The sequence below is a fragment of the Colletes gigas genome, unplaced genomic scaffold (genome assembly GCF_013123115.1).
Source record: "Colletes gigas isolate AHSC1104 unplaced genomic scaffold, ASM1312311v1 Colletes_gigas_Sc00011, whole genome shotgun sequence".
Lineage (NCBI taxonomy): Eukaryota > Metazoa > Arthropoda > Insecta > Hymenoptera > Colletidae > Colletes > Colletes gigas.
In genome coordinates this window covers 7,824,530-7,940,928 of record NW_025106640.1, presented here as the reverse complement: position 1 = coordinate 7,940,928, position 116,399 = coordinate 7,824,530, and the positions used below count along the sequence as shown (strand labels likewise).

The following is a 116,399-nucleotide window of genomic DNA, read 5'->3' as shown; positions in this document are numbered from 1 at the left end:
CCCCGCAACGTCTCTTATCGCGTCGTTCCTTCGTGCTTTTATTTGATGTGTCTTTATTTTCTCCTGGTTCGAAGATGTTATATCGTTCGCCCCCCAGTGGTTCTTAACCGGAAACTTGCTCGAGAGGATCTGGCGTTTGGAACGGGACCGTGGAAATGAAAACTTAAGAACCACTGGTCCATCCCATCCTTAAAACACCTAATACTTCTTCCTGAAACTCGCCTCGCCCTATTTCTCAAACTCCTCTTCTTTCCAAAGTTCTGCGAAAGCTCTTGTTTTTCGTAACTACGGAAGATTACGAACTCCGTGGATATTGTACAGGTCTTTCAATCTGGATCTCGCGATCATCACGGTGCTCGTTCTTCGTTCCGTTGGACTCGAAACTTGTTACCTGTATAAATACATTTCCACGGACACCTTCGTAACGATCGACCCAAAATTTAACGAACATTTCTATCCACGCGTTTTTCGACATTTTCAACCCCTGTTTTACTCATTCGCGGCAGTCTAAGAAGGAAGCGTGGCACGAATTTACGAGATAACATTTTCTCCCATCGTGCAAACTTTATAATCTTCTTACTTATAATTACGCTCGTTAAAACAGTGGCGGTCCTCGAACCGAAAGATAAAGTAAATGAACGGCCGGTTAAAAGCCCGCGAAGTCTTCTCTGTAATTAATTCTCTTTAAATCCAGTTTCGTTGTACCGTCGACGAAGACGTTGTCTCGAATAAATAAACGCGCGAATAAAAGGGGATGAAAGAAGCGCCGGGGATCGGTTTCCCGACAATCAGCGTTTTTCCGCCGTAGGATTGTTTCGCTTTCGGAACGACGGCGGGAGAACTTGCTAAGCTTTTTGTTACCGCGGAGAAAGTGGAACAGCGTGTGCCGGTTACAGTGGTACGTTTCGATATTAAGCCGTCACCGCGAACGTCCATCGAAATTCTAGCGTCTGGCGGGCAAAAAAATCGCTACGTTTTCGAGCAAAAGCAGCGGGAAACGCGGCTGACGCGATATTGAAACCGACCATGCGAGCGTAATGCTCGACCGCGATCGCAAAGTTGCCCCGACATATTCAATATTCCAGAAGACGTACCGAATGTCAACGCCCACGCGTCCGTTCGATGCAGTTTTGTAATCTCTACAGAAAATAGATTCTATAGTCTTCGTATAGAATCGTAAGATTCAATTTGTAATATTTAAAATAGTTCAGTAATTTATGTATCTTCTCCGTTATCTTGTCTCATCGTGTTTTGTCAACTCTCGCCAAACTTATGCTTTCTCGATCCTCTGTTCTCTTGTTTGATCAATGCGACGTGGTTTATGGCTCGTGTCTTTCCCCTGGACAACTCTCGTTTATCCAAAACTCGGGTTTCCGGTTACTCTTGCCGCCCTCGCAAATTCGAAGACATTACTCCTTTCCAACTGCTTGAATATGCAAGAGAAATAGATTCTTCGTCCACGGTGTCTTGTTTACATGGACCTTGCTTCAAAGTCTCCGAATTGCCTGTTTAATTTATTACGCTACGATCTATCCGCGCATACTGATGCTTTAATCGCCAGATTATGCTCGTCGTCTGTAGAATTCTCTTCCGATCAAACCGCGGCCAAGTCGATATCGGGTCATTTTTAGAGAGAATAAAATTCTCTTTTTTTTATCGAATTGCTCGTCCCCCGTAAGTTTATGGTTACGACTCGCGTTCGTCCCATACCTCGAGGTCGCGATAAAAAAATATCGGTCGCTCGTCAGGGCCTCGGGTTTTAACTCGATTCGAAGCGACCCCGTCGAGCATCGTCGTCGCCGGAGTTTGAATTAGCTCTCGACCTAGAAAATAACTGTTCGAATTAGCGCTTTCAGAATTAATCTGGCCGTTTCGCGTGGAACGTCGAGAAAACGGCTCCCAGAGTGCCCAAGTGCGATCGAATTTCTACCGAAATCGCGGAACTTTCGATTAAAATGTATCGAATCGGGTAAAAGTCCCTTTTCTTACGGATTGATTGGACGATCGGAATCAAAAAATATTTCTGACGAAAGTTTTGCACCCTTTCGAGCATTTTGGTCCACCGTGCATCGCGATATTTTCACGGTCGCGTACCCTTCAGCCGTAAGTCGGTCTAATGGATTTCATCTGCATGGAGAATTCCGCGCTGTACTTTCGGCATTAGCGGTATGCAAATCCCGAGATAGGTTCGCTGCCGGCCAGTTTCTCGAAACGTGAATTCGCACGTAGCCGGGCATTAGTCGACAGAATTAACGGAACCGTTCGACATTATGTCGGATTACCGTGTCTCCGGGACCGTTATCGTCTCGTATCGAGTTTATGGCCCTCGCGAAAGACGTGTCGCGAATCCCGATTCGCGAAAAAGCCCCGAAGTTTATCCAAACGTCGAACGTTGGTTGTCTGAACGCCCACGCGCGTCGAGAATCGATCTCGAATTCTATTCGATTAAAAGCTTCGAGCAAAATTAATTCGAACAACAAGAAACTGCGCACTCGGTTCTCGCCCCGATGCAAATACCCTGTCAGAATTTATTCGTCGGTCCGGCGAGCGTTTGTCATTCAGATTTCTCGCGAGATTGCGCTCGCGTTCCCTTTTCTTTGTTTTTTATCGAGACGGTGACTGATTGCGCCGGCGTTTCTTCGCGGATTGACAAATTACTCCGGCGAGCGTGTCGTCGGTCGCCAATAAACCCCGTTAAAGCGGTCCCCGGTGTTATTAAATTACTTTAATAACGCGGGTTCCCGAGCACTCGAGAACATTAGCAATTCTGTATCGTCGCGGGGTCCGACCCGGTGTTTATGAGCGCACTTAGGGGGCCATTCCCGTCCAGACCGCCATTTTTTTTAACACTTTTTCTCTCCCTTTACTCTCGGTTCCATAATTCACCCTTGCAATTTTTTTCTCTACGAAAATGTTATATATTATGGAAGTTGTAACAAAAATTTCCGCAGACTGGAGAACGTTCTCGATATGTTCAATATATATATGTTACCGTGAATGACCGAAATTGGAGAATGTCAACTTTCACCGGTGAATGTCAACAGATACCAAATACGTCGGTGAAAGATCGAATATTTCATTACATTGTTGTACATTCGGACCCTCTCCGGTGTGTGTCGACAATCACAGATATGCTCTGGTGGAGATCCAAAACAGAAGAGTCAAAAAACAAGCGACTGGCTCTCTCCCGCCAAATCCTTTGTTCTGCTCGGAGTCAATTAGCTTTGTCAGTCTTATGCAAGCTTTGATAACGCGAGCAACGTTTTCTTAATTTTTTTTCCGATACCCTAATTTATACTAAATGGATACTGCAGTAAATCGTGATCTTTTTCTAACCCAGACCTAACCCAGACCTAACCCAGACCTAACCCAGACCTAACCCAGACTTAATTCAGACTTATTCCAGATCTAACCCAGACCTAACCCAGACCTAACCCAGACCTAACCCAGACCTAACCCAGATCTAATCCAGACCTAACCCAGATCTAACTCAGATCTAATCCAGACCCTAGATCTGGGTTAGGTCTGGGTTAGGTCTGGGTTATGTCTCGGTTAGGTCTGGGTTAGGTCTGGATTAGATCTGAGTTAGATCTGAGTTAGGTCTGGGTTAGGTCTGGGTTAGGTCTGGGTTAGGTCTGAGTTAGATCTGAGTTAGGTCTGGGTTAGGTCTGTATTAGGTCTGGGTTAGGTCTGGGTTAGGTCTGGGTTAGATCCTTTCAGAAAGAGAGGCGAAAAAGTTACGTCACCCTTGTGACGTTTTATAGCGACTGAATTACGGAGAAGAAAATATAAATCTCCAACATGTTCATCACTCACCATTAGTGCATGGTGAATGTCAACATTTACCGGTGTAAGTCAGAAATAAGGGTGTTTAGCAAATATTTCGGACATACACTAAGCGACTATGTGAATGTTGACATTCACCGGTGAAAGTCGACATTCTCCAGATTTCGGTGTTTCACTGTAACATATATATATAAAGTCTAGAGAAGCAAGGATTTTTAAACTTGTGAATTTAATGCGAAAATACTGTTAAATAATAATTTGCACGGACGTTGATTTATAGATTTGCAGCTTTGCGCGAAGTTGATGAGCGAGAGATGGTCTCCGGCGAAAGTATCCATCGGGGTCGGCGGGCGCGTTGTTTGAGAGGGAAAACTAATTAATATTCTTGCGCTTTTACGGTCCCGGCGAAACGCGAGATTGGAAAACAAACGTTGGCGATATTTGCCATCGACAGCTACCGGCGAAAGAGAGTTTCGCGAAGTCGGAAACTTAACTGGAAACGGAATAAGCAATTTCTCGCCGACGGTATGTTGCACCACGTTTGAATAATAATTAACGAAGTTGAATTAGTCTTTAATTAAACCTTAGCGCGCGGTGGCGGCCGAGAAATCTTATTCGATTAAGTTGAGTTATTTACGAGCTGGAACTTGCGTTTCCAGGCGTCGCGGCGCTTTCGTGGAATCGAATAGTTTCATACAGGATGCATTGTTACCATAAAATGCTTAAACACGCCATTCTATCCAATATTTATAGGGAAATTAATTTCTCGAGGGTTAGCGCCTCTCTCAATTTTCATTCGCACACGAAACTAAACTGGAACAACGACTAATCGATTCAATTACTTTCTGTTTGTCCAACGTCGGTCACGCGGTGATTTTTTTTATCGTAAATTTCTTTCCGCGACAGAAACGGGGAATAATATTTTTATCGTAATTCCTCCATCGACAATTGTTATAACGGTCGTGTATTTTGCACAACGTTTCGTGCTCGTTACGGAAATTTCGTATTTTATCGTCGCGCGAGCGTTCCGCTGAAAACTCTGCCAGGGGTATTATGCACAGTAGACGGTTTTTCTCTTTTTTTTCCCCCCCGTTGACGCAAATATTGGATATCGATAGGAAAATACGCGTAATACGGGGCACGATGATTGCTCGTAGGGTTCGAACATACTTGTGAAAATATTTTCGTATTAGGAGATCGATAGATCGATACGGTGTACTCGCGACCGTATTTAATACCGATACTTGTCGACGAAGTATGCACCGTAGAAACATGCAAGATGACTTTTAATCCGTTGCGAGCACGTCCAAGCCTGGTTTCGTGAGTTAGGGATAAGTACGTGCAGCGTGCAGCATGCTCTCTAGCTCGTTTATGGAAATCTTCCCTCGATACTCGGCCAAAGACAACAGTTTACAAGTCCCTACTCGAGGAAGTTTCGGACTAGGACGTTCCGCGGGTTAACTTATTTACATTTGATCGAGAATTCTATGGATGATGCACCGAGCATGGCTCCAACGTCGGACATCGGTGACTGAATAATTTCTTCGGTATACTCCGGGCAACAGTGAAGCGGATCGACGACAAGCCTGACTTCGCCGGTGTCCGCTTTGGAATTAATCAGGGTCGAGTTTGCTAAAGTAAATAAACCATCAAGATTGGACAACTTTATTAGATCAGAGAGTCCCGGATGCACGCTATCACGAATTAGATTCTCGATGATACTTGCCCTTTGCAGTCTGCAATTTGGCCACTCATGTATTTTATTCGTTAAGTATCAAATTTATTTGGAAAGGCCTCGAGACTTTTTTAATATATCGGGCAGATTATCGTTGATTTCTGGCGGCAAAATTGAATCCTCGAGGAATCGGGGAACGTCGACCGGGATTTCTATCCGAGCCGGAACCCATCAATAAATCCGATGGCCTAAGTGACAATCGATTAATAACGGAACGTAGTCAGTAAAAGGGCGTTTCCGCCGTGTCATCCAATAGAACGTGAGCTCTTCCGTGAATCGTAACACGGAAACGGAACGAGTTTCGGATAAACGAGGATCAAAGTCGAAGACGCGAGATCGATGCTACTCGCGAGTGGACGAGCGTATATCATTCCCTCTTACCTTTTTGACGTCCCTTCGAACTCTCGGCGAGTTTCAAGGTCCGTTGGGAAACATTTTACGCGAGTAATGGACAACCAATTCTTTTGAGATCATCTTAGTATCAAGGTTGCAACTTTTTAGGAAGCTTGCGGGTTCGGAGAAAATGTTTCTCTTCCACGGAGTCTCCACATCCGTTTCTGGATAAATAACCAACGAAACTCCAACGTCCAGCAGTTTCTACGGGACGTGTATTTATCGTTCCGACGTTTAAATTTGTTATCTGCTCGTCGTTAATAAGAATTTCACAGCTCGCTTCTCCGTACCCTTTTATTTCAACGTGGAAGGTTCGATTCGCTCGAATAATTTTACAAAGTTACATATAACAAATAAATTCTACGCTGTAAGTTTCCTGTTCAAACGACGCGTCCAGGCTTTTCCAATATCGAAATAGCTGGACTGCAATATCAATTTGACGCACGGCGAATGTTCTCTTCTACGATGTATAAACGCTCTCGACTCTTTCGTTCTATATGATAATATGTATTAGTTTTCAATCCTTAAAACGGCGATTTAAACACCCTCTCATTTTCTCTTCGTTCCCCCGTCGAATAAATACAAATCAGACGTTTCCAGTCTTCGAGCAACGAATCGAATTATTTCGTTTCTCGTTCGTATTTATCAACAAATTTAACCCGTCGCCATCTCCGCGCGTCGTTCATCTATTATTCGAACAAAGTTCCCGCTAACCTCCGACGACGTCCAAGTATTTTTCATCGCCGTTCGCGTCGACGCTCGTTTGTTCATCGAAGTTATTCGACTGCAAACGGATCGACCGGCGTACTCGCGTTGATTGCTTTTTAACGCGTTCGTATTTGCACCCTGCTACGTCGCTGGAATTCGAAAGATTCTTTTTCGCGAATCTAGGACGTGTGCTTGCGCCGATAACGCGTCAAAGGAAACGGTAGTCATTAATAAACTCGTTGTTCGAAACGTGCCACATATTATAATAACAGACGATCACGTAATCGATTTAATAACGATGGGAAAACACTCTCTGCGGTGACAATTATTATTTTGTAAATAGAGAATCGTGGTTGGTAAGAAGTCTGCAACCTGTTGGACGAATCAAAATCTGCTCCACCGAATTTGTTCGGTAGCTAGGCCTTTTGTTCGTTTCACTTTGTCGTCGCACCCGGTGCGGTTTGCCTAGGAAATTTCAGGGAATTTTGGATTCCGACGCAACTAAATCTAATTTGCGGAATGCGATTTATATTCCCGAGATTCCGCCGGAAACTGCCGCGAGTGCTGGCGCTATCTGCGTACGTCTAAGTGGATGCACGCCCTGCGACCCGGACGCTTTGCATTTTAAGCCGCTCCGTATCCTGCGGAATCTCCCTATTTACGAGTACTAGTCGACTAGCGTTCATATCGCGGGTGGAAAAAAATATTCCCGCGTCAACTTCCGTCGTGAAGCAACTAGCAAGAGTTTCAAATTAATCCCATAGCATTGTCTCGCGTGTTGCATAAATGTGCGCCCAGTGCAGTTGCTACAAAGCGTCTCACTCGTCCTGGTTAAGTTTACTGTGAAAGATTTGGTATTTCCGTGGTCTATTATAATTTGGTACCCAAAAGGTAAATCTTGAAACGACAGAACCGGTGTTAGATTTTAATTGGACAAAGTCTCGATTTGAGGGAGGCAGTGCTGGCGCATCGCGAGAAAGGAACGCGGGGGGTTGTAATTTAATAAGACAACGGTGTCCCGCATCGGCCAAATGCCGGAGGCGTTTCTCTGTGGCGTCTTTAATTCGATCGTGGTCGACGGCGAGAGGACAGCCAACGCCCGTGCGATGCATCTCAACAACGCGTTCAGACGACCCAAGAAATTTCGTCGCGCCTCCGCCTCGTCGGCGGTTAATGCGACGCAGTCGCTTCGTTATATTTATCCGCAATAATTTCGCGGAATTCAACCACCGTGTTACACGGCGGGGATAATTATTTCGCGAAGAAATATAGCGTTTCCGGGAAAGATTAATGTTTCTCGTCGTCCGGTTCCTACGTACTGGAATTTCCTTCGAACGACCGGGGAACATTTATCTCGGGGGCTGCAAATGGCGGGAGCGTACCTAGCGCGGGGAAAAATCCGGTCCCCGTGGCGCAACTATGGCGAAACTATACGTCTGATGCGTGCCATTTTCACGATTTTGTTTGGTTCGTCCTCGTTGGAAAAATTGCACCGAATTAAATCGAGAGACACGGAGGTAACGAGACGTCGAGAAGAAATTTCAGCGTGCCAAGTAAATTTCGTTCGTTAGCCTTTGCCCTGGAAAATGTAAAATTCGTCTCAGCAGTTTCCAACGCCCGACGACCCGTTGGCACTTCTTACGCGAGATTTTAGCTTTACGCGGACCCTTCTGAGAGATCCGGGGCTCTTTGACTGTAACGTCTTTCGATTTCTCGTAACTCTTGGACGGTTTTGTTCAACGCTCGAGGATCACACGAAATACGATACTTTGAAAGGTAGAAATTTCAACGTAAAACAGAAACGACGTAGGAGGATACGGTTTCAGAATCCGAAAGATAGTCCTCGCAGATCCCGGCGTCGTAAAAGGCCAGTTGTCGTAACCGTTTTGCGGTATTCGTCGCGCGCGAAATGGCTGAAACGTATACGCGACGTGGGCCCTTTGTTCAACGACAATAAGCTCGATCGCGACGCGAACAAGCAACAGCTTTCTCCGAAATAAATTGCCGCGACGCGGAGGGGCTTTCTTTGTTATCGAATTTTCCCGCGAACGCGACTTAAACGAGTTAAGTTCCCCTGAATTTAAAACGAGTTTTCCGCGAGTTTCTTCGACTGCGTTCATTACGTTTCTAAGACACGGAGCACACCACGGGATACCTTCGTTAAAGTTTACCTTTAAACAAATTTTACAACTTCGCGAACCGTTCGGTGGACTCCCGGGGAGTGGCGTCTCCTCGAGTTCGATCCGCGTTTGCTTCCGACTTCCGGCTCGATACCGCGGCAAAACGAAACACGCCCGCGACAATAGAAACGAATTAGTTACGAAACGGGACAACGACGGGAAATATTCCCTCTCGCCTCGTCTACCCCCGGGGTTGCCCCAGAATCCCTGTGTCCCGGTGACCTGAAAATCCGCCCTGTATTCTTTCGCAAGGACTCTTTTCTCCTTTATTTACAGACAGTCGACGAAAATTTCGCGCTCGAGATTGCTACAGAAATAATAACGGCGCTTCCCGTTTAACGAACAATCTGCCGGGATTAATATTTGTTTTCGCGGGTCGGCGATAACGGCGAAATATGTCTCCTCTTTGTGGCTTCTCAGTTTTTAATTATTAATAACGTTTGGAAGAATTCGAATGAAATTGTACACGGGAGGTAGCGGTGGACTCGGGAGAAAGATAAATGCGCGTGTCGGAAACGCAGGAAAAAAATTACACGTCCGCGAGGGTCGTGTACGCCCATCGTGCATTGTCGAGATCGCCTAATGGCACCGTCGTAAAATTCGATGTTACGCAATGTACAGTTCGATACGGCGCAGTATGTAATCTCGTTGAATTCCAGCCGATATCGGAGCTCGGCGACCTTCGGTGCCCCGAAAAGAATTCCATAATCGGTATCGATAAAGTCGCGACTCGTATGCACATCGTGACCCAGTAACATCGTAATAAATACAACGAAGCTCCAAGAATGTCGTGCAGAAAAATCGGATTCCACGTTCCTTGTTCGTCCGAATTTTGCCACGAAGGGATAGCGAAATAATTTTCGAGGGAAGGATTCGTAATTAAAGAACAGAGAACGCTCTTGGGGGGGGCGTAAGTTGAGTAGAATTGATCGGTTGAACGATCCTGCGAATACTGGAGGCATTCGAGGGAATCGGGTTTACAGTGGAGGACGAATATCCTGCAACCATTCGAGCTTCACGGCGCGGAAATTCACTGAATTCGCTCTTGGTATCCCGGGGTTGCCTTTGGATAAAACTTTCATCGATTCTCCTACGAATGGATCGCGAAGTATTTTCGATTTACCAGGGTTCGTAATCTCCCGCCCGAAAGTAGCGCTTCCCGCGAGCGTTAAACTTAAGTTGGACCGCGATAGTCTTTTGTTTCTCGGGCGATATCCCCCTCTTTTGTTTCGCTCGTCAGTCGAGGAAAATGCGTTCGTTGTTACGCGTCGTCGTTGCGACCTTTCTGTTTACAACCATCCGAATAGTTTAACGGGACAATAATCTTCGTACAGTGGTGGTTAACACTCGGATACTTTGTACCTGAATAAAAGGCTGGTCGAGGACGATTGCAGCAACAGGTGAGACGAATTAACATCGTAGTTTAAAAAATTCCTTCATCGATTTCAGTGCAGAAATTATGAATGAAATTGTGCCCATAAACGTGCTATCGTTGGAACAGTTTCGCGTGTTTGCGTGAGCCTGACATGCTTGATTTAACGGTATTGGATGTTCCATTTTCCGCTGACTCGATTTCATTTGATTTCTCTTCACGAAGGAGCGTGTCTTATCTCCGAACCTTTTGTTTCTGTCGCGGAACCCTGACCAGATTCGAGGTCCAGAGTCGGTCGCTTCGTGGCTTGGAAATCGGAAAAAGACCAACAGAATCTCATTCTTTCCACGACATCTCTTTGTTACTCTTTTGAAAAACTTATCTCCAAGTTCTAAGAACTAGCTCTCGTAAAGAAATATTAATTTATGTAAATAAACGTAAAGAATTTTTGAAAAATGACGCAACGGTTTCGCTGTTGTTCGGTTCTACGAGACGAATTCCAGTGTCTACGTCTTTTCGTAAAACGCGAAAGATTGTCACCGGAAACTCCTTACCGAATTCCTTGTACGTGTATTCCGTCGTTCCCAGCTCGCGTGACTTTTTTCCTCTGCAAGAATGAAACCCTGGATTCCGGATTCGTTTGCCTTTTCGAGGGAAGCTTTTGTCCTTTATCGCGAAAAGGACTCCCGGCTCTTTGTAGCGGTTTCACTTCCCCGTCGCAACAGACCCTTTTGAAAACTATTTTTCTCGTTTTTCTGGCGTGAAAGCATCGTTGCCCTCGTACGTCTCTTTTTCTATCGAGTTACCAATGTCAGCGAGAGGACAATTTAACTCCGGTATAATTACGCAGACCTTACGATATTTACGTTTGTACCGTTGCAAAATTATCCGGTTCCGAATAACGAATAGCTTCGTTATTAATTAATTGTCTATCGTTTGGCTCGCTTCCAAGGAACGCTTTCTGCAACGCTGCCAGGAAAGCTCGCCTTATTTTTGCGATTAAGCTGTTTCGACGTCGAATGCACTTTCGTCGAGTTAATTAGTTCCTCGAGCACTCTCTCTCTCTTTCGGTTTCGCCAAACATCTTCCCCGCGTTTCGAGATCTGCGATCGTCGTTCGAATATTTACAGATAAACGATCAGCCTCGGTCGATAGTTGGCGAATCAAACTTCTCCTTTTCTTGCATTCCAAAACGTCTTCCTTCGACGCCTCGTGGCCGCTCGTTATTCTTAATTAGTCCACGGACGATTTTCCTACGAAAGAGCCCCATTCGCGAAATTAAAGTTTGCGGGAGACAAAGGATCCCGTTCGGAGAGAAAATGGCAGTCTTTAAAGTTTCTCCCAGACCTGCCAGACCTTATGAAATTCGAATTCGAAGGTGGTGAGAAGGAAAATCTTCCCGGAATTAATCCCTCTGTTTCTCGTTTTAACCCTTGGACGACTGTCTCCTTATTTCCTCCGTAACTCGTTGACTTGATCGAACGAATCGTGGGTAATCCTTCTTTGGTAATCTCTTATCCCGCGATTGCACGCTTCCGTGTTATCTTGGAGCGACTAAAATTAAATTGCTCGGGTTAGGGGTCGCTGGAGGTCCCCGTGTTACGGTTAAAGGGAACATGGACATTTTTCTCTTCCGGTTTGATGTGTTTTTTTTCCGGGGGGAAAAACGCTCGAACGTTGTTACGGGGATTCGTGCATCGACGCGAAATATTTCTCGGGTCATCGGTCCCATTGAAAGGGACGAACACGCCGGTAAATCTTCGCGACATCTCGCTGGATGATGAATGACCGGAAACAACGCTGTCATCCTCGAACGTACTCGCGGTTCGAAATTTTTCCGGGGGGAAAAATAGCGGGATAAGTCGCGATATTCTGGATCTTCCGTCTTGGTTTATCAGCGTCAACTTTGGTTAAATAAATTTTTCCGGCGTCGCGTTGTCTGGCTATTTTTGTTCCGGGTATATCGAACGCGGTGGAAACTCGTTCGCCGAACACGAGAATTATTAACGGCGTCGAAACTTTAGCGATCACGATCCATCGCGCGATTCGGAAGGACGCGGTCTTATATTGCGAAAGTTGGCCAGTTATTAGAAGAACGTCGACGAGCTTTCGGGAAGTTCGGCTTGCAGGATGCACGCGAAAGCAAAAGACGATGCTTCGACGATGGTATTTCGATTAATTAGATTTTAGAAGACCAGAAAATATTTCTATTCTACCGTCGAAAGGAGAAAATCGAGGAACGACTTTTTAGAGGATAGACAATTTGTCTGAAAGGCGCGATAAAGAGTTTGAAGGAATTGGATCGCGACGCGAAGTCGTCCACCGGGATACTTTGACTAAGACAACGATAAATGGACACTCGGCGGTGCTTCGTAATGGATGAGTGTTCCAATAACGAGCGAGTCCATTATGATATTGATTTTTTTTCCTTGTTCCAGCCGGGTCTTGATTTAAGACACGACGTGACTCGAGGCAGTCGTTAGCCAGGGTGTATTGATTTTTGTTCGCGTGCATGGTATCCGAAGGTGTCCGGAAAATGACTGGTTATATCAAACTGGGGGAACTTTCGGTCATGAACTATCGGCAAAGTCATCGTGATCGCTTCAAAGTAGCCTGCTGCCCGAAACTAAAACCCGGGGAAACCGACGAAGAGTCACCGGGGCCGCGATAGAACGACCGCACGTAGGCAAATTTCCCCCGACCGTTCTCCATAAATTATTAAAGGTACATAAAACGTGACGTGCGACGTACAGAGTGCACGAAACGTGTACATTTTCGCTCGCGTATCCAAAAACCATTCATCGCGAGAGCAGTGGCTCCAACCAGGCGGATGGACTTCCGGTCGACTCGAAGGGGTCGGAGTATCGCGAATAGAGCAACAGAAGCACAATCGATAATCAGCGTGCATAAATCGTAGCGAAGATGTCGATAGATTGCAAAATTTGCATGTTGAGAGGTTTCATGAATGCGAGTTCGTCGAATGGACGCGACCCCAAATATTGACCCTTGCGGTATTCCGCGTGCAATTAAACAAGCGGATGAGAATCGAGTAGTAGTGACATTGGTAATGACCTGCTGTGCATGATTAGTTGGGTATGATTGTAACCACAAGGTGGAGAACGAGGGACCAATGGCTCCCGGGCGTTCTGGTAATCGGTAGATCACGGTCAAAGGGGTCGAAATCTTTGGAGAGATCAATTCAAAGGAATGGTTGCAATGCTCTGGTAATAATCGAGGTTCGAACGATTCCCCAAGTTTCTCCGCGCGTAAATTAGCCGGTTCGTAGTTATGTTCGCTAAAGTTGGATCCGCGATAAATCTGTCGCCTGTTCGTGACGTGCTTGTAATTGTGTTATGGATATCCATGTCCGCCTCGTCGGGCCTTCGACGGCTTTAATCACGATGGTCTTATGGGATCGTTAAAATTGTAAGGTAATTAGGTTACGCGATCGAGCTTCACGGTCGTCCCCACGGCGGGTGGGCCGCTTTTAATGGTCCGGTAGCGATAAAATTGGAATCGATAGATTTTATGAAAGGCGGGAGATTGCGTGGACGTATCTTAAGTCGCATTATGTCAGCGTACCGGTACCACGACAAAAGGAGATTGTGTGGCGGTTACTCTTAACCGAAGTACTTTGTTCCCTCGAGGACTGGGATAGTCCACGCGGAGAGAATAGAAGTTCGACGGTGTGTGGCGTACTGTTCTTCTTCTTCTTCTCGTTTCCATCGATTTTTCTGTAAGTTTCCGGCGTCGCCTAGGGAAATTCCTCCCTCCCTCCGTTAAAGGTGGTCTCCGATCCGCACGACCGACAAGTTTCTCCTTCGTCGCGTACACGTCCCATCAATTTACGCCACCGACCCCGGAAACACCGGACAATCGCGCGTCAGCCTCGTTAAATGCAAATACCACGATCTCGTTACCTTTTTGCACCGCATTTTCTTATTTCGATCCTCCCCCCTGTGATCTACGGGGTCTGAACACACCCAGCGAGTAATTACCAATCTTGAACCTCGTTGCTCATCGAAGACGACGCCGGGGATTCGATCTAAGCCGATAGTTATGGCGCGTTGACACGCGTTTCCCGTGTGTGGATGTAAGCATTGACCGAATAACCGATATTTACCCAATATGCGGAGTCAGCTTAACGCAGATTGATGCAAGAAGCGAGGCATTACTCTGTATGCAGATTCTATATTCGATATTCATTGGTTTTCGGGTCAATCCCTCCCGCCGTATACAAAGAAGAAGAAAAACGTCGATATAGAATGATAGTTTGCATACACTGTCGGCGAATATTGCGGTGTTATTGTTTTGGGACGTCGGTGAAATTAGTCCAGGGCGTAAGTAGATCGCGTATGATCGATGGTCGCGCTGATTGCAACCGCGTTACTTAGCAATTTCAGTCCAGAAACTCCGCGAACTGTCGATCCCCGTTCGATTTCGATTGATCGAAAGCAACGATGCGTCAATCGCTGTTTTCGATTCGACGAGAGATTTATGAACAAGATCACGGGATGGAACAATTACGTAAACGATCCAGCGATTCCATGAAAATGGGAAACTCAGCGACGAGTCTACGAAATCCACTGGCATCGATTTATATTCGAAAGTACGACATACAATTTTTGACTTATTTTTTCCCCCCCGTGTCGATTGCCTGCTCGTCGAGCTGTATCGCCGGTTCGGATACAGTCTGTCTAAATAAATCATGAATCCATGATTTAGCGCTTTCGGTGGTGAATTGGTGCACGGGTCGCCGGAAAAACGAACGATCGAGCCTGTCGGTGGAATCTTTCGCGAACCGTAACCGGATTTTGCGGCCAGATCGCGGCCGCGCGTTGATTCGCGCAATTTCGCGTACGCTCCCTGCACGGTGCACGATTTTGCACGCTGGTTCATGCATACTGCATGAGCCGTGAACCGATTTACAGCTGTGACGTCAGCTACACCCACACCGGCGTCGTTGCGCCACCCCGAACGGACGGCTGATCGTGTCCCTTCGTAATCGGAACAATGGATCAAGGGGGTGTCGACTCCTCGACTACGGTCACACACAGTTTTAGAAACGCTCGTTAGCATGTTGATCTTAATTCTATTCAAGCGATATTGAGCCCCCCCGGGAGCAGACGATCGAACTGCAACAAGTTAATCGAAGTCCCCGCTTATCTACGACCGTGAACCACTTTTCTGGATCTTTGATTAAAAATAGAAAACGGATCGAGGCTATTTTGATCGCGAACACGATGGTGTTTCCATCAGAAAACGACATGGAACATCCCTTAAATCCATTCTTAGAAAAATATTTCACTCGTTTCGCGTGATCTTCCCGCGAGCTTTATCAACGATCGAGGAACTGTAATCGAATAACGATATTAGTTACACGCGTGCACGCGTAATTTTGAAATACCCTTTGAGACTCGACTACTGGATTTACTTTGAGAACTTTGGGAACTTCGAATCCGAGTTCCCAGAGTGAAACGCAACGAAAGTTTGAGTTCCAGTTCTCCCCGGGCGGCCAATGTTTACGTCGCTGCGAATAACGGGTTAATTAGAGGCGTAGCAAACAAACGTAACTGTTGATGAACGAGCAATCGACTTCGTTATCCGGCGTGCGTTTCGAAAGACAATGAAACGAACGAAGCGGGATATCGGAAGACAAACAATCGCCGCGCAGATATTTAACGACGAGGAACGCTGATATTTTGTATTTCGAGTGGCAAGCGACGTCGTAATGTAACGTTTTATCCGTAACGTTGGAGACGCGAGCAAATAAAGAGGGAAGATCGAACCGGGGAAGACGGTTATGCATCATCGACGGGAACTTATCGAGAATAGAGTGCCTCTGGGTAGGCCACGAACCTTGAAAAATGCACAACTCGCAGTTTATCGAGCGGGAAAAATTATGGCACGCGGCAGAATGCCATTTTAAATGGATTCTACGTATTTCTAGATCCGATTGTGCGAAGAAAACTTCACGAATTTGGCCCGACAGTGCGATATGAGACGGGGGTGACATTATGGTTCCATAAAACTCACGAGAGAACGTAATTGTGTTTTTATTTTGATTTTCGTCGGACTGTAGGTTCACCCTGGTCCTTTATAGATTTTGGGGGAGAATCGACAACGAAATTGATGATACGTGTTCACGAATACGTCAAACTCGAAGTAAATCCGTACGGAGATGGGGGATTCGAGGAGATATACGGTACCTATTCATAAATTCCTCCTTGCAATGTAAAATATATACCGGGTATAATTTTTTACGAGTTCGGAACTTCCTGGAACCGCGAGAAGGGCTCATCGTTATTGGAATTTATTGTTGTCCCGACTGTAAATATCATTGATAAAACGTGTACCAGTAAAATAATCCTTAAACGCATTTCGGTACTGACAGATTTATTTTGCATTATGTCATAAGAGGGGCCATAACGAACTAGCCTTTTCTCCGGCGAAATTTCTAGTATTAATTTGCGTAGAAATGGCTCGAAAGTAGGAAGCACAAGATAAAAATCTTAAGTGGATTTTGGCAACTATGGCGCACACTTTACGAGAGACTTCGTATATATCTCTCTCTTTTACTTCTCGGTTCATGAATTTAAATTGTGCAAATGCAATGCGGTATATCTTACCGGCTCACTAATACTCGGAATCGAGCGTCGCGTTTTTCCATCCAGACTGCTAACAACTTTTCGCAGCGCTGCAATTCGTTTCTTCCGAACGAACAATCCGGATTCGTAAAATTGTATCTCCCCAGTCACCGTTGGAGAAATCTGTCGTTCCTGTCGATAGTATTACCCATCCGTTGCTCCCACGACGCTCGGAAAATCCATTTCGACTGGAAATCAGCGTATCGAAGACGCGGGATTATTTATCGAACTATAAACGCGTTTTCGCGAAAACCTGTTTGCTCGATAAAGCATAAGGATCCATAAATGCCGTCTGAAACTCGAGAATTTATTTCACAGAACCGAAGTTTCAATTTTAATCTCGTTTATTTACCGAGGTGTGCAAAAATTTGTTTCGTGCGAAATATCGGGTCACGTAATCGGCTGATTGATTAATTTAACGGGTCGGTAACTTCGAGAGTCAATAACCGGACTATACAGAGTGTTTGGCCACGCCTGGAAAAAATTTTAATAACTTCTGGACGGATCGAGGGATTTTAATGATTCAAAATTCAAACATTGGAGCTCTGAAGCCCCAGAATAATTGATCTAGGTTTGTTATCTAAAGTATTATATCTTAGAATATTACGATATTTTTATAAACTACCTGTTGCCCCGAGGCGAACGTAAAATTCTTCGAATTTCCAAGTCTCTCGATTACGCGACCTCAACCCTTGCTCGTATTAGGTCGGATAATCGAGGATCTAGCGTATTAAGGATCTTGCTAATAATAAGGCGGAAGTCGCGTACCGGCTGCTGGAACAATCTGTGGCCACCTAATTTCTCGTTTGCAAACCGCGGCAATTTTGGAAATAGTTGGAAGAGAACGCGTATTCCGTTATTTGATATTACAAACGTGCACGGTGGTCCTCCGAATTTTGCCATTGTTACGTTTTGCTGCTCCGTCGAAACGGTTCCGGCATATTAACAATGCGATTAAAAGTTATTTGAAACAATGCGTGACACGGTTCCTTTGAAAAGACTGGAAATGTTCGTTTCGTTCGAGAGCTTGCGAAATATTAATTTTCTGGGAATAGAAACGCAATAATAAATCTCAGTCGCGCCGTTCAACGACCACTTAATCCGTCGAGAACATTTTACGCGTTTCCTTCGCAACGTGAAAGAAACGAGGAAAGTTTTCGTTGGAAAGCTCCTCGATAACAACGTTAAAATTTGTTCTGTGCAGAGGGAAACCTCAGTCGGAGGGTGAAGGAAAAGGGTTCGAAGGGTTCGCTAATTTAGAAAAACGAAAAATACGAAGGAACTGGTTCTTCACTGGCCGTGCAATTTTCAGGTTGAATGCAGCAATTTCCTCCCTCGTGTTCGGTGCTTCCTATTTCACCCTCGCTGGACAGAAATAACTGTAACGCCTGTCCCGTAAGAGTACTTTCAATTGGTACTTTCTATTGTCGTTCGAACGAGGCCAATGCGACACGTGTTTCCGACCGTGTGAAATTGTCCGCGGCGATATTAAAAACGAAATCGCGTCGCATCTCCGCGAACTCTGACCAAACCCACCCCGTGAAAACTACGAGCAAAGTACGCGATAAACCAACCCTTTCGCTTCGAAATTTACAACGTGGCACGAGTGACACAGACGGGGGAAATTAGTGGAGGTTTATTACGAGTATAAAAATAAATTTAATAACGTAGTCTCCGACTTAATTTTCGAGAAGCAGAGGAAAATAGCTCGTCAACCGTTAGGTTTAGTGGAGTTCTCAGTTCCCAACGCGAAGATCCAGGGTAGCCAAAGGGTGGTTCTCGTGCACCGCGAGCAGATAAGCGAAGATAAATTGATGTTCGTTGACGGAACGGAGGATTTCGAATTCCCACGCGGTATTATACCCAGCGTGGTTTTTCCCAGGATCGTTTCGCTTATCGCGTATCGAAGGACGTTGTCCTCTGTGCGCGTCTCGAAAATTCCCTCGTTTGTATGCCGGCTGGTTCGTCCCCGCGACGGGGAAAGAATTTATTTCGTAACGAACCCTCTTCGAAGAAGGGGTTGGAGGTACGACGACGACGTTTAGCGCGTTGTTCGACGCCTCGCGAGGCCGTGAAAGGGAGAAGGAAGTTAACGGGGCGTGGAGACCCTCGCAGTACCCGTCGTTTACCCGGACCTTTCCGCGTCTGCAGCGTTTTAAGAGCAAATGTACGATCGGGTGACGGGGTATCCCGAGTCGCGAACGAGAGGAAGTGACCTATTTTAGTTAATTCAACGACTGAATGGCTCGATCCTTGGAACGTTTCGAATGCACGCTCGAGCGGATACCGCGCACCGAGTAAATCGACGCGATCGAGGGAACGAGATGAAATTCATTTCTCGCCTCGCGTATGCTATCCGAACGTGCTACGTCCCTATAGAAATGCAACGAGATCGATGTGTAGCGTTACACACGTCGCTAAAAACTTTAGCGTCGTCCATCGCTGTCGACGCTAAAACTTGTTCTTCGTAAAGTTCAACTCTGGTAAAATAGAATAAAACACAATGCACGTGACAAAATTCCTTGCCTTTTGTGTCGTATTAATTCTTACATTTTTCTGCTGTGCACAACTTTGTCAGTTCTGAGGTCGTTCACCCTCTATAGTAACGGTGATAAAAATTAGATCCAAGACTTTTGAACGGTATTGTATAAGGGAATCCGTTCGTTGGAAGGTTCCATTTTATCCAAGGAATCGATGCGTAATCCGTGGACGTGATCGTGCAAACTGCACGTACAACTGCATACTTGCTCGAAAGTTGAACGAGAAAAAGAGATTTATTGGCGTATTTCTCATCCAAATGAGGTGTCGTTCGAGATACCACGACCCGAGGGTGAACGATCAGACCCTCCTAAGCACGCGTCTGGAACCACCTACGCGACCACCCCCCGTTCTTTATCGTCTTGTTTTATGCGTAGCGGTAGAAGTTTTGGACATTTTCTGATGTACATCCAAAATACTGAACGTATCACCCTTCGTGTGCTCTGGCAGTGGCGTTAATGTTTCGGAAAATTCTTTTGTTTCCGTGAAACGTTTCCTGGGAAAGAAAGCGGAGGACAGTAGTCGACTGCGTTTTATAATACATAACCGTGGCCCCCCGGTTCATTTTTCTCTGGCAGAGTATAGCGACGGTTGCGAATTATAAACATAAATGAAGCACCCGGAAATAAAACGAAGCGCTTTTTGCGACACGGTCGGTTGACGTACCGAAGCGTTTGTTTGCGTCACTCTTTGCGCTCGCGTGTCTCTCGCGATGGTGCTCGAGTCGAGTGGAAAATGTAAACTCGAGGGGTGCACGCAGGTTGCAACAGGGATCATTACGACTCTGAAGCGGCTCAAGGGGTTCAGCCAGGTGAAATTTCACGGCACAAAATTTGATGAGATCGTCGACCGAGTAGCTGGCGGCCCTATCGTTGGCTCAAACCGTAAATCTAAACAATCAGGAGAACGTAACTGTGTGGTGGTACTCGTGTTTCTACTTCATTTTTCCGTGACGTTCGAACGTAATTAGCAGAGCATTTATGCCCAGAAAAAAAGCATCAATTTGTTTTTTCTTTTTTCATTCTAAATTCATTTACTCTCCGAGCAATTAATTAAGAATACTTGTCGGTAACTACCCGGAGCGGTCAGCCGGATAAAAACAGTTATTTAATTAATATTTTCAACGTTTTACATTTTATTCTAAATTCATTCACCGTCGATGCAATTAATTGCATTCATCAGCGTTCGGTCGGAATAAGAACGCTCGCGTAATTAATACTTTTTAACATTATGTGCCTTTTTCCTATATTCGTGTACAAAATTAATTACGATTTCATAATTTCGAAATTCCCAAACATCCCTTATAAATTCACCTTTCTCGAAACCCGGAAAATGAACTTTCCTTGTGCTTTTTCTTCGAGACAATCGAGCAGATATATCATCGATACTTTCCCCCTTTTACGAACGACTGTCCATCGGTTGTATCGAGTTTTAAAATAGGGTTGGACCAGTGAAAAGAACCCTTCGTCGTTTGTTTCATTTTCTATGCCTTTCCCGACGGAATCCGATACAGCAACGAAGTTAACGACGTTTGAGTAATGTTTCCAAAGCTGAAAGCGAGCTGCCATTTTGGTTCCGTTTCCGTCGTTTGCCGCGACTGTAAAAAATCGGCGAGAACAAACAACGCGTTCCGACGCGCGAAGGCAGGGAAAAATCGTACCTTTTCTACGTCCCGTTTGTTTTAATTTGAAAAGTAGGTCTTGAAAAGGGATTCCGTGTTTTTTCATCCCTCGATTATCTCCTCGCGCGAGCGACGTCACGGATTCCATTGAAATTAGGGCGCAGTCGAACGAGACGCGTCGACCTCGTTCGAAGATGTATCCGCGCTGCACTTAATTGAACATTTCGACTTAAGTAGCTGGATACCGATTTACTCAACCGTTCGTTACGGTTGCTAATTTCACTGGCACGAGTTAACGTTACAATCGCGCGTTTCCGTATTTATTTTTACTTCGCATTATTTCAAACGTTGAACGAAGCCCATTCCACGAGGTAGAAGATTAAAAAAACAGTGTTTAAATTTGTAAAACAGTTATTTAATTTGGATAAATTCTGATACAAAATTGGATTAAAAATTCACCCGTTGCCTACGAATAAATCTTTAAACTTAATTAATCTTTTATTTTTACTTCACATTATTTTAAACGTTGAACGAAGTCCATTCCACGAGGTAGAAGATTAAAAAAACAGTGTTTAAATTTGTAAAACAGTTATTTAATTTGGATAAATTCTGATACAAAATTGGATTAAAAATTCACCCGTTGCCTACGAATAAATCTTTAAACTTAATTAATCTTTTATTTTTACTTCACATTATTTTAAACGTTGAACGAAGTCCATTCCACGAGGTAGAAGATTAAAAAACAGTGTTTAAATTTGTAAAACAGTTATTTAATTTGGATAAATTCTGATACAAAATGGGATTAAAAATTCACTCGTTGCCTACGAGTAAATCTTTAAAGTTAATTAATCTTTTATTTTTACTTCACATTATTTTAAACGTTAAACGAAGTCCATTCCTCGAGGTAAAAGGTTAAAGAACAGTGTTTGAATTTGTAAAACAGTTATTTTATTTGGATAAATTCTGATACAAAATGGGATTAAAAATCCACTCGTTGCCTACGAGTAAATCTTTAAACTTAATTAATCTTTTATTTTTACTTCACATTATTTTAAACGTTGAACGAAGTCCATTCCTCGAGGTAAAAGGTTAAAGAACAGTGTTTAAATTTGTAAAACAGTTATTTTATTTGGATAAATTCTGATACAAAATGGGATTAAAAATTCCAATCTTTAAACCGGCTTAACAACTATAACACAGTTCGCATCTTTGTCCATCGACCGAGTACATCGAAGTAATCGAGGTGGCGTTTCTCAGAGAGCGTCGCGTTTTTCGAGATGTCCCCCCGCCCCTCGATGCAGAGGGGGACTTCGTTTCCCGACATAATTTTGCAATTAACCTCCTTTCGTTAAATAGCCCCGAGAATTATTTGGCTTGGAAGTAACGACGCTTGAAACGCTCGGCTCGCCTCGTCGGGAATATAATTATACGATTGAATTTCAGATTAACATTACGATCGATTAATAGCCGCGATGAAATCTGTGACGTCGTCCGGCCAGAGGCTATCCAATTAATAAATATTTCTCGCGCAAGACGCTAGACCGTCGACAAACAGAATGGCTGAAAAACGAACGAAACTTGAGCAAACGGAGCCCGATTGCTCGTCAGCTTTTTAATAAGTCGGTAATACTTTTTCCATTACGCAACCTTCGTATCATTCTTACGAGGTCTCGGGTTCGCGCCGATAAAGCACCAATTTCTCGTGTCCCTTGAGCGAGGGATTTCTGGAAATTGATTCGACATCGGCTATAACCATTCATCAAATATTGATTCGTCGGATTAATATACAATTCTCGAACCATCTATACGAAAATTGAAGCGAAAGACGGAGAAGCTTCTCCCCGGAGCTTCTCCTCGGTCCTTCCTCGCCGATATTCCGACGACATAGCTATTTTCGTTTCGCGAAATTCGTTCGCGTCGAGCACCCTTCACCCTTTCGCTCCCATTACAATAGTTACACATTTATCATATCTACAAACACTCTCGCAGCAATCGTATTATAACGCTGAACGATCCGCGCGAAAATAACTCGAAAAATAGAATTTCTACCTTCCGTTATCGATGAAAAATATTCCACGTCAAATTTGCAGCGAATATCTCCGAAAAATATTTTCACGAGCTCCGTTCCCAAAAAATTCCAATTCGAAGGAATCTCCGTGTTTTTTTTAAACGTACATCGTGATCACGTACGAACTATTGAACGTATCGAAAGCTAGATCCTCCAGACTCTGGTCCTGGTAGCCAAAGTTCATCGAAACCGTTTGCACCTCCGTGTTTCCCGCGTTGTCCTCCTCGATCGAAGATCCATCGTCGATCGTAACGTGCCGCGAACTCGAGCAAAACAGATCGTCCACGCTGCTGAAATCCGCCACGTCGTCGTGACAGAAACTCGTATCCTCCACCCTCAGCTCGACCGCCGATTTCGACGCCCACGTTTCGCGTTTCCTCGACGAACACTTCTCGATCAATCGTCGATCGTCGGCGTCCATCGTTTCCGCCGTCCACGAGCACTCTGCGTCCCTTAATGGAGATTTTATGTCGCCGGTGGACTTGCTGCGTTTCACGATCCTCGAGTTCGTCGCGCTTATCCGGGAAAGTCTCGTGGAAAATCCGATCGCGATGGACGCGTCGCGACTTAACGGGCACTCGTCGCGCCTCGAGAGAAGATGCTCGACACAGTTGGCGGAACAATGGAAGTCGAAAAGTTTCGGCCGATCGGAGACTTCGGTGGTCCTTTGGTCGCCAAAGTTGTTCGGATCGAGATTGTTGCACGATTTATCGTCGTTTTCGAACACGTTGCGAGTCGAGATTGGCTCCTTCGGATTGGCTTTCGCGATCGGCGAGGAGGCGCTGAGCGTTTCTTCGTTAGACAGCGAGGATAAAGACGACGAGGAGGACGCGTCTTCCCATCCGGAGTCTCGTGAAACTTGCAGCTTCCTCTTTGCATAATCGTTCAAACGCTTCCTCTTGAATAATTTTCCGACCGTCCTCGTCGCTTGCTCGAAACGACGCCTCGTCCCCTCCGCGTCTTCGTCGTTGAAAAAACTGCGATACGTCGAGTCGTCCAACAGATCGCCCGTCGATCGATTCCTCCTCTTGTCGATCTTCGAACTTTTCCATAACATGGAAACCATCCTCGAGATTCGTTTGCTCCCGTAGATCGTCGAGGCCGTCGAGGCGTGAAACGCGTCGTCGAGGTCAAGGCTGTCCATCGAGATCTCGAGGATGGAGATCGACGAGATCCCCGACGTTTCGTGATCGGCGACGAAGCTTCGTTCCCTCCCGCGTTGCGTGAAAACTTTTCTCATCGATCCCTTCAACCAGTCGAACATGATTCTCGGAATATTGGAAACGCGGTGCTCGAGAAAACGACACCCCAGAGTGGTATAATTAATTCTGAAGGGGTTGTTAAACCGGCGGCCGTACTTAAAGGAATCCTGTCCAGGTATGGTGGTGGGGGTCGACGAAGAAAGTTTACGACACCCCCGTGTCGACACAGTTACCCTCGATCGTGCACGAAACGAAGAAATATTTTAAAGATCATTCTATCAAAGAACTCTTCAAACCGCGATCAAAGGGTACCGATGCACCTTTTGTTCGATCTAATTGGGCCTGCTTCCACCGCCAACAATATAAATTAAAATCGATCCCAGTTCAGACGTCGTAAGGTCGCTTATCGCGTAGAAGGATGCGACCGGAAGCTATTTGCGTGTCTCTGAAGTTGACTTACGTCCAATTACGGTTTCCCCGCGTTCCTTTCGCGGTAGGATAAATCGTTTCCCGTAAAGAGCGAGCCCGATGTGGTCGATGGAGAGTGTTCCTTGGTCGAGTGCCTCTCCGTGGACCAGAATCGTTAAGATAAGCGATATAACGACCCCATTTTGGCCGTGTACCGGATCCCTGAAATTGTCTGGGAATCGATGCTCTCGGCGCCGAGATGACCGGGGCTTCCTCCGCGTCGCGAATCCTTCGTCTTCTTTCCCTTCCGCCCACGCAGGCGCTCGTTTCCGCGAAACTGGCTTTCGAAATAGGTCAAAGATCATCGAGAAGTCGCGAACCATGACCCTTGCAGATGTTCGCGACTCGTGTTGCCCCCTCAAACATAGCAGGGATTCTTTTCCGAGGATTAGGATAACTGCTTCAATATTAATCTCTGAGAGACTAAAATTAAAATTTATGAACACTCACGACGAACAGTTTACGCGTCGCGTGGATTGTTTCTCGGGTTTATTAAACTCGTTCGAGCGCTCTGTCCTCGGGGCTATTTCAAATAATATTCTTCGTACGCTACGTACATTCGTTATTTATAGGACATTTTTTATCCGCGTTACGTCTTCGTTTCATTAACATATCGACCGAGAGAGCGGTTTTACAAAAATTCCTTTGGACGTAGGCCAGACGTGGCCATAATTTACTTCGTTTCGACCCATGGAACAGTATTTTTAGACTTTCTTTATGTTTCTATATTCGCGGACCATAATTTCGCGCTTTCGAAACATAGAGTTCCTAGAAACATCGTTCGTACTATGTCGTTTCCTATGTAAATTGAAATTGAATAAAATCGAAACGCGACGCGCTGCGTCATTCTCTGGACACTGGTATCGTTCACGAACGAATGACGTGTCATCGAATGCAATGGCATTGTTCTGTACACCAAATACAGTCGCTACACCGCTATTATGACTACGATTATTGCAAACTAATGGGTATGAATTCGTCCGTAATAATAATATTAATCTCTCGCCCGTTCTAAGAGGGAACGGTTCCGCTTTGTAATAAAGCGATACATGCATGCTATAATTATCGCCGAAACCGTGCCGTGTGGTGCAGTAATTTCGCGCCGTTTCGCAATTAACGAAAATTGTTGCGTGCATTTAAATGCACCCGAACCGCGAAATTTCAAGCAAAACTTTTTGCTGGACGGGGGGGACCGGACAAAAGTTCGCACGGAAAAAAGCGAACAGTCGGAACGAACAAAAGACAGCAGCCCCCTTTTTCGTTGATTCGAATATTCCGTTGAATATAATTCGAATAATTTATGCACCGATTAAGCGCCCGAATATTCGCGATTATGAAATTTTCGTGTACGGTTCAGGGGCATTTAGGCGAAAGGATCGAGCGGAGAACCGTTCGATGTGTAATCTCATTGTTCCGTTGTGCACGACGAAGTGGCTCGGGTCACGATTGATTTCGGTTTTCCACCGAATCGACTATTATTGGGTGCTAATAAGCTGGGATTATTGACGACGTGGGTTAATTACGGTTCTAGTAGGTAACGGTGCTCGTAGCTGCAGTAAATCCAGGTAAATTCTTGACCATCGTTCCCTCGTGCCGCTCGCTGAAATTACGATTCCCATGGAAACCGATCGAGACGTCGACTTGGGTTTATTTTTAATCGAATATACTTGGACGGGAATTAATTACGTAAAATCAGGCCGCTGTAGAAGATTCGACGAATTCAACGGTGGACTATGTTGAGCGACAGTCCGTAACCGTTTCTGATACTGATTAGTTCGGTAGCTGGCGGTGATTGATACGGATAATCACAACGTAAGCCGACAGTGCTCCAGTTACGTCAGCCGTGTTTCAGCCACATTTGTTTGGAGTTACATTTCTGACATAAACAGCCCCCTCGGACAGATGAGCAAGCCAAGCGAAGAAACTCCGGATGCAACCCTTCCGTGCAAATCTTGGTGTCCGTCATCCCGACTATCCGTGAAACTGGATAACAATTAAAGTTGCAGTTAATTTTATTCTGAATAAAAATAGGGCGATTACGGTTCAATTATACGTGGCCCGCCGCTTACGAAAATTAAATCTCGAGGAGAAGTTGGCTCGTTCGAGTTTTTTAGGGTCAGGGAAATGAAATTTTGAGAAAAACGCTCAAGTTGGTCGCCCGTAACATGCTGCGATGTAACAAAGTTTTGGTACTGAATTTTCGGTGATTAGTTTGAATATGGAAATGACTTGGAAATTTGGAACGCCCGTTGTTTCGATAAAAATGGAAAGTGTCGTAAACGTTTCGTCGAAGCTCGAACGGTTGATTGAGAGTTGGAGTGCCGAGCATGTTTGTGTAAGACAATCGGGTTATTTGGACGAATCGTGGCAGGTATGCGGTCTATTGTCGTAGATTTCCGGTACAATGGAAGTAGCCTTCGCCACGGATAGCCACGGGAACGACAATAAACGCAGATTAGCGGATAGTGTCGACACTTTCACCCTGACCCAGCGGCATAATTACCTTAATCGGGAGCCACGAGCTTCGCCCCATTAAAATCGTCTCGTCATCGTCGCGTCGTTCTTTACCATCGTCAATATCTCGCTTCATTAGACTCGAGAACCTTTTTAAAGCCGAAGATTTTTCACCCCTTCAGTTTCAAATTGTACGCTAAAGCTTGTCATCGGATACAAATTTAATTTGTAAATATAAAGCTAGCTCCTTAAGTGTCCACGACTCGCGAAGATTTACGGATCTACTTAGTGCAGGCGTCGTTAAGGATCGAAAACGATTTACTAGAAAATGGTCCATAAACTTGCAAGCTCCTCGAGCACGCGAAAATGTTATCGTCGAGATCTTTTCGCTCCTTTCCTGCCCGTTCGCTTGTTATTCTCGATTATTTAATTCCGCTGGAAGATGGGAGCAACGCGATGTTCGATAGAAATTATACCACGGATAGGAAGTCGGTCGACAGATAAAAGCCATCGGGAAAATATACAGTCGAGGACAAAAAGAAACACACCCGTTTAATTTCTCAGTTTTCTCTTTGTAACAGTTTTATTCGCGATACAATTTTCTCGGGGAAGAAGTATAAATATTACGTATATTCAGTCAATGGAACATAAAATAGAATTTATCTGTTTTTATCAATATTCCATATTGCGTAAGACCTCCTTCATTCTGTGAAATTCTTTAGTTTTTTATAATATATTTACTACATTTAATACTACATTTTGAATACTCCTTGTGGAAAAACATACAAGGTGGGTTAATCTTTTGTTCCCGACTGTACGTGCAAGCGAAATGCCCAACGAATCCTTTGTCCCAGGTAGAAAATAGAAATACCGTAATGTTTCTCGTGGCCAGCGATCCGATCCTTCCTTTATCCTCTTCCATTGATATTTAATCCGACGCTGAATTTCATTTCCCGTTTCAAGCTGGTCGATACGTACACGGCGTCTCCGCTCGGAGGGATCGGATTTATTTTTTAAACGATGCCTCGATATCTATTAAACCAGTGATTCTTCGCCATTTATCTCCACCCTCTGGGCACTCTAATGGCGCTCGTCCTTTACGCGGAATAACGTTTCTAAATACGAGTTCAATCGATGTTTTCCAACCAGCGTTGTAAAGACCCTACTTGCATTAGAATCTTTCGAGGCTCTTTTGATCGTAATTCTAGCAGTCATTAGACCACAGTTTGAGAACCACTCTATCAAACGATACAATCTTCGATATTTGAATTCTACTTGCCGCGCAGGATGTTGGAATAACCGTCCTTTCGTTGATACGTTTCGATTTAACTCTGACATTTACTGAAACATCGCGCAGGAACTCCGTTCGGTCGATGTACCCGTAATCATTTTCGCTCGAAACGGTTCCTCCCGACAAATAATTCGCAATCCGAGCGGGGTTATTCGATTTCGAATCGAAATTGCACGCTCGAGGACAGGGAGCATTTAAAGCGGGTAAACGAGTTAGAAAAATAGTGTCGACAGAATTCGTACCAGATAATGAAGCTTCGCTATATGCAAAAAACCATTTCGTTATCGGTCCGTTCGTTACGTGCAACGATCGATCCAGACCCGTCCATACTTTCATTCGACTAATAGATAACCGATGAAACGAACGCGCAGCAATTTATTCAATCGGGGGTTACATTTTTATCTCTTGGTCGCAAAATCTCTCGATACCGATTCGAATATTAGTTTCCACACAACGAGCAACCGACGGACGATCGTCAATTCTTTTATTCGATATTGGGAATTTTTATCTAAATAGAAACTTCGTCGATAAATTACCACGCGTTATTTATCAATCGGTATCGAAACAAAAAGCAAAAGCATCGTCCAGCCGCGGTATCGAATCGAACGATCATTATCGTCGCGTAATAGTATTGGTTTCGTCGCTAATTACAGCCGTCCCGTAAGTTAATTACATTGTCGGGAACCGTGGTATCGCGTAGATTAGATTTAAATGAACGAAATCTAATAACTCGAAACGCGAAATTCTTGTTTCCCGGTTGCGGCTGGCCCGTCGTCGACCCGCGTCACTTGGTTCGTTTCCTGCAACGCAATTAATGCTACAGGGATCAATTAATTCTCAAAATCCGCGTCCACCCCTGCGACGTTGACGCGTACGACGTGATTTAATCCTGACAGGTATACATCCCTGACCGGGCGGTTTTATTGGGGTCGTTTTACGGCCGCTTTCCTGCAATTTCCCTGATTTTGCCCCGGGGAATTCTCCGCGCGGAAATAACTTGTAATAACGAACGGTATGAACAATCGCGGCACGGAATTCCCGTTCGAACATTCTTTTACGCATTCTTTCGTTTCCCCGACGAGTATTGTGCATCGATATGCCCGCGGATAGCCCGATAACACGTTCACTGTCGCGGTGGTCACCGGTGACCGATAATTTAAACTCAGGATGGATGGTTCAAATAATAAATAACACTGCTTTATGATAAGGTTAATGTTTAATACGTAGAATACTTATTTATTTTATTTTTAAAATATTTACAAATTGGGGGTGGCAAATGAAGTTTAAGAACTGCTTTGAGCGACAATCGATGGTATCATAGGGTAATCGAATGTTTGGATGGTTGAAATAATAAATAACACTTTACTTTATAATATAGTTAATATTTAATACGTAGAATACTTATTTATATTTTTTTTTTTTTTTATTTACAAATTGGGGGTTGCAAATGAAGTTTAAGAACTGCTTTAAGCGACAATCGATGGTATCATAGGGTAATCGAATGTTTGGATGGTTGAAATAATAAATAACACTTTACTTTATGATACAGTTAATGTTTAATACACAGAATACTTATTTATTTTGTTTTTAGAATATTTACAAATTGGGGGTTGCAAATGAAGTTTAAGAACTGCTTTGAGGGACGATCGGTTTCGATGGTATTATGGGGTAATCGAATGGGTTTTTATTACTTGTCGTTGAGCAGGTAAAGTCATAAGCGAAAATGAAGCCCAAGCAGAGAAAGGCCCTTTAGCATTAGGCGTGTCTCGGGTGAATGTAAAATTTGCATTCACTGGCGAGCGCGTAATTTACATGATCGTTTTGTATAATAAACGGGGAATCGATATTATTTAATGAACGGTAACCGTGGGAGGAATTGTATCAGCGTCGGGAATGATGGAATACCATACGAATCGAATTAAATCAATTTTCGTTTACCATTTATTTATACATTGTATTATATATTTCCGTTTCACGGTTCTCCGGTTAATAATTATAGTAACAAATAGTTCGAAGGAACGCTGGAGATAATACAAATGTCGGTTACATGGATATAATTTTCGTATTAAGGTAGAAAAACATTAACACTGAGAAATATTAATAAAACACGTTCAGAGGGGTTTTCACAGCTTTAATAAATATTCATTGCTTCTCTTAATTATTTTGTCAGATTTAAACACTGAAATATGCGCCTGTGTCAAAGGTGAAAACCACGGGTTATCCATTTTTATATTCGTGGACATCGAGTTAGCTGTTCGTGTATGATGGATATGAACTTAACAGAAAACTTTTTTTAATCCAGAAGCGTCTCTTTGATTTTATATTTAATATATCTATTAAATACAGAGAATTTTACCCAGTTACTAAAATTATATTTCGAATAGTTGAACCGTTTTAATTTCAAGTAGGTCGAAGCATTACGAAACGTTACAAAATTAGAATTATAATTATCGAACCGTCTCGATCTTTGAAGAAGCAACCTACGTGCGCTTTCGTCCATCCCCACCCTTCCGAAATGTCGTTGAACGGGGAGGTTTACTCACCCCCGATGGCCCGCCAGGTACAAAAAGGCCAGGTTTTGGCATTAGTCATTCACTTAACAGTGAAATTGCAAACCGTCCACGTCGCGTTCGTGAAGTTCTTCGGCCTTTGTCGTTTCAAACGTGCTATGATACAATCTGAATCTCTCAGAAATTAAGAAAAACCTTTATTGTAAAAATTCACGGTCGACGAGTGGGTTAGGAAATAAATAAAAATGAGCAACTTTGTGCAACGTGTGTTGAGGAAAAATAGCAAGAGCGAGGTTGGTGTCTCGACCATCTCGTTATTTATCAAAGTTTCTTACCCCTTTTCTATTCGTTATGTAATTGAAAATTGTGCCCCTGCATAATTTACATTTTTCTGTTGCAGTTGAACGCGGAGAACGAGAAAGAAAAAGAGTCGCGGACGACGGAGCCGGTGAGGTCGGGTCATCCGAAGGGAAATTGGATCAGGAAGCTTGGGAATTACTCGACGACCAAGCACGAACTTCCTGGTAGCTTCTCGAGGTTCAGCGTGACGAAAACCCTGCAGAAAAACAGGCTGGGCAACAGCTACGAGACGATATCTTCTCGCGGAACATCCGAGTCGTCCCAGTCGCTGGAGATGCCGGACCTGGAGAGCATCATACGCGAGTTCGAGGGTGGTTTTCTGTTGCCCAGGAAGCAGGACGCGGGCACGGGCGCGAGCAAACAGAAGAACTTCGTGAAGAAGATCGTCGCTGCGTTCGAAGAAAGATACAAGACGTACAACGATGTGAAAGTCGAGCAGGAAGCCAGAAACGACGGTGAAAAAGTCAGCCAGAGGTCCACGCCGACGAAGACGCCGAAAAGACGGTCCGCGATCTTCAGCAGCCCCTTCAAGAGCGCTTCCGGTTCACCAGACTCGAAGGAAAATTGCGAGAACTCGAACGACGAGTCCGGGATCGTCTCGACGCCTTCGAAGAAGAATTCTGAGCAGTCGAAGGTCTTCAGGAGGTCTGGAATCTTTGGTTCGCCTTTCAAGATGGCAGACGACGAGGACGAAGCTGAAAATGGAAACGGAAGCTCCGTTTCCTCGACTCCGTCGAAGAATAAGGACGACACGAAGGGCTCCAGGAGATCGAGGATCGTAACGTCTCCCTTTTATCGCAGTGAGCCGGATCTGGAGCGTCAGGACGAGTCCAGTCGAACGCGGAGTTTGTATTTCGATCTGACGGAGACGTCTCTCGACGACACGAAGACCGTGGAGAGCATCGATCTCGAGGCGAGCCTGCCAGAGCCGGACGAGAACGATCTCCCGAAGACCAGCACGATGATCGACGAGGGCAAAGGGTGCAAGAACGAAGGTCGAAAGGTTTCGTTCGCCGACAAAGCGCCGAAAATCATCGGAGCGTTCCTGAAGAAGCCGATCGAGGTCGAGGACACGTCCATCGATTGGATACCAATCACCGGGAAGAAATTGCCTCGAAAAAGGTCCTTGAAGAGGCTGCTCGCTTCGTTCACCAGCAGGATGACGTCCGACAAAAAGAGTAAGATGTACTCTTCCGAGAGGAATCTCTGCGAGGAGTCGTCGGAGCGTCACGATTCCGGATACGACGAAAGATCCTGCTCCTCGTCCTCGCTGGCCTCTCTGGTTTCCATCACGGAGGCCCTGCTGCATCAAGAGAACTCCTACGCCGTGCCGGAAAGAAGAGGCGCTCTCAGAACGTTCCAATCAAGGATCCCCAATGTGCAGGACGAGGACGAGGCGTTCTTCGACGCGTATTCCACCACTCGGTGAGTTCTCAGTTTATCTATTACTTTTCAGCGAACCTCTGCTCGTCGAGTGAAACTAAATTGCGCCGGAGTTTCCGTTCCCGTAATTAACAAAAACCCCGTTGGAAATGTTGCAGCAAACTGGGCAAAAAGAGGCTGCTCCTCAACGAGGTATCGCGGGAGGAAGTGAAACTGGATCTCGGGCCGACGTATCCCTCGGTCGCTAGCTTCGCGACGATGTCCCTGAATCGAAGATCCATCTGCAAGAAGGTCCACAGCCCAGCGTTGGAGCGGTCTTCGTTGACCAAAGTGCCGAAACATCCGTTTCTGAACGGCATCCCTAAACATCCGTTCGTCTCTATGACGAAGATCGACAAGTTCGAGGACACCAGCGATTCCGAGTCGGTGGTCGTCAAGAACGACCTGTACGAAGTGGAGTTCCGCAGAAGCTGCGTGGATCTGACCACGACGACCTTGTTCTCCAAGCGTTCCTCCACCTGCAGCGACTACGACGTCCCGAGGAGGTTCCTCTCGAAATCGGAGACAGAGATCCCGAAAGCTTGCCAGTCTTTCGCGACCGGAAGCCACGACGAGACAGTATACGACGTTCCAAGGGCGAGCAGTTTGGAGAGACCCAGATCCGGCGAGTACGACGATCCGCTTCCGCTTTCGTCGATGAAGCGAAGCGCCAGCATGACCGATTCGATCCTACCCGACGTTTACGCGACCCCCCGCGACAAAACGTCCCACTACGCCACCATAAAACCGAGAAATAATAAGATGTACTTTTGCGTAGACGTGCTGCAGAATTCTGGCCACGATTTATCCGTCGCGGGGAAGAGATCCTTTTAAACGACGCCACAGCCACCAAATATTTGCACAGTCATCCGTTGTCAAGGATTTCGTGAGTTTGATGTGAACATTAGCGCGAGAGGTAAGCTATACGCAGGATGTCCCGTAAAAATTTCGAAAAGAGAAAGAATTGTACGTAATGTTAGCTAAAAAACGATTTGTTTCAAGCTAGGAAACCACGAGACACCCTATGAAACTAGTTTACCCAGGATTTTTTGTTTTAGGATAGGCGAATTATTCTCAGATTGAACTTTTTCTTAATATCCGAAGTCAACGCGTTGATCGGGAATAATTTGCGCGCGAACGAAAGTACAAATATTTTATAAATTGATGATTAATGTAGCTGACGAGTGTTTTAGATTTTAGCCCTGTTGGAGAGTGCGTGAGCGGTGAAATTGGATGTTTTGGGCGACACGTTGGAGTGTTTTGTACTCCTTTTGGCTGCCTCTGGAATGCGTGCGTTTTGCAATTTTATCGCGCGCGTGTGTGCGTCGAAAACTGCTTTGGTTTTACTGCTCGCGCGTCACCGGAGTCTCGTGTATTTCGAGAGAAATATTCCACGAGATCTCCGCCCCTCGGCGAACGCGCGAGGATATTTTGTTTTAATTTTTAATCTCGCCTGAACTTCGCGAAACTCCCGAAATGGAATTTCGTGCGAAGAGCGGTCGAGTTAACAAGACCGACGAACGCGCGGAGTCGCGTGTTTCGACGTTGCTGTGAAAAAATTAATATACGCGCGTTACACAGTAGGATCCACGGCGTTTCCGACCGGAAACGCTTGCGCGAGCGACTCTTCCGTGACGTTAGATTTTAGGAGCGATCGTCCTGTTCGTTTTCGACGGGAAATGTTACACGTGGACAGGAGTTCGAAACGTTTAGTCTTAAATATTTCCGTAAAGAAATATCATCGATCAGCGTCGAGACGTTATACCTTTGTGATCTCGCAACGTATCAGTATTACGCGTTAAGTGCCATGTAGAATTAGATAAGAACTAAGACTAACTAGGTATATCGTCGACGTGATTGTTCGTTAGAGCAGAACCTAGAGACTATGGAAATATGTACAGTTTTATTTACCACGCTATATGTATACGAGCATATGTTGTATTTTTTTAAATAAAAGTTCTTCCAACGTTGCGAAATTCGGACGTCTGCGTATCTTCGATCCCTCAACGGATATTAGTCAGAGCTTCGATATTGCGTTAGTCAGAAAATTGAAGTTAGGCGGGATTAAAGGTAGCGGTGCACGGGTCAATAATGCTTGTCTCTAAACTTTAACCATTTCCAACGAATGACGTCATAGGTATCCTTGCCATTTTCACCGCGGATGCTCAGCTATACGTCATAGCCATACTAAACGTTTTCACCGAGGACGTCACGAGCTTCCAGTGACGATACAACGACGGACTTACGACAAGAACAGTTTTGAATAAAATTAACAAAATTTACTCGACTCAAAGTTCATTTCCAAAAATGTATTACTTGTTAGCAAATGAAATCTGGCGAACTCCCGGTGGGGAGAGTCATTGGCTCGTCCTTGTTCCGTAAACGTGAGCGACGATGAAGGAGGTTCCTCCGACGTTATGAAAGCAAATGTCTGCGGGCCCACGGGACCATAACGGAGGAATCTCACGGTGGAGAAGTACACTGACGTAGAAGCTCGTTTCGTTTGCACCGGGACGCGACGTGATGTGGGCGAGGAGCGTGGGTTGTAACGGGTGGCCATTAGCCTACCGCTGAAAGCACCTAGTGCACCAGAAATGCTCACGTAGGTGTTCGTGTCAAGGGCGAAGGATGGCGTGTAAATCCTTTTTAAAGAAACCGACGTCCGAATTAACGAGTGGGAGAATCAATGATTCACCAAATCCTGAATCTTTGAAAGCCTCCATTTCTTTACGATAAAATAAACGCAAGAAAATAATGGCTATCAGTTTACTTAAATTGCGTTTAATCCACTCTAACGAAACGTAAAGTAACTCTGCTTGAATTTCCTTAACATTTTTCAACTTTTTCGAACTCGATTATAATACCTCCCTTATCGAAGAGTAAAAAATCGCGCGATTTCGCCGATTTAACCTTTCTCTTCCGTGGATCACCCGTGGCAGTCTTGTACGGGATTAAAACTTGCATAAATCGCTTAACAAGACGAGGATAAGCTTTCCGCAGAGTCTAAGATCGACGAAGTTTATCCTCAGCTAGGTCCGCGTCTTCGATCGAATTTATGTTGGACAAATAAAAATAAATCTTGGCAGTTCCGTCGCGTTTACATTGGACACCAAAGTCTCGTGAATTTTAATTTTAACGGGATATCGTGATCGATCGGTAGAAATTTGAATACATGCTAATACGAACGATTTTTTACCAGAGATAATTGCGTTTCCCAGCACCGTAAATACAATTAGGTCTCCCGCGGCGGACAAGTTTGTGCAGCGTCAATGTTTTCGAGTAATTTATCGCAATCGTTCTCCGGGCCTGATCGATCGTATTAATTCGAAGTAATTTACGAGCGACGCGAAACGTTAATTCAGCTGTAACGAGTTCGTTACTTTGTCGCTGGATTGGCGTTACATAACAAGGACAGCTCGAAACTAAGATTTATGGAGCATCCTCGTAGAAAACACGCGGACACGAACTTACAAAAAAACACTCTATCTTCTCTGATCTTTCTAAATATAAATCCACTTCTCAACGATATCGTGTTTTCAGTTTCTCGCGTGGATTCTTTGATTTGAATCTCTTACGGTCCCGTTGCATTCGTTCGTAGCCAGCTAAATTTATTCCCGATCCCTTCGCCGAATCTATAATTCCGTGCTCGTTAAAATTCACGAAGTTTCGCTACAAAAGTCGAGTACGCGATCGAAATTAATTAGCCTGCCGCGCAACGGTGAATTTCGGAACGCGTGACTTCGAATTTATTTCGGCAACTTAGCGTCGAGATAGCTGCTTCGAAACGACGAGTTATCGCTGCGTTTGATTAGATTCTATTTTCTGGAAAACGAAACGATGGACGCGCCGATGCGACGTGGCACGGAACGCTCCGAGATGACTTTAATGGGCCAATAAAGCGACGTGTCCGAAGAAGAATTCGCATGCAGTCGTGTGGCTTCGACGGAAGGTCGACCGAACGAGAGAAGGAGCAATTTTCTAAGCCATCAGCCTGGAAAATTGCTGCAACGTGTTCGCGTGGACGGTTGTTCAGGGTCAATGACTTTTTTTATTTTTTCTTTTACAGTTTTACTCCAAATTGCGGCACTTCGAAGCACCGGGGAATAGTCTCGCGCCACGGACTTCCGCCAAAGATATTCGACCACATGTTACGCTAACTATCGTTCGATGATCCCAAAATGGGTTCAGCCGTAATAATAATTATCGAATAAATATCAGGGTATAATTTCTGGCAACGTACATTAGTAAAATATTTTATTTGAAATATACTTAGTCGAGATTTCACTTTTTAAATCGTAGAGTCTATTACTTAAAACCATTTTTATAATACACTTTATCTCTGGGTACGGTAAGCTAGCGGATCGATCGCTCAAACTGGACGGATAATGTTTCTTTTCCGAGGAGTCGTTAATTGATAGCCCGTACGATCGATTATGCAAATGTTTAGCCGAGTAAAAATTACATTGAAACTCATCTTTAAGCAATACCCTCGCGGTCATAAATATGAATAGGAATACTGTTGCAATAACATCGATGTCCCGTTGATCTCGCTTGGAGAAACATTGGCATCGATCCGTAGTAAATTCCCAGCCATGTTGGACGCGCGTCAAACCGTGACCGATCAGTCGATCCGATTTCCTATCGGAGACGTCCATATTCCTCTTTCAGATAAATTTCATGATCGACGGAACGCTAAATAAATCTGTAAAAATCGCGAGAACTTTATCAGATGGTATGGAGATAAATATTATTTAATATCAACGCTGTTTCTCTATCTAGAAAAATAAAGCTGTGGATGTCCCGGACTTACCATTATCAATTAAAAATGCATCCGTCTTGCGATTTGACTGTCGACGCAAAAAAACAAGTAAGGAAAACAGTGGGGGTGTTGGAGATAATGGAAACATCCTGTACACGAGTACCTCGCGGATTTTTGTTTCAGATCCAACGCCGCGGAAAAGCTCATCGTGTTGCGAGTTCGGCATTTCAAAGAGGCACCTTTCGTCAATAACGAACGCAATTCCTATGCAAATCTGCCCGCGAGCAGATTTCGCCCGTACGCGAAAAGCCTGGACGCGCTACTTACCGGAGGAAAAGTGGTTACAAGGAGGATATGGTCGGACGAGTCGGCACGACAGGGAAAAAATTGTGAAAAACGCGCCACGCTGTCGTGGAACGAATTGATTTTATTGAGTCCTGTTTCAGGCTGGAAACTGCAGGAGGATGATCAGGTATGTCGACTGTACCCCGATGATCTGAAAACAATAACAATTCCGTTAAGACTCCTACACGAAGTACATCACAAATGGGAAACAATTCGTATACGGATCGACGAATAAAACAGAGATTCAACGTGGCAAGTAAATTGCTGTAATGTTATTGGACGGCCGCAAATTGGAACGAAATTTTGCCCGTCTTTGGCGCGCGCTGGTTCAAACAACCCATTAAATCGTTGTTCGATGTTGTTGGTCGGGAGGCGAGTTAACGGAAGTTTGGGTAATCGGAATATTTAATGAAACATCGAGGGATGACGTTTGAAATTCAAAGCTCGTTATTGCGTTTCGAAACATCGACGGTGCCCTCCCCCTGTTCGAGGCGGGTACCCGGAGTCCAGTGTCGCTGGGTTCCGTTAAAGGAACTCGATTTGTCGGTGAAATCGGAGTCGCGGAGTCGGGAAGTGGATTACAGAAATCCCTCGGAGGCTTTACGAGGAAGCAATTTACGATCGGTCCGGCGACGTTTCAAAATCATGGTTATTAAGCGGCGTCCAATTAATCCTTCGCTTTTGTGAAGCGGCGCGTGAATATCTGCGAAACTGGAACGACTGCGATAAGAACGGTTCTCCTGCCCGGGCGTAGTTGGTTCGAACGTCAAAGGGTAGCAGGGGCGAAGGGGGGGGGGCGGAGAAGGGTTCCGCCGTTGTTCGCGATTAAAAGCGTCTTTTACGCGAAGATGGTTCGAAATGCATTTACCGAGCACAGAAGCGGCAGATTCACGTCGAAAAGCCCGCCGGCGGAGAAACGGAGACGCCTGTTCAAAAAATGCAACGACGTGCGAACGCTCTCCTGCAACCAACACGAATCGATTAGTCCAAAACTCCTATTTTTCGATTAATAAGCCTAGTTTCCTGGTTCGATACTCACGTCGTGTGGAAATTTCTTCATTACTCTGGCGTTCCACTCGGTGATAATGGCGCCCATGGAATTCGCCTGGAATTCGAAATACTCTAATTTGCTCGTACGATTGCGAGAAAACTCGATCGGGAGTTGCGCGAAAGTTCTATGGAAATTTCGATTCGATTCCTCGGGAGAGTCGACGTTAGCGATTGGAGCACCCGAAGTTGCCCGCCAAATATTTTGACCGCTCGAGGCTAATCGCCTTATTACGATGTCGCGAATAATGAGACAAGATCGTTCGATAAGATACCTTCCGCTCTCGAAGTTACGGAACTCGTAAATAATTCGCGTTGCATCTGATTAAGACGACGATACGAATGTACAATTACTATAATGGTGATTCGATTCGCTGAATGGGAAAAACAAACTTGTATCTCGTGAATTTAATGGTTTGCGTGTCACGTTGGAAACAGCGTGACCGTGTATCCCCGATTAGAAGAAAAACCGTATTTCGATAAAACTGTCGACGCAATTAATGTCCCGCGGATCCTGGCGTTGATCGATCGAACGAGTCGATAGCCTGAGCGATATACCTCCGTGGTCGCATTATCGCAGGCAATGTGGAGGGCCAAAAGCTGAGCTATGTAGACGATGAGCCAGACCAACATGTTGAACAGCATGCGCCAGGGTATTGTCGACCAGGGCGTCAACATCACCCAATCGATTATGAAGTACAGGTTGCTGACGCTGTGCACGGACAAGTTCCCCAGCCAGAACAACAACGACCACCAGTAGATACTGTTGAGCGTCTCGGCGATCACCATTAATTCGCTATGAAGATCCTGGACAGTCTTTCGTGCGAAAACAACGAAGACGTATCGTTACTGGAACACCTATGGCCGCTACAGCTAGATCTAGGAAGAACTCTCAAACCTTTCTGCTGACGGTGCTGCTCTTGTAACCGATCTTCGGCGGCAGGTTCTCCCTGGCCATCAGGTTCAGCTGACGGAAGCGTTGGCCGATGAAGGTCACCATCCCGAAGAACTTGTACACGGATATCGCGGTGCCCAGGTAAATGCACATGTAGCTGATGTTGAAGGCCCATTCCTCGGAATACGCGTACATGCCGCTGAGATTGATCAGAGTCCAGGCGATGGTCTGGGTGATCAGAAGCGCCCAGACGCAGATCTTCGTCTTGATCTCCTTCCGCGGGTAACCGAGCCTGTCGAGCTTCTCGTCGAAGTCTTGAAGACCGTTCCAGATACGGGCGAACGACCGTCTGTTCAACGCGGTCGTGATCAGTTCGTACACGGCCACCAGGTAGTTGACGATCACCTGCGACGAGGACGCTCTTGAAACATCGACTCGATTAATTTGTCTAAACTGTTCGTCTACCTTTGCAGTCTCGACCGCCGCCACGATCGACTTCTCACGTTTCGTCACGATGAACTTCATGAACACCATGTATATGATGTAGGAGTAGAGGACCAGAAAGACCAAGGAAAACACCAGGCAGACGTTGGAGGGCACTATCTGATCGCCCGTGAAATCGTACGGCGCCAACCCGAACACTTTCATTATGCAAACGGCGGGGTAAACTGCCGAATGTAATTGAGAGTCCGGACCGTGGTACTTGCTAGGATGATACTTCTTCTCCGCGGACAGTTCCGCGAACGTGGTCTCCACGTCGAAGGGTTTCACGCGGATCCTCGCCCTCGGTAGGGCGTTCTGTCTGGAGTAGTGCTCGGCGAAGTCCCTTTGGAACAGACCCATCTCTTTCATCGTGCAATTCGACTTGGACTCGATCGCCGCTTTGCCACAGCCGCGGGCTGCAAGGGGAGGGAAAAAAACAGAGTTGTAATTCGTTTATCGACGAGCGTGCGAACTAAATTATACAACGCGACGGGGCGCCATTGTGGCGAAACTTTAGTCAATTCGAAAACATCGGCGGGAGGACCGACTGCGTCAATATTGTCTCCGCAAACACGTGTCGCTGCATACATGCGCTCCCTTGCATACCAAACGTCGTGTCTTTATGTTTGTCAACTGTTTGTAATGAGAGGCGCGCGTGTAAAATGGAATATTTATCAATTTCAATCCGTCGATCGAGAAATGGAGCTTTGATCCATTCGAGGAAGATTAAGCTGATTATTGGGTCCATTTATCGTTGTTGAAACTAAAGATGGTCGGTTAGAATCCTCTTCCTGTTAGTAGAAGCGATCTGGAAAGTAGTTTAAACGCGCAATAATGAGCAGGTAGGACCTATATTTTCGATAAACAAGCTGGAAAGTCCCTTCAACTATAGAATGGGAAAATTGTGGCAGAGATCGATAAATTAAGGGCGCGAAATGAATTGCTCCGGCTCTAACCGGCTATTAGTCACCGCTTCCGGTGCACGGAACGAGCGCTATCGATTTGAAATATTAGTGAAAAAAAGAGGTGATTTCACAAAGAACCCCGTTGAACCGGTTCCTCGCCTGTAAATTCGTTTAACGCCCCTAATTTATGGGTCCGTCGCCAGTCGTTTATTCGCTAACGCGCTCGGGGACAACAAAACCTAAAGTAATAACAAATAAATTTAACGCGTATAATTGGCGTTCGCGGCGAAATGGATTTAATATTTGTCAACAGAGGAAGAGACGGCTTTGGCCATTGTCCGAAAATCAAACGAAAAATTGAAAATCCACGTCGACGACGGGGGGGAAATTGAGTTCGATCGGGAAATGAAAATCTCGATAGTTACGAGCGTGCATTTGCAAAACAGAGTTAGCGTCACAACGAACGAACGAAACGATGATCAGTATGGTCGGATGCGTCTTGGAGAATATAATTTTGTGAAAATTGCGTTCGCGTTTTCCGAGTTTATCGAGTCGGTGCAAATATTGTGTCCCGATGGGAGCGTATGCATACTTTATCGTAGAATACCTGTAATCGAGAAACGTAGAGACGTGTTTACGTTTATCAGGTACAACCTGATATTTACCTGCTGTTTGCCGTTCATATCTTTTGAATTAATGCGAGGAGAGGTGAAAAATATGATTTACTAACGGTATTCGCAACGATCGATAGACACGCGAACGATCCAGCATAGCATTCCAAGGGTGACGTAGGCGATAGTTTAAGTGGAATAAATTATTGTGCATGATTGGTCTTGAGTTCAAGGATTTTTCAACATCATCATTACGATTGCAATACGACGTTTTGTATCGAGAATATAAAAAAGGGGACAAGATCTGTTCAAATATCGCTAATTAGCGCGAGACGAGGCGCGAAAATGGATGCTGAATGGCCCTGTAACTGCGCGATGCCGTTTCCGGCGACGTGGAATCTCGATGGGAGAACAATATTCTAAATGCAGGAGAACTGGCGCGGAAAATAAAATTCCGAGAGTGCTGTGGTGATTGAAATCCGAGGAGCCTCGCGTTACGAGTCCAAGAATCTTGAAGGCGAGCTTCCTCGCGATTATATAACGTGGTACAGGAAGCAGAGACGACGTAGAAACGATGTCTGGAAGTATTTAAACTTTAACATCGCGCCATTCGAAGTTGGGTCACTCGTGACCCGTCCTCAGACGGTCGAAGAACGAAATCGTTTAAAAACTTGGCCAGACGTCCTCCCATTTCTCCTATCCCCGGTATAATTGAATTTCCAAGTGCGCTCCGCACGAGAGGAGCATTCCAATCGGATCAGAAATCGCTTCGAAATGGAAATCCTCGAATCTGATCGTGGATTCCCTCGCTCGAAACAACGACAATGGCGCACTGAACAGACGAACGCCGAATCGCGAGCGGTACAATGGAATTTATGATTTGTGTCGAGCGGAGAATATCGTGTTTGAATGTTCTTCCATTTAAATCCCTTCGATCCAGGGTAAAGAGTCTGCATTTTTTAGATAGTAAAATCGTTACGGTGAAAGGAATTCGACCATCGAGTAGCGTAAAACACTCCCAGCTTTCGTTTTTCCACGTTCACTGTGAATTCACTGCGGTAGAACCAAAGTGCAAGGTCTAAATTCGGTTCTAAATTAGCTTCCATCTTTCAGCTTCACCGTGGATGATCCAAAGCGAGGGGGCGTGAATTCGGGTAGAAGAACCGTACCTGATCGACGTCGAAGAGCAGGTTTCCTTTCGGTGGGATGCGACGTAAACGTCGGGATGGAACTGCGTGGCGAAATCATCCCCGATGGCGCGACGAGTGATGGAACCAGTCACCGAGCAACGGCACAAATAACACCAAGAGATCAAAATGGTTCGCGGTATCCCATCGGTCGCGATAAAACGGAATTAAAGCCGTGAGGGTAAACAATCGTATGGGTATACATTTGCCATCGGTCGTGCCGGGACTCCTCCGACGATCGTCATTTGGATACTAGTCCAACGAGCGAACGATGAATTATTGAACCAGCTTACCAGGTATCTGTGCTGGTATCTGCCAGGAGGCGTTAATCGAGCACCTTCGATTATCCGCGATCTCGGTGTCGTCTACAACGGTTATTTTATTTTATTCCGTCGTTTCAACGATTGAACGTATCCCCTGGCGCAAATGAAAAATAATTCCAACCGTCGAACGAATTTTATTTTATCTTTACAAGCATTAAGGAATTGTTTCTGAGCTAGTTTCTGTATTAACTCCTCTTCTCATTGAAATTTTAATAATTCTTAAATGAGATCGATAGGATCAAAATTGCAGGTAATAAAACAGAGTTTTCCAACTGGTTCTGTATTCGAGGAGACTTGTATCCATACTGAATATGCGTAGGCGTGGAAAAACGAATGCATAAATGAAAAACACTTCGAAAGCAATGGATAAACGATGAATTTAATTTTTCTGACCGCGTGCGGGGGCGTCGCGCGAATTGCGCTGAAATCGAGCTGCACTATAGAACCGACACGTGTTGATTTCGTATGCAAAAGTCGTAAACAACCTGCACGCTAGCAGTCGTCGTATGTTGCTGATTATTTGCCCAGTCAATACGCGATTATTCGTTAGGGAGTAGTAGCTCCATTTACCTTTACACTATCGTCCATTGTATATCTGTTCCTGCATAAAAGAAACATCGATGATCTTGAAAACGGCGGCGAAGAATAAGAAAATATCCCAACGTATTGTATATCGTCTCCCGATAGCATTTAAATTGCACACGGAGTATTTGTTGTGGCTTCTCGACCGGTGGAAATATTTAGGTGGCCTGGTTCAGGCGTGAAGTCCTGCATATGGAAAGAGAGAAAAGGCGGGTAATATAAAGCAGAGTATTAGATGAAAATTTACGACGGAAACTGTCTCGTCAGGACGACGCCCCGGAGAAATGCAATTTAACTCGGCGCGCACGATGAATGATATTCATCGAGCGGTCAACACACCCCCGGACTACCCCCGTGCACGTCCACACGAGAATAAAACCTATTTTATCCCGGTTCCCTGGAAAATTGCTTCGGCGGATGAGCTAAATTTTTTGCATAAATCATCTCGCCCCGATACTCGTTACCGAGAGACCAGCTTGTCGCGCGACACTACAAGGGTTGAATCTTGTCCGTGGTAATTAAACGATTATTATCGACGTACCCGTCGATGTATCGCGAAGTTGCAACACTTCTGAACATGGTACGGAATCCAATACAGATCGAAACACGACGTTTCAATCGACGATCGAAAGTCAACGATGAATTCAGCGACTGCCTCGAAAGATAAAACCTTCGTCCTTCGAGCAAACCTTGATCCCCGCACGCGACAAATTACTCTTTTCACTAGCCAACAGAGACCAGAGGTATGAGAACCATGAAGGATGAACTCTTCAGATGGATCTGCGAGAAATACGCAACGGACAGCTTCCTGGACAGACGAATCGTCCGGGAAAAAGCTCTGGAGCTGACGAAGACCCATGGACTCAGCAGTAGGCGGCTTTCCTGATAATAATGTCGCGATTCGGCTTGTTTAATGTCGTGTTAAATTTTGGAAAGGTTTCAAGTGCTCGAACAACTGGATCACCAATTTTCTCAAGGACCATGGCTTCTCCGCGGACCTGACGAACCGCACCGGTCCGATATTCGGCAACTATCGGGACTGGATCGATCTGATGAGGTCCACGATAGTCAAGTACAAGCACAGCGATCTGTTTCACGCGGACGAGCTGACCATGTACTCCGACGCGCTCCCCACGATGATGGAGACCACCGGTTGTACGGAATTGCCGAGGAATCGGGTGACGGTCCTGTTGGGCTGCAACTCCTCGGGGACAACGAAACTGCCGCTCCTGATCTGTGGATCCTACCCGTCCAGGACAACGACCAAGGATCACGTTTACTGCCACAGCCAGGATTCCTCGATCAGCGACGAGCTGTTCAGCGGTTGGCTGTCGACCGTGGACGATCGTATGTCGAGGTGCAACAGCAAGATCTTGCTGTTCCTGAAACGGAACAGAGCACGCGCAGCTCGTGATTTACCGTTGACCAACACGAGTATCGTTTACCTGCCCGATGATTTCCCGCCGTACCTGCGACCGTTGCGAAGGGACGTTTTCCATTACGTAAAGATGATCTTCAGACGAAGGTTAAATCAACCAGCTTCTGTCCCTCGTTCGTAAATTAAACTTTCTATTCGTTTTCGAGTAACGTTCGAAATGTTTGCAAAAGGTACGCGGAAAGATTGATGCGGTACACCTCGGAATGGAACCTCCGCGACGTCCTGGAATCGTTGATCGACGCTTGGGAAAGGGTACCGCAAGAGACCATCGTCTACAGCTTCCAGAGGACGCGTTTCAGGATCGACGATTGCTTCATGCGAATCGACTGCGATTGCTGGCCGAGCTTGAACACCGGCGTCTCGTTCAAGAGGTTCGTGACGTTCGACGACGATCTATCGGACGATCGTTGGTCCGTCGAGAGGAGCAATCGACATCACAGTTACAATCTCAGAGCGAGCAACAGGGACGCGGCGCAAGTTAAGAAGGACGAGGCGAGTTGTGCGCCGCAGGACGACGAGGAAATCGACCGGAAACCAGACTGCGCCATGGTAACGGATTCCGGGGAACCCCCGGACGCTAAGAACCGAGTCGAAAGGCAAAATTGGCTGACGAAGTCTCGGAAAAGAGCTTACAGCGAGATTCAATGCTCCTCGAAAAAGCAAAGCGACGATCGCGAGACGATCGAAGACGCAAGCATCCCGAGTACCTTTGCGACGAAGGATCCGAGAGTCGATCGTTCGCGATCGATTGGCGACGAGGCATTCAAACGAGGGACGCATCAAAGACGCCGAGCTATCATAGACAAAGCTTTCGCTTTGACAACGTCCGGTAAAGCTGACTTGGCCAAGAAGCTAATTGACAATGTCTACGCGTCCAACCAAGAGGCCAGGAAGCACTTTGGTCGTCAAGACGATATGGAGACCGGATGCAGCTACGTACCGGAAGAAGAAACTGTGGAACCGATTCTTTCGAATGCGTTGGTCGAATCGGATCGGCCATCTACTTCCACGAACGACTGGGAGGCTCTGTCGGAAACCATCACGCAAAACGCCTACGAAGTAATCAGGAGCCATCCGGTCGAAGAATTAATCAAGGGAAACGAAACGTTATCGAAACATCTGGACGGTTTGGAGGAACGTTCCGACAGCAGCGAAAGTAGCGAGAAAAAGATGAAAACGGACCACGACTGGTCGAAGCAGTACGAAACCACTTTCGTTTTCGGTTTATCCGGCTCGCCGAATGCCACGAGTTGCTCCTCCGGGCAGCATCATGGCGACGAAAATATCGTCGAACCGTGCACCTTAAACGCGACGCCGTCTGCCTCGCCGAGAAATTAGAAACTCGTTTACGTTCGTCGTAGTCTCTTTTTTTAACGCGATAAAATTCTACCTGGAATGATGGAAACATAAATCCAGAAACTCATGACATGTCTGAACAAACATAACAAGCGAGGTACGCAGGTTTTCGTCGACCGCGAATATTTTACACTCTCGCTGATGCGGAATCGAAGTCCACGTCGCGGGAACGTTTTACAATTTACTTGGAGAAGGATCGAACGGATAAAAGAGTAACGATCCACGAACTCTGAACAGCTTTTTAACGTTGTCCGCGATCCGTCGTGTAACTCTTAAAAAATAAAGATAAATATACGTCGATATACCATTATTATTAGTCCTCGTGACGGGGTTCTAAATACGTGCAAAAAAAGGGTATATAAACGTTCATTCATTCCATAAATATTAATTCCGAATTCTGATCCTAAATAGAAATTCTGAACGTTCGCGCTTGTATTTCAAGTCCCTTTATTTCCGTTATACTGAAAAGTGTATACGTATAACGCTAGTCATTTCCTTCGTACGAGAAAGTGCATCCGTGGAGTCATAACACGTTTTGTGGCAACAATTCCTGTCGTTGTTGCTTCTGAATAATGCGAAATGGATATCAAGGTTGACCTGGCGGTAGTAGCGCATGCAGGCGATGCTGAAAGATTTATGACGTTATCGTTCGTCCGGCATAATAATTCAATAGTCGCGGCTCTGTTACAGATCGGATGTGACGCCCGCACGCAGACTCCATCGTAATTACCATCTTTTAACCATAGACTTCAAATACATTTCGATCTAATATTGATACGTCATTAATATTCGGATAAAAATTGTAAGACCGAGCTAGTGGCTGCGAATTTAAAATAGTTTCTTTAAATATCGGATTAATTTGTTAATAATAGCGATTGACCACTGGTTCCTTTTTTATCAGGTCGTACATAAATCGAGATCAATGAACTTTCGTGCGCTAAGATAGATCGCGCGTACGTGAGCTCGTAGAGTTTGGGGAAGTCGAGAAAGACAGACAAACACTCGCTCTCTTTCTCGATTCTCCGAAGTTGCCCGAAGTGAGCACGCATACACTTCGGCTCGCCTCGCCGTAAACCGAGGTCCGTTGTCCTGGTAACGGTAACAGTCTCCGTTTGGTTACCGGTAGAGTATGTCTTGGGTTAAAATGTGTATCGTTCAAAGTCTTAAATAGATAGATTTTATTTGTTTTTCGTGTCTAACATTGATTAGGAAAGACGGTCTAAATTATCATACTTTTTTGTATCCATATTTCAAGTAAGTAGGAGGTTAACAGATTTCATATTATAGTATAAAAATAAAACTTTATCATAAATCTATATGAAAATTCTTAAAAATTGAAATAATATGGAACAATTGCATATCAGATCTTGTAGTTTTGTATTTATTTCTAATACTTGCATAAAATTAATTAGATTCGTACGATTTACCTGTTTGTATTATTTTTGTACTTATTTCTAATACTTACTTAAAACTATTTAGATTCATACAATTCACCTATAGGCAGATCTTTAACTTTTTGTACAGTATCGAAAATCTTGTTTAATATATGAGAATGTATTGTTGACTTATCATCGTCTGCATTGATACTAATCCATGTTTTGTCTTTTAGTTTCTCATAGTTTTCGGCTACACGTTGTTGAACTTTAATATTTTCAAATCGTTCGTCTCCCCAATTACTACGCAAAGACTGATCTTTTTGGGATACTTCGAGTAAAATGACTAAATCCGGAGAAGGTAGACCCCTATCAGCTTCCTTGCACCAAGTTAAACTTCTACCGCTTGTAGCTGCCGTGTAAGCTGCACCTGAACTCGCATACCTGAAACAACAGTTATAATTTAAATAGCGAAGGAATTATTTAACCATTGTTTACAAAGCATAGTAACTATTTAAAATAATTACCTGTCGATGATTAGAGTAGTACCACTGTGCAAGGTTTTCAATAGCTCTTCTCTGCATTCCCATCGATTTGCAGAGAACATTAAATGTGCTGCCTCCGGAGGAAATTCTTGTTTTTTGGATAAAAAATTGTTTATTAGTGCTCCTATGCAAGTCTTTCTATCTGCAAACAAATGCAGTAAGATGTGAGCTACAGAGATTAATAAAATTAGTGGTTAGAAACATGTGACGCTAAGTGTTCACAGAAGAAAAAAAAGAACAGTTATAATTATGTATTTACTAGGGAAATTTCGCCCTGCCGCCGGAATGTTTAATTTATTTAAAGCCTCGAGTAACATTTTAACCTGAGTGGATTTTCCTGCTCTGTCGCAACCTTCGAAAACTATTAAAGCACCGCGTCCTGACGACATTTCCAAAACAAACGTTTCGTAAACTCGTTGGCACTCGATATTAAACAGTATTCACCGAATCGTAGACTTTCTGTAGAGTAGGTACAGTTACCACGTACTGACGGAACTTGGAATCGTAATTAATTTACAAAGTTATATTAATCACATTACTGTGTTGCTAGCTTAAGAATAGATATGTAAATAATTCCAAACGTAAACAATAGATTGGCGCTATTGTTGTTACTAGAAATCCCGCCTTTTTTCGCGCATGCACAGAAAAGATGACGCCAATGTAGTGCTCGGAGTAAAAATTGTTTTGCTTTTTCTGAAAATTATGCATGGTTTTAACAAATCAATAAAATACGCGACGAAAAGAATAATCCAGGGAATAATGTTGAACTAACTATATAGGACTAATAATGATTCTAATCTATTTAAATGCTCTAACCTACATCACCTATTGTCGTGTGTGAAAACCCGCCAAAATAGTTTTCTGATTTTCATGACGTAAATCTGTTTATTCACTTTTTAAGTTCTTGATTGTTATTAACTAAATCGATCGCGTCTTCTGTCCATTGAGTAAGATGTAGCAACAGTAAATGACCTTGGCGTAGACATAAATTTGCATGCTTCTCACTCTAGAAATCCTTTCAAGAGCTGTTATCAATTAAATCTTCCCCCGAATCAGTATCTTTTATATCCAATCCCAAATTACTCCTAGCTGTTTTCCAAAATATACATATTTTCGTTCTATTTGTATTAAAGTTGATATATTATTTTCTCGTATTTTTCTCTTCGTCTGTGCCCAAGGTTCCAAGCTAATTCAATTGTTTTGCTCAATGTTGTATTATCGTTGTAAAATAATGAAAGAAAATTGGGTAAAGTAATAAGCCACAGTCGTTAAGTTGTATGATTCTTTATTATAATAGCAATAGTAATGGGATAGTGGTAATATTAATAATATACAGTATACATTTCTCATTATCCGTATTTTCCCGTAAACATACATCGAACATCTGAACTGCGAAGTGCATTAAAGATATATCGTAATATGTTACATTAAGCCAGAATCGCATCGCTCATAAACCATCCTATACATACATAACATACAGTTCAATTAATACTTCTGTTCAACTTTAACGTTTAATCTTAGAGTCCTCTTTCGTAGTTTACTAGTCCACTGTAAGTATTATATCACTTCGGGAGCTTTTCTAACAGATCGATTGAATTGTGTTGCATCCCGAAATAGTAAACCCTTTTAATCGCGTACTTGTTGCCTACTAAATAATACATACAAAGTGTTATAAAATACGTGGCACAAAAAATGTACGGTTTTTTTTTTTTTTTTCTTTTCTTTTAAACATTTACTCAAATAAGATAAATTGAACTTAGGTGCTGCCGGAAATCTCCATTTCGTTCAAAATTCGTCATCCCATAGTGGAGAAAAAAAAAGGGAAATATACACTCGCGTGACGGAACGGATATTTCATTGGAAACGAATCAATGATGATTATAAATAGAGACTAAATTTATCGATGATAACGCAACCGGGGCGTAATTCGCAACGAAATGCCATTTTTCACAAAAAGAATTATTCTGATTTTGATAATGTATTTCGAGAGAAAATAACACCGTCTAATGTTGGTTGGATTTCATTGAACTACGGCCTTGTGATAATAACTCGGCGACTAGTTCTGTTCAACGTATCAATATGCGAATTTACTATAATTCCCGAAGAGACTTATGCTTATATATATTTACAAATCATAAATTTCAATATATATCTATATATATATACGTATATACATGTAACGTACGCGACGAAACGCGTTCACATTATAATATGCTAAAACTGATGCGTAATATGTATTGTATTGAAAGCACATTACCGTGTCACGAGTATAAAACCGAATAGTCTAACGTATATTTTACAAGAATTGACAAAACCAGTTTCACTCCAATTGTGATTAATGGCGAAGAAAAAATATTGTTTCATCCAAACGCAAAAATAAAATGGTTACATCTTCGATTACAGACAAATAACGGAATAAAAAGTCGTTTTTTTTTAGTGACGGATGCGTGGTTATTCTCTTCGATTCGCTCGTTCGATCATCTTTACAACGTGTCCTCTCGCTTTCGATCATCGTTCTATCACAAAACGCTGGACGTTAAATGAGAAACCGATCCAAGGTTTACCCTACGTTTGTACATTTGCATCGTAAACGTTACCCTTCGTTCTTTTAAGTTCTCAAGTACGCCGTACATTGACTTACATTGGACAAAACGAAGTTCTCTTTGCTAAAATGTTAGCTAGTCATAACGTGGAATAATAATCTGCCTGCAAACAGCAATGTATCTCGTCCTCTGCTCGAGCAGATTTTACATTTTATGGCATATGGTTTCCTAATTACAAACTCAAATGCTACAAAAGCACCAATCATCTCGGAATCCGAGATTAAGTGAACTATGCAGCTTTCTCGAACCAGAAAAGCGTACAGCTCGTATAAACGCCTACAGCCGCAAAATGGCTAAAGAAAATTATAACGCAATTTCCAGTAGTTATTCGCGCGGATATAGAAGACTGCATAATTGTAAAAGCTCGTGCATTATATTAGGTACAATGTAGTAAGCAAAGAAGAGCGTGTGATCAATTCGAAAGAACTACTTACAAAAGAATGATGTATTTGTGACATACTAGAACACTTGAGCGATCTGTATAGATGAAATTTAAAAGCAAATAGGAGAGAAGAATCGTTCGTAATCTATACCTTTAAAAAAGGCGATCGTTAATAAATGATTTAGGCGTAACTTCCAAATATGTTACACGACCGAAATTATAAGCGAGTATTTTGGGTCATTTTGTACAGACAGAATTTTTTTTTCATCGCGATTCTCTACTCAGAATTCTAGAAAAAGATCTCGTTAAGAGACAAAAATTCAAAGATCGATTCTTATCATAATTTAAGTTGAGATAGGACGTAAACGACTTCGCTAGTTTTTCCGATCCATATAGTTAGATGGCAGTTCCATTTCTTAATCGTACAACCTTGGTATAACGATACTATAGCCCGACAATGAATAACAGTACCTGCAATACGCATCGCCTAACAATGGTATCCAATAAAATTTTCATATTCCTAACATTTCGTACATTACCGATATTTACTTCGTTTTATATGCAATAAATGTTCTTCACCAGCGTATAAAATCAGACTTGACATCGTATCGTGCTTCTAGACACGTAATAAATTCTCACAACGTAGACGATACGATTAACATTATTCTTGCTACAATTCACATTATATTTGTGATAAAAGTAAAATTAACATTTGCTTCAATTGTGATTATTCAACGTAACAACACACTCCGTCTGCGCTTCTATTACGATTGGAATTCTGCACTTCGTGTAACCCGATAGAGCAATACCACGACCATTAAACCCATTAAAAAAAACCATAGTAAACATTTAACCCATCCAATAGAAATTTACGTAAGAGTATTACGGACGAATGGGTTAAATTGTAAGAGCTATGTAGCAATGAAAATATCTGCAAATTGCACTATCATTTTTTTTATCAAGCTCGCGAGAAAACATTCCGTGAAAAACTAATTATACAATACCTTGCACGTACGCGAATAACGAAATTCGATCAAGCAAAGTGTAGAGCGCGAACTCTCCAAAGTATAAGACAAAAGATGTAAAGAGTGAATCGTCTTCCTGAAGTGAATAGTACGTTAAAGCACATTTTGTCTTTTACGGATTGTAATATTTATCGGATTCACTGTATTATTTATAAGCAACCGTTAGAATGTAAAATCGGAACTGGAAACTGGACGCTCGATCACGAATCACGTATCTACTACCGTTCACTTACATATTTTGAGGTATGTTTGTCCATGTGTTTTACAAAAAACCTTCGACTCGTGTAAGCAAACTGATTCTGATTAAACAGAAAATCTTCTCCTTCGATCATCGAGTACGTTGTAGACGATTTTTTGAATTTTATCGTGGAGGATACCGGTTCTGTTGCACGTTCTTTGCTGAATGTTCCTTCATGTCATTCGCGTTGTACATCATTGGTCCCTAAAGATCATTGTTTTCATGAAAAACAAATCAATAACAATCACAGATTAAAATTAAGTATAAAAATATCAATAATTCAATAGAACTTATTACACTATTTTTGCACAGTGTTGCCTTAAAGAAAATCAAATTAAGAAATCATTAAAAAAACAATGGAACTTATATTGAAAAAATGAAAGTAACTGATAAAAAATTTTTATTTTTTTTTTTATAATTTATAACATAGATAACGCGACGTGAAGCATAACAAATAATGATTGTAATCGATGCGTGAACATACATTGCGTGACCAAACCCAGAAATATACCCATCACCAAGCTTTCCCATAGTTTTGCCATTTAAATTTCATGAGACGTGCTTGACATGAATTTAAGCTTGATTTAAAGGCAAAGCTATATATGGTCGTGAATTAGGAATAAAATTTTCTTTTAAATCTACCAAAAAATACAGAGTATATTTCAAGTGGCACAGTTTATGTGTATGGAAAAACTTCTGATAAGGGAACATCACGAACAGTCGGATACCGATTTTTATGAAAGTTTGAGCGAATGATCGTGATAAATGGCGCCTATTAAAACATACCCTTGTTCCAAATATGGATCGTAAATTCGTTATGGAATAGAGTAGTATCATAAATAAATTACAACTTCTACCATGTATTGCTGAGTAGAATTAATAAGTGATCACCTCTGGAATGAGTAATGTCTAATGCCACTGGTTACCTTGTTCCGTAGGAGGAGACGCGGATCCCTCATTGTGTAGCTCTGCACCTCTCGCGATAACGAGCTGGTTGAGCTCCATCGAGAGAGCTGTGTGTCATATATAACACAACAATCTTGTCTCACTAACCGATACTCGCTCTATTGCTATGATTATGCATAAAAAATGTGAGCGTACAACACCGGTGTTTTTCAAAGTAAAACATGATAGCTGTTTACATTAGCAAACGTTCACTGTTCAATTTTTATGGAGAAATGAAATCATCGGTGTTGCATATCTCTTGCATCGTCGTATACAAAAATGCAATATCTTTTGTGACAAATACGATATATTAAGACAACTACTCATGCTGAAAAATTATAATGTTAATACCAGTGCGTTATTTTAGTGTCCTGTACCGTATGTTACACTGTGAACCTAAAACAGCCTTGTTTCTATGCTATTGAAAAAAAATGTAAGCTCTAGAACGATATTTAAGAAGAGAAGTAAATACACTCGGCCTATCATCCCTTTCATCTTCATTAACAGTGTCAATATAAACTTTTCAAGTGTCAGTATTATGCAGGGTGTTCGACCACCTGGGAAAAATTTTAATGGGAGATTCTAGAGACCAAAATAAGACGAAAATCAAGAATACTAATTTGTTGATCGAGGCTTCGTTAAAAAGTTACAGAAATATTTTCGGTAAAGAATTTTTTTCTCAAAAGTACGTAGAATTTCGAGGGTATGTCTATTCACCAAAAATGATTGCAATCGACCCCTGCAACTGAAAATAATTTTTTTAGAACGATTTGAACAAATTTTTTTTCCGCCGAAAAATTTAAGTGAAACGTATCGATATATGGTCAGACATTACATTTTAGGAATTTTTTTCTCAAAAATGCGTAGGATTTCGAGGGTATGTCTATCCACCAAAAATGATTGTAAGTGACCCCTGCAACCAAAAGTAATTTTTTTAGAATGATTTGACATTTTTTAATTTCACCAAAAACATCCACCTTCTTGAATTTTTTTTCTCGGAAGTGGATAGGATTTCGGGGTATGTCTATTGACCAAAAATGATAGTAATGGACCCCTGCAACTAACAAGAATTTTTTTAGAACGATCTGAAAGTTTTTTTTTCGCCGAAAAATTTGTCCACCTTTCTGAATTTTTTTCTCGAAAGTGGATAGGATTTCAGGGGTATGTCTATTCACCAAAAATGATAGTAATGGACCCCTGCAACCGAAAATAATTTTTCCAGAATGATTTGAAATTTTTTCTTTTCGCCGAAAAATTTAGGCACCTACCCCCTGTCGATTTTTCTTAAGAATTCGTTTTTCATTTTTAATAAATTTGTTTGACGCCGTACGGAAAAGTTGTGTAACACTTTTTTGTAGGTATATATAAGCTCTACTTCAGAAAAAAGTTTCATTGAAATATATTCACTATTGTGGGAGTTATGACCGTTTGAAAATTGGACCACTTTCATGGGGGTTTTTTCAATTTACGGTGTTAAGGAACAACTTTTCAAATATTTTTGGAATTCCTACATATTCTGCGCTAAAATACGCGTCGTTTGCCGATCGAAACATTAAAATCGTCCAATCCGTTCAAAAGTTATGATGTTTTAAAGATTCGCATGATATTTCCGGGCACCATTTCTGGCGATACATTCATATTATCGATTGGGAATTTTTTTCTCGAAAGCGCGTAGGAATTCGAGGGTATATCTATTCACCAAAAATGATTGTAATCGACCCCCGCAACCGAAAATAATTTTTTTACAATGATTTGAAATTTTTTAATTTTGACGAAAAATTTGTCCACTTACTGAATTTTTTTCTCGAAAGTGGATAGGATTTCGGGGGTATATCTGTTCACCAAAAATGATTGTAATCGACCCCCGCAACCGAAAATAATTTTTCCAGAATGATTTGAAATTTTTTAATTTAATTTTTTAATAACTTTTTAACTTGATTTTCGTCTTATTTTGGCCTCTAGAATCTCCTATTAAAATGTTTCCCAAGGGTGGCCGAACACCCTGTATAGAATTGAGGGAAGTTGCACCAAACGTACATACAATATTTGCACTATCACCCATGCTTCTAGATAAGTGTGACACACCATGCATACATGATAATAAAGAACGATATAAAAAATTAATAAAATAGTCCTTACTATCAGCAACAATTATTATTTGGCTACATCATTCTGCCTCCCCAACTGCTTGCAAAGGAAACATAAAAAGAAAGATAGATTAAACACAGGTTGGCAAGGAAGAGAATGTCTGTAGTGATCTTGAAAAATCTAATTAGTAAAATGAACACTAAAATGGCACAAGAAACGATTGATCTTTAAAGAAACAAATACGAGACCTTTCCGGTAGTCCTTTTTGTTATATAATGTTTCAAATAGACGAAAGAACATAGAAGTTAATTTGAAAAAGATAATTGCAATAACGTTGGATGTGTGGACAATGCACAAAACTAGGGGTAATTTACGGCATGTACAAGTCGACATTACTAGAGTGGTTCTAATGGAAGTTCACGGAAAGATAAACATCTTAACATTACAGTTCCAGAGGCACGTTCAAATATAACTAAGCTGCATACCAGCATACTGCAACCATAACACAAAGATAATAAAAGGGTCGTGTACGATGAGTTTGAAAATGTAGACGCATACGTGAAACTGTATTGTTAATGGTGTACATATGTTTTGTAGTGACAAGACATGAATGAATGTACATAGAAACTTCCAAGTGTTATTCTTTATCTTAAAGAACTTACCCCTTGGGATGTGTTTTCGGAAACGTTCGTAGAAGGTGCGACTGGTGTTGACGTAGGCGTTAGAAAAGCCACGGGGGCATTTGAATCATTGACTAGGAAAATTTAAGAGAAAATTAGTTACATAGAAACCTTGAAGCTTAGCTAGAAATCTTACCTGGTGCAGGAATGAATAACTGAGGCGACGAGGTCGCCATAGGTGCCATTGGGGACGTTATTGGGGTTGCTATACTTGACGGTACTGAGCTATTTTTTGAACCAGTCGGGTTCATTACGTCTATGTAGTTGGCACGCATATTTCTGCCCTTCGGTAATTTGAACTTATTTACTGTCGACTCGTCAGCTTGGGAGGGTGGCTGAGGGGGCGGTTGAGACAATGATTGGGAGGTCTGCTCAGCTATAGGTGCTTTAAATCCCACGTCAGTAGCTTTCGGGGGAGGGGCTAGAGCTGAGAAACTATTGTCACCATCTTCGTCTTTATTCATCCATTTTTTACCAACAGGATCCCAAACAATCTGTTCGGAGAATAAGTCATTGTATAAATATCAATTGTTTTTTACTTGTATAACTGAAACACAAGGTAACACTGCGCGTATCAAATGACTATACTACAGGGCTCAAAATAGTTGCATTGTCCAGACTCAAGTGTTAGAAACGAAACGTGAATTGTTAAGCCAGAATATATCAATAATTCGTTAGCTGTTAATTTATTGTCCGAACATTGAGTTATACTGGCCTTTTCCTCTCCCATCATAAAATCACAGACGTTCAATTACCATAAGTACCCGCGTGAGCCCTTAGCGACATAAAACATAAAACCATCTATCGTGATTCTTGAATGATCTACAGAAAGATTTTAATGTACTGTCAAGGTCTTACCGCTGGATTACTGTCGTCCGGTAAGATCATCTGGTTCCTTGGTTTTGGAGCTAGCTTGCTAAAGAAACCACCGAACCACGAGCCTCCGCTGTTGGATGCTTTTTTCTCAGCCGCTTTCTCTGGAACCTTTTTGGTTGCAGCCGCGGGTTTCGACGATGCTTTTGGTGTCTCGAGCGCGTCCAACTCCTCCAACGGATCGTATTGCTTTCTCGTCGACGGTGTCATGGAAATCGCCGGTTGCGATGGCTGAAATAAAGTATACGATTCATCATCGCAAAGTTGTTCCGGCAAAGTTGATCGCCGTTTACTGCAATAGTACCAGTCCAATGTTACAATCATGGCGTATTCGGTAGATAATTATATTTTCCTCGAACCACGCAGTAAATAGCGAAAAACTTTGCTTGCGTACAAAGACATAATCGTGACTTATGAAAAAAAAAAAAGTAATGAAAAAGAGGCGCAATCTTTAAAAATTCAGAGAATTTCATAATATAGGAAACTTTATTATATATTTAACAATAACAAACTTATATATACATAAATGTTTACCTAAAACAAAGAGCAAGTTCTATAAACCACGCTCTGTATCAAAGATCTGCGGTAAACCCACTCATACTCTCTAGTAACACAAAACATTAATAATAGTGTCTCTTAAGCGGAAGAACTGACTTACGAAAATAACAATTTAATACGTTCTGTAAATACAATTCCGAATGCGCAATAACGTTATAGTCTCGGGAGAAAAAAAAAGAAAAGAACTTGAATGGCGAACAATTGTTATTTTGTACCTACAATCGTACTATCTATTCACAATCTGTGGGAACATCGATATCGTATGTTTTAGGGATGGACTTTTCGATAGGAACGTCGTTACGTTTGGTTAAACTCGGATCTCTTCTAATCGATCTAACTGGTAAATCTATCAAACATGTCCCACCGAAAACGAATGGCTTGTATCGACACAATTCGGAAGTAGTCTGCGAAGAATTCGTGTAAGACCATGCATCTATCGTATCACAAATAACATCTTTCCTTCGAATATGTGGCGCTACTCTCGTAGCCTTTTTCTCTTCAAAGTTACAATATTGTTTCAAAGTCTGACTCTCGTTTTCAGTGACCGCTGACGTTCCGCTCTCTAATCGCGAATCGAACTTGGCAAAAGACTCGAAGTTTACTTCGCTGAATTGAATGTCTAAGTCAGTGGTCGCCGACGAAATCAAATTTCTGCTCTCCGTCTCGTCTAGAACCGTTTCTTTATCATTCTCTGATTTTCTTTTAACTTTACATTTCAAGAACACGGGAGGTTGCGAGGAAGGCGGTTTCGTGTATCTACCGTCTATTTTCTTGACCTTTTTCACATCTTTCGGACAGATCTTATCGTTCGATAGAATTCTCGGATAGTTTGCCGTGATCTTTGGGTACGTTATCACCTTTTGTGGTTTTAGATACTTTTCGTTCAAATCGGTCGACCTATATGGATTAGAAGTCGTCGACGTGCGTGTCAATTGATCGATATTGGACTCGGAATAATGAGAAGCGACGCATGGATCGTTTAATGAATCGGTTACTACTTTGCGTCGGCGTAACGAGCTAACATTGGTGTCATCCAATGGCCACTCAGGCTCGAGATTACTATCCGGAGTAAGTGCGTAATTACTTACTTCAGGGGTAGGTGTTTTTTCTTCCCTTTTCGTCTGTCCATGTGCAAGCATCAAGAAAAAGTTGAAAAATGCGTTATTCTTACATGTATGGAGTGTTCACGATTTGTTACGGGACTTAAATGCACATACTACGCTACCAATGAAACAAAATACAAAATACTTGGAATATTACCGAACATGCACGCAAATGGTAATGACGAATGCTTGATGAACGTATGGGAATGATATAAAAAATATAAATGCAAGATTTAAATTTGTATACTGGTAAGACGCGATTGCATCGATCGATTTACCTCATAGTTCCATTTCTCCTGTTGTTGAGAATTATCGATGTCGCTTTGCTCCGACGGGTACAAAGGATGAGTCGGTTGCTGCTGCCAGTTCGCAGCGGTTGCGTCGTTTCTACCATAATTATTCTGATAATACGAGTCTTGATTCCAGTAATCTTGCTGTTGCGATTGTTGGTACTGAGACTCCTCGTTTCTCGCGTATTGCACGTTTTGATCATACGCGTCCGGTATATTGGATGGCAAAGACAATGGCTGCCATTCCGATTGCACCTCAGTAGCGGCTACTTCCATCATTGACGTTGGACCCTCTCTGTACTCAGATTGAACCGGGTTCCATTGTTGTTGCGATGGTTGTTGCTGCTGCTGTTTAACGTCGTACATCTCTACACTTTGCACATTGTTATGCAATTCCATTTTCATTTGCGCGCCATAGGCGTCATTCTCAACAATTTCCCCCGTCTGCAACAAAGCAATAACTTACTAATAACTCGGAGTAATCAGTGTGTGATGTATCTGTTTAAACTTACATGGCATTTACCAACAATCTCAGCCAGATTATCGAACCAAGTTAAAGTGATAGCTTCGTCGGTCGAGTCTTTGTAGATTGGATCATGGTATTTGATCCTGTCTCCCAAATTATACACAGCGTTGATGAACGACTTCTTGTATTTCGACGGTTCGTTAACGATATTCACCGCGATTTGCTCTATGTACAATAAGGCTTTCTCTATCAATCCATGGTCGATCATTTTCGCTGCCAAATCGAACTTGAATGTCTGAAGGTCCACCAGCGTGAATCCTGGCTCGCTAAGATTTCTAGCAGACTCGTATATTTCCGTGAGCATGACAGCCTCCGTTGTGAGGAACGAACTGTACGGTTTATGGTGATTCGCACCGATCAATACGAGTTTCACGTTGTTCGCTCCGTATGGGCCGAAATCAACTTGCGCGAGTATGTAGCAAAAATGAGCTGCGTGGATGTCTCCTCGGGCGGAGAGCGTGTCCCCGAGAGTCGTGATCGAACGACGATTAATTTCCGGATTGGCCGATGTGTTCGATATGATCATAGCTAAATGGGGTCTCCAATCGTCCCACCGTGGATCCGATATACTAGTAACAACGGCGGGCACACGACCAGAGTGTAGTTGATATAAAGTTTGCAGCGGGTCGTGATAAGGCAAACTATTCGCAAAACGTGTCATCACAGACGCATGAGTACGTTTGTCTAATTTGCTAGCCAAAAAGAGAGCATGACCCCAAAGTCCCTCGTTCATCGCGTATTCTGCGCATAAAAACAACGTTAAGTACTCGAAACACTTTCGTAATTAATCAAATAAATACGTACCTAGCGCTTCTTGAACTAATCCGTAAAGTAGCGTATTTCTAAACTCGTCTGTTATTTGTTCGACACTCTTACGTGGCTTACTTTCGACCTTCTCAGGAACTTCCGTACCATCTTGATTACCCTGAATTCCATCCCCATCTGCAACGCCAGACCTTTGCGACATCACCGATCCCCTCCTTCCTGGATCCTGTGATTTTTGCTTGTTCAAATCGTATGGATATGCATCTTTGTTTCTGAGCAATAGTGCTGCTATATCGACACCGACAACATTCTAAAAAGAAACGTCTAATTAAGTATAAATAACGAGTTATCGTTATGTATACAAAATAAATCTTACCCCGTTCTGTTGGATCAACATAATCATTAATTCGTATAAAAGTATGTACGATGCACGATCAACCATCTCTTCGTTCAGTGCTGCTTTTTTTATTTTATTCTCGCAATATTCAATAATGGTCTTTTTATGTGTAACGCCCCTGTACAAAAAACATAGTGAGCATGAATGTAAAATGTATTGCACTTAGAAGACACTAATTTATAAATATGCATGCTATAAAAATACGCATGCTTAGATCATTAATATATTGATTACACTTGCTTAATCAGAGGTCCAGGATAGGCCCGCAAATCGCGCGCGATGGGATCGTGTTGAAACAGATTGTCCAGTCTAATAATGTCCACTTTGGCTCTTTCGCCATCGGTTGGATAGCTTGGTTGAACGTGTATCATAGATCCAATAGAAAAACATCCTGCATACAAAGCACTATTATAAAATAGAATGCATTGCATGGTACTTGTTAAGTCTTCTAAACAATTTAAGTGTATACCGTATGCATGAGAAATGGAAAATTTCATCGGTGTTAGTCGTGCGGAAGTAGTCGTCGAATCTTCAAGCAAAGACATATCGCAAGTTCGTTTATCGCCAGCCGTTCTGAAAAATATAATTTTCATTTTTGCATGTAAATAAAAACAAAACGTTTAAAAAATGAATAACTACAAAAGCGGTACTAGCGATCACGAGCAAACATTTATTCAAGTATCAAGTAGATTACTCAAACTCTTACTATATTACTTTTTGTTACATCTACTATTTACATGGAAAGAAGACAGATTTTATTTACTAGCAACTACAATTGATATATTTCTAACGAGGAATTTAAATATCTAGCTTAGTTAAAGGTACTCTAAATGCCACAGACATATTCTAACTAAATTACTTTCAGAAAATAGAAGACATTTTGATTATTTGGCACAAGTGTCGAACCGAGAGGATTCTCTCGGTCTCACCTATTTAAATTTTGATAACTCGAGCTCTGTCTTCGCTGTGGACTCCTGGTCCATCCGGGATACCCGAAATACGGAACATATAACGCTTTGTTTGGTGAGTGGAAGCATGCACTTGGATTTATAAAAAATCTAACACATAATCGATATTATAAAAAACGATAGGAGAACAGAATCGATATATTTATATTCGATTGTTTCTTTACTTTCCTCGACGCTCACCTGTCATCGCAGGAACTACGTCCTGAATGAACACTCGCTCTATCCTCCGGGTAACTCGTAACACTTCGTGAAATATGTTGCTGTTGTTGATTAGCATAATATTTGTGATACCATTCTGAATAAGCGGCGGGACTTGTACGTCGCATGTTTTCTATATACGCATAGTAATTATTGGCGTAATGAACACCGTAATCGTACCCAGAATACCCTGCAAATCGAAGTTTTGTTTAAATGTTTTATTCTGCTATAAAAGTTTAATCGAATGCACGAAATAGTACACACCATTGTAACCATAATAGGGATCTCTCGTTCGCATGTAGTATGCACGATCTCTATCGTTGTAAGAAGACCTACTGGACGGTCTCGATCTATAAAGATATAAATATCAACAAGTCTAAAAAATAGTGTGTACTTTGTTAAACGCTTAAAAAATGCATACCCTCTGCTATAAGGATCGTCGTAATATGGATCTCTAATATCGTAATCGTCGTATCGTCTTGGCCTTCTATCGTCCCTTCTTCTATCACGATCAAGATAATCTCGATCTCTAGAATATCGTGGATCGTAGTCCCGAGCTTCTCTATCTCTACGACGCCCATCATCGATCCTATCTCTTCTACGATCCTCTGGTCTCCTTCTGCCATCCCTCTCATCCAGATCGTCTTTACCTCTGCTTCTTCTCTCAAGCTCTTCCCTCGCGTGTCTATCCAGATCATCCCGACTGTGATGCTTGCGATCGTCCTCTCGATAAGGAACTTCCCGTCGATCGAATTCGTCGCGTGCAGTGTACGATCGATCACTTTCTCCTACGCGACGTCGATCGTAATAGTAATCATCGTCGTATTCACGGTCGCGGTCATAACTGTAAAAAACATCGAGAATAATTATTTCTAGTCCCATGTTTTATTAGAATTCAATTTATCACGAGTTTACTGACTATGCGTTCTTCCGTTCGTATTCGTATCGTCGCCGTTCCGAACTACTATCGCGTCGTCTCTCTCTACTATCGTCTCTGCTATTCCCAGAACCTTCATCATCCTCATCCTCGTACGAATCTCTACGATTCGACAAATTGGAAACTCCCTGACTTTCGCGTACAGATGCGCCAACAGCTTCCTCGCGTTTGTTCCTCGAATCGCTGGTTTGGTCTTGTATCGTGGCTGAAACGAAGACAAGAAACAATTAGAAATTAGATTTAGAGATATATAATTCAAATACGTATGAAGCTCTATCTCACAGCCTGTAAGGGGAACCTCTTGAGAGCCTGTAACTACTCGTCCATTAGGTCTGTCGTCTAAAGACTGAGCAACGTCGTTTGGAGACGCGCCTCCTGGTATTTGCCTAAGGTCCTCGTCCGTCTGTTGATTAGGGTCTTCGGTGTCATTGCCTCTGCCAGGTACTTCCCGCGTTTCGCTAGATTCCAGCATAATTTGAGATTGAGGTTGGTGTCTTTCTTCTCCGGAGGGATCATTGCGTGACTGTTGCGGAGGTAGGGATCGTTCTCTGCCAGATGGATCGTTTCGACGTTCCAACGGGTCAGAGTCCGTTCGTGATAGTATAGGGACGCTTCTCTCTTGGCCAGGAGGAACATCACGACGTTCTGATCTATCAGACATATTCCTTAGCTGAAGACCTTGTTCCTGGCCGGAAGGATCGTTCCTTCTTGGGTCTGGTAGTCTCTGAACAGATTGAACATATTGTTCTTGACCCGTTGGATCATTTCTACGCGGATCTATGGAACTCGACTGTCCTGGTACTTCGCGTAAAAAGGGAATATCATTAGGCACTTCGTCGTTTTCATCGTCCTGGCTCGGTGGAGTCGGTTCGTGCTCTTGATGGGAATCTGTCAGTTCTCCGGTTTCCAAAAACGTGTTCCTATCGTTCGACGCGAATTCATAATTATCCGGCACCTGCAAAACAATGTTTATTTATTGTCAGTATAGACAGAAGATGTTAATTTATTTTTCTTTTGTTTCAGGTATACCTGTTCCGGCTGAAGAGGCGGATGAGATCGTGCAGAAGGTACTTCGATGTTGTTTACTTCTTGTCTGAAATCGCGTACACTAGCCGATTCTTTAACAGGATTCATAACCGGTTTTGGGTCGTTATCTAAAGTTTCCTTATTTATGGAATCTCTCGAGCCGTAAATATCGCGTTCCTGTAAAGACGGCGTGACTACCTCTAAGTTTACGAATTCCGAAGGCTGCTGAATAATTTCATAGTTTTCTACAGTTTGTTCGGTACTCCATTCTTTAACCAGCCGAGCATGATCCTTTGGATACCATGTATTGTCTATGGAGCGCGGTAGTGTATTCTGATTGTACCATTGATCGTATCCACTTTGCGTCATGTTATCTGTTGGCTTGATGTTCGTCGGCGGATATGTACTGTGTGTTGAATTTTCTTTGCTAATGGCACCTTGGGAGTCAATGGAATGAGAATTTTCTGCACCAGGTGGAGCATAATCTGAAGGTAACCCAGGTATATTATCGGGAGTAGAACTACTTTGCGAAGCTGTATTTTGATTCCATCCATCCTCAGGTATAACAGGATGCACTTCCGACGGTTCATTTTGATTTTCTAAATGTTTGTTTATCATAGTACCAAGACTCAACTGTTCTAATTTTGCCGGCAACTCCTCCGATGAAATATTTCTTCCCCATTCTAGTGGATCACTTGTTAAATTAAAGTCATTGTTCTCCTGAACGGAAACGTTCTCGGAGCTTGCGATAGTCGACATAGTTTCAGGAGAGGCGGACACGTTAAGACGGGAGTCAGGTAATTGCGATTTAGCTATAGTCGTTTTTGCGTGTATACTGGAATCTTTTGAAATCATGGAGTTTGTAGTTAACGAAGGTATAGATGCTTTTCTATCTTCTTGCTCTATGCTAGGTTCTGGTAGTTGAGGTATATTGGGTAAAGAATGATGAGTGGATATCGTAGGGGTTTGTTGCCAGTCGTTTACAGCAACAGCGCCAGCGTTATCCTGTTTAATATCTTCTTCCAATATGTTATTATTCTTTTGCTGCTCTTGTAACCACTGGGCTGTATGAGTCTCGTCCGAATGCTTCCATTGTTGCGGAACATCTGCATTTGCCGTTTGAGACCAAGAATTGAATTCGCTATTAACATTGAAAGTTGGTGGTAATTGTTGACCTTGGTTGGGCAGCATGGATTGACGACTTTGATTGTTCCATTGAGAAGCGGGCATATTCATTTGATTAGACCAATTGCTTGGATCATTGATGGAATGTTCTTTGTTAGTATTATCAGCGGAAGGTGGAAGAAGTTGACTCAAACTAGTTTGTTGTAACTGTGGCACGGACTGATTGCTTGTATCATCGAACTTTTGCATCTCCTTGTCCGACATATTATGGGGTGGCATTAAATTTGCTTGATCCGGCTTGTGCCAAGTATAATTGCTACTAGCTAACGGAGGTTGCATCAATGATTCATTTTGGTTCTGTATAATAGGTCTTTGCTGCGTGTATGGAATTTTTTGAGGCTGTTGCTCGCTCGTCCATTGAGAAGCGTTAAAATTTACAGGTCCGGATTTAACAGAATTAGATCTAGGCGACGGCGGATACTGATACTGAGTATAATTCGAATATGGTGGAAATGAGTCAGAATGGTTTGGAATCGGTTGCCTATTGCCAACTGTGTTTGGTGCATTATCATCAGGCACAGAGTTTTGATTAAGCAGATCGGACTTGTTGCCATTAACATTCTGATAATAATGATCTTGAATAGAGTTTGGTCTTGGATGACCTTGATTCGTATATGGAGGTATGTAATGCTGTTGCTGTTGTTCTGGTTGAAGTGGCTGTTGCTGTTGCTGATTATCCGTTTGTTTATCAAAATCCCAATTCCATGAGTTATTCCAAGGATCACTTGTTTGCTTTGACTGATTTACGATAGGTGGTTGGTGCTGAATGGTATCATTGGATGAGACTTCTGGTTGCACCCTTGACATTGGATTCCATGCATTTTGATTATGAGCTCCATATCCTAAGGTATGATCTACTCTGGACCTGGCTGGTCGGGCTCTATAGGGATTCTAAAACCATATTTCAAACATTACACCATGAAATTCAAAATATATATTTACAGAATATATTATAATCTTGTATACTACTTACACTCATACTTCCTCGAGGACAGTACCGATTGCTTCTTAGTTATATGAAACCTGTAAAACAAAAATTGATATATTAACATATGTAATAAATTACAGATGATAATTTTTATCAATGCAATACATGTCTCATCAACATTCCAATAAAGGTTAGTCTATATGAAAAACATCCAAAGACAAATTATTCGAGCAAAGTGAAAACTACTTTCACATACTATAGAAAACATATACATATATACGTGCGTGTGTTGGTGTATATATGCATGTACATATATATAGGTCATTGGTCAGCTATTCTTCATTATTTTAATAACATTTCCCGCGAGTAAAAATGACGAACAAGGGCGTAGGAAAGTAATATTTCACATATTTACAAATCGATGTATGAAATCCGTTCATGCTCGCGACAAGTACGTTCAGGAAACGCAAGATTCCTCCGACTTCCGCGCGACAGAACTCAAAATTGGTATAATTATGTAACAAAAATCATGAGAAAGCAGTTTTTGCGCGTAAATAACGAATCAGCCGGATAAGGGGATGCCAGGGGACGAGAAATTAAGATGTTCGTGTCGAAAGTTAGGATACCAGCTGGGATAGCCAAGTTAGCGTTCAGGGACCCCTCATACGTTCACTCACCTAGCTATCGTATCTTGCACTGGTGTCCATACGCAAGCACAAGCATTATTTTCTTCCACAGAACATACGAATCGTTGCCGTTGGGAATTCGATGTTTGTAGTCGCGGAACGAATCGTTCGCAGGATCGGAACGGAGAAATCAGAAAAACGCGGACATTTTACAGAGATACTGTGAAAGGAAGGTGTGGGTTAAGCACGTCACGAAATTTTTCTCGTTCACTTTCCACGCGAGCAGAACCATAGACGCGCACAGCGCGGACGCGTTGATCTCAAACGTCAAAGGACCTCCGACGAAACGTCGTCAGATGGCGTCGAGGGGTGGTTCAAAATTTTTTAAATTTCTAAAAATAAAAAAGGAAAACAACGGATAGAAAAAATACCAAAATTATATGAACGTTCGCATAATGACGCGTTAATGTAATATCGAAATAATAATTTCCCAACGATTCTCGCTGTTCAGCGACGTTCGAGGCGCGGCAAAAATTTCTAACCGCGACGGGGTAGGGGAAACGATATCCGAATCATATTTATTTTCGTTTATCCAGCCGCAACGTTTTATTTAGCAAGCGCAGAACGTTTATAAGCGATATCGCGATAACGTGCGTTTATTAATATGCGTAAATTAGGTGATGGAAACGAAGACGCATTAACAACAATGAGGAAAGAACGTGAACGTGTTCGATAGGAACTTTGACACAGAAGAATACTTCACACCGACTGACGTGGTATGCTGAGAGTGGACGATTGACGAATCGGCCACACCGTGGCCAGTTCCGCGTAAATGGATTTCGGTTGGTGAAGTTTCGACCGTCTCTCAAACTTTTATAACGAGTTTCTCGCTATTCCCGACGGCAAGTTCGCTTGATTTTTGGAAAAATGGTATTGTTAATGATGATCGCGAGGATACAAGATGGTTTGCCATTAGCGGCAACCGTGCAAGAAGACGAACAGGTTAGAAATCTGTTATGATGAAACGTCAATTTTTTTTACCGTGTTTGACAATTTTTTTGAACACGATTCTACTAATTTATTTACAACCGACCGTGTCTAACGATATTTCAGGTGTTGCGAAAATATATTACCATTTTTGTCTCCCACTGTGCGACCAGCAAGCTCGTTTAATTAACAATGACAATTAATTTATGCCCGATGTCTGTGTTTATCTCCCATTTATTTCGATACAAATTCAAATAAATCTATGATAACTGTTTCCCGTGTGTATTACGCAACATTACAGAGCCGTTACAAATATTTTAACAATTTCCAGAGTGGAAGAAGCATCTTAGAGTATCAGAATCAAGCAAAGATGTTATTTAGAAAGTTAGGTCCTCAATCTCCAGATAGATGTACTATAGAAACAGGTCCATATTTATTCCAGTAAGTTTCTTCTTGTAGCTGCAGCGCTATTACATTGTATCATTTAACAGTGTACTATTAACAGCATAAATTTTCAGTTACCTAATTGAAAATGATGTATGTTACTTGGTACTATGTGAAAAAAATTATAGTAAACGTGTGGCTTATAGTTATCTTGAAGACATTGCACAAGAATTTCATTCTGTATATGGTAAACGCGTCAATTCAGTTACCAGGCCTTATAGTTTTATCGAATTCAGTATGTATAGCAAAATTATTTTGAATGAAAATTCTGTTTGCACGATCTATCAAGTGATTTGTATTTTTCTAGATACGTATATTCAAAAGGCAAACAAAATTTTCTTAGATGGTAGGTCAAGAAGAAACATGAATGCACTTAATAGTCAATTACAGGATGTGCAAAGAATTATGGTTCAAAATATTAATGATGTCTTGGAAAGGGGAACGGTTCTTTCAGGTAATATTTATACATAAATGAAACCGTGTTCTTTATACAGAGTCTCTGTATTGAAATGTAATTGCTTTTTCTAGAATTGGATTCAAAAACACAGAATCTGTCCATGTTGTCGCAGAAATATAAGAAAAATGCAGCACACTTAAACAGTAAATCGATGTATGTAAAAGCAGTGGCTGGACTGGTCGCATTTTTGGTCTTCCTACTGTATTTCTTCATTCTTTAGTTATTCGATCTATTTGACAAATTTGTTATCACTGTATAAAAACCACCGATGTTTTTAATCATTTTATTTTTTCGAAAATTAGTAACTATATTATCTTTTACGACGGGTACACGATGCGTTTAAATTTTGAATCTAATTAAGATTTAAAACGATGTACATAAGTTGCATTCAGAGAAAAACTAGTCGCAACGAATATAATAATATATTGATACCAGTTTCAGGACACTCTGTCGCAAATATATTGCCATGCAATAAATACAAAATATAATTGTTTACATGATTAATGTAATGTACAACCATCTGTTTCAGTTTAATGAAAAACAATGCTAACGATTTTATAAAAATAAAAGACAATATGTACAGCCACATTTATATCGAACCACCTCTATTATTTTATTTTTAAACAGTGAAAAATCAGTATCACTATCTCATTCCTACTTTAGGCTGTATTAGGTTTATTATATATACATATATATATATATATATTTTTTTGTATGGGGTCGCGAATTTATGAAATTCTACACGACCTATGATTAAAATAAATTATTAAATTATATTTATTCTTGTGAGCTTAGGATTCTCTGAAATATAAACGACTATATATTTAATCTTTTGGGAAGGGGAATCAATAAAAATGTGTTATAGTTGATTTTGTGATATTATTATATTTGTATGTAATTCAATTGTATCAGCCTATCGAGGTATTATATTTACAATAAAAAATTGAATTTATACAAATATTTATTAGTTTAGATCGATAAAAATTACTCATTAATTTTTCTGCATATATCCTTACTGTTCCATTTTAACTAATTCATTGTAGTTTGGGATGTTAAAATTAGATGACTGTTTAGCTTTTCGATCGTCGTTCATTTTCTCTTCGTCAGATTCCGAAAATTCGGAGTTAAAAAAGTAATTTACAGTTGAGCTTTTCTCCTCTCTTCTATTAATTTGATTATATTTTCGTCTTCTCTTATTTAATACATTTCCGTTATTAAATTTACTTTCTGACTCTTCCATATCTTCATTGTCTAAAATATTGTTTAATTTATTGTCTAACATAATATTCATAATAGTAATAAAAATAAGTAACATACCAGTATCTACAACTTCATACATATCCAAATGGTCTTTCAAGACAATGTATATTGTTGGAAATTCTATGATAGTTTTATTTTCTAGATTTTCTTTCAAGGTAAGTGTAATGTCTAACTCATAAAACCTAATAAATATTTATGTGTTATTTAACATCATGTATCTAATATTTGATGAAATTATGTAACATTAAATGATCTTACTTTGATTCTGACTTTTTAATCTTTTCAGCCTTTAAAAGAACTTTTATTCCAGATAAGCTAGCTGCTTGATAGAACTGTAATCTATCATTTAAATGCATTCTTAAATTTAACTCTTCTATGCCATGTTTATTTTCTAATGACTTAACGGGATCCAGAATTTCTTCTATAAGAGCTGATAATCTTGTAGTGTCCAGAGCCCTGTAATTATTCCAATGTAACATGAATCAAATTTCTTATTAATTATACATGTATCATATAAATGTAAATATGCTCTACCTTTCTGTAGTCCATTTTATCTGTTCTGCTTGTGGAAAAATCCATTCTACTCTCCAATACAGCTCATTAGTTTTCCAATTTAAAAATGTTGTATTATTTTTGTGTCTACTAAAATTTTGTGGCATGAATTCCAAATTAATTCCCTTTTTGAATGCAGCTGATTTGAGCTTGGATAAATGCTATGAACATAAAGTTTATTATATTATAATAATACATTTAAAAATTAACACAAAAATTACAACAAACCATTGGTAAAATATTTTGACGCGTGCATCTTTTTAATGGATCTCTTTTTAATTGATCAACCGATCTGCCGACTTCTTCGAGTAATCGATAATCTATAAAATCGTAATCATACTTTTAAAAACCTTAACAGCATTCATATATATATATATATATATATTAAAGTTAATTGGAGTTTGTACCGCTTAAGACATCTAAGTCCGTGAATGATTTTAGTGGTACGAATTTTGTTTTATCTCGAATGCCATCACACGTTAATTCTTTTTTGTGAATGTTTACACATTGAAGACAGCAAGTCCTAACCTCGCATTTTGGACACGTGTATTTCGCTTTACCCGCACCGCATACTTCACAATTTTCGATTCTGCAAACAATGTTAGTTTATGTTTGTGTACCCACAATGAAAAAGTTAAATAAAAGTGACTCTTATATTGTTATAACAAAATCAATCAAACAATTGCTATTATGATCATACTTTTCATTGGACATCGCCATCTTTTCCATTCATTAAAGTGATGTCCATGGGTGTGCAGACACGAAGCGCAGGTTAAATTTGCTTTACAGAAACTTAGAAATAAAAGGTAATAATAAATATGAGAAATTAAACATATTCAAATTTTAAGGTTTCTTTATTTATATCGTTTTATATACATAGGTACATTTTGTGTACTGTATAAAAGTGAATTGATCATCAAAATATAGACAATTTTGCTCTGTTCTTTCGTTGATTTTGTTCGGCGGCTATATTCTTTTCCGATGCTTTCAAATCAACAAGCTCTTTCTGTTTCTCGTTATACTTCATGACAATGTTATTATAGAGAACACTGCCCTTTGTATGCCTTGTCAGTGATTCTTTTAACTTGGACGATTCTCTCTCTAACCTCAAAATATTTTCCCCAATTTTAAAGCTTGCTACATTCAACTGTCGATTCGATTCTGTTTTGAGATCGTTCTTGTTTTTTGAGGTACTCGTTTGCGTTTCATTTTCAGCTATAAACAATTATTTAAACATTTAATAAAACACCTTAAAGTATATACTGTAGGATGCGCGCAATTTTTAGACGTACATTTATTACCCAAGGTTGTATTTAAGAAATTAAATATATTTTTTTTTTCTTGTTGTTTTGCCCTTTGGTATTGTCTCTCCCTTTGTTGTTCTAGTTTTTGTTGTTGTTTCCGCATTCTACGTTCTACGGTAAATAGATTTTTATCCCCACCCGCGTTTTCTCGCAATTCCATACAGTGATCTAAAAACAAATACTTTCATTCTGCATATATTTTTATCTATTACAAATAATAGTACGTATAATAGGAAGTCATACCTAAAGATTTACCAGCAGGCAATACAGTTGCTTCGACCGGTTCTATTCTACCGTCAGAATGCTTTCCCAGACCAGTACCTACTATGTATCCCATTTGAGCCATTAGTTTACTACCTATACCACGCGTATGTCTCTCCCAATTTCCCAACGATGCATTATTCTCCAAAGTAAGGAGAGACTTGTGAATTACTTCCTCTTTAGAATATTCCAGTGAATCTGTTTCATTATCCGTATCATCGGATGTATCTGACATTTCTAAGTCTGCATCATCTACAATAATGGCCCCCATGATGTAAATATAAAGCATTGACTTCAAATATATGATTATTTAAGAGAATACTGACCGAGTGGCAAAATATCTTGCAAACACGTTTCAGTAATGTTACCACTTGCTTCAAATTTAACACGAACAACATCTCCATCTTTTTCTGGCAATTTTAGAATAATGCATCTATGCCACAATTCATTTTTTTGTTTTGTTAGTACCCTGCTACCCATTTTTATACTTTGAAAGTCAGGTTCCCTACAAATAAGGGCTTTATATATATATTTCTTGATTATATGTCTTAGACAGTCAATTTCAATAGATTTATTTACCTATATTCTTGTATACTAGATAATGGTACTAGTTCACCATGCGAAAATCTGCAATCCTGATCAGAGAATTTACATTTTCCATTCAAATAATAGGGGCATGGAAGCATTTCTTTGTGTGTTGGATTTAAGAAAAGTACTCTGACCTAAACAATAGTTACATCATATTTAAATGTGCGGATTCGTAGGAAGTAAACAAAGGCAAATAAAATTATTGTATTGATATATGATACATTTAAATTAACTTTCTCTTACCTTTATATCTTGCATGTTCTTTATTTCTGTAACATCAGTCTGATAAACTGAGCATATCATAGCATTATGGTAACCAATACCTCCCCAACTGCTACCATGTGGGGCTCTACATTTCATGCCCTCGAGCTGCTTCAATTCTTCCTATAAGATGAACTTGCACCGTATAATTGTGTCATTGCTATGCCGTACAGAATACTTGCGTACTGACTTCTATATTGTTTGAAGCTCCCTTGGCTTGTTCATTCTGCTTACTATTCTCAGAATCATTTGAGACTTCCTCCAATTCCGCCTAAATAATTATACAACAAAAACGATATAAGGAATCATCTTTTCAAATTCTTTGCAGTCATTTGCACGGTCCAAATTAAAAGAATCACCTTAAACAAGGTATACTCCTTTGCTAGTGGATCTTCGTCCTCGTCGTTTAAACTTTCCGTCTTCGATTCGTTCCCTGTATCACCCGTTTCGACGCTATGCAAGCTCTCTTTCGTTAAATTAATTAGTTCTTGTATATCGGATTCCAAGCTTAATAAATTGTCTCTGTCGGCCCCCGATACCTTCGTGGATAGGGTTGCCTGAACTTGTGTCAACTAACGTTGCGAATAAGCGTTGTAAAGTATATAAATTAAGCAGAAACGTAATAATCGTTCTTAAGGTTATATTGTTTTCTCGTAAAAACGATCGCCCTACCTGCTGTTCGTATTGTGCGATTGCTTCCCTTAAACTTTCCGCGTCTGTCATGTTGATCTGTTTGCGGTAAAAAGAACCGACTAGCAAACCCTTAAGAAATGGCAATTTGCACGGCAAGCTATTATGACAGTTTACATTTAGAAAACTCCGCCGTTTTGTGCAGCTTAACGATCGCAGCAGCGGTACCAGATTGCAGACCGGTGCCCCAAGAAAACTGCCCCTCCACCTACGCATACTAACGCACAGCCACATGTGAATACAATTCACAGTACCAACACTAAAGGGGTGAAGTCCGGTACGTGGCGACATCTTTAACAGAATTTTAGATATTATATTTGAACTGTTTAATTATATTTTTTATACATTGAATGTTAACGATTGCAATGTGGTGTTTATAATAATATTTTATTTATCATAGGTTTATTGTTAACGAAAGGTTTCTCTTCAATTTGGAAGAAAATGACGGATATCAATGCCTCGGTAGCGCAGTAGGCAGCGCGTAAGTCTCATAATCTTAAGGTCGTGAGTTCGATCCTCACCCGGGGCAAATGTTTTTTTTATTAACTATAAAATTGTGTAATAACGATGATGATCTATTTTATGTTTCTATAAACAAATGGCTTCTATGAAATGCACGAATTTTATTCATATTAATTTCCTTCGTTGTTCTAATCAGAGTATTTATTTTTTTAGATCCATAAACTACGAAGGATTCAGAATAATCGCGAAGAAATCGAACAAACCGTAGGAGAGGAAGAGATGCACGGATTTCACGAACGAGAAAGAGAGCAAGAGACAATTATGTAAATGTAACGCTCGCCGGAGGGACTTGAAGCTTCTTGGAATTGAAATGTGGAAGTTAAAACGAGTTGTGAATTGTTTGTTGCCCTTTAGCGATACCGCAATTTGCAAGCAAACAGCCCATTAAACTGAAGCTGCCATAGCTACCACCTTTCCGCGATAGATAGGTGTTGCGACCCTCGCGCTGAAATAAATTTACGGAAAACGACGCGTGCTTCCAAGATATTTTAAACATTTTATTCTCGACCAGCGAAAAGAACGTAACGCGCAGTTCTTTTTACTGATACCTGGCCATTAAGCATTCACGCGAAGTAAAGTTTAACTAATTTATATTATTTAATCTTGCAGGAACGGAAGAGGAACAATCCACTCGTGTTATAGTGATCTTTGGAACAATCGAAGAAATGTAAACAGAGCATGCATTCGCAGAGAGGCCATTCGAGTTTAGAAACAGTTGTTCGCGTGCTCCTAATGAGGCCACTTAAACGCAAACGGTGGCAACTTGCGTGTAGCTATCGACGGATAACAAGTATTATTCTGTTTGAGAACTGCGTTTTAATTGTACAATATTTATCGCGATTTCAAAGCATGATGAAACCGGGTACTGTTAGTTTTAGTTATCAGAAATTCAGCGTGGTGACTTGTCTCTGTTAGGTTCGTTCGACGTCTGGAGGCGCAGGCGGTAGCGACACTTCCGTCAGAAGTATTCAACGCCGAAAGGATTAAAGCAGAAGCCTCCGAGGGCGGAAAGAATGAGTTTCACGGGAATAAATAATATCCGTGCGATGAATGACAGAGTCGCGCGCGCGGATAGGATCGTCGGGGCGGGCAGGCCGCGATGTAAGCGAACCTCTTGGCGAATCTCCGGGTCTGCTCGCACTTATCGTATTTTCAGGGTGATTATACGTCCGTGGATGTCGGCGAGCCGTGGCAGAAAATGAGAGAAAAGGGAGAGGAGAAGGTTGCGCGGCGATGGGAGTGGAGGGGGAGGGGCCACGTTTTTCGCGGGTTATTTTATGCGCCCGCTATGCATCCGTTACGTATAAATGCAGAGACGCGGCCCGGTTTGCAGGTGCACAGCAGGCTCGTTGCAAGCGCGGTTGATTCCGCGTTGATTCAGGCTGTATTCAGTGCATCGAGTCCCGCGATGAAAAGGCGTTCCGCTTTCTGAATATATTCCAATTAAAAAGTCGGAGCTTCGTTACACTCGGCCCTGCCCTCGTGCACCCCTGCACCTTGCACCCTCCACTCTCGCCACTCTCTCCGTTCCTCTTTCGAACGCTCCGACTCTCGCTCACGCCCTTCCTTCTCGCGATCCCATCTTTTCCCTCCGCGGCCCACACCCCCGCCTCCTCCTTTTACCTCTGCTTTTTGCCTTCCACCAACGGAGCCGCGATCTCTTCTCGCTACCATCGCGCAGTCAGCCATCGCTCGCTACCTCTCTCCTCTCTTACAGTTTCTCCAGCAATTACTCCGCCGCTTTTTTTTTTTTTTTTTAACATCTGAAGAATTAGAAACATGTACGGAGTCTTTCTTCGCCCCCCCCCCGAGTTTCCCTTTAACGGGGTTGGTCGGTCTCTCTTCGATAGAAATGGTTTCTTCCAAAAATCTAGAAAGTCAAACGCCTCCCGAGGCTCGGATAGAATGCCTGAATTCGTCCATTGTTGTAGGTCTCAATGGGTTACCGATCTCGAAGGTTCAGCGGGCAACGTATGCGCCCAAGCACCCCGTGAAGTATTTAACGACGACGCTCTCCGCGGGATAAGGGGGTGGAGACGCGCATCGCGGACCGAAGAGGGATAAGAAGCGCGTGTCCAAGTGCCAACACGACTTACGCACGTATGCACGCGCGTACACGGTTGTTCGCTCGACGACAATACGCACGTGGCCGAGTACACGCGACGCCACTTCTCCTCCCAGGATATCTCGCTCGAGTCCCTGGGCTCTTTCGCCTGGGATCCACCGGGGGATCATCGATCGCCGCCGTTTCCACGGAGAATGGCTGCTGATTGGGATAGAGCGAGTCATTGACGAGTAAAATGCGGACGTTTACACGATCAAAAGCGCGCTCGAGTGCACGGGATACGCGATCGCGTTCCATCGACACGCAACTGCTTATTCCGTTCGCTGGCTTTCCTGCATCAAACTTTACCAACTGTATGTTCCTTTTGTCAAGACAATCGCAGCTGCGTTGTAGAAACTGTTAATTTCGTGGGAAACATGGATAGTAAAAATCATGATTGAAATTCGCGGGGTTAAGAACGCGTTAAAAGGCGGAATTTGAAGCGAGTAAGGAGGCGAGGTACGGACCACGGGGACAATGCTCGAGTGACGGGAGATTATCACGAATAATATGCGATTCATTATGGCGGAGTAATTACGCGCGAGGGATCGCTCGTTTCCTCCGCGGTCGCGGCGTGCTCGAGCGGAGATACAGAAAAGGAACTAAAGAAGGAACGAGGGGTCGCAAGAACTTTTCCTTCGCTCGCGTGATTTCACGCTCGGCAACACGTATCTGGTCTTTTTTGTTGTTCGAGGACCAGACGCGCGGGGACCGTCTGAAAGGAATCTCGCCTCTCCTTCTTGCATCCCCGCGCCTTTTTTCCTCGAGGAACGTGTATCGAACGAAACTAGTCTCCATTAAACACCAGCGTAAACGTTTCTGTTAGCGAGAATTGACTATCGTTTTAGGTCGCCTAAATATTGGCGAGACACTCGTATGTACGATCGATCGAATTCTTTTGGAGAAATTCAATCGTACGAGTTTCTGGAGTTTTCTACTCCTCGCGTCGTCGGAGGACGGACGCAAAGGAAAGCGATTAACGACATCGTTATCAGGGATCGTTCGGTGTCTCGCGTAATGTCGTCTAATCATCCGTGTAAAGAGATCGTACACTTCTCGTCCTCTTCTCCGCTCATCTCCCTCCTCCTCCAATTAACGCGAGTAGTTCGCCGGCAGCCGCGAGAAATCATCGCGACAATCGCTGCCGTTTCTCTTGCAATCTGTTTCTCTCTGTTTCTCTTTCCCGTTCGATTCCGTTCAATTAAATCCGCCAGCCAATTCCAGCCACGAGTAGCACCGGCACTCGACTTGTATCGGTTTCAGCCAATTACTTTCCGCTCGGGGCTCGCGGATCGGCTGTTCCTGGCCACGTGCCCATTGTCGCCCGCGGATTAGTGTTGCTGTTCCCGATACGGGTCTCGTTATGCGGTTACTGTTCAGCGAAACAAAAAAACGACCGTTTTTTGGATCGATATCGATACGCAACGAAGCTCGAAACGAAAATGGAGGATGTTTCTGTAAGGTCTAGTTCAATAATTACAAGACTGCATGTTCTGTTCGATAATAATTTATTTATCTACAAGAACTCTTCGGTTGACGATAGATCGTCGACTAGTTTGGCGAAGGTGATCGATTATCAGCGGTGAGGAACTAAATCTCTAAACGAAAATCGACCGTGAAGGGTGGCTGGTGGTCGAGGCGTTGCACAAATCTTAATAAACGTTTACTCCTTGTTCCAATTACGACTGCCTAAGATTCTATAACACAGCTACGAAAACTCGTCTCGCTATCGACTCGACTAAGACTTTCTCGCTCCTCTGGCGGGGGCTTTCGTGCGAAGAAAAAGAAAAAAACCGGCAGTAAAGGCCTCGATCGTCGCGATACTTGGTTCCCGTGTTTCCCTTTACGCGTCGGAGGCGATAACAAACCGGCTACGACTACCGACCAACTTCGTAATTACATATGTACACTGTCTCGCCAGCGGGGACGAGCATGGGAATACAATTCCAAGATGGAGTCCGGGGTTTCGAGGGCCCGAGGGTCCCCCGCGATACGGAAATCCGCGCACTTCACCGCACAATGGCGGCCCCTGACCCCTTGCACCAGGACATCCTGCACAGCGCGGCGACGAGACGGCCGACGGACGATCTGGTGCAATGGTTCAGAAATCGCTGTGAACAGTAGCGACTCACGATCTCGAGGATCCGTGGCCGCGGTGATCCGGGAAGAGCCATCGTCGAGGACTCGACGCCGGCGGCCGGGAAGCAGACACGATCCTGGAACCGCGGCGATCGGCCGGGTTAGAGCGGACATCCATGGACGTAGGTCACGTTCCGGAACAGGGCGGCCGCGGTGGAGAGGAACGCGGCCGTCGAGGCGGAGGGCGGCGCCGGAGGCGGCGGCGGCGGTGGCTGATGGCTCTGGGTCTGGGTCTGAGCGTTGTAAGGTGGACAGTAGGCATCTATGCTACCGTGATGAAGACCCACGCCTCGGACCAGCAGCTCCTTCTCCACCGTCGCCTGGTGCCGGAGCTGCTCCAGTCTCAGCTGGTTCTGTCGTTTCCACTTGGTTCTGGAATCAAGCGTTTCCGCCATTCTAAACATGTCCCTCTCAAAAGCGTCGCGTTACTTTAACGTTCTCAACAAGATTTTGTTATTAATCGCAAGGTTCGATTACTAGAATTGTCTAAATTAATAGATTTTTAACCCGTTCCATTGATCCTCCATTAGTTCATTGCTTTTTTAAAAGTTGATTTCCATTTACAAATAACCCTTTGCACTCCTACGCCGAGCGTGACACGACATCAGTTTTAGACTGGGATATCATACACTCGAAAATGACAAAATACAATAGCGTAAATAAATCAAATAAATCAAATAATTGAATTTGTTTGAATTCCCCTATTTTTTAATTAACGTAAATTTACAAGCGCTGGGAGCTGCTGGTAACAAAATTGAGATGCAAAGGGTAAAGGATTAATGAAGAAACTGGAGGAACAGAGGGGTACGATCGTTAAGGACGAGAAGAAATAATGACCTTCTGTTTTGGTACCAAGTCTTGACCTGGGTTTCCGAGAGCGAGAGCGCGTCGGCGACGTCGCTGCGGTCCGCGACGCTCAGATACTTCTGACAGCGAAATTTCCGTTCCAGGTAGGCGAGCTGGGCGTGAGTGAAGGCCGTTCGTCTTCTCCTGGGCTTCCTGCCGCTGGGAGGACCGCTGGTCGTGTTGCAGGACTTGCCGGAAGTCGCTGCCACAGGCGACGGCGACAAGGCTGGCGGAGGACTCTCTAGCCGCGTGCACGGGCTGCTTCCGGGGTCGATCGTGTCCTCGGAGTCCGAATGAACGGCGGAATCGTCCTCAGAGTCTTCTGAAACAAGCAGTCGGTTAGTATGGAGGTCACGAAATTGAGATTTTCTTTTAGGATAAGAAGAGAACGTTGCTACTGCGAGGGAGAGCGTTGCTTGGAGGATCCAAGCTTATCTGTTCCACGAATTCTATGTACAAACTTAGGTATCTTCGCCCTAACAAGATCCAGTTAACTCAACAATCGTAGGGTGCAATTAAAATAACGACTATGCAGGAGGGATCGAGAGTTCAACGTCAGTTGGTAGCTAAAGAGAGCTCGGGGATAAGTCCAATCCAATTTCTCACCGTCCGACCGATTGCTCGGTCAAAGTCGATTATCCGAACAATGCAAACGCGTCCCCGATCGATTCCGATCGTCTCTGGTTTATGTTAAACGATCTCAATTACGGGAACGCTTGTCCAGAATCCCGTTTGGCCAATAAAGGCGGCTAGGCTCATGGGGGGGCCGCGATAATCGACGACGAAAATTCGCTCTAACGAGCGCTAACGAATCCTTCCGCAGCTCGAGCCATCTGTAGGATCGTCGTTAATGGGGTACCAACCCTGTTGCGAGCCCTCGACGCCCCGGGGCCAGCGAATTCCGACTAAAAATAATAGAACCGCGCCGCGGGGGCACCCTGTAACGAGGATCCCGGTGACAGGCCACGCGACTGCCTTCTCGCCCGATAGAAGTCCCGATTTTTTGACTTTATAATCTCACCGAGCATGGTGCTTTCTCACAAGGGGGTAGACGGAAGCACAGTTTGAATCGTTTCTCATAAAATAATGTCCAGACATCGATTGCTCTCTCAGACACTCAACAAATGTCAAACCCGCGTATTGTGCGTTGCTCGTAAGTTGGCGATCGAATAAACAGGCTCGCCCTTTAAATTGATAATTGCAGCGACTATAAACAATCGTGTTTCATTGACTATGAATCGCCAACTAGCCAGCAATGCAGGGTACACCGAGTATCACGAGCGAAGGAAACGTCACTGACTTACCGTGCACCCTCTCGGACAGAACGTCACCCAGAAGATCCCTTATTAGAAACGACTTGTGCTCTTGCATCATCGTACTCCTCTCGTCGAACAAGAACCAACCGACGGAACCGCGGGCCAGCGAGTACCTCAAACGAACCGGATCGCGCGTATCGGCTGAACGGAACGTAGAAATCGGCGCGAGAACACCTCAGCAACGGACTCGAGTTTCATGCTAACGTGCGGACGCCCAGCGTCGTTCTGCGTCACCGAGGATCACGGGGGATGACCGGATGTGCCTATCCGAGCCTGGCATAGACGTCGTCGTCGTCGTCGATCGCACGTTGCCGAACCACCCTCTCCCCGGAGACGAGAGGGGGGAGGGGGCGGTGGAAGCGTTACCACGCGAGTTAGGCCAGGGGTTGCGCCGCGCCACCCCGCTCCAATTAATCCGCCCGTTTATTTTGAACGGGCTGCCTAATGCCCGCGCGATTTCGCAGCCATTTTGGGGGTAGAAGCGCCATGCCACCCCCACTCCGCGCGGCTCTCGGTTCGTCCATTGGTCGCGTTAACTCGCCAACGAAGGGTGGAAAGCGCGGGCTGCTCGACGCCATTGGTCGGGCGAAAGCGGCCTGCGCGAAAAGGGGTTGGCTCTGGCGGCAACCCCTGACGGAGACGCGGCTCGAGTGTAGCGGAAATTCGAGGCTAGCGGGATTTCGGTGCACGCTTCGGGAAGCGCACGGGGTTCGCGAGCATCGAGTTCCGTGCAACCGAACCCGTGGGTGGGGGACAAGAGAGAGAGAGCGAGAGAGAGAGAGAGAAAAGTCATTGGCGAGCGATTACCGCGAAACGAGAGGAACAAATTGGATGTGAAACGTTTCTCCGGGAGTATAGAGAGAATATGCCGGGTACAGTCGCTCGCCGTGATATCGAGATTGTTCTTCCTCTTCCTCCTCCGCGGGGCGGCGGTTTAACCGACGTTCCTCCCGCGTTCTACGCGCTCCCTTTTGCGGCTTCGACTTTTCCGCGCCGCGAGTCACCGGCAAACGGCGCGAAGGGAATATCCGAACGCTTCGAAATACATTATTCCTTGACGAATGGTTCTTTTTTTTTTTTAGAACGCGTACAGGCTAGACTCTAACGAAGTCAATTTCAGGCGGATGGGAACGCAGCGGCGGGAAAGTGGCGCGAGAGAACGCCGCGAACGCGCGCTCGAGCATTTGCATAAATACGGTCCTCGCAATTTGCGGAACACTCGCCGGAGGGCCGCTCCGTCATCTTGCGCGGCTAGTATGTGAGCGTAAATATGCATGATGCATGAAACCACCAATCCTCGACACCGCCTTCAACCCCCTTCCGCGAGACCCTTTTCTCCGTGCCGGGGGTTTTCGCAGCGCCCCGTTACTCTATTCATCGCGTCGCTACTTATCTTCCGGGGAGCATTCGCGCGACTCTATGGCTCCGCGCGCGTATTCCCTCGCTTTCTATACCTAAATATTTCCCGTTCTGTAAAATCAGCCGCGCTGAACTTTCGACGATCCAGTTCGCTGACCCCGAGATCTTCTTTTCTGCGTTGCTTAATTAACGAATTGCCTGAATTATCCTTCGATATTTGCTTTTATCAATTCGCTAGATACCCCGTTGCGTTTTCTAAAGATCGCTGAAGCGTCGAGTAAGGTGTGAACATTCTTTCTAGCGGAGATATTCTAACGATCATCGTTCCAAGTTCGTTCATACGTCTACGATATCGTTGAATCTTTACAAGTAGATATTACAAAGACGATGCAATGACCGCTGGTCTCGTTTTTCCGCCGAGTTTCGAGACCGTGCGAACGAATAAATAAATATTTACCCTATCGATCGCCCCGTGACGGGGGTTGTTCGTGGAATTTTTGGCAACGCGACACCGCGTGGCGTCGCATAAAATGCGCGGACCTCGCGCGAGCGTGCAGAGAGAGGAAACGAGCGTCCGTGTGGGATACGTCGATGTGGGGTGGTATTTTAATGGCTCGGTTCGTGGCCTCGAGTTTGCGTGCTGGCACCTGTAAGCGGAACCCCTCGTCGGCGTACCCCCGTAGTCGGACACGACGGGGCGCGTTTGTGAATTCATTAGGATTAACGTATGCAGGGGATTAATTCAAGGGGCAGCAAAGCGGCCCGGCGTCTTCTTCGTGCTCGCTGGAAAAGGGCCTCGGTGCCGCGCAAACGGTGGAATAAATGCATGAAGACGGAATAAATTGAGTGCCGTCGAGTCGCGGAAACAAAGACAATACCGATAACTTCGACGAAAGAACGTTCCTCTTCGGGGGTAGGGACAATTTTCGACGCGGCACGCGCGGTTCCCCGTCGTCGTCGCCGCGCTCGTTATTTCGTGTCCAATCCAATTAGAATCAAGGGTCTCGATACCTTTTCAAAGGTGTCAATTACTGAATATCAAATCGTGGATTATACGTCGGGAACTCCTCCTTGGATCGCTGTCTTTTCGCTCCACCTGGAAAGAGATTGCTCGAATGTATTCTTGGATTCTCGATAAATAGGACCGGGAAGATGCAGAATTTGGTACGAATTTGGGGCGAATTTCGACGCTGCTGATCGCATCTGTCGGGATTTACACGGAACCGAATCAATGGAAATTAGGCCGGAGGGTTGGTCGCGAATTGCCTGGAAATCATCCCCCTCGACGGGCGATTGTTATCGGTAATTTGCGATATTTGCTCCCCCGTGGGACACGAAATTTCGTCCCGATCCAGCCACCTCCGGGCGCGATGGACAAATGGGATTCGACTACGGGGGTGAATCTCTTTTCTATACCGCGGGACTACAGGGGACGATCGCGAATTAGCGATAGAAACGCGTTCAATTACTCTTATCCGCCGCGTATTTAGATATTCTAAACAAGTAACGCGTAATTGCCGCGTAGATTATATACAAGGATCAACAAGATATCGCTAAGAATAAAAAAAAGTAATGAAAACGCTATATTATTGACGTAATAGTATTACTGAAACGGGCAAAAAATGTGGAACGCTTCACGATTTTGCGTGTCATCCTTGCGCAGGGGCCATGCTAATCTTCTCTGTATCGTTCCAATTTTAGTATATGTACTGCCGAAGCAAGTACATTTGTACCTTCGTTCGAGGTCGTATATATAGAAACGAAGGCCCCCTGAAACACTTGCGAGAGAAACTTGCTCCGATATGCCATCTCCCGGCAACTAGAACGTACTAACCCCTGTGGCGCACCTGTGATGCGAGGTAGCCGCCATTTTGAAAGGTTTACCTGTTCAGGAGGACTGGCCCATGCGCACGCGTTATTGTAAACTGTTGCATAACATAAATATACTAACCACAGAAATTATTAATAAATATCAGCAATTAAATTCTCTGAACGATATAGCAACATAGGCGCGAGATTGGAAAGCGATTCTATGTTTAAATGTTATATAATTATTTAAATTTTATTGCCTATATGTTATTCATACGTCTATCTTTTATATTTAATAGAAGCTAGTGATTAAAAATAATTTGTTCTCGAAGAGATTAAATTATTTATAAGTTGTTAACCATAGGTCAAGTAGATTCCGACCTACAGCGCTCTAATACAATTCACTCTACCATAAGACTTAGGCGTTGATACTTTCTGGATAAATTAATAATGTTTTAATCAAAAACTTATTAGGAATGCTATTTAAAAAAGGTGTGGTAAATATATAAGTATTTATCGTATCCCCTAAAGATGTCTATTTTACCGATCATAGGAAAAGAAATTCGTAGAAAATAAATAAAATAGAAATTACTGCAAAAAATGTGGAACGCTTCACGATTTTGCGTGTCATCCTTGCGCAGGGGCCATGCTAATCTTCTCTGTATCGTTCCAATTTTAGTATATGTACTGCCGAAGCAAGTACATTAGTACCCTCGTTCGAGGTCGTATATATACAAACGGGGCGCCACTGGAACGCTTGCGAGAAACGTAGGCCATCTAGGTACCTTAAAGCATATCAGACATGTGACACGTACATAGACATACATGTGTGAGCTATAGTTAGGCACTCACAATCAGAAATTACAATATCAATACATCTTAAATACTTATATCTTTCGAAGCTCGACTCTCAACTACTGTCTGTTATGTTAGCTTCGATTCTAAGTTCCATACAGTTAATATGAACACGCTTATCGCGAGATCCCTCCAATCTGATTATTTTCCACGTAATCTTAGATGCGAAGGGAGGAACAAAGAGCCGTAATTATTCAAAGGAAACGGGTTTTCCTCGACAGGAGGCATGCGGATCTGGTTCGATGGAACGAGACGAACGAAGTTCGATCTACCGCGAGCTCCCCGGGAGTCTGAATGATTATCAATAATAGAGTCGCGGTCGTCGATCGAGTCGAGACGAATTGGTAAATACGGATAAAAAAAAAACAGTGGAGAGGATATCACGGTGGAGCGATTTAGAACAGTGAGAGTCGGTAGGGATGATTCGCGAGGCGAAGAGGGAAGAGGAGGAGGAGGAACGAGTGGGAGGAGGGAGGGATCAAAACCGCGATGCCACAAGGGCTTCGAAATCGTTAACAATCGCGGCAAAAGCAAAATCCATTGAGGTGCGACCACGCGTGTGAATATAACTGTCGATCTGAATATTCTGCGCGGAGCAGCATCGTCCAGTGCCGTATCCGCGAAAAACGAGGGGGGGGCAGCCTGCTCGTTTCCCATCGGGAAATAAAAGAGGTGCGATCGAAAAGAACGATTCTGTTTACAGCGACTAACAATCGCGGTTCGATATTCCTGATATCGAATATTTTTTATTTTCTCCTCCCTACCGCCGACGAATTCTTTGTATTCTTTTTTACTTGTTTTCCCCTCTCCACTTTTGCTCGAAACCGTTTGTTGATTCAAAAGTTTTTCGAACCAAAGGGTACAAAGTCGTTCGCGCAATGTTTTCTTCTCGAGGGGGAGGAGAGAAAAAAAACGTGGCGAATAAAAGGGAAGACGAGAAACGCGAGGGTTGGTATCTGCTCAGCCCATTGCTACGAGTTCACGGGTTAAACAGAGCAAAAGGTCCCGGGATGTATACGTTCTCGTTTCTCGTTGAATCTACCGGCATTCATTTATATTTTCCCTTTCGGTTGCTTCTTATCGTTTCTATACTTTGTCTTCTCTCTATTCCGCGGTTCCTGCCCGCTAACGACGACCCCCGCGACGCTTTCGAGACGTCGAGGCGCGTCGTTTCGGAGACGCGTAAAGAAAAATAATTATAATCCCGTCGATTTACTCACGTTTTTCCGCGTTAAACGCTCTTTCTCTCGATAAACCAGTTTCGCGTCAAAGAACGTTGTTCCAAAAAAAAAAACAGAAATTTTTCCAAATCCTTCCCGGAGGTCAGAGTTCGTTAAGACGCGTCGGATCCCTGAAAAGTAGAAACAATCACGAGGAGCTCGTTCATGGAAATTCGGTAGCAAACCCCTGTGCTGGATATACAGCCTATTGTGCTTCTTCTTCCGTGCAGAGGAGGAGACACTCTCGAAGAATGATGGTTATGGGAAAAAGAGTGCTTGAACACGGACGTTGGTCAGGCTCCCGCGGTTCCAATTACGATTGAAAGGCGGCCCTGTTTGTTCGCCTCCTGTAACTGCAGACTCTTCAGTGCCTCGTACAAGGCACTCTTACCCCATGGCCACTTTCGAGTTTCGACGCGCGTGTTTCCATGGCGAACGCCGCGGCGATTCCGCCAGGCACAAAAGTGCTCGTCTTTTCAATCCACGGGAACGTTTATTCCATCGAAAATACCATCTCGGGATTTGCGGAATTTTTATTCCATTCACGTCGTCATCCTACAAAAAGAAAAGTAAATAAGAGATCGAAATAGAGTCGTCCTTAATCTTAACTTATACACGTAGCAATTATCCACGAGTGGCCATATTAGTTAATTTAGAACGATACCAAAGAGAAAGGCGTTCGAACAGGAATGAGTCATTCGCCCGCGAAGAATTTGATTTCGCTTTGAACGACTCCGGTTAGGTTTGCGTGCGAGTTATTCCGGGGAATTCGTTCCGGCGCGATTTATCCGCTCCCCCTCGTGTTTTGTCAAAGACGAAACCGATCGTCCGATAGAAGCCGCGACCCTGTTTTCGAGCTAAGTGCCGTATAATCAAGGGATGATTGCCGCTACAAAGCCGGGCTGATTGGCTCGTTTACGTTACGGTAATGCTCGCAGCGCGGCGAGACGACGCAGATCCGTCCCCCGTTTCTCGTTCTAACGAGATTCGACGGAAACATTCGCGGCACTCGTCGAGGAATTAAACGAGAATTTTTTTCCTCGCGCCGCGACGAAGAATGACGGTCCCATCGAACGGAAGAATCATCGTATTAAACGAAGAAAAATCCACCCCTCCGCGCGGCCTTTCATACAAGTTACGAAATTAATAATCCGTGAATTCTCGCGGAAGCTCTTAGATCGGTCATTAAATTCGCGTATCAAAAGATAGGCAACTAGTCGGAATCGTCCGATAATCGTGGTCTTAGAATTATTCGAACGTGTCAGGGTGAAGTGACTCTTTATTAACGAAAGTTGAATAGGGTGTGATTATAATATCAGAATATTCTATGTTACGAATCCAGGAAGAAAGGAGCAAACTAAAATATTTTAAAGTTGTTATATCTTATGAAATGTATATACGAGAATATGGCTGATGATGGACAAAGAGTCGCGATCCGTATCGGTTTCAGAGGGTAAAGGGTACCGCCAGGGGTGGGCCCTAAAACCTGGCGGGAGGGTGTCGCGAAGATACCACGAAGATGGTGTAGATTCGCGCGGCAAGCATCGACGCCGAGAGAGGGTTGCTTGTTTACAAGCGACAGTTGATTTGACAAAGCCGCGGGTCCATTTATACGAGTGAATATTACAGGGCAAAGTCGAGGGGTGGCTTGTTATCCGCTCATTGAAGTTAACCACGGGGCTAAGTGCGCCGGGGAGTGCCGGTCGGGAGGAGCAAGGAGAAGCGATGACTAAAGGTTAGGTATATAACGTGGGCGCGGAGAGGGACGAAGGGTTTCCAGTTTGCGGAGAGAACGACGGAAACGCCGTTAGAAACCGAGAGAGGTGAACTCCGACGGAGGGGTGGAGCGAGAAAGGTTGAGAAGGTGGGCAAGATTGGACGGAGAGAGACGGAGGGAGGAAGTTCGAGTGAAACAGAGGGAGGAGGAGGGTAGCGATGGGAACGACGCCGTCGCAGGCTACTGTTGTCAATTTTGCAAGCGACGATCGCTTCTATCAACAATTACATTGTAACTTATTCGTTATTAAATCCTACCCTTAGTTCTAATTCTAACTTTCCACGTTATTTTCTTTGTTATCAAAACACACCGAAGTTGTATACTTCCATGGTATCATACGCGACTGGTAAATAGTTTCCAGTGTCAATTAGTGGTCGATTCAAAGGGATGAATATCAAGGTCGGTTCTAATGGAGAGCCCGCGAACGGTAATCGAATTAGAGCCATCGCTAGAAGAGGGCGACGGTAGGAAAGAAGGGTGGTAGCTGGGAGGCCCGAGGAGAGATAGAGAGAAACGCGAGAGGGGTGGTAGTCGGTAGGAGAAGACCGGTGGGCCAATGAGAGGCCAGATCGTTGCCGAGGTAACCGCGGGGCTTCCCGACGGATTATTCGACCGAGATTGAAAAGTTAGCGCCGCGTGGCGGGCGGGGGCTCGTCGACGGAGCCACCCCTGCTGCTCCGGAACGAGAGATCTCCTCGCGGCAGGGCTAACACAACGGATTAAGGCTTATTTTCACGTTCACGAGAGCTCGACCCCCTTTGCCCGACGCTATTATCATCCAACGCGAAGCGACGTTAACACGCTCGAACTGCGAGTCGATCTTCCCGGTCGATTGTCAATTTTATAATCGTCTTGCACCGTAGAAATGCCTTTAGTAGATACCAGTACACCACTAGTACAATTTTATGTTACCTGAAGCCTTTGATTAAGGACAGGTTTCACCTTCCACCCTGCAAAGAAGAAGAATTTTACAATTGTATTCCTAGACTCGAAACGGTGATTTTATTTAGTAAGGGCTGTAAAGACCATTTCATGTTTTTGTAGCTACCATCCTCCTCTTGGGACCAGTTCGAGTCCACTCGTACAGATCATTGGTTGAGTATAGAGATACCTGTAATGGAAAGCGAAAGAAAATTAGCTCCGCGTTTAACGCTGATGTTTTAAGGGCGTTCGATCGGCTTTGGATTTGACGATCGAAGGAGACTCGAGGTCCGGGGCTGGTTTCGCGGCGAGGTCGGCCTCCGGGAATCGTTGGAAGCGTTCGTCGGCGACGGGTCAAGCGTGAGGACGTCCCGGAAAAGTGTTTATTTCTGCATGTACACGGCGCACACGGGGCGCGTCTAGCAGGCTGCTTACCTGGTAACCACTCGGGGGTTACCTGACACGTGCATAATTAATGCCCGCGCTGACGAGAGCCGCGACACTAGCGCGTGTGCTCGCGGATTATCTGTGCCGTCGAAATAAAACGCGGAGAACGAAATAACGTTCGAAAAAAGTCGGCCCTACGAACGGGAGGGAGACAGAGAGGAAACCGATTCTTGCCAAACGGAAACGAGAGATCGAGACGCAGGGGGCCAGAGAGAAAGAGAGAGAAAGAGAGAGAGAGAGAGAGAGGGGGTGGGTGGTTAGGTTGGTGAGCAGGAAAGTTGTCCGGGTAACCGACGCGGAAACGCGAGGTAATGACTACTTTTTCATATTTTAATTACGCAGTAATTAATTGAAATGTTTCCCCGTTCGCGAGGGCACTCGAGCAAAATGAGAGGCGAGTAACTCCACGGAGTCGACTTCGGCTTCGGCGCGTTTCTTTTTTCTTTTTTTCTTTTTTTTTTTCTCCATTTTTCCTCCCTTTCTTCCGGCCGACGCGAGGCCCTCTGTGTCTCTGCGGCGCTTCGCCCTGGAGAACACACGGCCGTTTCCTTTCCTTCGTTCTTTCACCCTTTCTCGCGAAATTAGGTGGAAGCCTTTTCACGAGGTTCGTTTCTCTTTTAAAAATTCCAGCGTGCGGCTAATTGTACCGTTAATGGCTTTAACGTGAAAGGATTTCTCTGATAGCGGCCTGTACCCGCGCCACCCCCTCCCCTCCCCCCTTCCTCTTATTATCAGCGAACGAGCTCGCGCGCGCAAGCACTGCTTTAAAGTACTAATTAAATTAGTTCCGTAAAGCGAAACTCGTCGGCCAGACTTTCGAGGCTATCGATTCCCAGCGATCATTAAAATAATTACGAACGTTCGCCGGTAATTGAACGGATATCCCGTTTGGCACCGTGAATTTCCGTCGCGTTATCGCGCGATCCTGTTTTCAGGGCACTAAATCGCGAGCCCCGCGATGTCCAACGAGATAGCTAAACCCTTCGTTCTCCCTTCGAAAGCATTCGCGATGTTTTCCAGCGAGTTAATCTTCAGTGGTCTCGTTGCGTCGGTTTCCAACAAGGTTATGCTCGCTCTCGTCCGGTATCCCGGGGACCGTTTCAGGCTAGCTGTCTCGATATCTCGAGGGCTGAGAAGGATGCTTCGTTACTCGTTATCTGACGCTGAAGCTCGTTGCTGCGCCGCGGGAACAATAGTGGTACGAGAAAAAAGTAAGAACGAAACGAAGAGAGAGAGAGAGAGATAGATACGCGGCCAAAACGAGAGGACTGTCGGGCGAGCTTTTGTTGGCGCGGATGCTTGCCTACGTGCAATTGTCATCTACTTGTTCCAGCCATTGTTTCCGGTAACTCTTTCGCGGTAACGAGGAGGAACCTCAATTAGAACGGTTTGAGGGCTTAAACGCCCAGAGGCTGCCTGGTTTTAAGAGGCAAGGATGCACCAACACCGTCGCGCGAACATTGTTTCCTAGCGAACGATAACTCGGTGATACCTATGGCTGTATCGGTGCGCGTACCACGTAGCCCGGGAACTTTCTTCCTCGGGATAATTACTAGGCATGCTCGAGGATATGATGCCATTATGTTACCCGCGGACCAGCCTTTGTTAACGTTGCTTCGCGTTCTCCGGTGAATCCATAGTATTATCACGATCCGGATGAAATCCTTCTGCTTTAAATATAAAGTACAACCATTAGAATAAACCTCTACCTTTGACCTCGATGAAATTGGTTTCAACTCCTGTGGCGAAAGACTTACGGTCTCATTTCTTGCACTGGTAGTGTCTCCCGATTGCAATTATAGCTCGCCTCGAATTACCATAGTTTCCCAGCGACCTGGAAAACTAGAAGTTTAAAAAAAAAATCAGAATTTTTGAGTTAGACACGGAAGCGGTAACGATTCCTGGTTCGACACACCTGTACAAGTCGGCCGTCGACCAATCACGCGACCACCCGGTCCGATCAATTGTGGGAGGATGAATAATAGAAACGGTAGCCTCTACCTCTTGTCTGTTATCCTGATGGGTAAACAAGACCACGCTTTGAAGCTCAAATTGAAATAAATCCTGTTATCCTTTGGACATTAACTCGTTCGCCCGCCGCTATCCCGTGAAAGCTTCGTGCCATTAAACCTCCTATTTAAGCCTCTTTACGATCCGCGAAACGCATCCCGTTCCCGAACAAGTAACGCAAAGGCACGTACAACCCGGATTATTCCGCGACGCGTACTTTCGAGCACTAATGACACGAAAAATTGTCGATTTTGCGGTGTGTCGGTCGAGTAATATCGAATCAATATTTGTTTCATTGACGGGTAGTAGGGGGGGGCGACTGCAGGGGATGCATGTTATGTACACCGTGTATGGGCACGTATAGGTACGGTCTGTTATCGGAAATCCATCCGAATATCTGGAATTTTTTTTCGGCCGGCACGCGCGACTCGTTTTATGATCGCCTGTGACGCGTAGTCGAAATTAAGATGTACGGAAGATGAGACGCGGACCGATAGAAAATAATAAACATTGACGAGCCGGCGACAGGATATCTTGCAGTCGATTGTCACGCTTCTCTTACGAAACGTTCGACGCCTACGCCTTTGCGCGAAAACCACGGAGGCCGCGGTCCATCGACCACTCCGTGTCGCGTCTTCCAATGCCTTCCGGTCTTCCGGAGCTTCTCCTTGGCCCCCGCAGTTTTAATTTCTTGTTACGCGATTCTTCGCGACACCGTGTGAGAAACGACCGCGTCCGCGAGGACCGTCGACGCTCGGGATCCTGTTATCCTGGCTGGCGTAGAACGCGCGGCGATATCGCGGGACTCGCGACGTCCTGGATCAGCGGACGTCGTTCCTGAATTATGGGGTCCTGGTGGCGCGGATGCTTCTGGCGCCACACGGTTGACGAATGACGGGACGTTGACGGGTCCCCGACGGACGTCGCGTTCCTTCGTACCCAAGTCCGTCGAGACGACGGTGAATTTCGTCTTGCATGGGGTCCTGGTCGATGGAATACTTAACCCTTGCAAGCTCGTCGGAGCTTGACGGCCAGACGGCGAAGAGGGTCCATTCGTCCTGGAATTCCCGCTCGCATGGTACCCTAGTGCAGTTGGGTATTTGTAAGATACAAGCGCGGACGTTTGAACGTCAAAGGGACCAATTCCAGGGGCGTACGGTCGCTAACCTGCGAGTATTCATACAATTAGATCCAGAAATACGAATACCTCGATATTGCTCACTTCCCAGACACTGTACAAGTTGTATTTCTTCTAAACTTTACTGCTTACTGTGTACTATCCAGCTCTGGTAAAGAGTTAGGAAGGACAACGTCTCGCGATTTCCGGGATAGCAAGGTGGTACGACACTGACGAGCTTGATCGGACGCAACAATTGTTACAGAGTTATGCGAGCCTAATGCATCTGTGGCTCCGTTGAAAAAAAAAAAATGTTTCTGCGCATGTATGGTGGACGTTCCATTTTCAACGCATACTCGTGACGTGCACGAGGTGTAGGGTTGCAGGCTCGCCAGCAGGATGTCGGGCAGGATCAAGGACATCCTGCCAGCCCGCGTTTGCTTCCTTGCATCCTAGTACTCGAGCTCGTTTCGTCTTTTGAAGTCCTATTTATTGACCGATACATGCAAGTTAGCTTGCCAGCGTAACTTTATTCCGTCGAGCATCGATCTGCTCCCATCCGTTAATCGCTTGTATTTAAGACGCTAAATTTAATTACCTTTGAAATAGTTACCGCGGAGTAATTCAAAAGTCGAACAATAAACTCTGACGAAGTCGGAAGACTCGAAGTCGAGCGCGGATCAAAAGAGTCGACGTGATCAAAGTTCTTAAGAAGCAATCGTCGAGTTTCCAGCATCATTGCAGTTCTTTCAAGCGTGTTTTATTCCTGTGACATCAGCTAATAATGAAGGATCCGATCCTCTAAAGACTACGTTCTCGGGGAAACTGTTGCCCTGAAATGACGATAAGGACTGCTATTTATTTGTATAGTTCAGACGTTCGTTCATTAGTTTTGAGCTTTCTCTCGCGATTTACGATGTACTTTGTAAAAAAAATTTATTTATTTTACGTGAAACTTCCTGGCGGTCGACCTCCAGTCGTTTCTAGTTTCCTAAACTTCGACTTCCTGTTTCCTTCCGGTCTCCACGCCGTTTCCCGGAAAAAGCACGGATCGATACCTGGCGCCGAGTGCTGGTGTTCTCCCTTCTCGCTACAACGACAGATCTTAAAGATTGTCTTAAAATCGTGTGATCTAGAATCAAGTATTTCAGCTACATTCATCGTTTTCGCGACTAGGCGATGTAGAACTTACGTTTATCGAAACCCCGAGCAAAATTTCGAATCGTTACAAACACCCCCCATCGATGATTCGATGACGCTTACAACAAAATTCTCGTCGACTGTGTTCTCCTAGTACAAATCACATAGATTGTAATTCAACAAATTCCTCCCCTCGAAATAAAAGTCCTGTCGATCGGAGGGCGAGGCAGCCAGGATCGCATCCCTCGTAGTCCTGTGCGTATCCTGTACTCGCGTGCAACCTATCCCGCCCTATACGCCCTTGATCCGGAAATATGCTTCGCGTTTGAAGCAATTATTCCTATTAACGCAGGCGTCGTACCACCCTTAATTCAACTCGATCCTCTCGTTCCTGCCTTTCGACTTCCGCGCGGTTGTTCATCGCGACATTCCATAGCGTCACACTCGTAAGATCTGTACGTAATGAACGCATCTCTCATATTATCAACGTAAAATTATAAAATGCTAATTAAGTCCTTGTCGGATTATCAAGGCTACAGTGTCCACCCTAGTTTTACAGTCTCGCTGAATATATTCGTTGCATCGTAATGCAAGGTACTTCTCAAGCTTCTTAAGGATTCTCGATGCGTCAGTTCTGATTTCACGATGACGTGGGCTTCGACGTCACGGTCAAATATGTATTACGCCAGTGACGTTGCGAAAACGAGATGCCTGAGGTGACAGGATAACAAGAATCGCTAGAAGTATCCCATTTTCCACCCTCGCGGAGGGTGAAGCGTCACCGATATCCCGTTTTAAGGTCCATCCCCTATATACATATACTGATACGCATCAATAACATTCGTGCTCAAAGAACAATGGTAGAAATTTAATATCTCAAAACAGGATTTTAGCAAGTAAACCCTTCTTCCTAACAGCTGAGATTGTTAGATGAAGGTGTACGTAGGTTCTGGCGCGCGTATATCATCGAACACGCTGGAATCGGGTTCGTCGTCTGGATCGAATTCAATGTCCATTGGATCGATCTCAGGCGGAAGTGTCGGTACCCTAAGCTGCGGGTTCGGAGCTGGACGCATCAAACTTGCTTCGACTTTTTCCCGAACGACTTTCTCCTCCTCGTTCCCATCGATTTTCACCGCGGATTCGCCCGCGTACTCCATCATATCGGCTACGTTCTCCTCGTACTCTTGAAGCTGCGATTAAATAATTGCAATCGCGATCAAGGACGCGAGTGGTAATTCCAACAGACGCGTTCTTACATCTCGTTCGACGATCAGTCTGTAATCTTTCGGATGTAGACCCAATTTACAGTCATCTATACCGACGTAACTATTCGCGGACATGTCGTGCTTGCTACCAGTGACGATATTGTACCGGCGATTAAGCAACCTTCCTCTGCAGACATCACCGTTTACCTCCACGAATATCACCCTGAAATATTCGGTATACCGAAGAGCATTTTCATAAATAAATATTTTAAATAAACTGATGCACTAGCGTGACACCTGTTAGGAGGAGTGGGACTCAGATCTAGCAACTTGAAATCTTCCACCGATTTTGGATACCCGGTTAACACCCAACCGCTTTTCAAGCACTCGTACCCGGATATGTGTTTCTAAAAGTTATAACATTTGTATACACGCTTCGAAAGGAAAGTTCCATTTGTTAATTTTGTCATACTTCGACGATCTGCATCTTAATCTCGGACTTAAGTCTTCCTCTGCATTTATTCTCGAGCGATCGGAGCTTTTCACCCAAAGGATTCTGTTGCAAACATGCCTGTTCCGCGACGTAATCGTAATCGACTATAAAAGACAATTGTTTCTTTAACGCGCGAGTAATTACAAAGCAATCGAAAAGACAAAATTACTGTGAATAAGACTGAATCGTTCGGCCAAGGATTTTGCTAAAGTGGTGCAACCGGATCCTCTGGATCCAATCAGCGCGATTCGAAATGGCGACAGTGCTTCGGAATGCTTCTTTGTTTTCGCTAATATCGCGCAATCTCTTCCAAGTTCGTCGACGGTTCTGATTCCGACCTCGACTTCCTTAAAATAAATCATTCTTACACCATTGTATAATTATAGAATTCTTGTAAAAGATCCAACTAACTATTAAACAATTTGCGTAAGCCTCCCGTAGTTCCCGCAATTTTTTCAAATAACGTTTCTCTTCCGACTTTCTCGCAACATTCGGGTCACAAGCTTGGCAGCAATTGGCGCCTGCACAAATATGTTCCCAATTATCTGCAAAAAAAATCGCGATAATTGATCTGATCTAGATAGCCGTGGAGCGTCGAGCATTTACCGGATTCGTTCGGAATTATAAGCTGTATAGCGTGTGTTGGTAGTATTCCCAAACGCTGGAACACTCGTGCCTCTCTCTTTGATCTTGGTAAATCTGTACCGTAATCAGAATACGAGAAAACGTCATGAAAGATTACTTTTAATCGTTATTTTTTTTACCAACAAGAAGCCATCCGCATTCGTGTAACGTCCCGCTTTCTAAAATTTGCCTCATGGCCAATGCAAGATCTTCCGATTCCTCGCAATGGCAGACATTCTATCGAAACAAAACGTGTTCTAAGAGAAGGAAAGAAAGAAAGGCTTCTACGTAGTCTTAGCTTACGTCTTCTATGGCACACGCTTTTCGAAGGTCTTTCAAGGTCAATGGACGGACACCTAACTCTTCCTGAAGAACTTTCGCTAGAGCCATTCTATCTACTCGTGAGAAACATGTTTAGTCGGTCATTAAATACACTTCAAATACCTATTTCCTTCCTTAAATCACGTTACCAAATCTTGGAGGTGCGATCAAAATAATTTTAGGGACATCCAACCTTTTCGCGGCAAGATGGACGTACTGCTTCATAAATGCAAGATGATTCTCCGGTTTTTTAATTATCAACTGCGTGGCAATGTCCTGTTTAGAAAGATCGATGTATCAAAATAATCCATAAATATAGTCGCGATACATAGAGGTTATTTACGTGAAACAGTTCGTATATGCGGTGTTTCTCTAAATATGCTAGAAAGCGTGCATTGATGGAACGCATTCGTTTTTCCGCTTCCGGCAATTTCGACATTTTTCGTAATTAAATAAAAAACTTGATCGCGTTTGACCGTTGTATAACGATCGCTATTATTTTCTATAATGCGTATAATCTAAGGAAATCAGTAGAAAAGCTCATTTTTTTACATGAAAACTTGTGGAACTATGGAAATTATGCCCACTGCATTATACCTAGAAACACTGCAATATGCTAAAATGTGTTAAAGGTTGGATGGCGCCACGTGTTTTGCGTTTTTCGTCTTTCGTCACTGCCAGGCATTGCCAGGAAAGTGCGGAAAAGTGAGGTTGGGAAACCAGATCTTACACGTTCCAGTATGTCAACCGATAAAAAGACGTCAGATATTACGAAGAAAATGTCCGAAATGAACGTGGAGGAACCTGAAAGAAAGCTGACGCACAAGGAAAAGAAAAAATTAAAGAAACAGCAGGAGTATGAGAGAACTATGGAGATGTTAACGAAGACCGGTGGTCAGGGTCACAGCGAACTCGAGTCCAATTTTACTGTGTCCCAGTCTCAAACCCAGCAACGCACTAATCAACAATTAGAACATGCCGTCGACATCAAGGTGGAAAATTTCAGCATTGCTGCCAAAGGAAAGGAGCTCTTCACTAATGCCAGTCTATTAATTGCACAGGGTAGACGTTACGGTTTGGTAGGACCAAATGGGTGTGTACATTTGAACAGACCGTTCGACAAAATGCACTTTCGATGTGTTAAATTCTTGTTCCCGTTTCAGACATGGCAAGACTACTTTATTGCGTCACATTGCGAAAAGAGCATTTGCCATTCCATCTACGATAGATGTATTGTACTGTGAGCAAGAAGTTATCGCCGATAATACTCCGGCTGTAGAAGTAGTACTGAATGCAGATGTTAAGTGTAAAGCGTTATTAGCAGAGTGCAAACAGCTGGAAGAATTAGTGGAACAAGGAGATAATTCTGTTTTAGGTAGGCTGGACGAGGTAATATTCTTATCTGTTGCATTGTATTTAAATATACGTATCTGTATTTGTAAATATATAAACATTTGATCGAACAAATCTCTGTACGTAGATTTACGAAGAACTGAGAGCTTCGGGTGCAGATTCTGCAGAGCCACGGGCTAGAAGAATTCTAGCTGGTCTAGGATTTAGTCGTTCTATGCAAGATCGCGCGACAAAGAACTTTTCTGGGGGTTGGCGTATGCGCGTTTCTCTTGCAAGGGCACTCTTCTTAGAGCCTACTTTGTTATTACTCGATGAACCAACAAATCATTTAGATTTGAACGCTGTTATCTGGTTGGACAATTACCTACAAGCATGGAAAAAAACTCTATTAATTGTTTCTCACGATCAGAGCTTTTTGGATAACGTTTGCACGGACGTGATTCATTTGGATCAGCAAAAGCTATTTTATTACAAAGGAAATTATAGTATGTTTAAAAAGATGTATGTACAAAAGCGAAAAGAGATGATAAAGGCATACGAAAAGCAAGAAAAACGGTTGAAGGACCTAAAAGCCTCGGGGCAAAGTAAAAAACAAGCAGAGAAAAAGCAAAAAGAAGTTTTAACCAGAAAGCAGGAGAAGAATAAAACAAAAATGCAAAAGCAAGAGGATGACACGACGCCTACGGAATTGTTACAGAAACCTAGAGAATATATAGTCAAATTTAGTTTCCCTGATCCACCCCCTTTGCAACCACCCATTCTTGGTCTTCACAGTAAGTTATAAATATTGGAGTTGCCCAACATCTCTATAAAGATAAATTTAAAATTAATATTTTATCTTAGATGTCTATTTCGCGTACGAAGGACAACAACCATTATTTATTGATGTTGATTTTGGAATAGACTTAAGTTCTAGAATAGCTATAGTAGGACCTAATGGTGTTGGCAAATCCACATTTTTGAAATTATTGACTGGAGATCTACAACCACTGAAAGGAGATCTAATAAAGAATCATCGATTAGTAAGTAGGCCTTTGCATTTACTTACTGTTTGAAACATAAAGAGAATTTATGTATTGAATTACTCTTATCATTTTTAGAGGATAGGTAAGTTCGACCAGCACTCTGGCGAACATCTAACCGCTGAAGAAACGCCGTCAGAATATTTAATGCGTTTGTTTGATCTTCCATACGAGAAAGCTAGGAAACAATTAGGAACATTTGGACTGAGTTCTCACGCCCATACAATTAAAATGAAAGACTTGTCAGGAGGTCAAAAAGCACGTGTCGCTTTGGCAGAATTATGTTTAAATGCACCCGACGTTGTAATTTTAGACGAGCCGACGAACAATTTAGACATAGAATCTATCGATGCTCTGGCTGAGGCTATTAATGAATATAAAGGGGGAGTTATTATCGTTTCTCACGATGAGCGTCTAATCAGAGATACAGAATGTTGTTTATACGTAATTGAAACTCAACAGATCAACGAGATCGATGGAGATTTCGATGATTATAGGAAAGAACTGTTGGAAAGTCTAGGAGAAGTTGTTAACAATCCAAGTATAGCTGCAAATGCTGCTGTTCTACAATAATCATTTTGCCTTTATAGAACAGTTATACTCCAGTGGCCTGTGGAATCGATCCCTTCAGACACGAATATTCATCCAGTATATTAAACGCTTTTTACATGTTAGTTTTTCCCCATAAAATTATTAAATTCTGATCGTCGATTTTAAAATGCGATTATCAGTGCTTCGAATACAAAAAGGTGGATTAATTTACGTTTAAAGGCATACAGAGTTGAAAACGTTACGTCTGATAGGGTTAAAAATATTGTCAAATTGTAATAAATTCGTAATATACGATCTCTATTTGAGCTGCAAATGTCATACCAATGGAAAGTTACAAAGTACCTAATAATCGCTTCCGAAATGATTTCTATTATTAGCAAAGGTTAAAGTATTTCGAACATTTTAATTTTTCATGTCTGACAATTGCAATTCAAATCGATTAGGAAATATAATTCGAGTCTACGAAGAAATATTTATATACATATGTATTATGTTCTGTACAGAACTGTATTTTGTATTATAAATATTTACTTCATGTTTGAATGGTAAAAAAATAAAAATTATTCACAGAATCGCTTCTAATTAAATAATATCTGCACGTGCATGAACATTGTGTCTACGTGTAAATAACATAGTCACCTATTAACGTTCTATATTCCGTAGATGTAATAATTTTTGTCAAAAGGAATTCGAGAAATTTTCTTATCACGGACCGTTCTAGTGATTTCCAAGAAATTGAAAGAGAGTTGGTTCTACTGAAATGCGTATAACCGGCGGCGCAATGTTCGCTGCCAAAAGGGGCAGACGAGTGATGTGAAAATTGTCAAATATTTTGTGCGAGGTGGTGTCCCGCGGTGAACTTGATAGTGTTATAAAAGATCGTCGCGATGTCCAGTACCCTGGAAAATAAGATTTTGAATTTACAAGAGCGTCTCAGAGCGGAAAATGAATCGAGAGACAGGGACAGACAGAGTGGCGAGGTTGGATCAGGAACGGGCCTTCAGTCGTCATCCACGGGAACTGTCTCGACTTCTGCCTCACGACGTGAGTTCGTTTTAAATATTGTTCGCGAGCGTAAAGAAATTTTTCTTTACCTTTTTCTCGGAAGGTTTCTAACGTAATCGCAACATTTACCACTTGTCGTACAGGTTATGTTGACCATCACAATTTATTCTGTTGATTCTATATATCATACACTTTTCGTTTCCTTGTTTAACGCGTAGTTTGTTTTGTTCGAATTGTTTGCGTATCAAACATTATACAGGACGATATTTTTATATTTTGGTCGATAAATCGGGTTTCATAATAAACGGAAATCCGTTTAAACGAATCATATAAACAAAAACAGTGCACTTATTTCTTTTTAAAGAAATGGTTTCTTTGTTTAAACGGTTCTAAGTTATTTTTTTATTTCCAAAACTGCTATTTGTTTTTGGTAGTTTGAGTACGTTTTGTATTTGTAATGAAAGTTGAAAATTGTTTTAATAATAACGGAAGTGAAATTGGACGCAAGAATGATACCTGACCTTCTTGATACAGCTCCGATCCCAACTTTGAAAGTCTCACAGATACCTCCAAAGAAACAAGACAGCGAATTTGAGTCGAAATTACAAGAAATCATGAAGATGAATGGTATTTTGAATATCAATGGACAGAGATATCAAACTGAAATGAAAGACTTGGAACACCTTGGTGAATTGGGAAACGGTACCTGTGGACACGTTGTTAAAATGAGGCATAAACCTAGTGGTGTACTCATAGCTGTAAAACAAATGAGACGTTCTGGTAACGCGGAAGAAAATAAAAGGATAATTATGGATCTTGATGTCGTATTAAAATCGCATGATTGTCCATACATTGTGCAATGTTTGGGATGCTTTATCACAGAGTCGGATGTGTGGATTTGTATGGAATTAATGGCAACTTGTTTGGATAAATTATTGAAGAAAACTAGGCAAGCAATGCCGGAAGAATTTTTAGGAAAAGTTACAGTAGCAGTAAGTGATAGCAAATGTTGTAAATTTATCTTTAATTCTATCAGGAATAACGATTACATGGAAAATTATAATTTCGTAGACAGTAAAGGCATTGTCATACCTGAAAGAAAAGCACGGTGTAATTCATAGAGATGTGAAACCTAGTAATATTCTTCTTGACGAAAGGGGAGGAGTTAAATTATGTGATTTTGGTATATCCGGTAGACTAGTTGATAGTAAAGCAAAAACTAGAAGTGCAGGATGCGCTGCTTACATGGCTGTAAGTATACTCGTTTAATATCACATTATAAATTTAAGCTATTTTATGTAACATTTTCTTCAAACTTTGTATAGCCTGAAAGAATAGATCCTCCGGATCCAACAAAGCCAGATTATGACATAAGAGCAGATGTATGGAGTTTGGGTATTACTTTAGTAGAATTAGCTACTGGAGTGTTCCCCTATCGAGATTGTAAGACTGATTTTGAGGTAAATAATATGTACATAATAGCACTTTGTTTGCTCAAGATAGCTGTTACATCGTTATTAAAATTTATAGGTACTGAGCAGAGTAGTACAAGATGACCCTCCATCCCTTCCATCAGATGCACTATTTTCTAAGGAATTTAGAAGTTTTGTGTGTTGTTGCCTTACAAAAAATTATAAACATCGTCCGAAATATCACAAACTCATGGAGCATTCTTTCATACGAAAATACGACGTACCTCAAGATGACGAAACAAACTCTTCTGTTCTAAATTCTGGCTGCCAATGGTTTGGCAGAGTTATGCGACAATTAGAACCAAGGTAAATTGTTATTAACCATACTTATAGTAAGCACTAAAATGTAGTTTTCAGGTATTACATAGGATACTGTTGAACAAAAAACAAAAATATATACGACATCATGAAATATGGTAGACACATTAGAAAAGACCATTATATAGAAGTGAATAGAGTTTTAAACATGGCATGAAATTCCCAACTAATATCATAATGATTTGGTTTGGTTTGAGAATAACTGGGTATTGTTTATTTTTTTTTTTTTTTTTATATTAGTTTTAAAAAATGTTAACACACTTCAGTATTCATGGTTAATGGGTAGGTATTAAAAACGGTTCGAAAAATTATGAGTTTTAAAGTTGGGTTTTTGTTGGATATTAGTTTTTTACATATTTATCTTTTATTAATTATCAAATGACATTTAAAAAACCTGTCCATACATCTCGATTAAAAGTTTGCGTGCGTGTTGAATTGTGTTGCAGCGTTGAGCTTGAGGGAGGCAGCGCAGCATAGCATCCCCTCTCTCCCTCGCCCTCGCCCCTTCTTCCATTTTCCTTAAAAATCTATCCAAAAATTCCAAAAAACTTAAAAAAAATAAACCTCACAAAATATCCAAAAATCTGCCCGATTTTCATTTCAAGTTGTTTGGTTTGTGCACGCGCCTGTTACACACCCCACCTTTCAACCCCCACTCATGGTAAGCATTGTTTTTATTTATTTGAATATTTGTTTATTTGTCTTTATATTATGTAGCGACTTGCCGGTCATGTGGCACAAATAATTTTTCCCTGTGCACACTCCATTCATCGAAAAAAAAAGAAACTATAATTCATTTTATGTTTATATACTTTTATCCTTCTTTTAAGCCATTAGAAAGTTTCAATTGTACGTTATTAGTTGTGTTTTTAGCATGTAACATTTTACATTTTTTTTAGTTCCGAACACAGATAGTGTCTATGATTTGTTACCTTAGAAAAGAATTCCTCTATCCTCGTCTGTGTTGCATGATATTTGATTAACGCTCTAACTTCTATTAACTCTCTGCAGACTCAGATTTTTTGCAGAAACATCGTGGCACATTTCTCTTAGGTGGCAGTTGCAATCGCAAATGAATCGTGCCACTATACGGGCGTCAATAATTTCCGATCGACGATACAAATATTAAACTATACAATTATAGTTTAATATCGTGCAATTCAGTTTCAGATTGGCAGGATGGCAGCAGCGAGTTACTGGTCATGTATCTCTAAAACAAACAGCTCATCTCAGGGCTCAATCTGAAGTACCAGCTTTCTTACGAAGCAATGTCACCAAAGACTCACAGAATTCCAGTTTTCTGCCATTTCATCAACGATCAAATAGTGAGAATGGTGCAAATTATGTATCTTATAGTCCATACGTGCTTAGACGAAAGGAAATCTCCAGGCCGTTTTCTCCCCCTACGTCCAATGATGTGGACATATCGGAAACGAATTTTCAACGATCGTATTCACCGTATAGACAACATGTCGAACAAAATAGGGACTATTCTTCGAATCACTGTTCGACTAATGGACAAGGTAGACAAGAAGGAAGACCGTTTTCTCCTTATCGACAGGATGCCAATATAGATACTGGGAGTAGACTGTATTCACCATACCACGGACGCTTTACAGAAGATCGAGACACCAGCAAAGAACGATGGCAAGGTGTTTCTAGATCATTGAGTCCGTTTGCTCGTGACTATTCGCCATGGAGGCGAGAAAACGTTGATCCTCCGAACGTAGTACAACCAACAGAAAGTGGTCGTTATTCACCATTTCTTCAACAACGACTAGGACAAACTCCACCTGTGCCTCAAACTCATCCGCAATCGCAAGATATTTATGGTAGCCCTATGATTAGTCGTAAAAGGTAATAGTCAACGAGAAGATGATGTTACCAAACATAATTAATATTGTACATTAACTTCAACTTATTCGTTTAAATACAGGTTTCCTTCTGAACCTCCTCCACAAGGATCTCATGGTTCTACCAGTCCCGAATTATTAATTTCCCGTTTTGCACATCAAATGAAGCAAGATCCCCCGTCTGCTATGCCACCAACTCAGGGTGGATCAAAAGAATCCGCTAAAAAACGTTTCGCTTCTTACGTTCGACTTAGGCTTGGAAGTGAACGAGCACCTTCGCCGGAACCACCGCCAAGACTAAGTCGCGGTGAATCCCCGCTTGCTATTAGAAGGAATTTAGTGGATCAAGCATCGCCTTCTTTCGCGCGAAGGTAGTATCGCTTCGGTTTGTTTCGAGGATGCATGCGTAGAATAAAATTTATTTGAAATGTTCCTTTGAAGGTACGCATCGTCTTCACCGCCGCAACCTCCGCCAAGGAGATTGTCGGAAAGCAATTCTGTGCCTGGTAGTCCTCAACATGTACGAGCTCGTCTACGTTACACCCCCGAACCTCAGAGAAGACCTCCGCCACCATAACCCACCGTTACGATTAAATCATATTCCTTGTTGGTGCCATATGCGATAAAAGTAACTGAATTAATCATATGTACCACGTAGAATGGTGTTGTAATCAACGATGGTCGTGCACATAGAGTGGTCTGTGCACAGTGTACTTGAAAACGATTCTAAACCAAAAAATAGTTGTTTGTAATACTCGGTGACACCGTGAACTATAATGTACGTATTTTAAACAAAGAGACTCGGATACGTACCGTGTACGATATTATTACCGAACATGGAGAGTTGTTCGTTAAAAAAGGGAACGAAAAGTTAGGCTCCTAGATTCGAGAGGACGGTCTTTGGGATTAAATAATCGCACGACTTTCTTTCGTGGCTGTAACGTAATGCGTTGAACTACTTTGTCAATAATTCTCTTGTCGACGTGTATTTATATAGGATGCAATCACCGATGCAATACGATGCTCAACTTTTTATATTGCTTGTAAAGATATAAATAAATGTAGTATGTTCGACGTTTTTCTAAAAAAAACACACAGGGAAAAAAAAACAAAAAAAAAAAAGATGAAGAAAATCGTTAATAGGAGATGCGGCATCGTACTGAATGCGTAAACCGTTCCTATCACTCTTCGTTTACGCTTCTTTTTTTATCGAGAGACATAAGCGAGAGAATATTTCGAACGAAACTCGCATAGGAGCTCTCTCTTCCTCGGGCGGCCTTGCAGTAATCTCTGCAACTCGACTTAGCAATGGCGACATTTTTCACGTTTCATTATCGTTTGTAATAATACCAAACGCATACGGCGATCGCAGTCAGGAGTCGATCGAACGGAAACCAAATCGTAAGAATTATAAACGACGTCTCCATGAGGAAAGCACAATATTCACGTCTCCTAGATTCTACGAATTTCAACAAATGTATATTATTTAAATAAGAGGCGTGTTTGGGCTAGAACGTTGTAATTATTATTTTTAATTAACATTTATTCATTAACATTGTTCAGTCTACACCCGTAATCACCTTTGTCGTTTATTTGACAAAAGGATCTGTTGCAATGTAAATAAACTTATATTTATACGATCCCCTTACTTTTTTTTTTTTTCACTTACGTACTCCACGTAAGATAAATCTTGGAATTCGAAGATATCTTGACGATATCTATGACTATTTCATGCAGTCGCAACCGCTTATTAGTTACCTGCAATGTATTTTTATCGTGTGCTGCCACGTAATCCTAAGCAATTTCTTTTTCTCGAATGCTCATGCGCGCAACCATTGTTGCATTGGAATGGTTTCGTTTAGCAGTAGCAAGTTCATTTATTTGATATATCATCGGAACTACGAAACGATAATATTAACCATTCCGTTTGAACTAGCAATCAGCTATATCGTCATTTTAAACAAATGCAAATATTAAATTACATTCAATATTAAAACAACGTTACATATACATTAGTTTTAGTTTTTTGTGCGTGAATGCATACATTAAAACGAGAACGATGAATTTATGCATACATTTGTAAATTCAACTGCAGCTTTGAACAAAATCACAGCCACACCAAGATAATTTCTAATTCTTTATCGACTTTCAATTGTGAATAAGTTCTAATCGAGAAGAAAATTAATATACATCGTGAAGAACGAACAAATAAATGTAATATAAAGGAAGGCGAGCAAACCGGAAAGAGCATTCCTCCATTCTAGTCGAGAGTAATGAATTACAGAAGAATTCATTATCTTTTTTGCTTTGAATGTATAGGTGCACAAGGCTTGCAATCGCGTATTATATAGATATGTATATTATGCCTTTCTCACATAATTGAGCTACATTATTGTTTCTCGTAAATGATATTGTATACCGAAAACATCGTTTAACCTTGCGAAACTAACAAAGAGTATATGATTTTCGAGTAAAAGGGCTCGTCGAAGATCATTTTAAAAATAAATTCTTCGCTCGAATCGGCCCGTCCCTGAGCAATCAATATGGCCTCCAGGTCTATGCGGGGCACGCCAGCGTAGTGTAGATATATTTCCGAAAATCTTTGGAACAAATGGTTTCTGTGATAATATAATTAGTCAGGTTGCTGGAAAGTGCACGGAGAGATATTTTCACGGTGCCCGTTTGGCTGTTAGTCACAGTATTCAGTCAGAAAGAAATACGGAAGGCGTGTTGCGCTACCGTTGTAGCTACTCGCACTGTGCGGAAGACATCGTTGACGTTGGAATACATTTTAGTAGCCGTTCGACGTGTGGAAATTAATTCAATGTCTGCCTAAAGTTTGCGATGGGGTCGCCTTTCAAGTGTAAAGATTTCTAGTTTCCGCTTAGAAGATTAGTATTATTATGTCAGAAGTTAAAAGCAAGGAAACTGCCACGATGGAGGGTTGTCAAGAAGGGGGCGAAGAGGAAGGTACGATGGTTGCCGAGAGGGTCGAAGATAAGGTCAGTATTCAACAGATCCTCGAGGGCATGACGAATGAATTTAACAAGAGCGTGAGCCCGACAAAAAATGCTGAAATTAATCGATCGGAGATGTCGGATCACGAGGAAGTTGAAAAACCGGTGGTGGCTCCTGACGAAGTTCCAGCAATCGAGTTGGAACCCGTCGAAAATAAAGATGAGGAGGTAGTTCCTACGAAACAAAATACTAGCCCTAGTCCGGTAACAATAGACGAAAATCATAAAGAGGATGAGAATATTGGTAAACAAGAAATTTCGAAAAAAGATAGCAATGGAATACCGCGTATCGTTCTTACGTTTAGGACAATCGACGAGAATACCGATCACGGTAAAAAAACGAAGATATCAAGCTGTTCCTCCAACCTTACTTTAGTTCCTGATGAATTGGTAAATTGTGATCAGATTGGCGGTGTTTCTGTAAAGATCGAGAACTCTGATGAGAATTCTGATATTATTGAGAAGTCGGACTCAGAGGAAGGCAAAGTGGAAGAACCACCCAAAGATACTGAAAACAAAGAACCAAAGATGGACACAGAAGACACAAATGTAACAAAAGATGATACTGAGGTAGTGGCAGAAGTGAAAACCGTAGTTTCTGAGGAAAAAGCAAAAGCTGATGAAGCAGATGTAACTGTAGAACCTGCAGAACCTGCAGAACCTGTAGAACCTGTAGAACAGGTGGATCAAGCGGACAACACAGTCCCCATTACTAGGAAGAGAAGAATAGGACGACCTAGATTAAGAGCACTTAGGTTTTTTATTTTCCTTCATCTCAAATATATAAAGTATTATGTGGTGATATTTGTAAACATTCCATGACATTTTTAGTGACCAGACAGAGGAATCTCCAGGTCCTAAGCGTTCAGCAAGGAGATTGTGCAAAGAATCATTGAAGAGTACAGTATTAGAGAGTGCAATGGCAAGAAAAGAAAAGTCTAATTACACGGAGGAAAATTTGCAGTTTAAAAAACAAAGGAAATATAATAAACCAGGGAGGCCGAAGAAAGTGATCCAAGGAAAAGATCAGAATAAGCAAGCACAAACCAAGCCTCCCGATATACGTCAGGAAGCAGAGACTTCCATTACAGATGGAAACAGCAGTCTTTCTGAGGTAAACACAGCATTAGAATGTTCTAGAAATTCATCTATGTCAGAGAGTAATGCAAACGAAGCAATCTTGGATGAATCTCAAAATTTTTCATCCGACTTTGATGGTATGCCAAAATTGTCCCCTATGATAAAAAGCTCAGAATCACAAACAAAACTGAGTAACTCAATTGGCAGCCCCACGAGCGATGATGCACCACTAACAGATATTGAAAAGCCATTTTTAAAACCTGCCACTGGTAGACCTAAGCGAGAGAGAGGTCGACCTAGAGGAAGTCAGGGTGCAAGGAAAATAGCAAAGGCAGATTTATTTGAAGGTACACAAAAGTAGGAGTGAATTTGTATTATTATATTGTGATATATAAAAATATTCCTTTTAGATGGATCTGCATCGATAGCAGAGACAGGCAAAAACAATGATTATCCTGAAGGTAATAGTTCATATATTTTTTTATACGCATATCTTAAATAGAAGGGTTGTCTTCATTTGTACATACTTTGTAGAAGGCACTGTACCTGCTAAAAGGACAAGGAGAAGCATGGCTCCAAGTCCCAGTCCTGCAGAAGGACAAGCTTCAAAGCCAGAGTCAACAGCAATTATGAGTGAAGTTAGTATAATTGCATATATGTTTATTTATTTAATATGCTTGTTATATTTCCTATTTATGATATTTATATCTTTCAGCCATATGGTCAATCGATGCTATGTTTGTGTCAAATACGATCGCAACTCTATGTAACGATAACGGGTTCTGGAGCACCGTTGTATTGTACCGCGATAGATTCTATCGACAATAGATTGGTAGGATGCTGCAACGAGGTGGATAGCAACGACGTTGCAATGAGAAGACCTAGTACACGCGTTCCGTTTATAATTTTGTGTCGAATGCACAAGGAGAGACTGCTCAGACACAATTGTTGCCCTTCCTGTGGACTGTTTTGTTCCCAAGGAAGGTTCGTGCAGTGCGTTAATGGTCACCAGTATCACCGTGAATGTGAAGTTTATCCAAATAAAAAAGGGGTATGTCCACATTGTGGAAGCGAAAGTACCGCGTACGATGTAATGATTACCATGAGCGGTCTACGAAAACCTGTGTTCATTCCTACTCGTAAAAAATTTTCGAAACTGCCCTCCGCAAAAATAAGTCTGCCCGGGAAAGGTGACAACACAAAATTGGCAGAGCGTCCCCCAAGCCCTTTGATTCAACCCGATGTTATTAAAATACCCGAACCATCTGTTCATTCCGAGAGACCAGAACGTTACACTATCATGAGTCTTTACACATCTGTAAAAAATGGCGATTTAGAGAAGTTGGTTAATGTTTTAGGTAGACTATCATATTGACTTTACTTCCATTTTTAGCCGACGACGTATTAACGAATTAATAAATTCTGATGTTTCAGCATGTGGCTACAATGCAAACCATACATTCCGCGATTATGCTCATAGAACTGGACTCCATATAGCCGCGGATAAGGGCCACTTATCCTGTGTACATGTATTGGTACAAGCTGGTGCTCAATTAGACGTGATGGATAGAAATCAGTTAACTCCTCTGATGCTAGCCGCTAGCAAGGGTAAAGCTGACGTAGTAAAATACTTAATAAGAATAGGTGCTGATGTTACATTGAAAGGAGAAGATGGTATGACCGCTTTGCATATGGCTGCCAAATCTGGCCATTTGGAAGTTTGTCGGATAATTTTGACGGAATGTAAAGCGCCAAGAACATTAGTAGGTAATGAATTTTGATCGTACTATATACTGCTTGATTTAGTTTAACGATATATATCACAATAATTAACGTTAACCGGTTAGATTCGGTGGATGATGGCGGTTGGACGAGTTTAATTTGGGCATGTGAATTTTGTCATGCCGATGTAGCACGATTTTTGATTGACAAAAAATGCGATCCTTTAATCCGTGACGCGGAACAGAATATAGCATTGCATTGGAGTGCTTTCAGCGGAAGTTCCGAAATTACAGAAATGCTTCTTAACGAAGGTTGTGATGTGAATGCTGTTAACGTCCACGGCGACACGCCTTTGTAAGTTACATAACGTTTCCATTTTTTTTTTCTGTAATATGTGTAAAAACCTTAACTCTACCATCTTTCATATGTGATAGGCATATAGCTGCGAGACAAGATCAGTATGCTGTTAGCGTTCTGTTATTAGCTCGAGGTGCCAAGATAGGTGAAGTTAATACCGCTGGAGAAACAGCAGTACATTGTTGCACGAACGATGGAGATACTATGTCTGCTTTAAGATTAAATGCCAAAGTTAATGAACTTTCTGAACATATGTGGGAAAAAACAGTAAAAATTTTAACTAAGTGACTATCAAGTTTAATGTATCTTTATCTTTGACCGAGCAACGTTTGTAAACTGTACTTAATCATTTACATTTACAGTGATATCTCACGCGGTAAAGAAACAAATCCGATTCAATGCGTTAATGGATATGATTCCGAGGATAAGCCTACAGATTTCCTGTACGTGACTGAGAATTGTTTTACTAGTAGTATAAATGTTGATCGCACTATAACGTCTTTACAGTCTTGTCGATGTGAAGATAATTGCAGTTCGGAAAAGTGTTTGTGTGGAAATATAAGTTTAAGGTGTTGGTACGACGAAGAAGGGAAACTAATTCCAGAATTTAATTATACAGGTACATTAAATCCTTACCTCGAGTATTAAACTCAATACGTTTACAAATATGAATTAATATTTTTCATTCAGACCCTCCGATGTTATTCGAGTGCAATCCAGCGTGCGACTGTAATCGCATAACGTGTAACAACAGAGTTGTTCAACACGGTTTGACGCAAAGATTCCAATTATTTAGAACGCAAGGAAAAGGTTGGGGTCTTCGGACATTGCGACACATTCCCAAAGGTTCCTATGTATGCGAATATGTGGGCGAGATCATTTCCGATTCTGAAGCTGATCATCGAGAAGACGATTCATACCTTTTCGATTTAGATAATAGAGTAAGTATCGAGTATCTTACGTACACATTGGTTTATTGAACACAGTGCAAATTCTTTCTATTCATACAGGATGGCGAAACCTATTGTATCGATGCGAGACGATATGGAAATATTGCTCGTTTTATAAACCATTCTTGTGCGCCTAATCTCTTGCCAGTGCGAGTGTTCGTTGAGCATCAAGACTTGCACTTTCCTAGGATAGCATTTTTCGCGAATCGCGAGATCGAGGCAGACGAAGAGCTCGGGTATGTTACAAAAAAAAAGAAAAAAACAACTGATGCGCGAGAATCACAATACTTGTACACGTTAGAAAATGGCGTCACATGCTAATTTTCTTTAGTTAATAAACCATTTCACGTTTGGTTTTGGTGGGTCAATCGTTATCGCTGGTAGTTACAGTTTCTTCGCCTTGTTCTCTCTTAAAATCCTAGTTGGCATTCCGTGTCGGGGATGGACTTAAAATCGTTATTGTATTTTACCTTTTTCACTGATTAGTTTCGAGGATGGTAAGTTTGGAAGTTCGTGTTTATTTTGAACAGAGAAGAATGTATTGTCGGGACGTCTACTTTTCGAGCAATCGTCACAAGGAACAGTTGTTAATGCTAACATCGATTTTCATTAACTTCATTCAATTTATCATCGAAGATCAATCGGAATTTTTGCCTTCAGCTTCGATTATGGGGAGAAATTCTGGATAATAAAATGCAAGTCATTCACGTGTACCTGTGGAGCCGATAACTGCCGATACTCCGAGAAGACTATACAAGTTACATTGGACAACTACCGTAGAAAAATACAGCAAGAAGAAATGCTGGCAGCTCAATAGTCGTAAAACAATTTAGCTAATTTTATGTTAGTCTATCTTAATTATCACTTTAATGTTCTTCCTTCTTTTTACGCGAGGGTTTTTAATTGAGAATTTTCCAAATCTCGATTGGTGCGATCTTCGTAAGTGGATCGTAAATGTTGAAAGAGTACAAGTACAAAATGGTGGTGGGATTTAGATACGTTGCGAGGATTATTTAAAAGAATCTGACATTTTGTTATTTTAACTAAGAAGGAATTACGCTTTGTCTCTTCGAGTTCGCGAAGTCAAATGATTATACCTCTCTATTCTGTCGATTATTTTCCTAAGACGAATAGATTGTACGAGATGTGCCACTTTAAAACTTTTCTTTTCTGTTTTTTTTTTTAGAAAAGTAAACGATGTGCATAATATAAAACTGTTATATAGTTTTTCGTACGCGATGTACAGACTGTAAAGAAGTGTGTGTTAAATGTAACTACTATAGTTTTGCAAATGAAGCGAGTGTTAGGTAAAAGGGTAAAAGTAAACTAATCGATATAATCGAGTGCAAGTACAGTATGTTCGAAGCTTGTAACGAATTTCATATTACGAATAAAGTTACGAGTTTGTATGTTCGCTTATTCAGTTTTAGAGGGTGAATCGTTTACGAGTGTTCGATTTAATGCGAACAGTTTAGAATATAAGAGTACACCCTTTTGTACAAACTATTGATTTTTTTGTATAATAAAAGAGATGTAGTTCTTTTTAATATAATACCGTAGTTGCTTTGAATATACCTGGTTCAACAAACAGGTTCAAATTATTACTGTAACCCGATGTTGCATGCATTTTTATTGTTCCATGTCATTTGCCACTAGTGCTAGCAACGGTAAACCGATGCCCAAGGAAACTGACCTTCTGCATTTCGGGAATTCGAGAAAGAAGGCGAATGTGAGCCTTCCTTCTCGTTCTCGAAATAGCTGATATCTTCAATGACCTTTCAATGTACTTTTTCGGCCCATTTTTATGGGGTGTCGAGACTCCATTTCTTTCTTGCTTTCGAAACAGCTGAGGTACGATTTGTGTCAACCTGCGTATGATTTTGAGTCTCTACTGCCCAGGAATTTTTATTTTACCAACCCATGTATACCTATTACGCATAAACGAGGTAAAGAATAGACCTATCGTTGGTGGGATGAACGCTATCGCTGTACCACGAGTGTCTTATATGAGATATACTCTTCCAAAGCGGAACAAAATGTTAAAAAGATCATGCATCAAGTTGTAACAATGACCAGCTTATGGTCACTGGTGGTCAACAGTGTGGTTGACATCAGCGAAGATTCAGAAATGGTCAAGAGGTGGAACCGATCGAAATAGTTTCTTTGTACGCGAGATAGTCTTAACCGGTAACCTCAGCATTGGCTCTGACTGGTCTCCCCACCCTTTCCTTATCTTATCTTGGACATATAAGCGGAGTCACTGCGAAGCATTGTTCAGTCGCGTCGCGAATTCGGGAGTTGGCAAATAGCCAAACGCGAACCGGGGACCACTGCTGACCTCTGATGGCCGCTGCTGACCACTACTGGCCAGCGCTGACCATGGCTGACCACCACTGACCAATACTGACCACTACTGACCAGTCACGGCTAGCGTTCCTGCCACTACTGACCACTTACTGACCAGAGCTGACCACTACTGACCAGTGCCGGACGGTGATGACTACGGTAAGAACTGTTTAAAACTTCTCTCCCCTCTTCCATTCTATCGTTTGATACCAATTTCGCTTAAATGAACTGATTTTGCCCTGCTTGTCTAACTGCTGTTGCTATAATATGAATATTTTCTTACTTTACAGCTGTTCCAGTGGTAACTATCCCGTGTACTGACAACAAGTAGTAAGTCCACTCCACTCATCTATATTTTATTATTTTTATTTGTTTGTTCGATGTGAATTCAACTGTATTTATCTATCTGATTTGTATTTGATTATTATGTATGTCATTTTTCTCTGTTACTACTTGTACATTGTTCGTCGAATTTATGTTATTGCTTTGATATGTGTAATATTTCAGGATATAATAATGTAATATTGTCTTCCATCGTATACTACATTTGTTTCTATACAATTTCGTGAATTGTTATTCTTACGATCTTGCTCGAATTCGCTTTATATTCTGCGGAGGTACTTTGTTCGATTCTTCCATTTCGTTTGATTGTTTGGGGTTGATTCAAATCGATGTCTCGATCCAAGTTTCTTTCATTTCAACGAATTGGTCGTTTCGATATTTCTAACATTCTGTCGATGGACATACCATATTCGTTTCGATGACTGATCGATAGAAGATTTTTAGTTCTACGTTTCAGCTTAAATTCTTCTAACTTGTCAATATACTTTGTTCAATTTCCTTTAGCTAGGTGATAGATCATTTTTAAGTGTATATTAAATTTATTACCATATCTCACTAATACAAATATTAGTTCTGATTTCAGTTCAACATTTAGATCAATCGAGGGAGAACGCCACAATCGTCGGTGGGATTTTTAATTCCAAGTTGATTAGTCTTAAGCTTCCCCGCGAGTATTAAAATGAACGTCGAAGCCTTCTTTATTACACGTGGATCCGTGCTGTACCAAGCAATTATTCAATAAGTAGCTTCTCTCTTGTTCGTTCCCTCGTTCCTTGCTTCGATCGCATCATCGATTGGATCGTGTGATCGGCTGTGTATCTGGTCCGAAAGATCAAATCGCCTTCCCTTAGGTAGCTAGATCCAGGGAAAATGGTACTCTGCTGGAAGGTGTGGAGATTCCGTATCCTGCGGAATCGCATACCTTCCAGCGGAAGTCGACACTGAAACAGAGGTACTCTCTCTATGTCAGACAACTTGAGTCGGGTCCTTCGGGCTCCCGGCGGGTTGCGTTGGAGCAATGGAGACCTTAGATTCGGAGTCGCAGCCGTCCATTATCCCATAGAGATCTAGTTAGCAAGGGCAGTAGGTTCGATCCTCGGATCCGCTGCACGGTTCAGCGTCGCGACGCGTCGCGTGTCCCTCGAATTAACTTCATCCCTCTTTCTAACCAAATAATTGCTTGGTACAATCAAATCAGAACATCCGAGGAACTTTGTTTCCTTCTATCGTCCGAATTTTAGCTTCGACTTGACCAGACTCGAGCTTCGACGTTAATTTTAAGTCCCTGTTGCATATCGCCAAGTAATTATTTAACAAGTAGCTTCTCTCGACTCGTTCTCTGGTTCCTAGCTTCGATCACCGCTGTTTCATCGATCGAAACATGTGATCGGCCGTCCAGTTTGTCCGAAAGATCTAGTCGCCTACCCATGATAGATCGATTGCTAGAAATAGGAATCAATCTACCAAGGGCAGTGTTGATTCGATCCGAAGATCTGCTGCACGGTTCAGCATCGCGTCGCGTCTCCCATAATTTAGCTTCGACCCTTTTTTAAACGAAATAATTACTTGGTAGCTAAGCTTAGCTAAAAGGGAGATCGATGGAACTTTGATTCCATCTATCTCCCTTTGGGTCTCCGCTCGCAGCAACCTCCTCGTGGTGAGACCTGGGTAATATTGTTTAACGTTTAATTAATAATCGTAACGCTCTTACGTGGGTAATGCAATTATTAATTAAAATTCTAAACAATATTAGCAAATTGGCTGCGATCCGCTTGGCATAGATCATCATGAATATAGAGCTTCTTCGCTAGGTTAGTTTTAATTCTCATCGATTCATCAAAGATTCTAGAGACGAGGTATACGAGTAGATCTTTCGCCCCCATTTTTATCGAGTCTCGAAACCTCATTATCATTTTCCTGTCACAGATTTAGAAATGAATTTCAATCCTTGCATAATCAACTCACATGTAATTACGCACACGATACTAATTTAGTGAACATTGGACTGTGTAGGTAATAAGTTTTCTATGTTTGTTACCTTCGGTGGTTCTGTTGCACAAAGTTCGCGGAATCGCCGCTACGGAAGTGCAGCGTGCGCTGCAACACTGTTCGTTTCCGGAGTCGGTACTTCAGTACGCATTCACGGTCGTTCGACTGCCGGTCATACTTCGGTTTCAATAGAGTGCATACGAACGATACGAAAGATACGAAAGATACGAAAGTGTACGAACTAGGTGACCTGTTACATTTCTGTAATTCTGAACCAGATCTGAAACATATTTTAACAAGTAGATTCGAAATGCAATGCTTATGGCGTCGGTTGCGTGCAGCGTTGCGTCGAAAGAATCTTCGCAAGGACAATCGGGAAATAGTTTGTGCGTGCCATCAATGTTTGTAATATTCGTCCGATATTTGTGACATACCCGCTTCTCGTGTGTGTAAATCGGTCGTCGAGTCGTATGAACATATTCGTGCTCCTTTGTCCTTGAAAGAATCTCGCGCACAATATCACGATTCCACCACTCACCAGCACTAGACACCGATTAGACTCGAATTTCGCCGATTGAAACAGCGTGTTGTGCTCGCCCTTGAAACGACGAAAGATGAGATTACGCGATTATAAAAATATTTAACGACCGCGTAAAAATTGTACGAAAAAGACGATCGAGGAGAATGACCAGTCCGCGCGGTGATTGGCGGAGGGGGAACGGAACTGTAGGCGTAGGGGGCGCTGCATCGTACGGTGATTGGTCGTGGCGGTCGGGGTAGTCGAAATTCAAGCGAAGAAGCGGCAGTTAGTGTAGCGACCGTCGAGCGCTTGCAAGCGCTATACGTAGCTGCGTAGAATCATAGTGTCGTTTCGTTTTTTCGTTTAATCGTTCCGCGTTCCAACTCCCGCGCGAGTATTTTAACACGTTCGCGTCCCTTTCTCGCCTCTTTTTTTCGGTTTCTCGTCACTGTTCGCGCGCGGCTCCACGCTCTCGCGTTTTCACGTTTTAAACGCGGAGAACAGGGCCGAGTATATCGCGTCGA

At 42.8% G+C, this 116,399-nt stretch overlaps 13 protein-coding genes and 3 non-coding genes across 27 annotated transcripts; 7 read left to right on the top strand and 9 right to left on the bottom strand.

The window, feature by feature from the left end:
• The first annotated feature begins 31,398 nt into the window (after nt 1-31,398).
• LOC122398278 lies at nt 31,399-34,773 on the top strand. The gene is made up of 2 exons (XM_043397994.1): nt 31,399-32,758; nt 32,875-34,773. The coding sequence occupies exons 1-2, from the start codon at nt 31,608-31,610 to the stop codon at nt 33,587-33,589; spliced, it is 1,866 nt and encodes a 621-aa protein (XP_043253929.1). The 5' UTR covers nt 31,399-31,607; the 3' UTR covers nt 33,590-34,773.
• A 3,183-nt stretch (nt 34,774-37,956) lies between these two features.
• LOC122398453 (putative gustatory receptor 2a) lies at nt 37,957-41,872 on the bottom strand. Its single transcript, XM_043398297.1, has 7 exons — nt 41,797-41,872; nt 40,267-40,700; nt 39,805-40,206; nt 39,465-39,722; nt 38,899-38,964; nt 38,728-38,820; nt 37,957-38,010 (listed from the first exon to the last, which is right to left on the bottom strand). Exons 1-7 carry the CDS (start codon nt 41,870-41,872, stop codon nt 37,957-37,959), a joined length of 1,383 nt encoding a protein of 460 aa, XP_043254232.1.
• Nucleotides 41,873-44,637: 2,765 nt separating this feature from the next.
• Nucleotides 44,638-46,668, top strand: LOC122398452. The gene is made up of 3 exons (XM_043398295.1): nt 44,638-44,761; nt 44,829-45,417; nt 45,501-46,668. The coding sequence occupies exons 1-3, from the start codon at nt 44,638-44,640 to the stop codon at nt 46,666-46,668; spliced, it is 1,881 nt and encodes a 626-aa protein (XP_043254230.1).
• Nucleotides 46,669-47,995: 1,327 nt separating this feature from the next.
• Nucleotides 47,996-49,361, bottom strand: LOC122398305 (thymidylate kinase). The gene is made up of 3 exons (XM_043398031.1): nt 48,864-49,361; nt 48,587-48,746; nt 47,996-48,503 (listed from the first exon to the last, which is right to left on the bottom strand). Exons 1-3 carry the CDS (start codon nt 48,991-48,993, stop codon nt 48,158-48,160), a joined length of 636 nt encoding a protein of 211 aa, XP_043253966.1. The 5' UTR covers nt 48,994-49,361; the 3' UTR covers nt 47,996-48,157.
• A 560-nt stretch (nt 49,362-49,921) lies between these two features.
• Nucleotides 49,922-67,250, bottom strand: LOC122398624. Of its 8 annotated transcripts, none has more exons than XM_043398700.1 (20): nt 66,997-67,246; nt 66,365-66,414; nt 64,210-66,282; nt 63,463-64,135; nt 63,163-63,385; nt 62,665-63,087; nt 62,508-62,593; nt 62,226-62,433; nt 61,547-61,650; nt 61,312-61,468; nt 61,057-61,195; nt 60,720-60,990; nt 59,902-60,656; nt 59,378-59,833; nt 59,085-59,117; nt 57,424-57,669; nt 56,702-57,059; nt 56,548-56,639; nt 55,937-55,981; nt 49,922-53,056 (listed from the first exon to the last, which is right to left on the bottom strand). In XM_043398700.1, exons 2-19 carry the CDS (start codon nt 66,368-66,370, stop codon nt 55,952-55,954), a joined length of 6,333 nt encoding a protein of 2,110 aa, XP_043254635.1. In that variant the 5' UTR covers nt 66,371-66,414; nt 66,997-67,246; the 3' UTR covers nt 49,922-53,056; nt 55,937-55,951. The 8 variants fall into 8 exon arrangements, with proteins under 8 accessions (XP_043254635.1, XP_043254631.1, XP_043254632.1 ...); XM_043398696.1 differs by lacking the exon at nt 55,937-55,981 and adding an exon at nt 53,779-53,865; XM_043398697.1 differs by lacking the exon at nt 55,937-55,981 and adding an exon at nt 53,779-53,865 and having other exon boundaries at nt 61,318-61,468.
• A 436-nt stretch (nt 67,251-67,686) lies between these two features.
• Nucleotides 67,687-69,639, top strand: LOC122398626 (vesicle-trafficking protein SEC22b-B). Of its 2 annotated transcripts, none has more exons than XM_043398705.1 (5): nt 67,687-67,958; nt 68,266-68,373; nt 68,451-68,611; nt 68,684-68,830; nt 68,905-69,639. In XM_043398705.1, exons 1-5 carry the CDS (start codon nt 67,873-67,875, stop codon nt 69,051-69,053), a joined length of 651 nt encoding a protein of 216 aa, XP_043254640.1. In that variant the 5' UTR covers nt 67,687-67,872; the 3' UTR covers nt 69,054-69,639. The 2 variants fall into 2 exon arrangements, with proteins under 2 accessions (XP_043254640.1, XP_043254639.1); XM_043398704.1 differs by having other exon boundaries at nt 67,701-67,947; nt 68,264-68,373; nt 68,905-69,634.
• Nucleotides 69,640-69,845: 206 nt separating this feature from the next.
• On the bottom strand, nt 69,846-71,366 carry LOC122398451 (box C/D snoRNA protein 1). Its single transcript, XM_043398294.1, has 7 exons — nt 71,346-71,366; nt 71,053-71,234; nt 70,874-70,965; nt 70,628-70,806; nt 70,352-70,549; nt 70,151-70,275; nt 69,846-70,084 (listed from the first exon to the last, which is right to left on the bottom strand). Exons 1-7 carry the CDS (start codon nt 71,363-71,365, stop codon nt 69,846-69,848), a joined length of 1,035 nt encoding a protein of 344 aa, XP_043254229.1. The 5' UTR covers nt 71,366.
• A 154-nt stretch (nt 71,367-71,520) lies between these two features.
• Nucleotides 71,521-74,002, bottom strand: LOC122398277 (zinc finger CCCH-type with G patch domain-containing protein). Its single transcript, XM_043397993.1, has 9 exons — nt 73,732-74,002; nt 73,419-73,631; nt 73,250-73,330; nt 73,042-73,182; nt 72,790-72,932; nt 72,537-72,715; nt 72,193-72,462; nt 71,938-72,117; nt 71,521-71,860 (listed from the first exon to the last, which is right to left on the bottom strand). The coding sequence occupies exons 1-9, from the start codon at nt 73,981-73,983 to the stop codon at nt 71,562-71,564; spliced, it is 1,758 nt and encodes a 585-aa protein (XP_043253928.1). The 5' UTR covers nt 73,984-74,002; the 3' UTR covers nt 71,521-71,561.
• Nucleotides 74,003-74,205: 203 nt separating this feature from the next.
• Trnam-cau lies at nt 74,206-74,278 on the top strand. The gene has a single exon. It is a non-coding gene; the product is annotated as a tRNA-Met (tRNA).
• Nucleotides 74,279-78,615: 4,337 nt separating this feature from the next.
• LOC122398328 (barH-like 2 homeobox protein) lies at nt 78,616-80,734 on the bottom strand. The gene is made up of 3 exons (XM_043398068.1): nt 80,665-80,734; nt 79,352-79,682; nt 78,616-78,886 (listed from the first exon to the last, which is right to left on the bottom strand). The coding sequence occupies exons 1-3, from the start codon at nt 80,732-80,734 to the stop codon at nt 78,616-78,618; spliced, it is 672 nt and encodes a 223-aa protein (XP_043254003.1).
• Nucleotides 80,735-83,653: 2,919 nt separating this feature from the next.
• On the bottom strand, nt 83,654-83,760 carry LOC122398637. Its single transcript, XR_006259209.1, has one exon. It is a non-coding gene; the product is annotated as a U6 spliceosomal RNA (small nuclear RNA).
• Nucleotides 83,761-84,440: 680 nt separating this feature from the next.
• Nucleotides 84,441-84,547, bottom strand: LOC122398636. Its single transcript, XR_006259208.1, has one exon. It is a non-coding gene; the product is annotated as a U6 spliceosomal RNA (small nuclear RNA).
• A 9,710-nt stretch (nt 84,548-94,257) lies between these two features.
• Nucleotides 94,258-96,046, bottom strand: LOC122398465 (adenylate kinase 8-like). Its single transcript, XM_043398319.1, has 9 exons — nt 95,960-96,046; nt 95,797-95,893; nt 95,639-95,731; nt 95,444-95,577; nt 95,202-95,379; nt 95,012-95,136; nt 94,837-94,946; nt 94,591-94,762; nt 94,258-94,524 (listed from the first exon to the last, which is right to left on the bottom strand). Exons 1-9 carry the CDS (start codon nt 96,044-96,046, stop codon nt 94,258-94,260), a joined length of 1,263 nt encoding a protein of 420 aa, XP_043254254.1.
• Nucleotides 96,047-96,672: 626 nt separating this feature from the next.
• LOC122398267 (ATP-binding cassette sub-family F member 1) lies at nt 96,673-99,240 on the top strand. The gene is made up of 5 exons (XM_043397978.1): nt 96,673-97,070; nt 97,141-97,366; nt 97,458-98,103; nt 98,174-98,352; nt 98,431-99,240. Exons 1-5 carry the CDS (start codon nt 96,718-96,720, stop codon nt 98,923-98,925), a joined length of 1,899 nt encoding a protein of 632 aa, XP_043253913.1. The 5' UTR covers nt 96,673-96,717; the 3' UTR covers nt 98,926-99,240.
• Nucleotides 99,241-99,675: 435 nt separating this feature from the next.
• On the top strand, nt 99,676-104,373 carry LOC122398265 (dual specificity mitogen-activated protein kinase kinase 7-like). Of its 2 annotated transcripts, XM_043397977.1 has the most exons (9): nt 99,676-99,948; nt 100,444-100,901; nt 100,981-101,160; nt 101,235-101,369; nt 101,440-101,687; nt 102,864-103,222; nt 103,319-103,556; nt 103,636-103,923; nt 103,994-104,373. In XM_043397977.1, the coding sequence occupies exons 1-9, from the start codon at nt 99,792-99,794 to the stop codon at nt 104,127-104,129; spliced, it is 2,199 nt and encodes a 732-aa protein (XP_043253912.1). In that variant the 5' UTR covers nt 99,676-99,791; the 3' UTR covers nt 104,130-104,373. The 2 variants fall into 2 exon arrangements, with proteins under 2 accessions (XP_043253912.1, XP_043253911.1); XM_043397976.1 differs by having other exon boundaries at nt 102,864-103,556.
• A 1,778-nt stretch (nt 104,374-106,151) lies between these two features.
• LOC122398129 (histone-lysine N-methyltransferase EHMT1) lies at nt 106,152-111,930 on the top strand. 3 transcript variants are annotated; one of them, XM_043397759.1, is made up of 13 exons: nt 106,152-107,324; nt 107,401-107,996; nt 108,060-108,110; nt 108,184-108,287; nt 108,365-109,007; nt 109,084-109,416; nt 109,497-109,725; nt 109,806-110,012; nt 110,091-110,171; nt 110,236-110,347; nt 110,419-110,669; nt 110,739-110,914; nt 111,339-111,930. In XM_043397759.1, the coding sequence occupies exons 1-10, from the start codon at nt 106,456-106,458 to the stop codon at nt 110,288-110,290; spliced, it is 3,168 nt and encodes a 1,055-aa protein (XP_043253694.1). In that variant the 5' UTR covers nt 106,152-106,455; the 3' UTR covers nt 110,291-110,347; nt 110,419-110,669; nt 110,739-110,914; nt 111,339-111,930. The 3 variants fall into 3 exon arrangements, with proteins under 3 accessions (XP_043253694.1, XP_043253695.1, XP_043253696.1); XM_043397760.1 differs by having other exon boundaries at nt 109,806-109,995; nt 110,091-110,347; XM_043397761.1 differs by lacking the exons at nt 110,419-110,669; nt 110,739-110,914; nt 111,339-111,930 and having other exon boundaries at nt 109,806-109,995; nt 110,236-110,262.
• The last annotated feature ends 4,469 nt before the right edge of the window (nt 111,931-116,399 follow it).

Bases quoted from the DNA above. Each gene is read 5' to 3' on its own strand.
- LOC122398624 (XM_043398696.1), bottom strand. The intron at 64,136-64,209 runs GTATACCTGAAA...ATTGTTTTGCAG, and splicing joins CGCCTCTTCAGCCGGAACAG to GTGCCGGATAATTATGAATT. The intron at 59,834-59,901 runs GTAAGTTTAAAC...GCTTTGTTGCAG, and splicing joins AGATTGTTGGTAAATGCCAT to ACGGGGGAAATTGTTGAGAA.
- LOC122398305 (XM_043398031.1), bottom strand. From the start codon at position 48,993: ATGTCGTCAGGACGCGGTGCTTTAATAGTTTTCGAAGGTTGCGACAGA. The intron at 48,747-48,863 runs GTAAATACATAA...ATTTGTTTGCAG, and splicing joins GGCAGGGCGAAATTTCCCTA to ATAGAAAGACTTGCATAGGA. The intron at 48,504-48,586 runs GTAATTATTTTA...CTGTTGTTTCAG, and splicing joins ACTACTCTAATCATCGACAG to GTATGCGAGTTCAGGTGCAG.
- LOC122398267 (XM_043397978.1), top strand. From the start codon at position 96,718: ATGTCAACCGATAAAAAGACGTCAGATATTACGAAGAAAATGTCCGAA. The intron at 97,367-97,457 runs GTAATATTCTTA...CTCTGTACGTAG, and splicing joins TTTTAGGTAGGCTGGACGAG to ATTTACGAAGAACTGAGAGC. The intron at 98,104-98,173 runs GTAAGTTATAAA...ATTTTATCTTAG, and splicing joins ACCCATTCTTGGTCTTCACA to ATGTCTATTTCGCGTACGAA.
- LOC122398328 (XM_043398068.1), bottom strand. From the start codon at position 80,734: ATGATGCAAGAGCACAAGTCGTTTCTAATAAGGGATCTTCTGGGTGAC. The intron at 79,683-80,664 runs GTAAGTCAGTGA...TGCTTGTTTCAG, and splicing joins TCTGTCCGAGAGGGTGCACG to AAGACTCTGAGGACGATTCC. The intron at 78,887-79,351 runs GTCATTATTTCT...GCTTGATTCCAG, and splicing joins ACTTGGTACCAAAACAGAAG to AACCAAGTGGAAACGACAGA.
- LOC122398453 (XM_043398297.1), bottom strand. From the start codon at position 41,872: ATGAACGGCAAACAGCAGGTAAATATCAGGTTGTACCTGATAAACGTA. The intron at 40,207-40,266 runs GTAGACGAACAG...TCCTCGTCGCAG, and splicing joins CGGCGGTCGAGACTGCAAAG to GTGATCGTCAACTACCTGGT. The intron at 38,965-39,464 runs GTATATCGCTCA...TTCGAATTCCAG, and splicing joins GCGATAATGCGACCACGGAG to GCGAATTCCATGGGCGCCAT.
- LOC122398265 (XM_043397976.1), top strand. From the start codon at position 99,792: ATGTCCAGTACCCTGGAAAATAAGATTTTGAATTTACAAGAGCGTCTC. The intron at 101,688-102,863 runs GTAAATTGTTAT...CGTGCAATTCAG, and splicing joins ATGCGACAATTAGAACCAAG to TTTCAGATTGGCAGGATGGC. The intron at 103,557-103,635 runs GTAATAGTCAAC...GTTTAAATACAG, and splicing joins CCTATGATTAGTCGTAAAAG to GTTTCCTTCTGAACCTCCTC.
- LOC122398465 (XM_043398319.1), bottom strand. From the start codon at position 96,046: ATGGCTCTAGCGAAAGTTCTTCAGGAAGAGTTAGGTGTCCGTCCATTG. The intron at 95,137-95,201 runs GTAATTTTGTCT...TGTCTTTTATAG, and splicing joins ACGATTCAGTCTTATTCACA to TCGATTACGATTACGTCGCG. The intron at 94,763-94,836 runs GTGTCACGCTAG...CGAATATTTCAG, and splicing joins AGTCCCACTCCTCCTAACAG to GGTGATATTCGTGGAGGTAA.
- LOC122398129 (XM_043397759.1), top strand. From the start codon at position 106,456: ATGTCAGAAGTTAAAAGCAAGGAAACTGCCACGATGGAGGGTTGTCAA. The intron at 107,997-108,059 runs GTACACAAAAGT...TATTCCTTTTAG, and splicing joins AAAGGCAGATTTATTTGAAG to ATGGATCTGCATCGATAGCA. The intron at 108,288-108,364 runs GTTAGTATAATT...TATATCTTTCAG, and splicing joins CAACAGCAATTATGAGTGAA to CCATATGGTCAATCGATGCT.
- LOC122398451 (XM_043398294.1), bottom strand. From the start codon at position 71,365: ATGGCGATGTCCAATGAAAA. The intron at 70,966-71,052 runs GTACAAACTCCA...ACGATTTTATAG, and splicing joins GGACTTAGATGTCTTAAGCG to ATTATCGATTACTCGAAGAA. The intron at 70,807-70,873 runs GTTTGTTGTAAT...TTATGTTCATAG, and splicing joins GTCAAAATATTTTACCAATG to CATTTATCCAAGCTCAAATC.
- LOC122398626 (XM_043398705.1), top strand. From the start codon at position 67,873: ATGGTATTGTTAATGATGATCGCGAGGATACAAGATGGTTTGCCATTA. The intron at 68,612-68,683 runs GTATGTATAGCA...GTATTTTTCTAG, and splicing joins TTATAGTTTTATCGAATTCA to ATACGTATATTCAAAAGGCA. The intron at 68,831-68,904 runs GTAATATTTATA...TGCTTTTTCTAG, and splicing joins AAGGGGAACGGTTCTTTCAG to AATTGGATTCAAAAACACAG.
- LOC122398452 (XM_043398295.1), top strand. From the start codon at position 44,638: ATGAGAACCATGAAGGATGAACTCTTCAGATGGATCTGCGAGAAATAC. The intron at 44,762-44,828 runs GTAGGCGGCTTT...AATTTTGGAAAG, and splicing joins GAAGACCCATGGACTCAGCA to GTTTCAAGTGCTCGAACAAC. The intron at 45,418-45,500 runs GTTAAATCAACC...TGTTTGCAAAAG, and splicing joins AAGATGATCTTCAGACGAAG to GTACGCGGAAAGATTGATGC.
- LOC122398278 (XM_043397994.1), top strand. From the start codon at position 31,608: ATGCCGGACCTGGAGAGCATCATACGCGAGTTCGAGGGTGGTTTTCTG. The intron at 32,759-32,874 runs GTGAGTTCTCAG...GAAATGTTGCAG, and splicing joins GACGCGTATTCCACCACTCG to CAAACTGGGCAAAAAGAGGC.
- LOC122398277 (XM_043397993.1), bottom strand. From the start codon at position 73,983: ATGTGGCTGTGCGTTAGTATGCGTAGGTGGAGGGGCAGTTTTCTTGGG. The intron at 72,933-73,041 runs GTAAGAGAAAGT...ACTATTGTTTAG, and splicing joins AGAACATGCAAGATATAAAG to GTCAGAGTACTTTTCTTAAA. The intron at 72,716-72,789 runs GTAAATAAATCT...CCTTATTTGTAG, and splicing joins TCTAGTATACAAGAATATAG to GGAACCTGACTTTCAAAGTA.